The following is a 144,179-nucleotide window of genomic DNA, read 5'->3' as shown; positions in this document are numbered from 1 at the left end:
CCGAGCCGGTGGTGCGAGTTCCGGTGCCCAAGCCGGTGGTGCCAGTTCCAGTGCCCGAGCCGGTGGTGCCAGTTCCAGTGCCCGAGCCGGTGGTGCCAGTTCCAGTGCCCGAGACGGTGGTGCCAGTTCCAGTGCTCGAGCCGGTGATGTCTGTTCCTGAGCCGGTGCCTGTTCCCTGGCCGCCCGAGGGAGGGTCTCCGCCCTGGCCGCCCGAGGGAAGGTCTCCGCCCTGGCCGCCAGAGGGAAAGTCTCCGCCCTGGCCGCCCGAGGGAGAGTCTCCGCCCTGGCCGCCCGAGGGAAGGTCCCTGCCCTGGCCGCCCGAGGGAAAGTCTCCGCCCTGGCCGCCCGAGGGAAAGTCTCCGCCCTGGCCGCCCGAGGGAAAGTCTCCGCCCTGGCCGCCCGAGGGAAAGTCTCCGCCCTGGCCGCCCGAGGGAAAGTCTCCGCCCTGGCCGCCCGAGGGAAAGTCTCCGCCCTGGCCGCCCGAGGGAAAGTCTCCGCCCTGGCCGCCCGAGGGAAAGTCTCCGCCCTGGCCGCCCGAGGGAAAGTCTCCGCCCTGGCCGCCCGAGGGAAAGTCTCCGCCCTGGCCGCCCAATGGACTCTCTGTTCCGCCCTGGCCGTCCGATGGACTCTCGGCTCCACCCTGGCCTCCAGAACTGTTCATTTTCCCTGCCCCACCCTGGTCTGTCTCTCTTGTTCCCCTTGTCCCACTCTGGTCTGTCTTTCCTGTTCCCCCTGTCCCCCCCTGGTCTGTCTTTCCTGTTTCCCCTGTCCCACCCTGGTCTGTCTTTCCTGTTCCCCCTGTCCCGCCCTGGTCTGTCCCTCCCGTCCCGCCCTGGTCTGTCCCTCCCGTCCCGCCCTGGTCTGTCCCTCCCGTCCCGCCCTGGTCTGTCCCTCCCGTCCCGCCCTGGTCTGTCCCTCCTGTCCCGCCCTGGTCTGTCCCTCCTGTCCCGCCCTGGTCTGTCCCTCCCGTCCCGCCCTGGTCTGTCCCTCCCGTCCCTTGTGGAGCGTCTGGTAGCCGCTCCTTAAGGAGGGGGTAATGTCACATGCCTGTCCTGTCTTGTGTAGCACATGTGGTGTTTGTGTTCCTGTCACTGTTTGACCCCACCCTCCTTGTTATCTCATTATTGGTTTCATTTGCCCCACCTGTTGTTCCTTATTACCTGCCTGATTTGTCCCTTTTATAAGTTCCTTTGTGTTTGCAGTCTGTGTCGGATCGTTGTCTTGTACACGTCTCCTGTTCTCCCGTGACCCCTTTTGGTATGTTCGTTTTTGAAGTTGTTTTTTATTTAGTTATGTTTTCCCCCTCGTGGGTTTTGTTTTGTGTTTATTGTTTCTTTTGTAAATAAATTATTTTCCCTTTGCATTTGAGTCCTCCCTTTGTTTTCTGTAATTCACGTGACATTAGTATTATTGTTTTGATTTGAAAATATTTCAATACATTTTATAGTTATAATAAAAAAAAAGGTTTTATGAGGTATACAATGCATATTTGTTAAATGAAAACTATGAAGAGAACAGAATTACATTTAAAATGGGGTTCTCGTCTATTTTCATGAACTTCCCGTTAAAGCCCCTACTCCTGGATTTATCCTAATACAGATACAAATCATTTTGAGATTGTTGCAGGCACAGATACAAATATTGGCTCTGCTGCACACCACTAGTGGCGAGCTTTATTTTTGAAATGCTCTACTCACAGTTTCTTCAGAAACAGAGATGTTACAAATGTTTGCCTTTATCTGTGTTTCTTTGAGACTCATATAAGTTACTCATAAGCAGAGAGACATGATTATATACATTAACAAAAATGCATCACTCTCCTCTTTGTTGATATACATGGACTGTTTCTAAAATTACCTTTTCTCTCCACTGGCTCTCTCCTAAAAGGAAGAGAAGGAAAAGAGGCAGAATTTGAATTAAAGTGGAAGAAGAAGCCTCGATTAGATCCAGATGCCACGATGGCGTATTCACGTCATTATCCAATCAGAGCAGAGTTTGATCTTATTATCCAATCAGACAGTTCCGTGTCTGATGTCTGATCTCTGCAGGGAGCACCGATTCGAAACATGAATGAAGGTCTTGGTCTCTGTGACTCATTAAGTGAAAACACACATACATATGCAAAGTGTTATTGCTCCAATGTGTGTGGTAATGGCAAAGATGAATCTATCTCTATACGTCGCCTTGCTCCCAACTGACTACATAAATATAGCCGCAAACAGCAATCATCGTGGTCCAAACACCAATGACTCAAATCAATGATTAGGTGATACAATGGATTCACTTTCCTGCGAAGTCAACAGTCACCTTCACTGATATTCTAAGTTTGGTGAAATAGCTTACAAAAATGCATGATTGTTTTAAAAGAGACATCTGACTTCTTAATAAATAAAAGCATTTAAATCGGTTGCAAAATATTAGACCTAAAACAATTTATTGTGGAAAAGTTACAGCCCCTCATCTGTCATTCACATAAATGGCTGATTACATAGAATTTGCATGAGATTGGCATGACTTGTCATGTATGTCAAGTTCTTTTAAGTTTGGACTTTGAATCCAGCAGATGTAGGGTCTATTAGTTAAAATGGCTTATCCACCTTATTTTTTCAACATGGAAGTAAGCTGTTTTCTGTGAATGTGTGAGACTGATTCATAAGCCGCAACTAGAAGAAAATCAAAGTTCAGGAAATGGCTTGTAGAGCTAAAAATAACTGGAAGTGAATGACACTATAAGCCAGACACATACAAATATTTAAGGTTGATATTTTTGCATCACTTAATTAAACTCTTTTTAGAACGTTTTGTCATGAGGGTCTTGAGATGATGATTCTCCAAACTTTCTGCAAATCTGACCAACAGTCTAGGAGGAGAGTGACTTATGGTCTCTGATTCCCAAAGATAGGGACTTTTAGGGCAGAAGAAAATTCAGTCATGTCTGGCAACTGATGGTGAATGAAATTAAATGAATTCCCTTGCATTTTGTTATTGTATGTGAAGCTATTGAACCTTCAAACCTGATTTCACCAAGTGCAACATGTTCCTGTATCAACATATTTGTTGATCATGGAACAACATTCCAATCAACCAATCAGATTTGAGGGCCAAGTTTACAGTTGATGTCAAGTTTTGGCTTACAACCAGGGTTAAGTGCTTCTATATCAGTGTTATTCACCTATCATTTCCCCCTGTTTTTAGGGATGAGGGGTAGGGATTGGGTTAGGACTAAATTTTCAGACAGGAATGTTGTTCCAGGATCGAAAAATCTGATGATCCAAGAAAATGTGTTAAGGCCAATTCACACCATGCCGACAGACGGGAACAAACACTTTGTTGGGTTTTGTCGGATCAGTGTGTTACCCCTGATGTTGGCGTTTGTCGGTGTCTGTCGGAGCTTGTTTTCACAGATTGGCGGTTGTTGGGTCATTGAATGTCTGAGAAGTGATATTCTGTAATCTGGTGATTGAATTTGTTGGTCAGCATCTGTCGCTTTGGTGTGAATTGACCTTTACTTGGCAGAATCACGGTGACCTTGACATAAATGGCTGATCATTTACAAATGGCTGTAACCCTCGTAGCATCATAAGTCTATAAAATGTTGTATGTTTTCTGAAAATGTCCTGTTGTTCATGTCCTCCAAATAAAATTCACAAGAAATAGGCCAATTAGTCATTATGGACCACACCGCAAAATTTATCAGCCCATATCTGTTAAATGAAGCTCACTTTTTGTCAGGAGAGTCTCAATATGGTGCATACTAAATTTTGAACAAAATAGTTATTTTTCACTTAGATATATTTAGAGTATTTAACGAGTAATTGAGACGTTGCATTGGGAGCTCGGCTATATGCTTTAAAATGCTGACTGAAGTTCATCAGGTTCACTGGTGTCTGGAACTGGAACTCTGTTTTTAAAGAACTTTGTGTTTTCTGTGAGGTTTTTTTTTCTCTCTCCCAAAAACAGATGTGTGTGAAAAGGCCTAACACACCACGATCAGCTGAACATCGGCTATACACACACATCTGCACTTCTGTAGAACAGAGTAAACATCTTTTACACGTAGCCAGTGACGGTTTACAGATTGTAAACAAAAGGAAACTGTGCCCATGGGAAAAGCTGTGAGAATTATACATTTAAACACTTGCCATATAAAGTTATATTGTCACAACATTTTAAATAATTGTTACAACAAATGAAATAAATGTTCATGTCTGTGTTTTCAAAGGGCAAATGATTTTATCCGTCTGTAATATAGGACAATACAGCAGTATAGCAAAAAATTGTTCCCAGAGTAGAAAATAGAGATGTTCATTATTGATGTTGCTGACAGAGTTTGGGCATGTTTTTAATGTAAGTGTATGCCTAAAATGTTGCGAGCACATAATTTGAACAACAACCTCTTCTGCTGTTAATTTGTGTTGTTTAGAATAAGAGGAAGAACATATGGGCCACTTTTACCTGTTAATCAGAACATGATGGACCCTCAGCAACATGATTAATACCAGGTTTGTGTTGAGTTACTAGTTTGACCGCTTTCAGAACAAACTCAGCGGCTGCGTCCAATTGTGGGAAAATGCTCCCTCCACAGGCGGCATACAGAGGTAGGAGCAAAAATACAAAACTGGTATGCACATCCCAAACACCCAGATTGGGCTCAGGTGCAGGACATCAAAATAACATAAACAAAAAAAATAAAAGTGAAGTCTGCACACTGCATGTTACTCAAGATAATTTTTTTTATTTATTTTTTATTATTTTTTTATTAGAATATGCAAGATGTACATAAATTGGGATCACAAACAGGGAAAACAAATAAACAAACAAACAAACAAGCAAAACAAAACCAATACAGTCAGGAACTGACAGATGCGTGCGTTTGTGTGTGTGCATGTAAAGGTAACTGGGTGGACGTGTCACAGTACATACTTTGAAGAACAAGAGATAGAGAAAAAAAAAAAGGAAGATATATATATGCAAATAAACATACATACATAAACATGTATACGTCAGTATATGAAAACAAATAACATATATAAATAAAACAAATATAAAGAAATCAATCAGTGGTAAGGAGTAACTACTAAAAATACTATAACATCTACTACTACAACTACTACTTCAACAACCACAACTACTACTACAATCTCTACTTCTACAATAACTGCGACCACTACAACCACAACTACTACTACAATCTCTACTACTACATAACTGCTACTACTACTACATCAGCAACTTGAATAATGACAATGGTATAAATACTTGATAGTAATGATAATAAGATAACAGAAGGACAAATCAGAACAGTAATAATAGTAATGAAAACAAAAGTATAAGTAATAATATTAATGATAGTAATGATATTAATGATAGTAATGAAGAGGTGAGGGGAGGTTGGGAAATCAGGGAGAGGACAAATAATAACAATAATAATAATAACAAGAGGAAAAGGAAAGACAAAAAAAAACAAAAAAAAACCAAGAAGTATATATATATATATATATATATATATATATATATATTACAATAATAATAATAATAATAATAATAGTAGTAGTAATAATAAGACTGAAAGAGGTAAATAGTGATAATTATAATATACTCATATTGATAATAATAATAAAATAACAACATTAATAATTATATGAGGAGGTGGAAGTTATATGATCAGCCTTGAAGTGCATAGTGTGAGTCAGTTGCTTTGTGATGCATTAAAAAGGTATGACGTTCAGCATGGATCAGTCCGGTGCAATGCCCAGGTTGCCATGCCCCCGTCACCCTTACCCTCTGAATTAAGCTTCTTTTTTTTTTTTCTCTCCTCTCCCCCCTTTCCCTTCCCTTGGATATTTAATTTAAGTATTAGACACAGTTTCTATCTCTTCCTAACCCCCTCCCCCCCCACCCACCTCTTGTTTAAGTACTGATGAAGGTGTTGTTGGGGAATGACTCCAGACAAAGAGGATCTTCAATAGAGATGTATTCTGTTAATAAGTTTTTCCACAATGAAATGTAAATGGTATTTCTTGATTTCCAGATAAATTTTAATTTTAATAGGTGCGCCTGATGAAGACCTGAAAGTCGAAACATTGTGCTTTTAATAAATTAAAAGCAACCGCTTGTATACAGAGGTAGGAAGCACATCGGAATCCATTGATCGTGTCACTTCCTGTCTCCTGAGATACCGTCATCTGATCTATTTCTGAAGGCAGATGTAGCCTATTCTTCACTGTTTTTGATGACCGCCACGTAACCTTTAAGGGTGGATGGAGGAGACCCTGCTGAAAAGCGATCTTGCAAGAACTTGGAACAACTGAGCAGTTAACTGGATCCCACTGATGCTGATTGCATCAAAAAGTAAAAACCTTCCACTTCAGAGCATATAGTTTCCTCGTGGCTGGAGCTCTGGAGTGAAGTATGGACTCTACAACCTCAGTTGAGAGACCAGCATCTATGAGTTGGGCCGCCTCAGAGGCCAAACCCACAAGTTCCACATTTCTGGATGGGGGTGAAGGATTGTGCTACTCAAGATAAATTTATTAAAAGCACAACGTTTCGACCATCAGGTCTTCATCAGGCGCACCTGATGAAGACCTGATGGTCGAAACATTGTGCTTTTAATAAATTAAAAGCAACCTCTTGTATATAGAGGTAGGAAGCACATCGGAATCCATTGATGGATGGGTGTATGGAGCTCTGGAGTGAAGTATGGACTCTACAACCTCAGTTGAGAGACCAGCATCTATGATTTGGGCCCCCTCAGAGGCCAAACCCACAAGTTTGGATGGGGTGAAGGATTGTGCCCCCTGCCTGAGACAGAAGGTCTCTCCTGATTGGAATCTCCACGGGAGAGCTGCCGAGGAGAGAGATCAGGTCCGCAAACCAAAATCGGCTCGGCCAGTGTGGTGCTACCGGCAGTAGGCTTATCCCACCCCGGCGGACTCTCTCCAGAACTCCAGGGAGCAGAGCAACTGGGGGAACCCCAGGGGGGCTGGAAGTGTGAGGGAAAACCAAAGTGGACAGTGCGTCGTGTCCTGAGACGCAAACAGATCCACTTCTGCTTGGCCGTAAACTTCCCATATACACTCCACCACCTCGAGGTGTAGTCTCCAATCCCCTCAAGTCAAGTCACATTTATTTATATAGCGCTTTTTACAATGCAGATTGTTTCAAAAAAGCATTAAAGAGATAACAGGAAAATAATGCAAAAAAGCTGGTTTCCAGAAGAAAATAGCATCACAGTCTAGCTTAAGTAAGTTCAGTGGTGTTTCATTTTTGTTTTTAAAAAAGTTATTAATTTAGTTCATTTATATATATATAAATTCTTGTACAGTTCAGTTCTTTTATAATAGTGTCAATTCAGGCAGATCAATATTATTGTTGAATAATAATTAAGTGTTAACCCTCTGGGGTCTGAGGTGTTTTCTGGGCCCTGGAGGTGTTCTGCATGCTCTGACATTTGTGCTTATTTCTGTTACTTTTAACATTTTCATGGCTAAAGTCTGATTACACTCTAATAATATTTCAGCAGCATGTATGTAAATGTTTGTAGTTTTGAGATAATGACATTTATGCGTGGTTTGTGAAAAAAACTAAACAAAATTGTCACTGAAATAAGGTCATGAAACCCGTACTGATTATTTCTTCACAAGACTTTTGAAAATTGTATCACGTAGCCTAGAATATTTGCTTCAAAACTATGTGAAAATCGCCCTGACTGCTCATTCAGATAAAACAATATATTGATTTAAAATGTGTAAGTTTTGTGTAAGAAAGCTTTATGCAAGGAGGCGTGAACACATCATTAATATTGATGGATTTCACACCTGAGAAAGACAAAGACCCTCCCATAATGGCCCTATTAGGTGCTATCAGGCCCTATCATTCTGAGCAACCTTGCACAAAGAATGAGGAGATTTAAAAAAGAATGTTTGGATTTATTCACAACACAACATAATCCAGAGATACACAACAAAGGACATTTTTGAACACACTGACTTGAACAGTCACACACCTTTGTGCCATTCCTGAAACATAGTACATACCTGTCATTTCCAAGGTGTTTGATTTTTCATTTTACCATGTTCATGTACAGAGACTCACGTGAATGTTGAAGTCAGCAGGACTCATCAGTGGGGCGTCTGGTCCCTGTAAAAAAACAACAACAAACCCCCCCCCCCCAAAAAACAACAACTGTGAACATGCTGATATCAAGAGAAACTATAGGGCTGCATGATTTTGGGAATACATTTTAGATTTTTCTGGTTAAAATCGTGATTTAAAAATTACAATATAAATGTATATATATATATGACAAAATATATATATATATTGGGGTGGGCTAGCAATGCAATTCATTTTGGGGTAATCTTCATTTTTAAGGAGTGATGCTTACAATTTCCCAGAATAAAATCAACAGTTTTCTCCAAAGGCGAGATCTTCGCGCAGCTGCCCGTCTCCTTTGTACAGACACTACAAACGATGAGGAAAACCATTCTACGTGGGGCTGTCGAGTTACTGATGTTAGTGCACCTGTCGCTCATATCATTTTATTATTGCAGAACTTATAGTTACATAAAGATTCAGCATAAGATATCAGAGTCACCAAATTAGGTACTTCTACTTTTTTTTTTTTTTTTTTTTGCTGCATAGTGCAGACCTGACTAATTAATCATAAAATGCATTGAGTGTTTTCAATCATATATTTAATTATTTGCTCGTTGTATCCCTAGTTCACATTAAAATCCGCTTTTTTTTTCTTTCTTTTTTTACGTCAAAAAGGTTTTTACATCAAAAAGCTTTGCGTGATTATTTGCAAAGTGGAGCTGCATAAAGACAAACATTTGATAAGATTGCCATCTTCTGGTGATTCATCACACAGCCAATAAAAAGCTAATTTGAAAAAGATTTACACTCTCCAACCATGCAAGAACAGGTTAAGTTAGTAGTTGAAACCCTGTGCAGCACTTCTTCGATATAGCCTACTTATGACTGTAGTGTAGATTATCGTACTTAGTGTAACAATGGTAATTAAATATGCATATTCAATTTTGAAAAATTATAATCGTGGCCAGAAGTATTGGCAGGGACATACATTTTGTGTTTCACAATGTTTGATCGTATTCCTAAAAGACAGCGATGTGGCTGTGTCTATAGCCTACACCTTTGATAAGTAGCCTATGATCACAGTGGAATATTCAGATCTGACCCAGAGAGAGCAGTTGTCATGTATATGTATGAAACAGCTTCACAAACATTAATTTTAAACACACAGTATCATTATTTCTGTCTTACAGTCTTTCAAATTATAACAGAAGTACTGGGATAAAAGTTTATAGTTCGGATATAAACACAGATGTCTATGGTAGCGATCGAATAATGGTTCTTTCTTATATGATTCTTTCGGGTACAATATTTTCTTGGCCATTTTGATGCAAATGGTGGCTGCGTGTCTTTCAGAGGTAACCATTGCTAACACAGGAGCACAATGATTGGAAGCTCCTCTTTCCACTTTTAATCAGTCTGCTCTTATAATCCAACCAGAACAATGGAGTGATTTCTCCTAACTAGTACTTGTTCACACTTTTTCATGATTAGTGAAATTATGTTAGCAGGTCATTTTGGATCAGGGCCACAAACAGTGAACTTTGTGTTTATGTAAAAATATATATTTTTTTGTCCAATGAAGCTTTATGCAATTATTGAAATATGTAATAATGGTTCTACTATCAAATCAGTAAATACTGGTACATTATTTTGATACACTTGAGCCTGATAGAAGTAAGAAGTTTGCTCAAGTCCTGATGATCGTGTTTTGCAGCATAATTAGAAAATGATCCTAATGGAAGCAAGACCATTTGACTTTTTGTACAAAGGAATTCACATGATCACTCACAAATATGCTTATTTAATTAGTGACCTTGTGCATAATCCTAAATACTTAAATGTGTCATATGTAAATAATTAAACAGTATTTTTTTTTTCTTTTCAAATTACAACTTTACACCAGTACACTATAGAGTTGAAACCTTGTACATTAGGGTACTTGCTGTAACAATGATAAAGTATGTATCATACAATTTTGAAATAGTACGTAAATTTTGTCAACAATATGTAAATGGTTATATATGTATCAAAGCCAGAAAACAATAACATTATTATGGTGATACACTGGTGCATGATAGAAAGAACAACATTTGAACCATAGACTGTAGATTTGTAGGTAAAATTCAACCAAGAAAACAGTAGAGGGAGACATTGAGGTTTTTTTTTTTTTTTTTTTGGTCTTGTATTTATGGGTTCATCCAGTTTATTGGGAAGTAAAAATAGTCAAGACACTAACTGATATACTTATGTGTCTCATCAGCCTTAAAGTACATACACTCAGGAAGTAAGTGGGGATTTGGCTGTTTAACAAGGAGTCAAATATGAAATAAGTGCAAACAGACTTCAACTTGGACGAACCAATAATCACCATACTGTTCTGCCATGTTCATTTTCAGTTAATAACATATCTGAATGTTATGTTAAAAACATAATGTTGAAGCTTATGATGAATATGCAATGAAAAGTTCAGTTATTAAAAAATGACAAGATGCTATGAGTGTATATAACGTATTTAAGTATCTTCCCCCACTTCAAACTGTATGTCTGCATGAGTCGTTTCATGTCCAATAAACATATTTTGAATTGTCTTAGCAGCCCATGTGTTATAGTTAAACTCAGAGCTGTCACTCTATACTATGGCTTATGAATTAATGAAGTGTTTTGTGGCGGGCTCCTGCTGGCACTCAAAGCACGCTGGCATTTCTATTTCAGTTGTGGACAGTCCTGGTCTCTTCACACATCTATTCTGATGGCTGCGGTCACAGCCCCACGCCACTGACCCACACAACCAGCTGCAAACTCTGGCTCATTGCTGATTCAGATGTGTAGGTCATGCTGTAGAGGCTCATTATAACATACATTTTGAGAGCCGCAAATAAACCGGATTGAGTTCAAATGGATCCCATAGAAGAGTGATTTGCATTGAGATAAATTCAAGGTGAGCTGCAAAATATAGCAAATACGGCATATTCATGTTCATTTTCCAAATATCTAATTATAAATGACAGTGTTGATTAGGTCAAAAACAATGAAGGTCATGTTATGATTTTGTATGGAAACTTGTATGTAGCAGTTAATTATATTTCTTGTTTATCTTTAAGATGCAGTGGGGTCCAAAAGTCTAAATTAAATGCAAGTAAAATGCAAGGGAAAGGCTAAATTCAAATTAACATGAAGTTTGTTCGAGACCTGACGATCGTGCTATTCAGTATAATTTCATAATCCCAATGGAAGCAAGAAAATGTAACTTTTTGTGCATAAGAGTTAGCATGCTCAAGTCACAAATTTGCTTGTTTGATTAGTGACCTAGAGCATAATCTTCTTCATTTTATGTCATAGATTTAATAATAATAAAGGGACATGCCCAAAATCCTAAACACGGTAACTTTACAATAAGGTTCATTAGTTAACATTAATGTATTTACTAACATAAACTAACAATGATCAATACATTTGTTACAGTATTTATTAATCTTTGTTAATGTTAGTCCAGCTGTTCTTTGTTCACAGTGCATTAACTAACGTTAACAAATACAACCTTTGATTTTAATATCAGTAAATGTTGAAATTAATATCAACTAGATTAGTTAATGCTGTAGAAGTATTGTTCATGCTTAGTTTATGTTAACTAAGGTAATTAACTAATGAACCTTATTGTAAAGTGTTACCCACTAAGCTTTCAATTGTCTTAACCACAAATTAGGTCAGGAAATTAGCTAAATTTACGCAAATCCACAACATAAAAAGTCATGGCTGTCTCAGAAAACCATCAAAGACAGAATTAAGTTTTTGACAGTAAATGGCAAGCAGTGTGTGAAATGATGAATCATAAAGAAACACGAGTCGCATGGTGATGCTCCAGAGCGCTGTCTTCGAAAATCTGGCGAGAAATATAACAAATGCATCTCTACCACAGTGGAGCATTGAGGAAGAGGAGTCAAGTCAAGTCACCTTAGATTGTATCAAAGCAGCTTCACAGTGATGACATGAAAATAATACAACAAAGTTTGTTTCTAGAAGAAAATTGCGTCATCGTCCACCTTATGCAAGGCAGATCAATAATATTGTTGAGTATTAAATGTCCCCAACTAAGCAAGCCAAAAGCCAAGGCAAAAGTGGCAAGGAACCAAAACTCCATCAGGTGACAAAATGGAGAAGAAAACCTTGGGAGACCCAGGTTCAGTCGGGGGCCAGTTCTAGCCCTTGTTAACTTCATGACACTGAAAGTTGATGCATGCTTCAGCTTCAGTGGATAGCCATAAGCTGCATATTGATGATACATTTTGCATTAGCCTCTCCCACACAAACACCCACAATAGTTTGAAAATATATTCATTTAAATCCATGTTTAACAGGTGGGTCGACTGAAACACGGGAGACGTGGTTTGCAAAGAAATACGAGACTGTCAAAGAAGTTTGGATTTAAAGAGATGTCTGTCCCACATAGGGGAACCGAGTGTCCTCGGCACATTTTTGATCGTTATATTGCATTTATGAGCATGCTTTCAGATGCTTTGGGATCTATGGATGAACATTCGCAAAACACCACTGTCTCAAGACAAGCCAGTAGCCTGCTGAAACTTACAGCAAGTCTGCAGAAAAGAAAATCGTTAATTCGCTGTAGCTCACGTAATCAGCATTAAATAACTTTTTCTCGAAAACACTTTTTAATTAATGATTGCTTTATTATTGTTCTCTGACAGTATCAAATCTTATCAAAGACTATAAATACATAATACTTAATTTATTTTATCCAGCAGCAAAATATTTTATTCTTTTATATTTTGCAAAGCCTTAAAAATATTTTTTGTGTTGCTCTTGGTCCATTGTGTTTGACTGTGATTCATTACAAACATAACTATATTTCCAATTTTATGTACCTTTTCTTTAAAAAAAAAAAAAAACAGTTGTTCGTCATTTTTGGCAAATTAGGGTGTGGCCTGTGTCCGACACATCACAACCTTACAGGACACACCCTAGTCCTAACTCCAAGTGTTTAGTTGGGGTGAACTGTTTCCAACTTGCCAAGGTATGCGATGCGCAGTGTGCTCTTTGTCCATTGCTAATTGTCCCGCACATAGTTCAGCACCACAACTTCCCTACTTCCCTGACCCGAAATGGCAGCTTTTCCCTAATTGTGAAGACGGATACATGGTTTCCTGGATGCAGACTACCATGGGCACATAACTGGTCAGTCCCACCCAGAGTGCCGCACCACAGCTGAGGGCCAATTCGCCATAGATTTTGTATTTTAAAATAATTATATCTGGGTATTAGTTGTGCTTTGTCATTTGAAAATGTGTTTGACTTTGTTTCACTACAAACGTTACTACATTTCAGATTTAATAGGCCTCAGCCTCAGAATGTCTGCTCCTATATTTTGGTACCCCGGCATATACACTGCCCTCAGGGAGAGTCTCTTCCCTAGGGACCACAGGAGGATCTGGTGCGCCAGTTTGCATAGTGGACGTGTGGCCAGACCCCTCTGGTGATTTATGTGAGAGACCACCGATGTGTTGTCTGACCGGACAAGCACATGATGACCCCTCAGATCTGGGAGACCGCATTGAAGACCGCCATCACCTTCAGGCATTTTATGTGTCACGAAAGATGATGACTCCTCCAGAGACCCTGAGCTGAACGGCCTTCCATTACCGCTCCCCAGCCAGTGAGGGAAGCATCTGTCGAGAGCACATCTCGATGGCAAAGAGCTCCTAACACTGGAGCCTGGGATAGGAACCAAGGTTTCCTCCATATGACCAAGGTGTGGAGACACCGCCGCGTGATCTTGATCGTATGAAATCCTGAGCCAGTCTATGAAACTGTTTCACAGTGCGTGACTAGCCTAGCCTTAACTCTTTCATGGCTGAGAGGATCGAGGTGACACGAGCGGGCGATAAGACGGCTCGCATCGTGACTGAATGAAGACATCTCGATGCCGAAAATCGAGATGAAGATCTAGTATAGGACACAACCCCCCATCCTTTTTCGGAACAATGAAGTAACGGCTGTAAAAACCCGATTCTCTGTCGGGTGAATTCACCTGCTCTATATGTACTGATACCCAACAATGGGGGAAAAATGGAAAAACTCACCTATAGTAAGTGTTGTATTCATCATGAAATTGGGCCGCACAGGCCTGGGGATAAAGGAAAAATGGTGATATAGGCATACAGTGGTTCAAATGCTGTAAATGAATCAATTTATTATTTTTAATCAACTTCTGCAATGCTAAGAGTTCAAATGGTGAAATGTATGACTAAGACAGGTTTAAAATTGATATTGTTCAGCATTTTAAGGCTGTAAGATCATGATATTTACTGGGGACACAAAAGGCACCGAATCCCAGGAATCAATTGCAAAAAAAAAAAAAATAAAAAATCAATAAAACAGTTTTAAAAGTTGTGAGTTTCATAAAATTACTTCCTTAAGAGTGACATCTATTAAGGACATCGAGAGCTCAGATTACTGACACTATACTGTCCACAGCAAGACTATATTATTCATAGTGCAAATAGTGTTGATACTAAATATATTATATTATTTTATACTCTGATCTATTTTTATTATTAATGGCTTTCTGTTTTAAGTAGTTTTTAAATTACACTTAGATAACATTCACGGTTAAATCATGATTAAACATAAACAGTTAAATCATCTTTGCAAAATAAAATATGGCATATTTACTGCAGATTTTGGACAATGTCCATCTAGTAATGGATTTTGAATGTTGTAGTGATCGGTTTTCACAAGTAGAGGGAGACAAAACACAATTGTTCTTCAGCTCCAAAGACCTTTTAAATAGTAAAAGGATTCAAGTTTAAATAGTAATGAAAACATATTCAAACATATTATTATGTTATAATAATTAATATTATTATTATTTTCTATGGAAACTGATAAACTGAGCCACATCAGGGCACCTCTAATTACTTCTTAATGGACTGGAAAAGTAATTAATATATGGTCAAATTACATTTTTAGTAAAATACCCAGATGTGTTAAAATTATATTTATCATAATGTTCATGGAATTTATGGTGTAAAAGAAACGTGTGTTTGTGTGTCCCCTTACACTAACCCTACCCCTAAACCTCACACACAACTTTCTGCATTTTTACATTTTCAAACAACATTTCTTAGTATGTTTTTATGCAGTTTTCCTCATGGGGAGCAAAAAACAAACACAAACATCAAACATTTCAGATATTGCCATGTTTGTGGGGATATTTTGCCCCCATAATAGGGTTTATCAGGACACACTCACTCACACACACACACACACACACACTTCCCCATTGTCTCTATAATGCTAATGTATCTGTCTCAGTGTGTGTCCATGTCTGTCTGTGTTAATGCATAATTCACTGTTTGAAGCTTGAGTTACCCAATCCATTATTGAGAAGCAGGAGACAGTTTCCTTTGCTTGTAGTTATACAGTGACCATAAGACAACAGATTCATTCCTAAATAAGTAAGTATACCTCTCACATGCAGCCTGCTTATGTTTACTCGTACAGAAAAATATATAAAACAATGATTAATAATGTACAATTACATCTTGAAACTCAAAAAAAATAATAATCTGGTTTTAATACAGATCCAAAAGAAAATGTATATAAGCTGCTTTATTTTATATTTCTTGACGTTTGCAATACACATAATGTGTGAAAATCACGCAGTAATAAGTTTGTGATTTGTGTGGTCATTTTATATCAGCTGAGCTTCATCGTGAAACCAAATCAGGACCATTTCACCTAATGACATCCATTGTTTATAAGACAAACAGATCATAAATAAACCAAATGCTGCGGCGTCGGTGAGGTCTGTCTTTTCCACCAACCTTCTTTTCAGTATCCGAGAGACAAAGAGATGTTTTTGTTTACTCTGCATTATCTGTTTTTTATTTAATAAAGGCACAATACCCCTCTCACTGCACCTGCCTAGCTCCCAGGATGCATCTGGAGCTGTAGACACCTGTCATTATTGACCTCTGACCTCCAGCTGGAGCTGTGAGGTTACAAACAGACACATGAGCAAAGGTGTAATTAACACACACACACACACACAGAGAGAGACAGACCTGTTAGTAGGCTTTGAGGGGATTTTTTTGGCAAGTATTCAACAACTGGGGGAGAAATTAAAACACAAATTCTATTGTGTATCATGTAGTGTTTGTTTAGGGGATGTGAGTCTTTTCTGTGTCTTGCACAAATCTTGCTCGCTTCCTGTATGAATAAATCTTGAGAATTTTGGTAAGCATAAAATGTGTGTGTAACAAGGATTTGAAGAAATGTCGTAATTTCCTCGTCATTCAAAAACCTGCTCCGAAAAAACCCTTCTTTCCTCTGAAAAATAAAAAAGGAGATCTTTTGAAGAATATTTACGCTGCTCTTTTCCACACAGTGTGTAGGTTTGTATGGAAGCTTGTTTCCACCACTGAATGAAAAATAAAAAAGTTTGATTGACAGGTTATGACCAATCATAATGCAGAATCTGTCGAATCAGATGCCAATCATAATCTGCCGAATCATTTTGTCATACAAACGTAGATTAACGTTGGTGCACTTCAACTTGATAAACAGTGTGTAATGACATCTTTCTGTGGTTAAAACAAGATAGCTTCTGATGATCATTCATGTTTATGTTGTGCCATAACTAGTAGTAGAGAGATGATTGGTTCGCATGCCGCTTGAACTGAGGCTCTACAGGGACCTGTCACGACACATTCATGTGCCACAAAATTAAAGGGGTCCTGTTATGCCCTTTTATAAAGTCTTGATTTTGTTTTTGGGATGTAGAATATGTTTTCATGCTTGATTGTTCAAAAAAACACATTATTTTTCACATATTGTACATTATTACAGCTCCTCTCTCCCCTGTCTGGCTCGAACACGCTGATTTCGATGAAGCCCCTCCTTCCGAAATATGAAATGTGCTGTGATTGGTCAGCTGGCCCAGTGTGTTGTGATTTGCAGTTCTTATGTTCGGGAAATGTTCGGTTTGGTTTTGAGTTTTGTCTCGTGTTTATGTTTTCATGTCTTTTATTTTGAAGTTTTCATAGTCATGGTTCCTGTTTTTCATGTGATTCCCTTATCCCGTCATGTGATCCTGTCATGTGCTTTCCTAGTCTTATGTGTCATGTTCTGATTTGTTCACTTGTCTATTTCATTTGCCTCATTTCCACCTAGCGGTACAGGACAGGACAGTACAGTTCAGTACGATTCGAGGTGGTAAACCCTGATCTGGCTTGTGTTTCCACCGCCAACAGTACCCTTACTTGATGGGCGTGGTGTATGCCGAAAAAAGTAATGAACAATGTCATTCTCGAGTGAAGAAGAAAGTGGCACAGAAAATATCTTGTTCTTGCTTCTCAAGAACAAGAACTGTTCCCCAACCGAGTTGCCTTTGGCTTGCTCAGTTGGGGATATTTGGGGATATTTTATTTAATTAATCAATCAACAATACTATTGATCAGCATTACAAAACGTGGACGTTTTCCACTAGAAACAAACATTGATGTATTATTTTAATTTAATACTGTGAAGCTGCTTTGATACAATCTGTATTGTGAAAAGCGCTATATAAATACACTTGACTTGACTTGACTTCTCAGGGTCGTCACATCAGGGCCTCGGCAGGTCTGGGCCGCGTCACGCCTGGGCCTCGTCACATCAGGGCCGTGTCACGTCAGGGCCTCGTCACATCAGGGCCGCGTCACGTCAGGGCCTCGTCACATCAGGGCCGTGTCACGTCAGGGCCTCGTCACATCAGGGCCGCGTCACGTCAGGGCCTCGTCACATCAGGGCCGCGTCACGTCAGGGCCTCGTCACATCAGGGCCGCGTCACGTCAGGGCCTCGTCACATCAGGGCCTCGTCACCTCAGGGCCTCGTCACATCAGGGCCGCGTCACGTCAGGCCCGCGTCACGTCAGGGCCTCGTCACATCAGGGCCGCGTCATGTCAGGGCCTCGTCACATCAGGGCCGCGTCACGTCAGGGCCTCGTCACATCAGGGCCGTGTCACGTCAGGGCCTCGTCACGTCAGGGCCGCGTCACGTCAGGGCCGCGTCACGTCAGGGCCGCGTCACGTCAGGGCCTCGTCACATCAGGGCCGCGTCACGTCAGGGCCTCGTCACATCAGGGCCGCGTCACGTCAGGGCCTCGTCACATCAGGGCCGCGTCACGTCAGGGCCTCGTCACATCAGGGCCGCGTCACGTCAGGGCCTCGTCACATCAGGGCCGCGTCACGTCAGGGCCTCGTCACATCAGGGCCGCGTCATGTCAGGGCCTCGTCACATCAGGGCCGCGTCACGTCAGGGCCTCGTCACATCAGGGCCGCATCACGTCAGGGCCTCGTCACATCAGGGCCGCGTCACGTCAGGGCCTCGTCACATCAGGGCCGCGTCACGTCAGGGCCTCGTCACATCAGGGCCGCGTCATGTCAGGGCCTCGTCACATCAGGGCCGCGTCACGTCAGGGCCTCGTCACATCAGGGCCGCGTCACGTCAGGGCCTCGTCACGTCAGGGCCTCGTCACGTCAGGGCCGCGTCACGTCAGGGCCGCGTCACATCAGGGCTGCGTCACGTCAGGGCCTCGTCACATCAGGGCCGCGTCACGTCAGGGCCTCGTCACATCAGGGCCGCGTCATGTCAGGGCCTCGTCACATCAGGGCCGCGTCACGTCAGGGCCTCGTCACATCAGGGCCGCGTCATGTCAGGGCCTCGTCACATCAGGGCCGCGTCACGTCAGGGCCTCGTCACATCAGGGCCGCGTCACGTCAGGGCCTCGTCACGTCAGGGCCTCGTCACATCAGGGCCGCGTCACGTCAGGGCTGCGTCACGTCAGGGCCTCGTCACATCAGGGCCTCGTCACATCAGGGCCGCGTCACGTCAGGGCCGCGTCACGTCAGGGCCTCGTCACATCAGGGCCGCGTCACATCAGGGCCTCGTCACATCAGGGCCTCGTCACATCAGGGCCGCGTCACGTCAGGGCCTCGTCACATCAGGGCCGCGTCATGTCAGGGCCTCGTCACATCAGGGCCGCGTCATGTCAGGGCCTCGTCACATCAGGGCCGCGTCACGTCAGGGCCTCGTCACATCAGGGCCGCGTCACATCAGGGCCGCGTCACGTCAGGGCCTCGTCACATCAGGGCCGCGTCATGTCAGGGCCTCGTCACATCAGGGCCGCGTCACGTCAGGGCCTCGTCACATCAGGGCCTCGTCACATCAGGGCCGCGTCACATCAGGGCCGCGTCACGTCAGGGCCTCGTCACATCAGGGCCGCGTCACGTCAGGGCCTCGTCACATCAGGGCCGCGTCACGTCAGGGTCGTCACACAAGGGACTTGTCATGTCGAGGCCGCCATGCCAGAGTCTTCTAATATTATCTTACATAATCCTCTTATAACTCATGGGCGTTTCCCCTAGAGATATTTTGAAGAGGGCAATATGCCCAATGCTCCAGCGGATGCGGTTCCCACCACTGCTCCACAGCCCAGGTCCGCCACTGCTTCATGGTCCATGGTTCCTCTTTACAGGCCTGGCCCTCCATCCCTCACTCAAGACTGCCTCTGCTCCTCCACCCTGCTGGACTCTTTGTTTAGGTTTTGGGTTGATGTGCTGTTAGGGTGTCTGGAGCTGTCCTTTGAGGGGGGGATATGTCACATTTGGTTTTGGGTTTTGTATCATGTTTATGTTGTCATGTCTTTTATTTTGAAGTTTTCATAGTCATGGTTCCTGTTTTTGTTTGTCATGTGATTCCCCTCACTCATGTGTCATGTTCTGATTGGTTCCCTTGTCTATGTGTCACATTCTCATTTGTTCATTGTTAGTTGCTTTCAAGTGTGTATATAGCCCTCATGTTACCATTGTCTATTGTCAAGCTTTGTTTGCTGTAACCAGCTTTTGGTGAGTCTAGACAAGTTTATGTTCAATTTATGTTTTCAGTCAAGCCAAGTTCTAGTCATCGTGTTGTTGTTGTTGTTTTTTCATCTGTATTTTGTTTAATTGATTGCACTTGGGTTCGCACTACTTGCCTTTAGTGGATTTCTTAGTCATGATTCACTGAAAATGTTCCCTTCTACTGTAGGTCTCAAATTTAATTTGTGCATGTTCAATTAAAACAAACTGCTATATGATCAATTACAAGACATGCTAGAACCAATGACGTTTGATGTTTAAAATAAGCAATAACAGGTTTGGAACAGCATAGAGTGAATTACATAAATGTGTCTAGACGTAAATGTCAGAATTGTGTTTAGGGTAAACTGTCCCTTTAAATGTGCTCTTTGAAGCAGAGGACTGTGTTTGTTGTGTAAGTTGTAGATAATGGTTTGTATGTGTGCTGTGTAAACAGGTGTCCAGTAGCCCCAGTCTGTTAAAGTGAACGCATGTCATGTGACAAGCACACACTTATCAGATCTGTTAAACTGAATCAACACATGTGAGAAGGCAAAAATCATATAATTACTTACCAAAATAAAAATATAAGAGTGTTAGCGGTTGTGATACTGATGATGAGGATATGATCTTTGCCGGAGTCATTTGTGTGATTCTTAAAGGAATAGAAATTGAGCATTCTGTCATAATTTTCTCACACAACTGTATCATACCTGTATGACTAAACTAATAATTGAATTTTATTAATAACACTACTGCTCAGAAGTTTGTAGTTAGGGTTATGGATCGGTAAGATATTTAAATGATTTTGAAAGAAGTCTCTTCAGGGCTGTATATATTTGATCAAAAATACAGTAAAAACAGTAATATAGTGAACTATAAAATATAACTGCTTTCTAATGTAATGTATGTGAAAATGTAATTTATTCCTGTGATCAAAGCTGAATTTTCAGCATCATTACTCCAGTCTTCAGAGTCACATGATCCTTCAGAAATCATTCTGATATGCTGATGTGATGTTTCATGTCTTTGGCCTGGCGTGAAACATCTGGACAGTCCACATTCACTTTCTGTTGATTGTCTCTTTGCCTTCCTCGTAAAGCAAGTCACACATGTTTAGAACTACATGAGGAAATGTTTGAATTTCCCTTTTGGTAATGAGAGGAAGACACATCTGAGACTTACTTGCTACTCTTCAAAATGAAGGTTCTTTATTGGCATCAATGATTCCATGAAGAATCTTTAACTTCCATAGAATCTTTCCATTCCACAAAAGGATCTTTATAGTGGAAAAATGTTCTTTGGATTATCTAAAATGTTCTTCATACCAAAAAAAAAAAAAAAAAGGTTCTGGAATTGATAATGGAAAGGTTAATTGGGGAACCCAACATGGTTCTTCTATGGCATCGCTGCAGCCTTTTGGAATCTTTTTTTTTTTTTTTAAGTGTAGGTTTTTTTTGCATGTGTGTGTGTGTGTGTGTGTGTGTGTGTGTGTGTGTGTGTATTCCAAATTAAGAAAGAGGAGTTACAGAACAGTTAAATGGTTATGGATTTGTTCAAATCACTAATCTGAAGTATGTGCAATACTAATAGTCAGGCTAACCTCAGTAAACACCACTAATAAATAAACAGATCCTGTCAAACACCCCCACACACATGCGAACAGAGAGCAGCACACCTCAAACAACATCACACATGTGTTCCCGTGTGTACACACATCTTCCTCTGAGTGAGCAGGAAGCTCACGTGTGTCTTAGTCTTAATCCTCAGAACAGATTGCTTCATTGACAAGTTTGGGTGATAATGAGGCCAAACCCTAACCCCCCACCACCTCAACACATAAAGAGACACACACTCACGCACACACTCATGCACTCACACTCTAAAAATTAAAGTCCACACGAAACAGTACCTACAAATCACAGTCCATTTCCTTCCATAATGCTTGTGAAAATGAAGAACACCCTAGCATACTTTTAAAAACAATACTTACCATGGAAATACTTTAATAATATACATAAGTGCATGTTATTTACAATTCAATTAAAATGTATTATAGTTTAAAGCTGCAGTCTGTAGTTTTTCCTCTTCATCGTCATCTCTGTTCAAAATCTGCAATTGCAGTTATTCGTGGAATTATCAACTTCAGCGCCGATGAATCCAATGTTCTGAGGAGAATGTGCAGTGTAGATCCAGCCGGTGTGGATACTGGCATTCGCAATCACAGATTCTACTTTTTGGAAGTATGACCAACATAAGAATTTTCACCGGAAAATGTGGTCTGAACAAGTAACATCCACTTTTGTTCTGACCAACTATAAGGGGAAAAAAGCATTGCAGTAAATCGTGCCCATTAAATCTAACAATCGGTTATCATATCACGTCAAACCATGCAAATGATACTTTCTTCTCAAATTGTCAGAGGTGGACAAAGTACACAACTTCCTTACTTCAGTAAAAGTACAGAATTACTTGTTTTTAAAAGTACTTAAGTATCAAAAGTAAATTTCAATGCATTGTTTTATTATGGTTGCATTGTTGTATGTTAATAGTTACAGTCCCTTATGCCTCTGAATCTATGCCTGCCCTCATATCAATATCACATGTGTTTCTAGAGCACAGTTCCAGTCGTGGGATTGAATGTGACATTGAATAAGTCACTCAATAACGTCCACAATGGTTTCGGACACCCAAATGGCTGTTCCATCAAATAGTGCCCTATTTAAAGTTTTTTGGCTTTTAGTATGAATATATTAGCCTTACTGTTATCTATAAGCAAGTGTGCACCAAAACAATGACAAAATTTGCATTTAGAAGACCAAACCCAACGTTGAAAATGAAACTCAGGTTGATGTCAGAATCCAACGCCAGATTGACATTAATCTCCAAGGTTGGACAGACGTTGTATTGTGGTTGAAACCGAAAATCGGGTTGACGTCAGAAACCAAAATCAGTTGGTTTCTGATGTCAGTCTGACTTTCATTTCCAGCCAAAATGCAACCCCTGCAAAAATGCAACCCCTGCGGGTCCCTGCAACCAAAATCATCCCCTGACTGACGTTACTACTTTCTACTCAAGGACCTGACAGAATTGTAGTAGAGTAAAAAGTATGATATTTGTCTTTCAAATGTAGTGAAGTTAAAGTAGAAAGTTTCCAGAAAAAATAATACTCAAGTAAAGTACAGATATTTAAAAAGTGTACTTAAGTACAGTACTCGAGTACTTGAGTACTTTGTTACTGTCCACCTTTGCAAATTGTTAATGTTAACAACATCAGCATTGTGTGACTACATTTAATGCCCTTCAGATATGTATCCTTGTTTTTGGGCCCGGTTGCAGTCTTTTTTTTCTGTAGCCACTCTGAAGTCCGAAGTCTTTTGCATTTAATGTGTATTAGGGCTACCTGTAGTAGTTCAGTTTCCATTTCTGTGCAGTCTAATTTCTAACTGTCATACCAACAAATTATTGTTCCTTAGAGCTGGTACTCTTTGAAATACAAACACACATGTCTGTAATCAGATGCATATTCATCCTTGTTTCCGCATGGGCCGGTTGCAGTCTCTTTTTTTCTGTAGCCACTCCGAAGTCTTTTGCATTTTACAGCGGGTGAATCTCCAGTTGTCACTGGTGATTGTCGTGTGAACCTTCCTGGATCCGCCATCTAATTGATAAGTTTAATTTTATCAAGTGCTGTGAGAAAAGGCTATAAATCTCCACCTCCAGCATCCTCACACTCATAGCCGACTAGCCGAGACTCTTCTTTATGTGGACAGATCTGACGTAATGACGCAAAGACATGCTCGAATTTCTCGGAAATCCACCAGTACCACTGGAGTTAAAAACATTATTACAAGCTTACCGTTTTGATTTGAGCTAAGGCAAGCAGAGAGTTTTGAACACTGGCTGGTTATGTACTTGCTCAAGAATTATTTTGGATAATTTTTAACCCCAAAAAGTTACGGACTGGAGCTTTAAATTTATGTTAAATGCAATGACTTGCTTTTTGACCCTCTTTAGCAAGGCTTAAGTACATCTTTATATGTAATTTCATCATGACTTCTGATGTCTTTGAAATATGGTTAAAGTACTGCTGAATGGACTGATATTAACTAAAATATACTTTAATGTCATTTCTATTAAAACTTGTATGTCAAGTATTTAAATACATTATATTTGTTATTACACATTCATAATGATTAAAATTGAAATTTACTACAATTAAAATATATTAACTTCAATATAATATCAAATAACAGAACAGTTAAACTTATAATCAAGTTCTTTAAACACATAAAAATAAGTGTACTTCATAAAGCACGACAAAAGATTAAAACGTAATGATTTAAATTGGACTTTAAAATAAAACATTCGATTTGAAATTGTTACAAAGTGCACTTGAGTGTGTAAAGGAAAGTGCACTCTCTTTAAGAGCAATGACCTTTTATTTCATTAATATTATACTACCTACAAGTGCTTTACAATAATTTAAGATATACTTTGAAGTACACTACAAGTGCACATTCAATACAGTTCAGCACACTTCTCAAGGTTTTCACTTTCTGAGGAAAATGTGTGATGTTTGTCTGTGTTATGATTACATGTAAGCTGTTGTGGCTGATTGGCAATGTGTTGTTGTGTGGTTGCTATGGAGTTCTGATTGGTTTATGGTTGCTATGCATTTGTTTGTGTGTTCTGAATATATTATATTTAAAGCAAATCACTGGGGAGATTTGAGGTATCATTCATGCCTGTAGTATTAGTACGAATGGTGGACTTTATGTATTGTGAATTGACTGGATCGTATAATTGGTTGAGTTGCCCTGAAAAGCACAATTTCCAGAATAGGAGCAAGTTATCAAACTTCTTTTGCTATTTAACTATATTTAGTTAGTTAACTATAACTATATGTTAGTTGCGTGTTACATGTTACGTCCCTTGTTATAAGTGTGACTTGTGTTTTTTGGCGTGTTAGTTTCCTTGTTTTGCTTTCAGCAGGTTGGCGTGAGTTTCCATTGGCTCATTCGTCTGTCAATCATGGAGACGCTCGATGACAGCGCCGGGTCTCCAGCAATGAGAGCGTGTATAAAACAGCGTGAGGAATGGAGTTCGTTTGAATCATTCTTACCATGTACATGTTTGTTGTTAATTACTCTGTATCGTGTTGATTGGTTTTGTTGGTATTATTTTGGTTAAGTCTGTGTTTTATAACACTTAGTGTATGGTGGCTCATTCATTCCTTTTATTTGGGTTAATTTACCATCGTCGGTAATGTGTTGCAGAAAACAAAAGAAAAGAAAAAGAACAGGTAAGTGTTGCATGTCTGTTTGTTTTTGGACTCTTTCTGTCCTCTTTCTTTTGTATAGTTTCCCGCCATTCATTTGTTCCCATGGTAACCCTCCTCATTAGTTGTTTTGGTTCAGCTGTGTGTCAATTATCTTGTCAATCAGTTCCTCCCTCACCTGTGTATTTGAGTCTTAGTCTTGTATTTGTCTGTCGTCGTCTTTGTTGGATGGTTGTTTTTGAGTTTCTCTTCCAGTTCCTTGTGGGTTTTGATTAAAGGTGCTCTAAGTGATGTTGGGTGACGTCACTTCTTGTTGACGTTCAACACAGCTAGCTCGACCCTCCCTCCCCCCCCTCCCCCCTTCCCCCTTCCGTGCTTCCTGAAACAGTCATGAACCATTTAGAAAAACCAAACTGGATTTACCCTGTCCAGCAGAAACAGAGCCTCCTGAATGTCGGATTGGAAGCCCTCCTGCCGGCGGAGTTCTCGCCACCTTTTGAACGCTTTTCCGATGTAAATTCGAGACTTCGCGTTCCTTCTTCTTTTCCTCTTCTTTGTTTTTTGTTCATCGGAACATCGTCTCTTTGGTCGTGTGTTAGCCATATCAAAATTCTCAAGAATTTACATTTTTAACGTTAGTCGTTGTCTAGGACATCTCTCCTCGCTAACTTCCCTCTTCATGCTTCTCTCTCCTCCACTCCCCACACCCCCCTTCATGTGCACGTTGTGGATCAGTGTGAACGGGGATCGTTTTGACAGCGGTGTCGTCTGTATGCGAAAAACGCAGTAGAAAAACTTTTCATTTTTTAGTACAACCCTTAGTTTTAATGGCGTATAAAACACTAAGTTAGGGACATGCACCACCCCCTGTAATTTTGGTTTGGAATGAGAGCTGTTTATTAAGGGCGTCATAGACGCTAAAGAAACCTTTTAGTTTAGATTTTGTGTGTGTGTGTGTTGAGTTAGTTCAGAAGGGTTTCCTTTTTTTTTTTTTAGGAAGATTGGTCAATGTTTTGTTGTTTACATGTTATTTTACAGTATATATACTTACAGTGTATTTACCCAAGAAAATAAGTTAACTATATGGGTTAAGGTTCAGTTTAGGAGTAGGTTCAGGGTTAGTACCTAGTTATTACCCAGTTATTGTAATTGCTGTTATGAGTACATAGTATGCACATGCAGAATAGGACTGTAAAATAAAGTGCTATCGTTTTGTTTATTTCTGTTTTGGCACAATCCGAGTCCTTTTCCATTTTCCCATTTTTTCTTATCTTTGGCTGTATGTTTGTTGTGTTGAATTATGTTGTAAATTTACAGAAATACACTTGTCAGTTGTTATCTTTTTTCATTTATAATTTGAAATAAATCTTAATACTTAACATTATTTGAATTCTTGTTGAGTGATTTGCCTCTCTGTACAGTGTTTTAATTGTGGCAAATGACGCAACCCAATTCCCCTCGACCCAAAAGAGTTCGTAACATTAATGGGGGCTCGTCCGGGATTTTATTTCTGCTTTTAATGTATTAAACCATATCTATGGCTTCATTACAGATATCATGGAAGATGTCATGTCTTTTGTTCTGCTTCTCTGAGTAGATGTCTGTTCACTTGTGAAGTCTCCATAGAGTTTCAACAGCTGTGTCTGTCTCAATATACTCATTCATTCATCAGTCTAGTGTGATATTTAACAGAAAAAGAATAGACTCTTTATTATACTGGACTAGACTAGAATCTAGTCTATACTGAACGACTCATTCATTCACTGATTCATTTATTCCTTCAATCATTCATTCACTCAGTTTAGCTAAGGACACACTTTATTTTTAACTAATCATAACATAACTAATACAACTTTCCAAAAAGGGGATCAAATTGGTCAAATTTATACAGTCGAAGTTCAATGAAATTGCTATGAGAATTGTCCACATAGAGTCAAAACGTGTACGTTCTGACATATTGTACATTACATTCTGTTACTGGGTTGTACAGGTGATTAAACCAGTTAAACACATTTGGCCTTATACAACAACATGTGTGTTGGGTCCAAAAATAGACAAAAATCTCTTTAACACTAATTATGAGCAATAGTAATAGCAATACTTGCCTTTACAAACACCACTAATGATATGAGTGTGTATGTAACATTACTTTATAGTGATAAACACTTACAGATTTTTCCAATTGCTAACACACTAAAATGACAAGCACAGCACAATTATTTAAACTGACACACAGAGAGCAAAACCTCTTCTCAAGTCTCCAAAAGTCTAAACACATTTTCTGCTTTACACGCATTGTGCAATTAAAAATGGCACTTTTTAAATGCACTGAACACGGTTCTCTGCATAAGACACAACAGTCTGACATAAAGTCACATGTTTGCCATTTCAAAGCACTGCCATTTAAAATGACACTCCATGATCTGATTGGCCAATACATGTGTCACCTGACCAAACACCTCAATGGTTAATTGTTAACACTTCAATCTTTTTCAGTTTGCTGTTTTTTTGTGAGCATATTTTTGTTCAGTCCAATGTGAATATATCTGCTGTGCACTTGTTTGGTGAAAAAAAAAATAAAAAATACAGTTTTTGCCCGTTGCTTGAACACTATAGACCCATGCTTAGACTAAAGTAACACAACTTGAAGCTTTTCTTACCATACCTCAAACACATGTACCCATACCTTAAACAAAAGCGCTGCTTTGCACTCTAGTTGCAATTCTGCAACACACTTACTCCTTTATGCAACACACTTGGTCCTGCATACTACACTCTATTTCATACATAAGACACTTCGTTCAAAAATGAAATCTCAGGGTGCCATTTGGAAAACACATGTATCCAAAATACAAAACACATCGGGTAATTGCAACCACTCAAATACACACATGAAGACACTTACTTGCAAAACTGAACACCAATCAGCCAGCTACAAAAAGCCCTCAGTTTAGCCATTTCAAGAACTTTGCAAGCATGGATGGAGGGAGAGCAAGAGGAAGAGGAAGATGTGGAGGATGAGGAGGACGAGGATGATGAGGAGGATGAGAAGGACGAGGAGGATGAGGAGGATGAGGATGGCGAGGAGGATGAGGAGGACGTGGAGGACGAAGAGGACAAGATCAAGGTCAAAGAGGCCATGCACCCACCTATTTCTGATGATATAATAGCAACTTTGGTGGACCATGTCATCAACCATGGCCTGACTATGAGGGAAGCTGGGCAGAGAGTCCACCCACATCTAAGCCGCTTCACAGTGGCATCTGTAAGAACATTCTGACTAGAAAACTATGTCTTCACCTCTCTACCTTCTACTCTACTCAGATGGTATTTACAGCACTGTACTACAGTATATCACATTACCACATCATGTAAAACAACAGGGTATTGCAGGGTGCTAATGCTCCTTTTGCAGCCAAAGTGGTAGTTTTTGTGAAACATACCATGATTACTTATATTGAGATGTTTCAGTACAGTGGATGATACAGTATATACAGTAAAGTACTGTAAGAAAAAGAAGCAAACCGAGGACAATTTGTGGTTGTATTTCTCTAGAATGACTAAAAGACCTTCTGGGGGAGGACGCCAACGCCTGTTCACACAACAGCAGGAACTTGCCGTTGTGGACCTAGTGAGGGCAGACAATGCCATCCGTCTCCACCAGCTACTACAGAAAATACTTGCAGACAGGCAAGTGTTCAACAACATAAACCATGTGAGCATCACTACCATCAGACGCATCTTGGGAAAACACAACATCACCATGAAGCAGCTCTACAGGGTCCCATTTGAGAGGAACCGTGTCAGGGTCAAAGGACTTCGAGCTGAATATGTACGGGTAAGTGTAACTGTCCTTTACATTTACAATACAGTATTGGTGAAATCCAGTAGCAGCTGAATATGTACCATATCAGTACCACATGGATCCATTCGGAGAGCTACACGGGTACCTGTGTGATGGGGTGAGGGTTCTGTATGTGTAGCACTGTAGTACAGTAATATGTTGTTTTTTTGTTACAGAGAATCTTGGCCATGGATGGAGCTGCACAGCCTCATGAATTCATTTTCATTGATGAAGCTGAATTCGACCTGAGCAAAACAAGACGACGGGGTCGTAATGTAATTGGCCAAAGGGCAAATGTGGACAAATTTTTTTTTTGCACAATTTTGGGTTGTTTGAAAATGTGCCTCCTGAAAATATGCCTTCTGAATAAACAGTGAAAATCAAAGACTGCAGTGTTTTATATAAAGTAGACTAGTGTGTTCCCCCTGCTCTGAAAGTGTATGCATAAGATGCAAGTATGTGTCATTTTGTCATCAGAGTTACATTTTGACAAATGAATGTTAGGTTTTGATAGCAGAGTTTAGGTTTTGATAGTAGAGTTTCAATTTGACACAGATGTGAATGGTATATTTCCCAGTGTTGTGTCATGTTTACTTGTGTGTAGAGTTTTGGCACAATGAGCGAAGATTTGCTAAATGTATTCAAGCAACGGGCAAAAACTGTAATAATAAAAATGTCTGTGCATGTGAACAATTTTACTATAAACTATTTTAGTATTATGGCAAAGCATACTAAAGATGAGAGTGATTTTCATTATGCACAACAGTGTGTAGTTGGTTAGACAGAAATCTGGTAATATGAATGAAGTGTGCGCCATTTCGTGCAAACGTTTGATTTTGATAATGCTATATGTAGTTTTGGTTGCTGTGCTTCATTTTGCAGGATATATGAGGTATTTTGCAGTTTGGGTGTGTGGTTTTGTGAATTATGTTAAGTATTTTGATAAAACCAGCCTAGTTTGCAAAATGGTGTGTTAGCAATTGGAAAAAGCTGTAATTATTTGATTGCTGTTGTCATCACCCCATTAAGACAATACAAAACTAAAAACCTGAATTGAGAGTTTTATTTTAACAAATTCATGTCAGGTTAAGATGTGGATTCTCTGGAATACATTGGTTGCGAAAACAAATGAGACGAGACCTATGACCATAAAACTGAATTAATTATGCCGTCTACCCTGACTACATTCAGTTAATTATATGAACTCATGCATATAATCCCAGACGCATATCTCAGTCTCATATCTTTTCAAATCTCAATATCATAAACAACATCACTATAAATATTTGGTTCAGTCTTAATTACATGTTAGACGCTTCAGGGAGTGAGAAAGAGGTCTTCTCAGAAATCTGAAAATAGCCTGTCTGGTAAGCAAGTCCACCGTCGATCTAAATATAGATTTGCTCCACACAACAATCATGCCAACTGACTGTCCCCCTTCCTGAGAAGCTCTGCCCAAAAAATGCCTACATAGGAAGCACTTTAAGGCATCATAACTGTGCCCCCAACACTGTTCTAAAAGCCTGGCTGAACAAACAGTAGTTATTGCCTTTTAAGATACCAAATTCTAAGGCATCCTTTCTGGACAAGGCAATCCCAGAATGCACTGCAGCAAGCAGTGGAATAAAAAAATATCCATCCAAGATGGCGGATGGGTCAAGTGAAATAAGTATCAATAAATGTGCTAAACTATGAGACTATTATAAAGGTGCATATACATTTCTGCGAAACTTCACGGCAAAACAGCTCTATTGTCAACAGTGATATTCGAAGCACAGCTCACACAGAAAGTCACTTTCAAAACAAGCAGCTGTCTGTGGTTCAACGTGGTGGACAAACTTTAACCTGAAATCTGTGCATGGACATCTTTCGTCCTCACGCAAAATTCCCAATCTTGTGGATTCTAAGAAAAGTGACTGTATTTCGGCTACGAAAATTCGCAAAACAACAGTAAACGTGACCGCACGTGTTGTTACCTTAGCAACATGCTAACATCAGATTGTATTGAATCAATTGTCTTACATGCTATTTTGAGTGCAGCCACCATTGAAGAGCGCTCCAAATCAGTCACTTATAAGGTTACATTTTGGTTACCAGGTAGGCGCCTGAGTAGAAAGTCCACAGTAAGGCGCTCTCGCTAGGTTTTGGAACGCAGCCATAGTATGTGCTCATCATCAGATTGAGGTGTCACATTCAGTTTTGTGGCAGCTGACACACTAAGAAAGGCACACACAAATGCAACCCCCATCCTGTTTAAGAAGGCTATACATTGAGAAGGGGACAGCAGCTGGCAGCTTGCCCTATTATACCCCCCCCCCCCCCAACACCACCACAGATACACACTCAACCCCACCCAGAAATCACACACACTAATCACAGCCAATGATTGCTCAGAGCCGCCCAGGGCCGCCACACCTGCCCTTAAACTGGTAGAACTGCCCCATCTGGGCAACAAGAGCAGGAGGAGTTTATGGGCCCAACAGCTGAAGAGGAACATGGAGGAAGGGGGATGAAAAACAGAGATCTCAAGAGGATACAAGTGATGACGAAGATGTGTGTGTGTGTGTGTGTGTGTGTCAGGCCTCAGGGATATTCAGTGTCATCCCTGCAGTGATCAGCTGGTGAAATTTCCTCTTTTTAATCTATTACCTTGTAGCGATCAGCATGAATTTCCCATTTCATTTTCTCACTGTTAAGCAAAACATTGTGAAGCGAAGAAATGCAAAAACATTGTTTCTAGTTGTGTTCACAACAAGAAAGATAACTGTAATGATAGCTATAAAGTTTTAATAATCATTCTAATTGTATGAGAATAAAAACACCCACACCACAACTGTAGCATCATAAGTGGCAGACACCCAGACACTTGGTGTGGACGCAAATATATACTTATATCATAGAATGTAAAAAAAGATGGACGACGCCCCTTCGCTCTCTTCCATTGATAAGAACTGAAGCCGCCAGAGTCCCGATATGGCGCTGACATATTGGAACTTGAGTCTGCGCAGTAGCGATCTCGGGACCAGACCTGCGCAGTAGTGAGCAGGAAGTAAAGCCGCGAAATCAACGCTCCGCCCTCACTCTCGCAGAACTCACTCAGGGAGAGTGGATTCTGCACACTTTTTTAAAAATTGATTGCTGTACGACAAGAGGCTTGTTAAAATAAAGTAAATACAATATCCTCAGTCTCCTGAAGATCCCGAAAAAAATGTCCGTTGGTGCTTCAGTGAGTACTTCGCTCGGAGAACCTGTCAATCACAGCTGTCAATCATGGCGTTACACCACCGCATCACGTAACTAACTAAAAACCAACTTATTTTTGAAACAGACACTTGAACTTACATCAGCGTGATAAAAACAACAGCAAATGAAAGAAACCACCTTTGGAAAAAGATATTTGAAGTGTAATTTAATTGTTTAGTTGGTCTCACGTCCCGTTGAATAACATGGGGAGGCGGGTCTTATGACCTATACTAGGACGTATTGGCTTCACTTTTCAGGGCTTGTGTGGCACGCTTGACTTATATTAGTTGGCATTCTTGGTATGAACAAGCCTTTACTTTTACTTTTGCTCACTATGATTTCATATATTTAAACAACCCCCTAAATCTTAAGGAGCGGTCACTTTTATTGTTGCTCGGAAAAATACTGCAGGCAAAATCCAGTTATTCCAATAGGAATCTGTGCAGTTGGGATTTTAGCTTGAGGGTGAACGATTTCCCCACACATATTTTGTTCATGTTCAGGTTGGTCTCTCGAATTCACCATATTGACCAACAGAAAGCTGCTTGGTTTGAATGTGACTTCTGCATGAGCTGAGCTTCATACATTGCTACACTATTGGCCATAGACATGGACCTTTTTTTGGATACGAAATTTTGCTGCAGTCCTGATAATGTGACCGCACTTTAAGTATTAAACCTTGGTATATAACTGGTTGGTCCCACACTGCTTGTGCTACTCACATGAATTATGCTTCAAATTATGTGACTTATAGAGGAGAGGAATTAACATGATAAACAATAAAACAGGGTAAAAAAAAAAGAACAGAACAACCTCCTAACAGTAATACACTGTTACACAGAACAACCTCCTAGACAACAAACAGTCTGGTTTCAGAAGTGGCCACTCAACTGAGACTGCCCTGCTCTCGGTTATTGAAGCTTTGAGACTAACAAGAGCAGCTTCCAAATCCTCAGTTCTCATCTTGATGGATCGGTCTGCTGCTTTTGACACAGTTAACCACCTAATCCTCCTGTCAGTCCCTAGGACGATGGGCATCTCAGGAACTGCACTCCAATGGTTCAGGTCTTACCTCTCAGGTAGGTCCTACTGAGTGTCCTGGAGGGGTGAGGTGTCTATATCGCAACATCTAGCTACTGGGGTGCCTCAGGGCTCAGTGCTTGGACCACTGCTCTTCTCCATCTACATGTCATCACTAGGATCTGTCATTCAGAAACATGTTTTTTCCTATCACTGCTATGCTGATGACACACAACCCTACCCTCTCATTCCAGCCAGAGGATCCAATGGTAGCTGCTCGCATCTCGGCCTGCCTGACAGACATTTCTTGCTGGAGGAAGGACCACCACCTTTAATTCAACCTTGCGAAGACAGAGCTGATTGTAATCTCAGCCAACCCAACACTTCATCACAACTTCTCCATTCAGCTAGACTCGTCATCCATAACTCCATCAAGGTCAGCCAGGAACCTTTGAGTTGTGAATGATGATCAGTTGAACTTCACAGACCACATTGCTAGAACTGCCCGGTCCTGCAGATTTGCTTTATACAACATTAGGAGGATCAGGCACTTCCTATCGGAGAATGCTACGCAATTCCTTATCCAAGCTCTTGTTCTATCAAGACAGGACAATTGTAATGCTCTCTTGGCAGGTCTTCCAGCTTGTCAAACCTCTGCAACTGATCCAGAATGCTGAAGCAAGAGTGGTTTTAACGAGCCGAAAGAGACGCACATCACACCTCTCCTCACAAAATTGCAGTGGTTGCCAATTGCTGCACGCATTAAATTCAAGTCACTGATGCTTGCCTACAGAACAACCACTGGCTCTGCTCCCTTTAACCTAAACTCATTACTTACGTGCCCTCCAGAAGCTTGCATTCTGCAAGTGAACGTCACATTGTGGTGCCATCTTAAAGAGGCACAAAATCACCTTCACAGACCTTTACCTGGACCGTTCCCTGCTGGTGGAATGACCTGCCTAACTCAACCCGAGCTGCTAGCCCAGAGCCATTTTCAAGAAACGGCTGAAGACGCATCTTTTTCGGCAACACTTGTATACTGCACTTTCTTTTTTCTCTTCTATTCTATATCTATTAGATTTTATTTGTTTACATATACTGCATTAGACTAAACTGGGAAGGGTTACAGCACTTGCATATTATTGTCCTATTGTTAGTTTAATTGCTTGTATTGCTCTCCTCATTTGTAAGTCGCTTTGGATAAAAGCGTCTCCTAAATTATTACATGTTAAATTTTAAACATTTATCTTAAAACAATGAATTATTATTATAAAAAAATGTTAAAGCCATATTTAGAGACCAGAATTACATAGTGTGGCGAGCAGGACGAGGTCGAGGGCCGTGGGAGGACGGTGCGAGGCCGGTGGCGTGATGATGATGAGCCACACCTGTGAGACGCACCGGTCTCGCATCTCTCACGGAGGAGCGGAGGCATAAAGGAGGAGCGACGACAGTGAAGAGCGAGAAAGGACAGGGCTGATTTTTAGTTCATGTTTTGTTTCTGTTTGTGTCGCCAGCAGTCATCCGTGAGGGGCTGCTGGCTTTTACTTTTATTTTTGTATTTGTGTATTTTATTATTAAATATTGTTAAATGTTCGCCGGTTCCCGCCTCCTTCTTCCCATAACATCTATACCCCGTTACACATAGCTACATGCTAAAAACACTGAACAGCTAGCATTGTAACTTTAGTTTTAACCAAACACCACTAAAATATTGGGTGCGTCTCAGTCAGCTAGTTCAGTAGTCAGGGCACTAATCAGGGATTCGTCCATTTTAAGGGCTGTCCCAATCGCAAAAACCTTCCAGTGCACTGAAACTTTCAGTGATTATCGATGCTCACGATGTTCCCTTAACTGAAGTTCTGAAGCATGAAACTTAAATTTTTAAAACAAACCGTTATTGAATTATATTTCAGCACAAACATACATCGCTAGACAGGTAATGAACATAATCTAGCTAACATTTATAATTTATTTATGGCTGAAACATTGCAGGTATATGTAAAAATGTAAGTATTTATCATAATGTACTTTAAATAATGTTAAAACATAATGTCAGAAAGATATCAGTTCTGCTGCCATATATAAATACCAGTAGTGATGTTGTACAATGAGGACATTGTCATGTCGCCAAAAATAGGCGTCATCAGTGTCCCAATGTTTAGTGAGCCAGCGTCCTTTACTGTCCTTACCAAACCCCGAATTCATGCGCACGATGTATATATATATACATATTATATATGTTTAAATATATACAGTTAGGGAGCTGATTGAGACGCACCCTAGTTTTCAATCTTTTTTGTCCAAAGGATAAGAACCCTGATAGCACATGTACATGACGTAGATGTCTGCAAGATGTATTTTTGAAGGTGTCAACTCTAATAAATCAGATGTTAATAGACATTTAGACAATGTTTTTTAAGAATATATGTAAAAGTGCTTTTTAAAAAGATCTTTATCAGATGTTTTTTTTAACGCAACAGATTTTTTCCAGATGAAGTGCTCTTTAACAGACGTTTTGAAGATGATCGTGTGTTTATCTGGGAAATTATTTTATATATAAATATATTTAAGAACAGCAGGCCACATGTGCTGTCCATAGAGTTTGATTATGACCTGGACATATATAAAACTGATTTTAATATAGACTTTGTAAGAAAGATTCAAAGAGGGATTTAATGAAGCCAGGTAAGTGTTTGCTAACATAAGTGGATGTGTGTGTCACACACACACACACACACACACACACACACAAAGGCCAGCTGGTATTTAGTTGTAGGTTGAAATCTATACGTTGGTAATCAGCAAATTAGATTGTGTACATTGTCTGTTCGCCATATCTCTGACTCTCTATACCCCCGTATCCCACAATCCCATTCCTGACTAATTCTGTTTTCCTTATCTCATCTGTCTGTGTCCACATTTAAACACAATCATCCATCTCTGTTACTATACACCGTTTTGTGTATGTGTGATGAAAATGAATTTCAAAAAGGCCAATTGCATCTCGTCAGCTGCTAGTCCTGGTAATTCCAGTTTATCTCCAAACGCATCCACCATTCACCAGCCAGTAATGACCAATTACAAAGGCAGCCTGCAGGGTTTGATGCTCTTGTTTCAGGACCAACCTTATCATCATCTTCTTCTCAAATGCATTTTTCACATGGCACACACAGGGATTGAAGCCTGTAAATTCCTGAAACAAATCACAGGATGTGTCTTTTAGCTTAATGGGTGCATGAAAAACCTCAGGATTAATGATCGCATGCAAATAGGAAAAGTGAGCAGACTTTGATCAATTGCGATGTGTTGGTTAATTTGTAACTGTCACAAGAGTCGCTGCATTGAGGTGAAGCTGTGATGGCTTGGATCTATGATCATATGATTAATCTGTCCTCAGTGTTTCAGAGGTGTGATTACATCAATGGAAAGTAAGATATTTCAGGTTATTTTGAAAGGGAATCCGTTGGCCCTTGGACTGATGTCAAAATAACCATAATGAACTGTGCTTAGTGACAGAATGACCCCCTTCATACACCTCCAATACAAGCGTCCATTATTGATTAGGGCTGTGGAGACCCCAGCAGTGAGAGAGAGAGAGAGAGAGAGAGAGAGAAAGTGCTTAAAACAAATGTCACATTTGACGTGGGAGGTACAAACACGACCAGCTGTCAAACGGGATCAGATGCTGTAAAAGGTGGACAAAGACTAGAGGGACCGAATAATGTCCCCTTGTTAGAAGCATGAGGATGCTGTTTAAGCATGCATAAGGAATTAATCTCCTTGACACCCGGGTGCATTTTAAAGAGATATTTTTAGACGCCGTCGTCACTGCGCACTGTGAGGACAGGACGCACATCGCATATTCACTTGTCTCCTTTCTCTCATACGATATACACAGCTGTATATACTTAAGTATGCACTACAGTATGTACTAAACAAAACTAATTGCTAATAGCATGGCATTATAGTATATTTCTGAAAAAAACATGATAATAGCATACATAGCCTACTTTTTTGTTTCTGTGATGTAGACTGTAGAATATTCTGAGACACATTATTTTACAGTGTCATTGTTACATATGTTACATGTAGTTACTATAGTAATAACTATAAATAAATTATGCATAATTACAAGTAACTAACCCTAAACCAAACCATAACCTAATCCTAATATTATTACTCAGTACTTAAATATATAATTACAGTGTAACATAGACACCTTAAAATAAAGGGTTACACTTTATTTTAAGGTGTCATTGTTACAGTGTAATTATATATTTAAGTACTGAGTAATATTAATGAACAACATGTACTTACTATAGGGTTAGGGTAGGATTAGGGTTTGGTTGAGGGTTAGTTGCATGTAATTATGCATAATTTACTGTTATTACTATGGTAAGTACATGTAACATGTAACAAGGACACTGTAAAATAAAGTGTTACCGAATATCTACTCACTATGTAGGCTATTACACTAAACAGTTATTGAATTATTCTTTTTACACTATATATAATATGCTACACTAAATAGAGTACACTATACAGGATACTTACAATACACACTTCATTGTGTGCTTCATTACATATTAGACCCTATGCAATACTTCAGTATAAACTAGACTGTACACTATATAGTGCACTACCACAGTAACTGTATACAGTACAATCTAGACTGCATATGTACACTAAATATTTCATTCTATACACTATTCTTTACAGTAGGCTATAAACAAAAAACTAAATGCTTCAATATAAACTAGTTATACTAGAGGACATTACAAATGTAGTAGATATGTATTTTACCCTACGTAACATACTAAATACCACAGTATGAATAACACAGAATATACAGTATTCAAAATATACACTACACCACAATATTCTGAATACTTCAGTATAATCTAGACTATGTAGAATATTCTACACTATGAACTGTACACTACACAATATACTAAATACGTAATAAATGACTGCATACTATGTAATGCACTATACAAGACTACATAATATTTACTGAATACCGCAGTGTAATCTACATTGTATACTACACAATATATTATATAGAATATACTACACTATATAGTATACACAATAGCTATTAAAAAAACTGCATAGAATATAGTGCACTGCATTATATGTAGCCTACTGAATCTATTGTATAGTACATTATATAGTATACACTACACAATATCATTAAATAATAAACAACTATGTAGGCCTACTATGTAGGCTACTAAATACCAAATGTATAATCTATATTCTATAGTACATTATATATAATACACTAGCCTACACTAGGGCTATATATACAATAGGCTACTAAATAGGCCTACCTAGCTAAATAATAGGCTATAATATAGCTACACTGTAGAATACACTGCATACTATGTAGCCTAGCTCTATGCTACACTGCCATGCGCTAACATTATCCAAATGTTGTATCAAGGATCAGGAAGGCCCGCCCTGTAATATGAGATGTGAATGTTCATCATGCACAGTAAGCAGTTTATTATAGCCATGCGCATAGGCTGAGTGGCCTCGGCGGCAGATTATAAAGGCTAAAGGTGAGAGAAGACTGGAAGACACCCGCATGAGCAGTTGGCCAAACAGCTGCCATATTTCCGACAGTCAGTGTCAAAGCTCAGCAGCGTTCAGGACACCGGGCGGACTGCTCTCTGCTCTGCTCTGCTGCACCTCCTGAATAATGAATGAGTGACGCGCACATTGCGGCTCTCTCTCTACTCTGCGGCTGGGAGGGAGGCGGGGTCGCGCACGCATTGTGACGCGGCTGTGACGCGCATGCAGGAGTTTTAATCCTGTGCCGCAGCATCAGATCAGCCGGTAACGCGAGGAGGGGGATGCGCGGTCGGTCGGACGGACGGACGGCTAGAACGGCTAAAAAAAGCCGCAGACAATTAAATCCGCGAACAATATTTATAGTGTGCAAAAAAGGTGACCGACTCGACCGAAAGCTCCTCCTCTCTCGCTCCCAATCAGGCTTTAGGAAGTTATAGGACACTGCGCGTCTCTTATTGTTCCAGACCAGGCCTGGGAATAGGAAAGCTGCGCTGTTTTTGACGCAATTAAATGGGTGATTACGGGTTCGGCTTGTTGCAGACAGCGAACATCAGCAGCAGCAGCAGCTCGACACTGTTCGGCGGAGGCGCGTTCACACCCTACTCCAGCCCGTCTCCGGTGCGCGCCAGCAGCTCGCCTCTGGTGTCCCCTCTTTTCCCGTCACATCAGCGCAACATGCAGGATGAGCCTGCGGGGTTGACAGCCTCTCAGTCCAGTTTCTCCGCTGTAGGTCACGCACAGACAGCCGGTGACCTTCAGCACGACCGGAACATACATCAGCAGGGTGATCCTCCGCAGCAGCAGCCGTACTCCTCCTCCTCCTCCTCCTCCTCCTCCTCCTCCTCCTCTTCCACGGGCCTGGACACCGATGCGCCATCGTCCAAGGTGAAGATCCCGATGGAGTCCCCCAGCGCGCACCACATCAACAACGGCACCGGCGGCAATAACATGCTCGCGGCCGCTTTCCCGGAGATGCAGAACCCCGGGGGTGGCGGCGGCTCAGCTTCCCCAACCCTGCCCGCTTTCGGGACGCCGTGGTCCGTTCAGACGAGCTCCCCTCCACCGCCCGTCTCCAGTTCCGCGAACGCAATAAACCCGATCCCCACCACCGAGCCTGACAACTTCTACCCGGGCATCCCCTCCTCTATTAACCCCGGCTTCTTCCAGAGCTTCTCGGCCAACCCGTGCCCGGTGCAGGGGTTTAGCAGCCCCTTTCCCCCGCAGATCAACGTCCCCCCGCAGCCTCCGCAGAGCCGCCGGTCCCCGGTCAGCCCGCAGATTCCCCCGCAGCAGGGCGCCTTTCTGCAGCAGAGGAACAACTACAACCACCACCACCAGGTGAGCGCACCGGCCTCGATTCATCGCCCGTTCAGTTCAACTACACACGTACTGTATATGGCGTAGAAAACGCGTACATACGTAGTAAATAATAGAATTCACAGAATTCTAAAGGCTGTTAAACTGTCATTGTGACGCAATCGCGGCCTTGGAACGTCTGCTCTTGCGTCATAATGCAGCGCTCAGTGAGTGAAGCCATTGTGACGTGTGCGCGTTGAATACAAATGCTACTATCTTACTAAAGCACTGTGTCCTGCTTAGTAGGACTGTAGGATAAAAATTAGTATTGTGATTAGTATTAGCATGTTTATAAAGTTGTACTAATAATACATAATAGTAAAACTTAACAATTTTACTGTATTTTTGATCGATGCAGCATGCACATGGTGAGCAGACTTATACAAATAAAAAATAAAAAAAACCATTAAAGGTTTAGTTCACCCAGAAATAAAAAAAAATATCCCATAATTTACCCTCCCTAAAGCATCCTAGGTGTATATGACTTTCTTCTTTCAGCCGAACACAATCTGAGTTATATTTAATGTCCTGGCTCATCCAAGCTTTATAATGGGAGTGAATGGCACCTTAGATATTGACGCCCAGAAAGCGCATCCATCTATCATAAAAGTAATCCAATACGGCTCTTAGCGATCCCGTTATGCAACAGTAAATGTTTAGTATCCTACATTGCAGTGTGAAACATTGAGAATTGCATTCTGAAATAACAACTGTCATTTTGTGCTTTTTAATGCAATTTGGTGTAATGTCAAACTAACTTGTGGTAGTGCAATCAAATAATGAGTCGCAGTGGAAATGCAAGGTCAGGCCTAGTTCAGTGCATTGCGGGACACTGAAAACAGCTTGCTCTGGTTTGATACTACACGTTTTTGGCAAAAGTAGTTGATTCGCACTCTGCATAATGCAGTGACAGAGAAAACAGTAGTGTGTTTTTCCACTTGTTCTCTGGAGGGGGACAGCGGCTCATCGAGCACGAGTCGTGGTAACAATGTTGAAGGGCTTCACGTGACATTCCAGGGATGTCTTGACCTGTGGGGCACTCAGCGAAATCTCCCATCGAGAGCTTCGAGATGTCAACACCCTGCTAAACTGCAGCGCTGTCTGAGAAAGCTGTTATTACAGTAATCTGCAGTCCGAGCTTCACTCTGCACTGGCATTTCACTAATATGGCATGGTGGCCATTTTGGTGAATGTGACTATTCCTTTACATTTCAGCATTTCTTTGATATTATATTAGATATTCCACATTGATGACAGTGTTTGCTGCGCTGCGTCGCTACTGAATCTACAACAGCACCGAATAAATGATATTCTATTATATCCGTATTGTGCATTTGCAACCTGAACTGAGCTTGATGAGATGTGAGATGAAGTACCGCAAAAATACAAACACAATAAATATGCACTGCAGCATGTCTTTTATTGTGTTGGTAAAAAGACTCGATCATCTGTTAGAACACTCACATGCAACGAACAGCGTTTTAGAGACATTATGCCATTTACAAAAGCTGGTGGCGTCGCCGCAGATCTGATATCTGGGTATCTGGCGGTGAAGTATTCTAGGCCTGTGTGGGTTTGGTCTTGTGGGGGTGGGGTAGAGATGGTCACATGGTTTAGGAGTGGCCCTATATCTGTCACTGGGATATTTGTACATCTGAAGTCATGCTGGTCTAACAGCTGTTAAGAGTAAATGTCTTTTAGCATGATATCGCAGCTAAGCTGGAGACGCCCTTTTTCAGGAGTCGAGAATTTTCTACGTATGTATTAATAAGGTGTGAGAGGTATGACCATAATCTTATAACACCATGTGAGTCATGGGAAGTGGTCAGGAAGAGCATTAAGGATGCATTAAATTGAAGTGACACTAAACTATTATAATTTTACAAATTATTTCTATTTCAAATAAATGAAATGAGAGAATCCTGAAATAATTGTATCACTTTTTCCACAAAATATATTAAAATATGAAGCAGCACGACTGTTTTTTTTTAATGATGATGATAATAAGAAATGTTTCTTGAGCATCAAATCATCATTTCAGAATGATTTCTGGAGGATCATGTGACACTGAACACTGGAGCAATGATGCTGAAAATTCAGCTTTGATCACAGGAATAAATTACTTTTTACAATAGATTCACATGAATTAAACAAAACACATGGATTATGTGGTGATACACGTTTTATCTTTTTGACAATTAAGTACTTAAAAATTAAAGATACTTCATCTCAATTCATTATTTGCACATTTTAGTTGGAACTTGATGGACATAAACCAAAAAGATAAGATAATTCATAATCATAACAAATTAATGATGAAAATGGCATTGCATTATGTAACACTTGAGTTCAAAATCAAACATTCTGTATACAGTAAACCTTATATTATAAAATAAATAGATCTGATTATAAATTATGATTGGATGGGCCATATTTAAAGCCATAGTTAAACAGCCAATAAATGCTCACCTGTGATTGCATATGAATAGAGTTCTATGATCTATGAATTGCTACGATCTACGTCTACTGACTAGCCAATAAAAATGCAACATGAAATGGCGTATTGATCAACGCGACATGGCACTAAAACTTAAAACTACTTTCCTCAAGCTCCATTTTCAAAATTAGCATCCCAAGTTGGCCTCTTTTCCCTTTTCTCCTCTTTCACTCTTTTTTCAATGCACGTAAAAACCACAACTGCCAAAGTGTGATTCATCTTGCTCTAATTGTTCACCACTCGCACATGCTGATGACGTTTTATTCTTCTATACTAACTTGCGTCGTAGCCTTCGATTCAATAGGTGTCGTCATCATCAGTCTACATACATGTCGTACATACGTTTATTAGATCCACAGTGTGATTTGTAATGATCTTATAGGATGGCCGAAATCACACAGTCTGTAGTAGGCATGAGTCGTAGTTGGCGGTCATTGTAGTAAAACATAGTAAATATATGTTAGATTAGCACCAAAACTTCTACTGTTTTGTTCTGGCTCATTAGATCGTTATGCTTCAAAATCACTTTTGTGCGTACCTTTGTGCACAAATGCTGCCCGTGACGTCAGTGTGATGGGCAGAAAGTCAATAAGACAAACTCTTTGATGCAACCCGTATTATTGCGGCAAGTTGAAATGTTGCTTGACACTTCACATTTTGATTCCTTGATCTTTTGTATGTTAAAATAACGTAAAGCAGTATAGCTTCAGCTCTACTGGCTGATACATTTCTGCTGTCGCACACACACGTCAACCTGCCAACGCAGGCTCTGGGATGTGGTTTACTTCTTGCTGCATAGCTCTCAACATCTTTCCAGTGTCTAGACGCCATCAGTGGTAATTATCTCTCACTATCCCTTAAACACTCAACCAGATTGTATGTGCACGCAGTCTCGCACACCCACACACACACACACACACACACACACACACACACACACGCACACTCAGGCCATTACCCAATTACACACAAAGACATTACGGAGATGGGTGGGACTCTCATTTGGAGAGAGTTGTGCACACAATGTAAAGACAACACCTGCTGGAAATGAAAATATGTTTCTTTTTGTCATTGTTTGGTGTGGACGCTTTGCGAATAAGTTCATTCATGTGTGTTTCAACATTATATTCTAGGATAAAGACAGCGCGTGTTGTCGCCACTTTCTTCACGAGATGTGGAGTGTGAGATGTAAAGCTTTAAATCTTCTTACATGTACAGCAAGGCAAAGCCTGGCTATGCTCACAGTAACACACACGCGCGCGTACGGGCGATTACACCAGTCACTCTCATTCAGATTCCCACACACGCGTTAAATTTGTAGCTTTCACTCTATTTCTGTTGGCTTTGAGGTCATTATGCTAGTGCTACTCCTTGATGCAGTTCAACCTTTAACAGATATATACAATACAAATGTCCATTTTGTCCATTTCTCTTTTTGGAAAACAGAACAAAAGTATCAAGGACATCATCTTGTACTCACAGGCATATCCCTTGAGAGAAAGTATACTGTTTAAAAAGAGTACTTAAATAAGAGCGCAAATAATATCATTTAAAAGAATATACTTAATTGTGAAGTGAATGTAATGTTTTTTAGACATTATTTGCATGTTAATTGCAAAAACTTAAAATGTATTATAGTTTAAATTTATATTAAATGCAACTATTGAGCTTAGTGCTTTTTTACCCTCTCAAGAAGGACTTGATTTCGTAATTATTTCGTGTTTGAAATATGGTTCGAGTGTACTGGGGAATTTACTAATAAGCATTAAAAACATAAAACGTTGATTGATTGACTGACATATAGCTGTAATTACACATTAGTAATGATGAAGATGCAGTTTAAGTACATTTAAAATATTAACTTTAAATGTATATCAAATAACACTAAAATTATAGTCACGCACTTTGCATGTGCTTTAGTATGTTAGTCAACACTTCAAAATAAGTGCACAGCAAAAGGCACTTTTTAAAAGTGTAATTCAGTGTGTCGTGAAAGTGTGCTCTCTTTAAAGTGTATTCATTTCATTAATATTACATTATCTGCAAGTACACTACAAGTGCACATTCAATACAATTAAGCACACTTCTTTTTACAAGTACACCCATATTGTTGTCCTGTGAAATGTTCTTTTAGATTGAGAATGTCTCCTTCCTCTAAGACCACAAATGCCACATGCTCACTGCTAGATCAACCTGAAATATACAGTTTTCCGTGCTATTTGAGGATAATAAACAACATTTGCATTACAATTAATGTCAGATTGTATTGCTGATTTAAAATATCTTATAGAAATGTGAGTAATTGTGTAAAATGTAGATATTTCCCTATTCAACTAGAGAGGAGCTGTACTTGCATGACTAACAATAGATGCGATGCGTCCCCAAGATGGACGCCGAGTGAACTGATTGCCTTGAAATGGACTTGAACTTCAAGTCTAGCGTTTGCATTGAAGTACTTGCGTTTCGTCCCTAACTAATGGTTCTGTGTGTCTGTAGCCCATGATGAAGCAGTCCCCGTGGGGCTCCCATCAGGGCGGCGGCTGGAACTCCGGCGGGATGTCCTGGGGCCGGGACCATCGGCGTGGAGGCGGCATGGGTGTGCCAGGCTCCGTCAACCAGATCTCTCCCATGAAGAAACCCTTCTCCAGTAACGTCATCGCTCCACCGAAGTTCCCCCGCTCCGCCGGCTCCATGGGACCTAAATCCTGGATTGAAGAAAATATGTTCCGCACCGACAACAACAGCAACACGCTGCTGCCCCCGCAGGTATGTGTGTGTGAGCTTCAGGTTCTCGGGCGGGGATGGAAGCCAGTTATTTTTTAATTATTGCTCAATATGCATAAGCATCAGACGTCGTCTGTGTGTACGCCCGGTACGCCCTGTGTGTGACTGTTGAGTTCAATAGGACGTTCAACGACCTCCTACAGGATCATTGATGACTCACGGTGAGGTCATCGAGGTTTTGCCGGTTTCATCCTGAAGGAACCTGTCCTCTCCCTTCATTATTGTGTGGCAGTCTGAACTCAGTTCTGGAAATCTGTGTCTGTGTGCTTTTTGGAAAAATCAATTCAACCTATTTGATCTCCAGTTTGCTGTTAGATGGGACACATGGGACTATGAAATGTTCATGAATCTCATGAATCTCAAGTGCAATCACATGTTCGTATGACCATTGACCTTTATTTATGAGGTTGACTTTCTAAGGTGTCGGACCACTGGGGCTGGGAGGTTCTGATTTGTTTAATTTGTTCTGAAATAGCTTATATATGTGTGTGTGTGTGTGTGTGTGTATATTTGATCATATAAATTCAGCCTTGGTGTGACCATAATGTCCGGTACACACTGCATGATTTTGGGCTGTCCCATAGGAAAGATGAGCAATCGTGTTGATTTCTGTGGCTGTGGCTCGACGTCGCGGCCTGCGATCATTTTCTGACAGTGTCGTAGATTTATCATGATCATCTCAGTGTGTTTGCTGCTACGACCTATGTCTACTGACTAGCCGGTAAAAATGCAACATGAAATGGCGAATTGATCAACGCGACATGGCACTAAAACGTAGATCACACAGTCTGTAGTAGGCGTTAGAGACATCTCTCAAAAACACAAATATAGGAGGAACCATTATTTCAACCAAACTACTGTAGCAATGTAGATTTAGAAAGTTTAATGCACAAAGTAAAATACAAGAAAAAAATTTTTTTTTACATGTAAATTGCCACACAGATACTTTCATGAACATTTTTGAGTGAGGGTGCAAACGAATCATTGAATTTGTTTGAATTAATTAATTGAAACAACCAATACATGGGAAAAAAAGAAAAAAAATCAACTGAAATTTAAATTAAATTGAAATAAAAATAGCTTATGCTTAAATACTTCAATGCTCCTACACTTAAGTCGCAAAATGATGGTCAAAAAAAAAAAAAAGCTTGTGATTTTGTAATATTCACGTTTTATAATACCAGGAAAATGATTGCAAACATATAGTAAATATTCAATATATTGTCCAGCCCTGCTTAATGCTTAATGCAAATTTTAGTGAGAGTCTGCAAGTTTCTCACTTTCGAGCTAAATATGTGAGAGGCTAAAGGGGAAAAAGGCGAGAGTAACACATTTGTCGTGTTGCCCCATTGTTTTGACGATGAGCTGAAACAGCAGGTCATTTACATGTGAATCACTGAAGTGTACGTGGTGATACTCTGCTGATACAAACTGCTATTGTTACTTTTCATTTTAGTATCGACTTAGTAGTATCACATGACTACTGGTATTCTTACTCTCTACATTTGGCTTATCTTATTCAGGCCCTGTGTGCTAATGGCTATAGATGTGCTATTGAATTAAACCAGTTTAGTTTTGACATATTTAACATGCCGTTCTGTCATTAAGAGCTGTTGTTATGGTCTGGCACAGAATAACTCATTGTTAGTTTGTACTTTATTTCGGACCAGATCAGTGTTTGGCGCGTCACAGCTAATTCCGTTAAAGCGGGGCCTAACAGAACTGAAATGAGGGACCTGAGATGAGTGTGGTCTGGCCTTCATCACTTTCTCTCCTCCTCTCTCAGGAAACAGGTCCGACTCTAGGAGCATCTGCGGTATTGTTCATTTCCATAAACACGTTGCCGTTTGGGATTCCTCACATTCCACGAGCCTCTCCTCTCTCCTCCTGTCCTCTCCTTCCTTCATGTTTGCTCTGCGTTCCAGAGATCAAATGCGTCATGTGCTGAAAAGAGAAACAAAAAAGATAGAAACGGAAGGAGGAGGAAAGGACAGAGATAAAATGCGGCTATAGAGATTTCATTCGATTTCCCAAGATTTTCTTTGAACTTTTAACTTCAGATGTTTCAATTCGAATGTTAATGACAGTGTCGTAGTCGAAATGTGTTTGAATCAAGACAGGGTCGAGTCTGTTAAAAGCGTTCTTGTCCTCATAGAACTTGGAATTTTCTGAGAGATCCAACTTGTACCACCTGACAGTTGCAGATTCATTTTGCCATTGATAGTGTTGCCATAGAAATGCATAATTCCGAGGAACGTTCAGAGCAGAATGCCACGTGTTGTAATTCTACACGTCATCTTGTAATTACGTCAAGGTGTGAACGCAGCATCAGTCTTCATATTTCATGGCTTTTGTCTTGTCATAAACTGAGAATGTGGTCTCAGTCTTCAATCAGACTCGAATGAGCTGGTCTCGACTACAACGGTATAAAAATAAATATTTCTTTGCGAACATTTCGAATTTGAATGATATTGAATGGTGGCATAATAACCCAAAGTCTCAGATCAGCATGAGTCTTCAGGCCTCGTGTTCTTCACTGGAGAACTGAGCTGCTTTTCAGACACTATTTCTGGCAATGTTGCTAAAACTATATTTAGCCCCTTCCAGCCTCGGGCTGTCTGTAAGCTCCGGTGTGAGGGCCTGCGAATAGGACTGGAGACTGGAGACAGGACTGATATAAGAGCTTGCTTTTTAAAACCTGCTCTACCTGTGGGAGGCAGATGGCCGAGACACATCCAGTTAGAAGCATCTGCGCTTGACGCAGTCAACACTCGCTCCCTGTGTGCTTTCCAAACTATGTCCATCATACATTTATGTGTCAGTCAGGATATCTACATATTTACTACGGAGCCTCATACATGACATGTGGAAGTAAAAATTTATTTTGTGGCCAGCTTTATTAATTTGTTCCCTCGTTTTAAATTCAGTCAGTTACATTTAGTTCATTCAGTTAAATTCAATATGGCCATGAATTAAATGAAACACCGAAACAAATGACCGGTAGTACAATATGGCCACGATTTAACTTAAACAACGAAACTAATTTGTACGATATGTCCACGGTTTAACTTAAATATCGAAACTAATTTGTACGATATGTCCACGGTTTAACTTAAATATCGAAACCTAATTAGTACGGTATGTCCACGATTTAACTTAAACAACAAAACTAATTTGTACGATATGTCCACGGTTTAACTTAAACAACGAAACTAATTAGTACAATATGGCCACGATTTAACTTAAACAACGAAACTAATTAGTACAATATGGCCACGATTTAACTTAAACAACGAAACTAATTAGTACGATATGTCCACGGTTTAACTTAAACAACGAAACTAATTAGTACGATATGTCCACGGTTTAACTTAAACAACGAAACTAATTTGTACGATATGTCCACGATTTAACTTAAACAACGAAACTAATTAGTACAATATGTCCACGGTTTAACTTAAACAACGAAACTAATTAGCACGATATGTCCACGGTTTAACTTAAACAACGAAACTAATTTGTACGATATGTCCACGATTTAACTTAAACAACGAAACTAATTTGTACGATATGTCCACGATTTAACTTAAACAACGAAACTAATTTGTACGATATGTCCACGATTTAACTTAAATATCGAAACTAATTAGTACAATATGTCCACGATTTAACTTAAACAACGAAACTAATTTGTACGATATGTCCACGGTTTAACTTAAATATCAAACTAATTAGTACGATATGTCCACGATTTAACTTAAATATCAAACTAATTAGTACGATATGTCCACGATTTAACTTAAATATCAAACTAATTAGTACGATATGTCCACGATTTAACTTAAATATCAAACTAATTAGTACGATATGTCCACGATTTAACTTAAACAACGAAACTAATTTGTACGATATGTCCACGGTTTAACTTAAATATCAAACTAATTAGTACGATATGTCCACGATTTAACTTAAATATCAAACTAATTAGTACGATATGTCCACGATTTACTTTAAACAACAAAACTAATTTGTACGGTATGTCCACGATTTAACTTAAACAACGAAACGAATTAGTACAATATGGCCAGGATTTAACTTATATATCGAAACGAATTAGTACAATATGGCCACGGTTTAACTTAAACGAAACAAACAAAAAAACTGTACAATGTAGCCATGATTTAACTTAAACAGCGAAACAAATTAGTACTATATGGCCATGAAGTAACTTAAACAACAAAACGAACTTGTACAATATAACCAGAATTTAACTTAAACAAAACATCTGTACAATGTGTCCACAATTTAACTTAAACAACAAAACGAATAAGTACAGCGTGTCATAAAACACAACACAGATTATTTTATATATATTTTCCATTAGAATAACTGTAGCGCTGGGCTGAAAGTGGTGACAGGAAGTGATGCGGGCGGCAGTAATCTGGCATTATCCTGCCACACAGCAGCTGCTGTTGGTTAATGGGTGTGTGTGTGTGTGTTTGCTGAAGATTCACCATGATGGACCACATACTAAAACACTTCATACTGCACCATAATGTACAACTAGAAACTACAGCGACTCAACTTTATGAAGCCTGATTACAAAATCAAAAGTTAATGTCCCAAGCACACATATATAATGATGCCTTTATGACAGACTTGTGTTGCACATGTTGCACTTTACATTATTTTTTCCTTTTTAAGTGATTCCAATCATATTTCAAACATTTAAAAACCATCATGTCGAACAGTGGCCATCTGAAGTGTCTCAGCTGAAGGAAATAATACATAATTTATCGGCTTTAATATATCGGGCAAATTTTCTTATCAGGCTGATAACGATAACATTAAAAATGAACATATATCGTCCGATACCGATATGGTGGCCGATATATCGTACATCCCTATATGAAAGTGTACTCTCTTTAAGTGCACTAAAGTGGACTTTTATTTTATTAATGTTATCTGCCAGTACACATACATAAATATACATACAAGTGGATATTCAACACAACTAAGTGCACTTCTTTTCCACAAGGCTGGAGATAATGAAGGTCCCCTGGACTTGTGCTGTGTTTGTGTCAGTCGTGAAAGTGTTTCCTGCAGTGTGTGCACACACAGGTCTAGTGGCGGATATAACTGTGTTTATGTTCACATTCCTTCTTGGTCTCATTGCGGTAATGACACAGATATCTGTGGCATGTTGTTACGCAGGTGTTGTGATAGGGAGACGGGATGCCCCCACAAAAGGGAAGAAGAATATTCTCGTAAAGCAGCCGAATATCAAAAACAAGCGACACTCACATTCTTCCTTAAAACAGCCACGCATCGAGACCAGTTTGGCTGAACTTTCAGTCCAAAATACTCTAAAGCTAACAAACCTGCCTGGTTAATTCCACTCGTGACAGCTCTACAAACAACATTCCAGGGGGTCGGAATTCTGTGTCCCAGAATCCGGGTCTGCCACAGTATTCCTGGGACTCAGGGGTGCTTGGCCTACACAAACATGCTCTATTCCTGCTTAGAGCGATCAGCTCGGAAAGAATGCCATTGCCTGCGTCCGAGGGAGCCGGTTTGCTCCTGACTGTGTGCATGTAATCCCATAATTTCACAACACTACCTGCTTCCATCTGTCTTGCACATATTGACACATCCCTCAACTCTGTTCCTCAGGATCGGTCCAGGATGTATGACAGCTTGAACATGCATTCGTTGGAGAGCTCCCTGATCGACATCATGAGGGCGGAGCAGGACCCGTTGAAGGGTAAGATATATTTCCTTATCATGGTTTGCTGGTGTCATGGGAGTCGTATAAGGCTTTGGAAGACAGACTACACGGAAGATTTCACATGTCATACATGGTTCATATAAGGTCTGTCTTCATCACGGTCTTAGAAGAACCAGCACTTTGTACTGATTTAGCTTATTTTCTGTACTTTTGATTCATTCATGTAATTGAGAGGGTTGCATTGAGCTTTGTGATTCTAGACACTTTTGGTTCTACAGAAAAAATGTTTAATGTTTATATTAAAAATAGCAAAAATCACTATATCTATGTTATATATATTTTTTTTAGTTGTGTACTTACATTATCCCGACTGTTTCCAACAACTTTCAAACCAGGAGAAATTTTAATTTAATTCGAAGACACGTTGCGTTTCTTTATTTCCGTTGTCCCTGGTTTCCGCTCGTGCTGCCATGGTAACCAGAGCCGTCTGATAGTAACCAAGGCGACAGACGTGGACAATGTAGTTCGCAATGTCTATCTGCACGCTGTTGTTGTTTCGTTCAAACTTTATGGACCATGGCAAGCAGACTTTGGATAAAAAAAGGAGAACTAAAACGAGAATCAATTCAGCGCGGTGTTTTAGAGATGCCTAGAGCTCCCATAGACAGTATATAAACGAGAGCTCCACGTCCGAGACTTCGACGTCATGTTGCGTCGTCAAACTACGACTTTGTTATTGTAAGAGGTTAGCGACCCCTAGCGGCTAAAAAAATGACATACTGTACGTTTAATATCAAAATGTGAGCTTATAAAATGGATAATTTTGCCTCTTAAATCTGATTAGATGATGCTCAAAGGGGTTGTAAAATAGCCATATACGCACACCTATGGACACACAACAGTTAAATGTACTTTTTTTGACAGTGTCTTGCAACAGTTTTTTATTAATAAATTATCCTGATAATAAATAAGCTATTTGAAGAGCGGTGAAATAGTGGATTTTACCATGGTAAAAGAAAATATTTTGCAATATTCAACCGTGCATGTTACTCCAAAAAGTATCGTTATTATATTTCATCAAGAGCAACTTTCCTTGTGAAAAAGAATACACTTTTAAAGAGTAGCCTTCTTGTTATGAAAATAATATACTTTAAAAGAATGTAGGCTAATGTTTTCTGACACTTAAATTTTACTTGCAATGCAATACAAATTATTATAGTTTAAATTTATATTAAATGCAGTTAGAGAAATAGATATTGTGGCCAGGTCAATTGATTGATATGTCATGATTATTAATTTGTTCCCCTGTTTAAGTTCAGTCAGTTACTTTTAATTTAGTTCTGTTTTGTGAAAGTCATGGATGTGTGCTCTCTTTAAGTCTTTAAGGCCTTATTAGAATTGAAATATCTGTAAGCACAGTTAAAAAAATATATATATACTTTTAAGATTTGAAGTACAAGTGAACATTCAATAAAATTAAGTGCTCTTCTTTGCCTCTGAAACGACTTTCCCTTTTGCATGACATCACAAACCCCTCTTAGTTTTCAACCCGTCCCCTTCAACCACCTCTGTCCGTTCTGGTATCTTTTATATGTTTCCAATCCAGACTATTCCTGACAGACAAGTTCCCTTTTGTTTTTCTTCACATAGAATATCTTATTGTAAAATAGGTTGTTACAGCATTTTATGTCGGTACTTTCAAGCACTAACTTAAAGTTCTCATAAAGTTTAAAGTTTAATAGCACCTAATCAGGGTAAGAATCGTGGCACTGCCTATCACGGCCTTTTGCTTTATTTGGGCCCAGTGGCTCAGAGAAATGAGGTGTTCGGTTCGAGTCCTGGCTTTAGACTCTTCAAGTCTTCCTTCCTTCAGTATAGACGCTAAATTGTCCATAGGTGTGAATGCGTGTGTGTGTGTGAGTCCCCAAGACATTTAATTGGGAGGGTTGGGGAAAGACCCGGTGACCTCCACGGAAATCCACGGACAGTCTCTCGCGGATGGCAGGAGACATGGCCCATAGAATCACCAAGAGTCAGATTGGACTGAAATGGTTAATGGATGGATGATTGTTTGTGTGTTGAGTCCCAGCCTCACGGTGTGTGTGGCACTGTGGATCTGGGTGTGGCTCTCGCTAGTCACTCTGAGTGTCTCTCACTGGAGCTTCTCGCTCAGCCTGCTGGAGCAGATGGACCAGACACATGGGGCGGCACTCACTGCAGAGACCGAGAGAGAGGGAAAGGCGTGGGTATACGCTCTATATTTAGCTCACGCCACCCTGTGTGTGACAGATAAAGGACAGGAGAGTGAAGCTTCCAGCTTCCACAGGCCCTCTTTTAAAGGATATTTTTATTATTTGAATATGTTCCTTGAGATTAACTTCTAATGTTTTTAAAGTTTTTGTGCACAAAAAAACAAATATATGTGAGGAAAAATTATTATTTTCAACCCTCACTCTGAAATGATCCGTTATTAAGGCGTTGCTCCTTTAAGGCTTGTCAGGAAACGGCCACTGTTATGATTGGCTAACGTCATAGCATGGATAGATAATGCAATATTCTTAAAAAAAACAAGAATTTTGAATAAAGAATAACAGCAAATAACAATATGATATAGAAATATTATAATTTGGATTCACTGAGATGCTCTGTTTCAGTCAGGAATATCTCATCATGGAAGTGTTGCAGCTTTCAAGTTGACTTTAATATGGGAATTGCGGGGTTAACAGTAGGAAACCACCAAATTATGATCTAAATGTTTTAGTAGTTGTGGTGTAGCTAAGCTACCTGTGCATTACCTGTGCTTTAGCTTTTCTAACATGCCGACGTTGGCTTAATCGAACAGATCGTGGGAGATGTGCTGAGCGAACCGCTCCTGAGAAACCCGCTCAGTAAACGATGGCTCAGTTAACGGGTCGTCACGAGTGTTCGCCAGCATCAGGGAATGCGCTGACACTAGCTGAAGCGCTCAAAACAACACACCGCTGTTGAAATATTAAACACTTGGCAGAGAGACCGGACCACTTCCAGGATTGGTTTGTCTTGTGATGTTATTGTATGTAATCACAAAGCAGATGAAACGAAACAATAGTTTGATTGACCGTGGAAGGACGATGAGAGCTCTGTGAAACATTGTAATTGTCTCTAGGAGCTTCTGCGTTTAATAATTGGACAACAGATGGTGTGTGTGGGTGTGTGTGTGTGAGAGTGTGTGAGGACTTGGAAGAATTACAGCTTATTGTCTGTGTACCTGGACGTTTTCTAAAAAGAATCTGTCAGACTAGATTAGGGATAAATCTCAGGACATCATGTCCATGTCACATTTGACCCCCAAAATCAAACGGAAATCAAATTCAGCCCTGCAGAAAAAAAGTCTACTTTTCCCATTACAACATTATGTGTACATATGTATAGTTTTTTGCTTTAAATAGTTCTTTTTATTAAAAAAAGAAAGACAAATGTACATTTTCTTTGGAAAAGAAAACATTTGCATCTAGAAATCTACAAATTCAAATTGTTTTTACTGATGCTTTCAAGATGATTTTTGCAATTTCATCAAAACCTTGTCTATGTTAGCAGGCTAGATAACATTGCCTGGGAATTTGTAGATTTTGCAACAACAATAGTCCCCGACAGCCACACATTCAGAGGGAATTTTTCTGTGTCTTAAGTGCTCACATGTGAAACTGGGATGTGTCATGTGACAGATCTTCAGATTCTCTATGTTTGAGTCTGTCATGTGACTGGGGTCAAACTTAAGGATGACCTTAACACAGCAAAGCTAGTTCAGCATTGCTAGAAACATTCCTCATGAGAGACAGGAGCTCTGTTTCAAAACCTACTGAGTCCCGTTCACACAAAGAGTGATAACTATAACAATATTAGCTCCACACCAGCAAATATGTCCACGCTGCAGTTTTGTCGTCTGCCACTTTAAATGCACCAAGTTCTGATTGGCTGTCAATGTTTTTATCATTAATCAGCTAGAAAAATAAATCAATCTGAAAGTGATTCCAGTGACGTCGTTCCTTAAACGATCCTTAAAAATTAAACCGATTATTAAAACTTTGTAGTTATTGATAATGTTATCATACATTGTGTGAATGGGCCTTTAATAAAGTTAAAAAAGGAAAGGAGTTTTACTTCAGGAACCCGACTGTGTCGCTCTATGGCTGATTTGGATGCTAGCTTCTAAACGTCAGGGAAAGCATCACTCTTTATGTAAAGCGCATGAGAGAACCAACTCCATTCATTCTCTGTTTTTAGCATAATGCTAAGCTAATGATGTAATTTTCTAAGGATAAAAATGCAAAGGTTGTTCTGGTCTGTTCCACCAGTTTGGAACAGTGCAATCTGGGTTTGCCTTCTCTAGATGTCTAACACTGCTCCCTATATGCAGCTCTCTAGGTGTTGTAAGATTGACACACGTTTCATACTGCTCTCTCTCTCTCTGTCTCCTCTCTCATGTTCAGGCCGTGTGGGATGTCCCCACCCCGGCGCTGATGGCCTACTCATGCTCAATGGTAATTATGACAGTGAGCTACAGTTTTTTGTTTTTCTTCTATCTGTAATATGGCTGTGTGTAGCAGAGGCCATTTTGAGAAAAAGATGTGAATCTTGGAATCTGTCTGATGAATTACTATGAAGTTACTATTCCCACTGATGATGTGACGTACGTGTTTTAGCATGACTGGATGTCTGTTAGCATCCAGACCTTGTAGCTTTCAAACTTTTATTTTTGTTACAGTTGAGGGTTATTAAAATTTAACTAGTACAAAGTAGGCATATAATATCTTAATATTCAGACCACTGAATCTAATCAAAATCACATCGATCGTATTAAGAAAAAAATCCCACTGAATTAAATGTGAACCTTGAAATGTATTTTGTTCTTCTTCCCATTTTAGTCAACCCAGTATTATTACTATGCTGACTGCAATCATTTCACACATGACTGGCAGTCTTCTGTAATAAAGGCAGGCAATTTTTGTTCTGTTTTTAATATCAAAAATAAAATAAAAAATAAATTACAAACAAAAGGAAAAATACAATAGAAAAAAATTGAAATAAATATACAGATTAAATAAGATTTTTCAGGTAGCCTAGGTTTATTTAAAATGCTGTAGTAAGAAATACTACAGAAATTGAATACTCAAATATGAAAATAAAACATGGTATTCACTACATAAATTAGCAGCTTATGAGGCTGCCGTCCCTTTAAGAGTGAATACACTGATCTAATATACTGTTACACATCCTATTCTCTCCTAACGGTTTACGCTTGCATGGTACATAACAGACTGTCTTTACATGAATACTCCACACGACTGAATACTTCTGGGGTGTATTCAAGCAAGCAAGGTTATCTCGCTCTTAAGAAAAAAAAATGGGTCTAAACAATACCAATCAGTTTGTAACAATAGCAGAAACCTTTTTATAAGGTTCCATAAAGAACCATGCTTTGAAAGTGTTATATATATATATATATATATATATATATATATATATATATATATATATATATAACCTTAATAATATTATATATAACCTTAATAATATTATAAAAAACATTTTCAACAATATCTATTTTCATTAATATTAGTATATTCATATTATTAATTTACTATTATTTATATATTATTTATTAATATTGTTTTTCAGTCCTCTATCTGCCTGGTCTTATCTTTATTGCCTCTATTTGGGTTTTACATGAAACAAACAATTTTTTTTATTTTTTTTATTTTGTGTCAGTTAGGTACTTTTTTTATTTGCATGGCAGATTGTAGCAAAAGATTGTAGCAGATTGTAGCAAAAAAAAAAAAAACAGTGCTGTAATAACAGTTGTTAGATGAATACATTAATAAATAACACTTGACATTGAACATGATATAGATGTAATGTAGACCAAGTTCCTGTGAAATATCTTCACAATCCTCATGTCTTTACTTCCTTCATTATGTGTGTATTCTGAGTGGCAGTTTCTCTCTGCAGATGAAGAGGTTATGATACGTGACAGCATCTGAAATACACAATTGGATTGTTACAATTGTAACGTCTTCTTTCAAAAAAAAAAAAAAAAAAAAAAAATCAAACAATGGATCATAAATTCTATATAAGGAATTAACTCTAATTTATGGAGAAGAGGAGTATCCTCTGATCAGAGCTGTTCACACTTACATGTTCAGTTAAACTAAAAAGAGAAAGAGACTGGTTTCCTACCAATCATGTTACGATTTTTAAAGTTAGGCAATAATTTTTAAGACATTTTAAGAAAGAAATCATTTACCTGTTGAGAGTATATTGACAGTGTATAGAAAATCAGTATTGAGGTTGCTTTGGCAGCAGGGGTGTGAAGTAATGAATTACAAAATCTCACATTAATGTAATTATCCTGTAAATATAATTAAATATAAATACTGTAATAACTGATTAGAAATGTCTGCCAATTGCTGCTAATCATGGCTGCAGTGTGGAAATATATTCTTCAAGCATCAATTCAATCGAGATATCAGCGTCTTTCTCTAATATGCCAAAGTACATTTTATATTTCTGCTTACTAAGTTCATATTATGTGCGTAAATGCGGTGTTCCCTCTCCCATTTACTTAACAGAGAGACGCGCGTCGCAATCTGTGCACTGCTGCGTCTCTCCCTTGCGCTCATCATGCAGCGTCACTTGGAGAAGTCAGCACCTCGTTGACCCTTGAGGAGTTTAGTATGACCGCGCGTTGCGCGCTGTGAAGTTGTGTTGGGGACACTCTAAAACTGTGGAAAAACACCTTCTGTACTGAAATTGGAGGACCAGATTCAGTGTGCAGTGCATTAACTTGTGTTTCTGTCAGTGCGTGTCTACAGCTCGTTAATAAACGTTTTTTGATCGATCCATTTCATACAATCCGCCTTCATTTAGCAAGTGCACTTGCACAAAAACATTTTTGCAACATTTTATTTGATTTGTGGATGCTGCTGAAAACAGCTTCGCAGAGACTGCAGAGACGTGTGTTTGTGTATTTCTTTTGAAAAACTTTCCCTGGAAATACTTCCCTATTTAATTAAAAAAATGTCCTATAAAATTATATTATCAGCATAACAATTTGAGTAAATGTAAGGGATGATGCCCCCTTCTAGAACAATGTGCATTTACCTTTTAATTTTTAACATATTCAATGGCATGGAATTACAGTGTAATTAATGTTAGCTCACTTTCCTAAACTTTTTCAGTTTATTAGGTTAGGTAAACTGATAATGTTATGATAATGGCTCTTTTAATCTCTCTGTTTAACTCATCTCATGGTGTGTGTGATGCTGAACTCTTTTATGAATTTCTAAAGGGTGTAGAATATTTTGCACTGTTCTGAATATTGATATTTTATGTGCAACAATTGCATGCTCCGGCTCAGTGGTCTTACGACCAATTTTAATTCTATTTATTTTTTCAAACAATATGATTTAAATGGTGATGAGTGCACTGAGCACTCAGCATGTAAAAAGATGGATGATTGTTATTCTTCAATCTTTCTGACAAACAAAATATAATGTAAATTGTAATGTTTTCTATTTTATTTTTTTAAATTGTAATGTACAGTGTTTATTGTAAGGGGGTAGAATCCACATCTCAGTACTCACTACTCATGAGTACTTTTAAATAAGCTACTTTTTTACTCCTACTCAAGTAGTTTTTGGACAAGTACAAGTACTCTACTCACACTGCATTTTTTTTTTGGAATGTAATGGTACATTTACTTGAGTATATTTTTTCAGTACTCTTTCCACCACTGTTTGGCAGTGACTGATTCTGAAAATAAAAAGGTGTGAATAAAGAACCCTAAACCCAAACACAAAGAACCATTTCAGCATATAAAGGGTTCTTCAGGACAACACAGTTCTATTTCTATACATTTCTATTCTTTTTTTTAAGGGTACATTCAAACATACCCTGCACTCTTGGTTGATTAAACCAAACTTTGCTTACTCAAGGTATGCTGGTTCCAAAAATGAGTCCAGGAGTATGTTCATGGTTAACAAAGAAATTCTCAGAGAGACAAATCATGGAAACAGATGGTAAAAAAATAATGCATACTTTTACTTTTGTTAAACACTGATTTACATACCTATTTGGTGATTGTGCGATCATTTTTCAATATTTTCTTTAATAATCTTTAATCAGTGTGAATAAGATGTCAATTATAATAAAAAGAAAGGTTATGTTCAGAGAGTAGATTGCTATTGCTACTTACATAGCCTCAAAGTTACCTCCATTTTTGGAACCGAAAGTTGAGGTTATCAGCTTACCCTTAAACACAAGTAGTATGCCGTTGTGGTTAAGTAAATTCCCCCTCAATTGTTTTGAACATGATTTGCATAAGTTCTAAAGACTTTTTAAAATAAGACAAAAAACCGACTGAGAAAGAGAAATGGTTTTATTTACTAAAAATAAGATCAGAAAGTGGCATATTTAGATGTTTACTAGATCTGTTTGAGAATTTAGAGCATATGCACACTGTCATCTGCCCATCAACCTCAGTGGTGACATGGCTGCACTCTTTAGCTGGAACAGGGATGCACTCAGTCAACTTCCCATCAACTTCAGTTGGGACATGGCTGGATTCTTTAGCTGGGACAGGGCTGGACACAGGCAACTTCCCATCAACCTCAGCTGGGACAGGGCTGGACTCTTTAGCTGAGCCGGGGCTGGATTTAGGCAACTTCCCATCAACTTCAGTGGGAACAGGGCTGGATTCTTTAGCTGGGACAGGGCTGGACACAGGCAGCTTCCCATCCACCTCAGTTGGGACAGGGCTGGACTCTTTAGCTGGGACAGGGCTGGACACAAGCACCTCATTAACCTCAGCTGGGACAGGGCTGGACACAGGAAACTTCCCATCAACCTCAGCTGGGACAGGGCTGGACACAGGCAACTTCCCATCAACCTCAGCTGGGACAGGGCTGGACACAGGCAACTTCCCATCAACCTCAGCTGGGACAGGGCTGGACACAGGAAACTTCCCATCAACCTCAGCTTGGACAGGGCTGGACTCCTTAGCTGGGACAGGGCTGGACACAGGCAACTTCCCATCAACCTCAGCTTGGACAGGGCTGGACTCCTTAGCTGGGACAGGGCTGGACACAGGCAACTTCCCATCAACCTCAGCTGGGACAGGGCTGGACACAGGCAACTTCCCATCAACCTCAGCTGGGACAGGGCTGGACACAGGCAACTTCCCATCAACCTCAGCTGGGACAGGGCTGGACACAGGCAACTTCCCATCAACCTCAGCTGGGACAGGGCTGGACTCTTTAGCTGGGACAGGGCTGGACACAGGCAACTTCCCATCAACATCAGCTGGGACAGGGCTGGACTCCTTAGCTGGGACAGGGCTGGACACAGGCAACTTCCCATCAACCTCAGCTGGAACAGGGCTGGACTCTTTAGCTGGGACAGGGCTGGACACAGGCAACTTCCCATCAACCTCAGCTGGGACAGGGCTGGACTCCTTAGCTGGGACAGGGCTGGACACAGGCAACTTCCCATCAACCTCAGCTTGGACAGGGCTGGACTCCTTAGCTGGGACAGGGCTGGACACAGGCAACTTCCCATCAACCTCAGCTGGGACAGGGCTGGACACAGGCAACTTCCCATCAACCTCAGCTGGGACAGGGCTGGACTCTTTAGCTGGGACAGAGCTGGACACAGGCAACTTCCCATCAACCTCAGCTGGGACAGAGCTGGACACAGGCAACTTCCCATCAACCTCAGCTGGGACAGGGCTGGACACAGGAAACTTCACATCAACCTCAGCTGGGACAGGGCTGGACACAGGCAACTTCCCATCAACCTCAGTTGGGACAGGGCTGGACTCTTTAGCTGGGACAGGGCCGGACACAGGCAACTTCCCATCAACATCAGCTGGGACAGGGCTGGACTCCTTAGCTGGGACAGGGCTGGACACAGGCAACTTCCAATCAACCTCAGCTGGAACAGGGCTGGACACAGGAAACTTCACATCAACCTCAGCTGGGACAGGGCTGGACTCTTTAGCTGGGACAGGGCTGGACACAGGCAAATTCCCATCAACCTCAGCTGGGACAGGGCTGGACACAGGCAACTTCCCATCAACCTCAGCTGGGACAGGGCTGGACTCTTTAGCTGGGACAAGGCTGGACACAGGCAACTTCACATCAACCTCAGCTGGGACAGGGCTGGACTCTTTAGCTGGGACAGAGCTGGACACAGGCAACTTCCCATCAACCTCAGCTGGGACAGGGCTGGACTCTTTAGCTGGGACAAGGCTGGACACAGGCAACTTCACATCAACCTCAGCTGGGACAGGGCTGGACTCTTTAGCTGGGACAGAGCTGGACACAGGCAACTTCCCATCAACCTCAGCTGGGACAGGGCTGGACACAGGCAACTTCCCATCAACCTCAGCTGGGACAGGGCTGGACACAGGCAACTTCCCATCAACCTCAGCTGGGACAGGGCTGGACTCTTTAGCTGGGACAGGGCTGGACACAGGCAACTTCCCATCAACCTCAGCTGGGACAGGGCTGGACACAGGCAACTTCCCATCAACCTCAGCTGGGACAGGGCTGGACACAGGCAACTTCCCATCAACCTCAGCTGGGACAGGGCTGGACTCTTTAGCTGGGACAGGGCTGGACACAGGCAACTTCCCATCAACATCAGCTGGGACAGGGCTGGACTCCTTAGCTGGGACAGGGCTGGACACAGGCAACTTCCCATCAACCTCAGCTTGGACAGGGCTGGACTCCTTAGCTGGGACAGGGCTGGACACAGGCAACTTCCCATCAACCTCAGCTGGGACAGGGCTGGACACAGGCAACTTCCCATCAACCTCAGCTGGGACAGGGCTGGACACAGGCAACTTCCCATCAACCTCAGCTGGGACAGGGCTGGACTCTTTAGCTGGGACAGAGCTGGACACAGGCAACTTCCCATCAACCTCAGCTGGGACAGAGCTGGACACAGGCAACTTCCCATCAACCTCAGCTGGGACAGGGCTGGACACAGGAAACTTCACATCAACCTCAGCTGGGACAGGGCTGGACACAGGCAACTTCCCATCAACCTCAGTTGGGACAGGGCTGGACTCTTTAGCTGGGACAGGGCTGGACACAGGCAACTTCCCATCAACATCAGCTGGGACAGGGCTGGACTCCTTAGCTGGGACAGGGCTGGACACAGGCAACTTCCCATCAACCTCAGCTGGGACAGGGCTGGACTCTTTAGCTGGGACAGAGCTGGACACAGGCAACTTCCCATCAACATCAGCTGGGACAGGGCTGGACACAGGCAACTTCCCATCAACCTCAGCTGGAACAGGGCTGGACTCTTTAGCTGGGACAGGGCTGGACACAGGCAACTTCCCATCAACCTCAGCTTGGACAGGGCTGGATTCTTTAGCTGGGACAGGGCTGGACACAGGCAACTTCCCATCAACCTCAGCTGGGACAGGGCTGGACACAGGCAACTTCCCATCAACCTCAGCTGGGACAGGGCTGGACACAGGCAACTTCCCATCAACCTCAGCTGGGACAGGGCTGGACACAGGCAACTTCCAATCAACCTCAGCTGGGACAGGGCTGGACACAGGCAACTTCCCATCAACCTCAGCTGGGACAGGGCTGGACTCATTAGCTGGGACAGGGCTGGACACAGGCAACTTCCCATCAACCTCAGCTGGGACAGGGCTGGACTCTTTAGCTGGGACAGGGCTGGACACAGGCAACTTCCCATCAACCTCAGCTTGGACAGGGCTGGATTCTTTAGCTGGGACAGGGCTGGACACAGGCAACTTGCCATCAACCTCAGCTGGGACAGGGCTGGACACGGGCAACTTCCCATCAACCTCAGCTGGGACAGAGCTGGACACAGGCAACTTCCCATCAACCTCAGCTGGGACAGGGCTGGACACAGGAAACTTCCCATCAACCTCAGTTGGGACAGGGCTGGACTCTTTAGCTGGGACAGGGCCGGACACAGGCAACTTCCCATCAACATCAGCTGGGACAGGGCTGGACTCCTTAGCTGGGACAGGGCTGGACACAGGCAACTTCCCATCAACCTCAGCTGGAACAGGGCTGGACACAGGAAACTTCACATCAACCTCAGCTGGGACAGGGCTGGACTCTTTAGCTGGGACAGGGCTGGACACAGGCAAATTCCCATCAACCTCAGCTGGGACAGGGCTGGACACAGGCAACTTCCCATCAACCTCAGCTGGGACAGGGCTGGACTCTTTAGCTGGGACAAGGCTGGACACAGGCAACTTCACATCAACCTCAGCTGGGACAGGGCTGGACTCTTTAGCTGGGACAGAGCTGGACACAGGCAACTTCCCATCAACCTCAGCTGGGACAGGGCTGGACTCTTTAGCTGGGACAGGGCTGGACACAGGAAACTTCACATCAACCTCAGTTGGGACAGGGCTGGACTCTTTAGCTGGGACAGGGCTGGACACAGGCAAATTCCCATCAACCTCAGCTGGGACAGGGCTGGACACAGGCAACTTCCCATCAACCTCAGCTGGGACAGGGCTGGACTCTTTAGCTGGGACAAGGCTGGACACAGGCAACTTCACATCAACCTCAGCTGGGACAGAGCTGGACACAGGCAACTTCCCATCAACCTCAGCTGGGACAGGGCTGGACTCTTTAGCTGGGACAGGGCTGGACACAGGAAACTTCACATCAACCTCAGTTGGGACAGGGCTGGACACAGGCAACTTCCCATCAACATCAGCTGGGACAGGGCTGGACTCCTTAGCTGGGACAGGGCTGGACACAGGCAACTTCCCATCAACCTCAGCTGGGACAGGGCTGGACATAGGAAACTTCCCATCAACATCAGTGGGGACATGGCAGGACTCTTTAGCTGGGACAGGGCTGGACACAGGCAACTTCCCATCAACCTCAGCTGGGACAGAGCTGGACACAGGCAACTTCCCATCAACCTCAGCTTGGACAGGGCTGGACTCCTTAGCTGGGACAGGACTGGACACAGGCAACTTCCCATCAACCTCAGCTGGGACAGGGCTGGACACAGGCAACTTCCCATCAACCTCAGCTTGGACAGGGCTGGACTCCTTAGCTGGGACAGGGCTGGACACAGGCAACTTCCCATCAACCTCAGCTGGGACAGGGCTGGACTCTTTAGCTGGGACAGGGCTGGACACAGGCAACTTCCCATCAACCTCAGCTGGGACAGGGCTGGACTCTTTAGCTGGGACAAGGCTGGACACAGGCAACTTCACATCAACCTCAGCTGGGACAGGGCTGGACTCTTTAGCTGGGACAGAGCTGGACACAGGCAACTTCCCATCAACCTCAGCTGGGACAGGGCTGGACTCTTTAGCTGGGACAGGGCTGGACACAGGAAACTTCACATCAACCTCAGTTGGGACAGGGCTGGACACAGGCAACTTCCCATCAACATCAGCTGGGACAGGACTGGACACAGGCAACTTCCCATCAACCTCAGCTGGAACAGGGCTGGACACAGGCAACTTCCCATCAACCTCAGCTTGGACAGGGCTGGACTCCTTAGCTGGGACAGGGCTGGACACAGGCAACTTCCCATCAACCTCAGCTGGGACAGGGCTGGACTCTTTAGCTGGGACAGGGCTGGACACAGGCAACTTCCCATCAACCTCAGCTGGGACAGGGCTGGACTCTTTAGCTGGGACAGAGCTGGACACAGGCAACTTCCCATCAACCTCAGCTGGGACAGGGCTGGACTCTTTAGCTGGGACAGGGCTGGACTCAGGCAACTTTCCATCAACCTTTTTGTGCAGAGAACTAGATTCCATCAACTTCCCATCAACCTTGGTGTTGGAGAGAGAGCTGGATTCCAGCAACTTTCCATCAATGCCTAAAGAAAATTGGTGCAAAAATAAAGAGCTATAGTTATATTCCCTCATGGTCAAGGTCAACCTCAGCCTCATAGCATCAGTACAAGTCACCTTTTTGGGCAGTTAGCCTAGATGCATTCTGCAAAGACATCTCAACAACCATATCAGACTTCGCTACCACTGGCCATGTTGGATTTTGTTTGATCACACAAGGAAAAGACAACGGGCCACCTGGAAATCAAAAAGCATTATCAACTTTAATACCAGAAGTCATCAGGCCTCAAACTTAAGTACAATTAGTGCAAACAAAAAGGCACAAATGTTAAAAACCACATAAGAACTTCAAACCTTTGCTCGTAAAACACAATTGCTTAATACCAGTCTGGTATGAATGACGCCCAACTGGAGAAGCAAAACCTGAAAACAAGATTTAAGGTTAAACAAATAATTAAAATTTAACTTTTAAACTTTTGAAACATTACACTAAGGTGAATTATTTTCTTACCATTGAGTACCTGTTGGTGACACACAAATACTAAAAATATAAAGTTTGAAACTGCCATCTTGATTACAGATTAAACAATAACCATTGCTTTCTAAAACAAACCTCAAGCCAGGGCTTTTATAATAACACAGATTTTCATTATCTGGTATTAAACTCCAACACCTGATTTGAATGAACCAAACAAATAAGTTGGGGCTAAAGTGGTTTCATAAAAGGTAATTAAAGTTCATGCAATGCCACTAATTTGATCCAGGTTTATCTAGTCTGCATAATTGTGTGTGCTGCGCCCTAAAGGTGATCATTGATTAAATTGATCCATCACAGCAAATAGCATATTTTGTGCTGTTTTATGTGTTTGAGACACGTGTTTTCCACAGTGCAAAACTTACATTTCACAGGTATATTCTCCTCTGTAAATGTTAGAAAGTCATGCAAATATTTCCATTTTGCTGCTAAACTTCACATTGAATGAGAGCTGCTGTGTGCATGTGCGCCAAATGGGAGTGCGATAATTCGGACTAACATATACATTTTGCTTGAAAAAATAATATGCAATTATATAAATATAATATGTTTTATAACGCCAGATATATCTTCTAACTATAATAATTTACCTTTAGAATGTTGGCTAAGTTGCGGTGAACTTATAGCTCATTACACTCATTTATTTTTATACTTATAATAAAACTAAAATTTGAACAGAAATAATTCAGGGAAGACATTTCTAAGAAAAATATTATATAATAATAAATAATATAATAATAATAAATATAATAAAGATACAAAATATAGTTTTGGGTATAGGAACTATGCTATTTAATAAAGATGAGTTAAACTTATTTAGAATACTGAGAATTACAGCTTTTAAAGCAATAACACCTTTTTGGAGAAAGCAAGAATTGCCAGTTTTAAATGATTGGTTAGATTCAGTTTCAAAAGTACACTAGAGGATAACATGAAATTAAGAGCATAAGGATACATTTTGAAAAGATATGGGCAACTCTAAAATCAAATCAAAATTTAACATTCTATAAAATAAAGGAATACATATTACATTAATTACCTTTTTTATATAACCCTTCCTCCCTTTTAATTATAATCATTTATTATTTTAATTTACTTATTTAATATTATTATTATTTGATATTTAAATAAAAGATTAAAAGATAAAAAATAAAAAACTATTATGTCTTTAAAGGAAATGTCCATTTCCAATGTTCCAATGTTCAAACGTCCAAATAGCTTTCCTGTAGCTCAAACAGTAGAACGTTGGAGCTTGCAACGCCAAGCTCATGGGTTTGATTCCCAGGGAAAGCAATAATTGTTAAGAATGTGAATATATGAACCTTGAAATGCAATGTAAGTTGCTTTGGGAAAAAGCATCTGCCAAATGCATAAATGTAATGTAAAATGTCCATTTGTACAACTGTGTTAAATGTCTTTGAAAGATATAATAATGGACATTTCCTTAAAGACATAAATTTTTTTAATCTTTTATTTAAATATCAAATTTGTACCAATTTTTATAATTGTGTTAAATGTGTTTGAAAGATGGAATAAAGGACAGTAAAGGACACTATCTTTATAAACTCATCAGATTATATATTTTTTTTTCCATTAAACCTGGGGTCAGTTTCAATAAGGAGGTTCAAAACTTGACCTCTGAGTTGATTTACCCTGAGATGGGAAACTCAGAACAGCTGTTTCAGAACAGCTGAGTTGAGTTCAATCAACTCTGAGTAGACTGATTTGTGTGTCTGAGTACTGCCTAGTTCACACTACACAACTTTAAACGTCGGCAGATCGCTGTGCTGTTTAGACTGCATGACTTGCTCTGGAGTTTTGAAGTCGTTGTGGTGTTCACACTATGTGACACTCCGTAAATGATCTGCAACAGGGGGTTACACACTACACGAGCTGACAACAACTCTGTCACCCAACGACTCTATCCGGTCCCAAAACCACATTTTGTCACGAAAACATGCTCAAGAAGTGGAATGGGAAATGGTGCATTCCAATGGCGCATTGTCTATTTGAAAATGGATGGCGGGACAAAATTGGCGGTAAAAAAATAAATAAAAAAATAAAAAATCAACTGATATATCGACCTTGGCAATATATCATTCGACCACTACACTGTAAAAAAAACAGTTGTGCTAACTTAAAAAATAAGACAACCTATCACTTTCAACTTTTTAAGTTAATTAAACTATTTCACTCCAATTAAAGTCAACTTTAATACTTTGATTCATCTGAGTTACAAGTAGTGTTTTGAACTTAAAAATTCCTGTCATGGTAACAAAACAAAAACAAAAACAAAAAACAATTTGAGCCAACTTGAAAAAATAAGGCAACATTTCACACTCAACTTTTAAAGTTAGCTCAACTAATTCGCTCCAATTAAAGACAACTTAAATACGTTTGTTCATCTAATCAGTAACAGTTTGTCTTCTGAACCTTTTTTTTTTGTCAAGGCAACTACAGAATGTTTTGCATTTAGCAAAGCTAGCAGCTACAATCCTTGTTTTTCATCTCCATGTTTGATATTCAAAGCTAACTTCATGACATGAACATTATTTGCCTCTTAAAACTACACTGTTAGAAAAAATATTCTTGATTTATCACAACTTTTATTTGTACCAAACTTAGATAATGTGGTTCAGATAGCATACTATTTGGAGTTGCTATTTATTAAAACTCCAAAAATCGCAACATTGTTAATCATTGTTAGATCATTATTCAAAATGCCTTCTGTCATTCCTTCCCTTGATAATTATTATATTATTTATATAATGTACTAGACATACACATAGGTTACAAATAGATAAAAGTTCGGTTCCATCGATGGTTCCATATAGAACCTTTTAATATCCAAGGAAACTTTCCAGTGCACAAAAGGTTCTAGTGGAAAAAGGTTCCTTAGATTCTTATTCTTCACTCTAAAACTGTTCACTTAAAGGTTATTTTGGGAACCAAAATTAAACTTTAATTTTTAAGAGTGCACAGTCCGCGTGCAGCCGGATTTTCACGTCTGTCGACGTGTCTGACGATTTTCAACAGAGCACGTGGTTTGACAGTTTAAAAAGAAAGGTCCTCTATATAGACTGTGTCCATCTGCACTCACAGTCAATGGAGTGTACTTTGAAAGGCTTGAATACTTATTTATATCAAAGTGAAGTGTAGACAAAAATATTTAGGGCAAAAGAGGGGTAATGGGATTGGGGCCGACCTGAGCATGTTCATAGCCCTCTGCACAACAGCTCTGACAGACTTATATGTGCGGTTGAACTGGTTTTGCGGCTAGTTTGGGTCACATGAGTGAGAAGGACGTGTGCTAGTATACAGTAGATCACATGATTTCTAAGAGCAGTCACTAATGTTAGTCAGTTGATCCACTGGAACATGTGCTGTCTGTCATGTGATTATATGGAGTGACACAGTGGGAAGAGGTTTTCTGGAATATTGTGCTTTGAGGAATGATAGCAGTGAGGCTTCATTCTTGTTTCCTCACTTGGTATGAAAAAAAAGCACTCCTCTTAAGAAAAACTATCACAGTTAAAATCTTGAGCACAACCTTTACATTGAACCTGCAGTCATCTGAAAAGACCAGTTTACGTACCGGTTTTACTTTATTTACCAGTTTTGATGCTGGTCTAGCTAGGGGTGGGCGGTGTAACCGGTTAAACAGTCGTGATTGTTGAGAAATACAGTACGCCGCAGTTCTGTCTCGTGACAATTCACAACTGTTTTATGTTTCGGAAAATTCATATGAAGTTGTATGACTTCATTTGTACATTTTCGGAAGGTTAGGTTTAGGGCTTGAGGTTGATGCTAACTTTTTGTTTTATACAATTCATAAGTTTTTCTATAAATCACATTGTACGAATTTGGGGTAAAATCAGCTGGAGCCTAAATGGTCAAATACACACAAACATTTGTCAAAATGCTTGTCTTGGCAAGAATACACATAAAAACAGTCAGTGTCTTTATCGTTAACAGCTGATGTGTGTCAGTATATTGGATCAGGTCATTAGGTCTTAAAGTGACAGTGGCCAAATATAAAAAAAATACTTTGTAGGTTTAATTTTTAGTTTAATACAGTGAAGACTATGCAGTGTTTTATTTACTTTCAATTACTTTATTTTACTTCTGTAGTATTTCTTACCTGAAGGTGTGTTCACACGTGGCATGTTTGGTTGGATTGAATACGTTTTTATAAGCTCTTCACAAGTTCTCAGCTGGTCAAAATACCATCATATGAAGCTACACTGCTACTAGGTTTGGTATCTCTAGGTTCAGTGTTAAAATGCCAATGTGAATGCTAAGCGGACGAGAACTAAATGTTGTTGTTGTTTTTTTGGTCAGGATCAAGCGAACCGAACTACAAGTGTGAACACACCCTAACATTAATTAGGCTAGTATTAGTTTTTGCTGTGGTATTCAAATTGGTTTCGTCTCTTGACATTTTATTGGTGTCAAAACGTTTGGTGTCTTAACAGCCTTATATATAAAAAAAATATATATGATAAATATCATTGTAAATGAGATTTTGAGTACATCGCCCATCCCTATAGGTCTAGCCATGATGACCCGCTGTACTGAACATTTCATCAATAAACGTTTCTCTGTATATACACAGTCATGAAGTTAAGCGTTCAGTCAGCTGTTTCATAGTGTTCTGTATTGTTTCTGTTCACATGCAGCCAGGAGCTATGGGAGACGACGAGGTAAAATCAACTCTGTTCATTACGCTATCTGTGTTAGCATGGCAACATTTTATGTGTCTGTGTACGGTGTATATGTGTGTACGCTGTGACATTTCTATCTTCATTGACCACTAGAAATAACTTGATCAGTTTATCGGTATAATCACAAGTCTTACGTGTGTTTTTGAGGCTTATGATGACTGAGAACTGCGCAGTTCATGATGCAAACAGGCATTATTGACACACACACAAGAATTATACTAGCATTATATATCGATCTCAGGTGGTCTGATCACAACTGAACAGCGTGTGAACCGGGTTCAGATTGATCTGATCTCTCAAACCACATCTAGAGTTAGTGAGAGACAAATGTGCTACGATAAACGAGTTTGTGTCCTTTTGCACCTTAGACATGAATAACCACTTACTAACATTTGTAACTTTGTTTTGACACTTTCCCGTGTCAGAAGATGCCGTTTGAGATGCATAATGCTGATCAGATCACCCAAGATGGATGTTGATAGCATGGGTGTCTCACCTGTCATTCACTCTTTAACAGGACGCTCCTCCCTCTTCCCCATTGACGACGGTCTCCTGGACGACGGCCATGGCAACCAGGGTGTCCCGGGGGTCCTGGGGTCTCCTCACTGTTACCCCCATCAGAACGGGGAGCGCATCGAGAGGTTCTCCCGCAAAGTGTTTGTGGGCGGCCTGCCCCCTGACATCGATGAAGGTTCGGCAACTGTCACGCTTGCATTCATGGGAGATATTTGTAACATACTCGTATGTAATTGTATGTGATGTTTAAAATCAACAATATTATATTTTAAACATTTTAATTAGTTAATGTATTTATTTATTTAATTTAATTCAGTCCAGAGGTTTTAGAAAGTATTTTATATTTGTACACCAATTTGTATGGCAGTCCAATTAATAAAAAATAAAAAAAATACAATAATTAATTCTAAAATGATATGATATTATATTTATATTAAATCATTTATAATAATGGATTCTGAAAATATTATGTTATTTTATTATATAATAATAATAATAATATGATTATATGATATTTCACTCTGTCTAGATGTTTTTGAAGGCAGCTTTTGTTTGAATACCTCCTCTCTGTTTGGATGTCCAATTAATTGGAATTAATTAAAAAAATTATTTAATATAATATTATAATAATTTTAAAATTCTATTCTATTCTATTACAGAATCAATAGAATGTGTTATAATGGATAAAAAAAAATCATAATATTACATTTCCCTTATATTATATATTAATTATTATTATAGAATTTATAATAATTGATTAAAAAAAATTATAAAATATTTTTTTTTGTAATATTGTATTTCACTTTGTCTAGATGTTTTTGAAAGCAGTTTTTGTTTGTACACCTCTCTGCCTGGTAGTCCAATTAATTGGATTAATTAAAACAATTTAATATAATAACTAATTTTAAAATTGATATTATATTATATTATATTATATTATATTATATTATATTATATTATATTATATTATATTATATTATATTATATTATATTAACTCTTAATTAATATTTTAGAAAGCAGGAACCTCTTCACTCCTCGTCAGCTGTTCTTACACTCTCTGGTTTCGTCTTCTTTACTATCGGGCTCTGATCCACAGTCTTTCAGACGTACAAAAGACTTTGCAAACCTGTTTCAGTCTTGCCCTGACGCCACTGAAATCTTTCTGACATCTCTCTGGTGGCCGATTACTCGATAACTGCACTGAGACACATAAAACCCAAAGCAGATCAGCAAACAAAATGGCTGCCGCTGATGAGAGATGTTGATTTACTGTCAGTCTGAAGAGAATTTGACCTGATTCAAATACTGATCCCTCCTCACCTTGCAGATATATTGATCAGGGCCACACCGAAACAATGCAAAAGACTTTTAACTCTCCTGTTCTCGTGCAGATTAAAGGGGGGGTGAAATGCTCATTTTCACTCAATCTCCTGTTAATCTTGAGTACCTATAGAGTAATATTGCATCCTTCATATCTCCAAAAAGTCTTTTGTTTTATTATATTTTTAATTGAAAGATTGGCTGGACCGAGTCTATCAGGAAAAAAACGAGCGGCTGGGGGCGGGCCGTGTGGGCGAAGCTAAAGCTGTGCTAACGCGCCGAGCTAACAACACACAGAGACATTTGTTCAACAGTTTTACTCACCGTTCCAACGCACGACCGCGAACCTTTATCATTGTGACTGCTCGATCCTTAAGCATTAGACGATCTGCAAATCCATCGATCTGGGCTTTATTTATAAAACAATCATCGTCGAAATGCAGGGAACAAACAGTCTACACAACTCCGTTTATGCTCAGGAAAACAAACTCCATCCACGGGTTCCTTAACGCTGGGTTCTTTGGGAATCTGTGCAGGGTTGTCTTGCCCTGGCAACCAAAAACACACTTCTTTGGAGACATTGACTTCCCTAAAGCCGGGCAGGGCGCTTTGATGGCGAACTGCTTTCACTCTCTTGCTCTGTTTTACGAGTGCGCGCGCGCCCGCGATCTTACCGGAGAAGTGCCCTTAGGACCCATATAAGGAAATTCCGCTCTATCTTACGTAAGACAGAGCCATACTCGAAAAAAACTTTCCGAAACTTGTGACAAACCGGAAGGAGTATTTTTGGAACAAAAATACTCCTTCAAACGTACAACTTAGTTTTTGAAACTTTGTCCATGTTTAGCATGGGAATCCAACTCTTTACCAGTGTAAAAAACTCAGTATGCATGAAATAGCATTTCACCCCCCCTTTAAAATCATTATGTTTCCTGTATGCAAAAGTTTCTGCAACCATTCCTGCAGCTCTCTCTGATTCTCAGTTTCTCATCTTTCACACAGATGAAATCACAAGCAGTTTTCGGCGCTTTGGTCACCTGGTTGTTGATTGGCCGCACAAAGCAGAGAGCAAGTCTTACTTCCCTCCTAAAGGTACGTCTAGAAAAATCACAGCAAATCCAGAATCTGCATGTACATACTGCACTGTGATTTATTACTGTTTTGTAAAATAACAGTAAACTCTGAGACATCAAAACCCTGCTATACTTTATCTTCATCAAATTCGCCATCCTTTGATTGACGGATGGACTGTGTGATGGGCTTTTGTCTAGGTTACGCCTTCCTCCTGTTTCAAGAGGAGAGCTCAGTGCAGGCCCTGATCGAAGCCTGTCTGGAGGAGGACGGCAAACTCTACCTGTGTGTGTCCAGCCCCACCATCAAAGACAAGCCTGTGAGTCCACATACTGGGCCCTATGTTAAGGATCTAAGCTCATGGTCTAAAGTGCACAGTGCAAGTGCACTTATGACGTGTCCGAATCCACTTTTGCTAGTTTGACGATGGGGAAAATGGTCAGCGCTCCCGGTGCACAGTCTAAAAGGGTTGTCCCTATTCTCTTGATGATTAATGGTTGTGTTTTAGGCGTAATGTGCAATAAACCAATCAGACTCTCATCTCCCATTCCCTTTAAAAGCCAGTTGCGCTCGCGCCATGGCGGATTTGTATGTGAACACTCCAATTGATCTCAGACCTCTTAAAAGCGAACCGAACTGAGACCATCTCGGGAGGTGGTCTGAGTACGGCTCGCTTTCAGCTGACACTGAACTCGATCCAAAAAGCAACATTATGAACACAAAGAGGTCTGACACCATATTCCTATTTAAGTGGACCAAAAAAGGATCCGAGTCCTCTTTCAGGGCCAGTGTGAACGTAAAGAGAACTGGGTCCTTTTTCACTTGGTTGACCTCTTGGTCCACTTAAAGGAGTCTGAGTTCGGTTCTTGTTTAAGAGGACTCAAGTGTGAAAATACCCTTAAGATCTATTTAAACTGAATGTGACACAACAAAACATCAGTTTGTGTAAAGAGAACTTCAGTTCTTCAGAACAGAGAATGAACACACGCCATTGGGTTTTAAAGAAGTGTTTTTTGTTGCTTTGGAACAGCTCTGATCTTGAATATGCTCTGACTGTGAAATAGAAGTACACTTCAGCATACTTGTTACAGAAATAATATATTTAAGTGCCAACTGAATGTAATGTCTATTAAATTCATGCAGCTGAGTGTTTTTTGATCCACTTAAGTAGGACTTTAGAACATCTTTAAATGTAATTTCATAATTACTTCTATTGAAGTATGGTTAAAGTGTACTGCTAAATGTACTGAAAAGCATTTATGGTGAACTAAGATATACTTTAATGTAATTTCTATTGCGTGTTATGTATTTAAATATATTACACATTTTTAATAATAAATTAGCAATTTAGTTCACTTAAAATATATAAATGTTAAATGTAATACTAAATAACACACTTGTTAATATCATAATGTTAGTCAACACATCAAAACAAGTGTACTTCTTTAAAGCATGACAAAAGATTTTTAAAACATAATGATTTTAAAATGCATTTTAAAGTAACAATTTTAATTTGACATTATTGCGAAGTGCATTTGTTAAGAAACAGTCGTGAAAGTGTACTCTATTTAAGTGCACTTATTTTAATTAATATTACATAATCTGTCTCAAGTATACACTTTTAAAGTACACTACAAGTGCAAACTTCTTTTTCGCGGTGTCTCTGTGTTTGACATGCACGATCTGTGTGTGGTGTTTGTTTCAGGTCCAGATTCGTCCGTGGAACCTGAGTGACAGTGATTTTGTGATGGACGGATCTCAGCCGCTGGACCCTCGCAAAACCATCTTTGTGGGAGGAGTGCCACGTCCACTGAGAGCTGGTACACCTAACCTGTGCCAATATTCGCAATTTATTTCAAACAATGTGACAAATTCAAATCATGTTCTCCATCTATATATTGTTTTTATGAGTTTTCTTTGTGTGTGTGTGTGCTCTGCAGTGGAGCTGGCCATGATCATGGACCGCTTGTATGGTGGCGTGTGTTACGCGGGCATCGACACGGATCCCGAGCTGAAGTACCCAAAGGGGGCGGGGCGTGTGGCCTTCTCCAATCAGCAGAGCTACATCGCTGCCATCAGCGCCCGATTCGTCCAGCTGCAGCACGGAGACATCGACAAACGGGTAACCAGATGCCACTTACGCCATTCTTTGAGACTAGCTACATCCAGAATAGCACACTTACACTTGCTATTTCAGTAGTGTATAGTATTCATTCTGTGCTTTCATTTTCTGTATACATAGAATACAGAAATACAGATTTGGCCATTATAACAAAGAACAACAAACCACAGTGCAATTGGTATTTCTTCCAGTTCTGATACATAGATGGTCAAAATGAGTGCATCTTATGTGAAAAAGAAGTGCACTTCAGCTTATTTTTAAAACAGTACTTGTTACAGAACTAATATACTTAAGTGCGAACTGAATGTAATGTTTTCTGACACAGTAAATGAAAATGCATTATAATTTAATTTCATATACAGTTTAGAGCTTATTTTGACCCATAATCAGGACTTCAGTCCTTTATATGTAATTTATGTTTGAAATATGGTTAAAGTGTACTGCTGAATGCACTGACAAGTATTTATGGTTAACTAAAATATACTTTAATGTTATTTCTATTGAAACTTGTATGTCATGTTTTTGTAGTTACACATTTGGAATGAATTTAGTACATTTTTTATATAAATTAAATTTAAATGTAATATCAAATAACACACTACAGGTAAAATTATAATCAAGTACTTTACATTATGCTTTAGTATGTTAGTCATCACATCAAAGTAAATGTACTTCTTTAAAGCACGACAAAATATTATTAAAACGACTATTTAACATGTACTTAATTTGACATTATAATGTGCACAAAAGTTTACTTTAGTGTGTTAAAGTCCCCCTGTAGTTAATAATTGTATCCCTTAAAACTCATCTTTGATCACCAAAATGACATTTTAAAAAAAATTATTCATGCCTTAAAATATCTTGACTGTAACTCGACACCCTTCCCTCATTTAGAATGCGTGGTTCTATGAATATGCAAATGAGCCCCGCCTCCACTCACTCACTCCGCTCAGAGATCCACTCGTTGACGATCACACGTTGATCTGATTGGTTACAAGGTAGTTTGTGACGTCAGAAACACCAGCGATTTCAAAGCGTGTTTTTGAGACTGTCTTTGGTTCACTGCAGTTTTAAGGAGGAAATACTCAGCAATGCTGTCGACTTATGAATTTACACATGGTTTGTCTTAAAGCGCATTAAAAACACCACATAGACATATAAACAACATTAAAAGCTGGAGTTTCACCACAGGGAGACTTTAAAAAACATAGTAATGAAAGTGTATTCAATATCATTATTCTGCAACTTTTAAGATTTGAAGCACACTACAAATGCACAATCGATACAATTAAGAGCACTTCATTTTCACAAGGGATTGCATTGTGGTATACAGCACTACATGTAATCATATTTTTAGAAATCATAATACCCTATTTCCTTAAAGTATTACAACATTTGAATGATATACTGATCTTGAGTAATTCAAGGCTATAAACATCATTCATTCATTATTTCACCCGTCACATTATAGTCCAGACTAACTATATCACAGCACTGTTTATTGATGACTACTTCAGCTTCTGCACTTTATCAGAGGAGAAATGAACCGTGTTTTTCTTGTTTGTGCGTCACACAGGTGGAGGTGAAGCCGTACGTGCTGGACGACCAGCTGTGTGACGAGTGCCAGGGAGCGCGTTGCGGAGGGAAGTTCGCCCCGTTCTTTTGCGCCAACGTCACCTGCCTTCAGTATTACTGCGAGTTCTGCTGGGCGAACATACACTCCCGCGCCGGACGCGAGTTTCACAAGCCGCTGGTCAAAGAGGGGGCCGACCGTCCCCGCCAGATCCACTTCCGCTGGAACTAAAGATGGGAGTTCCTGGAGAGCCAGGAACGGCAGCATGCAAGACGAAGCGGAAACATCGCGTCTGCTACGGGGAGAAAAAAAAAAGATGCTTAGTTTGACCCCCGAACCCAAGCTGTCAGTAGAGTAATTAACCGTATACAGTATATAGAGAATATATATATATGTCTATAAATATATAAATATATCTTTATCTTTTGTAGCAGCCAGAAACACTACAAGCCTCAGTTTATTTCACCAAACCACTTCTTTCTCCTCCCTCCCTCCCTGCACATCTCAGGCTCGGAACAGAGTTTTTTTGTGGTACCTTCGTGTTTTTTAAAAAGGAGATTAAGAAAAAAAAAAGAGATTGATTTTTTGTAGTTTTTTCAAATTATTTTTATATGTGATATTTAAAAAAAAGTAGAAACGAGAATGTTTTTCGCTTGGGGGGGCAGCCTGTCCGTTCTGTTCATTCGTTCTGTCCGTCGCGTGTCAGTCTGCTGCTAAATCCCCCCCTAGTGGGCAAAGTGCGCAATTGTCTCTTGATGACGTAATCTCTAATGCCTGCCCTGGATCTCGAACCAAAGGTAGCAAAACGCGCGGCCTGAAAACGAGACGTTTGCCGCCGAATACAAAAAAAGGAGTAATATTTCCCCCCTCCCCATTGTTTTCACTCCAATGTGCTCTTAGCAGGAATAGGAATGATTCAATAATGAATTACTGAGACTTTCCATTTTCCACTGGCAAAAAAAGAAAAAAGAAAAGACAATACCTCAGAATATTAATCTGGCTTGTTGTTGCTCTACTCTTGCAATTTAATCACAAGCTATAGAAGAAGCTTTGCTGCTATATAGGATGTAACGAATAGATAGTGTCGGTGTTCTATGAAATGCCAGTGTGACGTCACTGGCGATGTCGCACACAGAAATGCAGTCCGTTCCCTCTCGCACGACATGGCCGATCGGCGCCATGAAAACACAGAATGTGAAATCTTTCGTGCATGTTTGTGGCTGTACATCATTTGCATGCAGTGTAAAGGTTACCAGCACATATAAGAAAGAAAAAAAAGATGCATATTAACGATAAACAGAGGAATTTATGTAGCATGAGGCGAAAAAAAAGGTCAGACTCTTAGATAATCAATACTAATAACGAAAGGAAAAAAAAACAGTGTAAAATTCTTCGTAAACCTTTGCATGCGTTGTTGTGATGATTCCTTTACGAACTTATTACGAGAGAACTGACGTTAGTTTTTAGAGTAGTGAGTTCTGCCATTTTGTAACTCGATAATTAGTCAAGAGACGGTGTGCTGTCCTGTGGTTTTCGTGTCTTGTCTTCGTGCAGTGTGAGTCTAGTTATGAATTGAGGTTTCAGTTCGATTTAAACTCTACGATCTAGAGGATCGACATTTAACCTTTGCCCTTCCTGAACACCCCTGAATTCCACCCCTCGTATTACAGTAGTCGCTGGAGCGCAGGACAAGAGCTTTTTTCTGTGGTAGCTCTGATGTAGTTGGTAGGAACTGGCGAAGGAATTGTACCTGTGGTCGTTCGTTGTCTGTGTGTGGGCGGAGCCTATCTCCGCGTTTCCTAGTTTATTCTCTGGACAAAAAGTATGGAAGCTTGTTTCCGCTACAGAATAAAATAGGTAATTGCGACTTGTTATCTCACAAATCTGACCTTTTTTTTACATCGTGCAATTCTGACTTTTTTTCTCTGAATTGCGCGACATAAACTCGCAATTGCGAGATATAAAGTCGAAATTTACTAGGATACTCCCAAGACGGACATTTTGATTTTTTTGGGGGTGAAATTGTCCGTTCAAGTGCAAGAAGATGTGAAAGAGAGCTTAATTCAGTATTCACGTGGCTTTCTGGGAGCGTGCTTCGGATGGTCAGTTAGCGCAGAACTTCGCACGTTATCTTTCATGTCTTCTTGCGCTTGAATGTTTAAATTAGCAAGGCTAACGACACAGCACTGGTCCGATTGGGACGGTGACAGTTCTGTCGACGAGCCCTGCATGTGCGCTCTCTTTCTCTCACGGTGAGCACTAGAGGGCGCTCTTAGCCAAGCCACGGTGCGCCGAGCAGAAAGTATATTTAGTTTATTTACGCGTACGCAGTCGAACGCACAAGCCTTGCTGCTTCTTTTGACTCATACACATACACAGGCGTTCGACGCATGCAGTTTTGCGCAATCTCTCATGCTAGAGTTTCAACCCATGTAAATATCTTTGTATTCTTTAATGCTACAGTTGTACAAATGAGGGTACTTTCTAACTCTTGGCACGATCTCTTACCTATGTAGACCCCCATTGTCGCTGTAGCTAGCACGCGTTCCGGTTTTGTTTATGCAGTTTTTCTTCGACTACCTTGTGAATCGACGCCCCCAGGGCACCGTTGGATAAACTAATTACTGCAAAAAAAAATGTGCAATAATTCCAAGAAATAAAGTCGGAGAAATAAAGTCGGAATTGCAAGATATAAAGTCGGAATTGCAAAAAAATTAAGTCAGAATTGTGAGATAAGTCGTCGCAATTATCTTTTAAATAGTTTATTATGTGGTGGGAAAAAGCTTCCATACAAAAGCTATCGGTTAGAATAACAGACATGGAGAAAAGAGAGGAGAGAGACGTTACAGCGATTGTATTTGTGTAGCGGAGCCGTTTTGATTTTCAGAGCGATCAGGTGATTCTCTGCGTTCGATCGGATCAGTCTTGTGGACAATCTCTACAGAAGCAGTGGACCGGCCGTCCGTTTGGTACTGTACTGTTCTTTCTGTGCTGTTCTTTCTGTCGTTCTTTTTTGCACTCTATATATCCTTGTGTTGGCGGGTTTGGTGAAGAATTCAGTGCCCTCGTCGTACTGTCGTGTATGTGATTTAACCTTTCAAGTGTCAACAGTGTGTTTTATTTATTGCGTGTGTATATTTATTTGTTGGCGTGTCCCAGACTCTGGAGGACACGTGATGCACTACCTTTTTCGATTTCTCTCCTCTCCTTTCTCCTCTGAGAGAACCAATCCCTCTTTCCCCGACGTTTGGAGTCGAACGCAAAACAGTCTTTATTTTATTTTGAATCACGTCACTTTTTTTTTTTTTTTTTATATATGTGTGTGTGTGTGTGTGTACTATTTCATTCTAGAAGAATTGCGACCTATTTTAAGTCTATTGGATAATTTAAATATCTTTATTTTTGCATAGTAACTTATTTGATGTATTGTGTAAAACGCTGGACCCAGATTATGGTCATCCGCTCTGAGTGAGTAGCGAAGGTGTTTCTGGGAACTTAAACCCGCAGTCCTTTTTCCGTGTTCAACACTGTTGCTTCGTACGTGAATGTGTGGGTTTTCGTTGTTGTCGTTTTGAAAAATCATATTTATTTGACTATTTTTGTAGACAGATAACTATTTGATTTAAATTGTATTTTTCTATTTCTGTAGACCTCTGACTGTCACTTGATTTGCCCACGTATTTATGGTTACGTTCACACGCAAAAGGCTGTTTCTTGAATCATCATCCTCATCCGTGCAGTTGTGTATGTGTGTGTGTGTGTGTGTGTATGAATCTATTTATGTATTATTGCTTAGCACACATGGATTTGATTACTATTTAAGTTGGTGGTGTAGTTTATTTGAAGGAAGGAAGCATTGAGGGTTCTACTATGTTCATGGAAAACACTTGAGACTCTCCCTGGTTAGATGGAGGGGTATCAGCCCTCCCCTCACTGATACTCAGAAACTTGAATATAACACATTTTGAAAGGCTTACTAACCTCGAATCTGTGTTGTGACGTGCAATACTGTTTCTAATGTTTGTATAAAAAAAGTGAGAATTGCAGTGTATACCTTTTTAAATGCAGATTTATTTTTTTCATTGCATATTTTGCAAATTTCTGATTCACAGTGTCATTTTTTACTGTCAGAAAAGATGAAACCCCTTTTTTTCATTGCAACTATTTTTAAATCCAGATATCTTTGTACTGATGTAAATGATTGTAGTTATTTTGGATAGTGTTTTGCTAACAAAAGGAGAAACTTTTTCATGCATATTTCTATTTCTTTTTTGTTTGTTGGTTTGTTTTTGTTTCTTGTTTTTTTTATTTTACTCTAATAGTAGCAAAATATTTGGGATAATTTTTCATATTATATGTCATTAATATTATTTTGTATTTTTATGTGGAAAGATATGAATATATAATTTTATGATGCTAACTGCTAAGATATTATTTCAATTTGGATTATTTTTAAAGCTAAAATCTTTGTAATAATGTTAATGTTCTAGTTTCTAAATCAAGTTTGTGTATAGATTCACACAAGTGGTTTATGAAGTGTTCAGACTGTAATTATTACTGAATGGCTCTTTGATATGCAAACTGAATATCATGTTGTTCCTTATTTTTTGATTTGTTTTGTATTTAAATGGGGTGTTGATTACAATCTTTTTCTTTGATTTCCTGAATAAAGACCCATTCTGTTCAGACACAAGCCACGTCTCAGCTGCATTCTTTGGCTGAAATATTTGTGGTTTGGTCTGGTTTTTGCCATGTTGTTTGACATTTAGGAAGAAATATGGCAGTGGTTGTCATTATTGTACAAAGCACTTTTTATAAAGTCGTTTTGTAAAGATTTCCACACGCAGCTCATGAGAGGAGGAATTGAATTCACGAGCCCTTAGGCGCCCCCTGGAGGACAAAACACTGTCCAACCCGGGAGATTCTTTTGTTTTGGTTTTATAACAATGGTAAATTCATTAACTAAAAAATATATACATTATCCGCCTGGTAAGTTGAAAATTACCTGCAATATATAGGCCAAGAAGACAAGTTCACAACATAACCTCTGACCGATGAATGACCCACCTATATATGTGACGTCACGGTGCCTGGCCCCGCCCATTAATCATATAACGTTCGGTCCTGAATGAGAACAGAAACCGAAACTTCAGTCAAAGCGTTTCCTCACAGGTAGGCCTGTATAAACATCCCCTCAGAATTTGTTAAACCTGTAAAATAAGATAACAGATTCCCCGATGGCGAAGATAATATTTTTTACATTAAGCTTTTCCCGTCTTTAAAAAAGAGTAAAAATATGACAGGACAATGTTTTTCATTCGTCGAAAAGTTGTGGGAACTCTGTGAAATTGTGTGTTTGTGTTAAAGATGATGTAAAGGCCATTCAAATTGGTCATGTGGAATTCTGTAAAAATATGAGGTGTTTCAGAAGCTGCTGAATGGCCAAGTGAATAAATACGAACCAAGATGACCATGACCGTGAAGATCAAATTCAGGTTTATTTACTTCTTTAAAGATGCCATGTGAAATTCAGTTTCCTTCAGTGTTCAAATTTAATATGAGAAGGAAAAAGGAGAGAGAAAAAAATCTCTATCACCCTTTCTATGTCTCTCATAATTTGGAAAAACAAATAATGTAATTTTATTATTTTAGTATTATTAAATGTACTTTATGCACTACATAGAAGCCTTTTTTTTTTTTTTTTTTACTCGTCCACATTTAAAAATTTGAACACTGGTGGCAATCATGTTATACATATGGAAGCTTGTTTCCGCCACAAAATAAAAAATAAATAAAAGATAATTGCGACTTTTTATCTCACAATTGCGAGTTTACATCTCGCAATTCTGACTTTATTTCTCAGAATTCTGATTTTATATCACGCAATTCTGACTTTATAACACATAATTGCGAGTTTATATCTCGCAATTCTGACATCTTTTCTCAGAATTGTGAGATATAAAGTCCAATTATAAGGGGACAAAAAGACGGACTTTTTTTTTTTACCTCAGAATAGTTTATATCTCACAATTCTGACTTTATATCTCAGAATTCTGACTTTATATCACGCAATTGCGACTTTATATCATGCAATTCTGACTTTATATCTCCCAATTGCGTGATATAAAGTCAGAATTCTGAGATATAAAGTCAGAATTCTGAGATATAAAGTCAGAATTGCGTGATATAAAGTCGCAATTGCGAGGAAAAAAAGTCAGAATTCTGACTTTATAACATGCAATTGTGACTTTATTTCACGCAATTCTGACTTTATATATCGCAATTCTGACTTTATATCTCAGAATTCTGACTTTATAACACGCAATTGCGACTTAACACGCAATTCTGACTTTATATCTCGCAATTCTGAGAAATAAAGTCAGAATTGCGAGATGTAAACTCGCAATTGTGAGATAAAAAGTCGCAATTATCTTTTTTTATTTTTTTTTATTTTGTGGCGGAAACAAGCTTCCATATTATCACATACTGGTTCAGGCAAGCAATTATAGGAAGTGTGCAAATGATGCTCAACTGACAGAAAGCACTTTGGGTGTCTTGTGTCACTGTAGCCTTTAGGACAGAGCAAGGGCTGAAAAACGGCAGCATGAGTGAGTCTAGTGAAATCAAAGATAATGTCACAACCAGCCATGAGGACAAAGATGACGGCAGCTTCTCTCCTACTGAACCTCACATGTTCAAAGAATCCGAAAGGTACGTTTTTTTTTTTTACTTGCTTATTACTTGCTTATTTCAACTAGAAAGAAAAAATAATAATATTTTCCATCTTCTTAGCATGTCTTTAATATAATTTGTCGATTTCATTGTTTTATACTAAAGTCTTTTGATTAGAATAGTTATTAAAATGAGCCTTATTCAGTTCCTGTTATTGACTGGTGTTTTTTCTAGTGTTGAGGTTCATCAGCAGAAGAGAGTTGCATCTCCAGTGCTTAGCTGTGTTTCTATGAAGAGTGATGCGTCAATGGATCCTCCAATCAAATTCCAGCAGGAAGATCCAAGGTAAAACACATTTACTCAGTGAGACTATAGTGGCGCCTTGCCTTGCTGATTTGACTGACAACTTTCTCATCATGAGCCAACATTCAAAATATTTCTTTCCTAGTTTAGTTTGCTAAATGTCTGTACTTGGAGCAGAAAATATAGATGGTTATTCAAAAGCACCATTGTCGATGCTCATTTTTAGTTGTAGGTGAAAATTTTGAAGATCCAGTTCAGATGAAGTGTAATATTTTCTAATAGTAACTCGATTTTAAACCTACATTATTGTTGCAAATTCTATTTTTTCTTATTTTTGTCACTGAGTAATATTTAAATAATGTAAATATTACTGTTACTGTGCACAGGAAAAAGGAGAGGCGAGGATCCAATTGCGGCAAAGTTTATTCAAAAACTCAAACAAAAGAAATGAAAGATAATCCAAACCAGTAATAGGAAAAAAATGTAAAGGAACAAGACAAGTTGCAAAGACAACTACCGACAACAGACTACTGAAACACAGGGGTATACATGCACAGGGAAACAAGGGGCTAACAAGGAACAGGTGTGAACAATTAATCACTATGGAAACTAATGAGGGTAACTTTACTGCCCTACAACGGCAAAAGACCTTAAGTCGCTAGAGTGTGGAACTGAGAAAAATGACTTTAAAGATTTTTAGTTGTCCCGCCAAATTAATTATAGGTAGGACACTGGAAATCTGGCAAATAGATGTTTTAGTAATGAAAATTATACACATAAAAAAATCTTGAGCTCAAACTTGACTTTTGACCACTATTTTAAAGTTACTGTACTCTGCCTTTGTATTGTCAGCAAAAAGTGAGAAGTCATGCCAAGGCAAAAGGCAGTAACTTCCACATTATCAACATTTGGTTGCTGATCACCATTAACAAAATCATTATAGTAACATAAAAAAAAACATATAAAATCTAGTGATCATGGCATTTATTTTGTATGATTTACAATTATTTATAGCCATCTACTTATTGCTATCGTGTACTTTGGTTGCATTCTGATGGCATTATTAATACATTTGACATGACAAAATACCTCCATAGATATATTAGTCCAGCTTATTCCACCGCATTTAGGGCGGGGCTGAAGGCGCCGGCGAAGTTTTGGCACTGTGCCAGCTAGATGCATGAGTGTTTCAACTAGGTCCAGTACCCGAACTGAGTGAGGCGGGGCTTTAATTCTTGGTTGTATTCATCTGATACGGCAATGTATAACATTTTTCTGTCAACTCTGCATAATCTTTCGCGATCGATATCGCACGTTTGTCGATGGAGCGGTTTCAGACCATAATGTTCTGACCGCGTTTGTTTAGGACAAAGCTCTGAGGACATCAGAAGTTACAGGGACTGATGGCAGCTGTACAAAGTACACAGGCTACACCATAATTTAAATTTTAATGGACATTAAAACAAAGGCAGAACACCGTACAATTTGGTTGGTAGCATTATAGATAGAACACCGGCACAGTAACTTCATATTGACGCGCGGCTAAACAAAGGCAGAGCACCGTAACTCAATTTGAGCGTTCCAAAACAAAGCCAAAGAGCGGTAACTGATGGTACGGTGTTCTGCCTTTGTTTCTCATGGGCTTTTGGAAGTTACTGTTAAGACAACTCATTATTTTCTCGAAAAAACAACGGAATTGATTCAAGATACTTATCCACATGATAAAGGAGGTCTTGAATGTGCCAAAAATATAAATAACTAATTTTCGACCAAAAACGAAGTTACGGTCTTTTGCCTTTGCACGGCAGTATGGGCAAATTCCAATCGGAAATTTGAAATCCGATCAGATTTAGCAAGTGTGAACAGCTAAAAATCACATGAAATGCGTTTCAGTCTGATCCCTCTGATTGGATTTTGCGTGGTTTATATGACTTTCTCACACATGTAAAACGTAAATGCTATAGGAAGTATGCTGAAAGTTGCTGCAGAAACAAGGTTGTGTTGTTGCAAAGTGCCGGATGAGCAGAAAATGTAAATATAATGGAGATGACAGAACAGAATAAAGCCACTCATACCAGCCTCAAGATCAGCATGGGACACACACATTGGATCTGAATGGTTGCGATACAGTGTGGACAGTCAATCATTTTAGATCAGATTCCAGTCAAATAAATCACAATCATAAATATTTGGATTTGGACTGACAGTGTGAACGTAGCCAAAATTAAGACGCTTGGAACGCACATGGCAAAGGGAGCAATTAATAAAAGACCACATCATTTCCGTATTAGCTTCACCTCGAATGTTACCACTACAAAGCTAGGCAGTGATAACAGGAAGATCTTAGTATTGCTGTAAATATGATACAAATAAATGTACATTTATTATGGAGTTTTTAAAATATGCTTTACATGTGTGTTACCGATCAGCTCTTAAATTATAAGTTAAGCATTAAACACTAAGCATTAAACAATGTTTTTTAGCAATGAAACTTTTTTTAAACTTAATATGAAATGCATGACGAAGTGGGTTATTATAGCCAGTATCACAACAAAACAACTTATTCTGTGAATTATTGTGTTTATACGTTAACTCCAACTCTCCCGCCATATCTAGATTTAAAATGAACCGCCAAGACTTGACACCCTGTGTCACACGACCATAAACGATTAAATTACTTCCTTGTAGTGACCATAGCACATTCCCTTCGCTCACAAACTTGTGGAAGGGCCCTTTGTGAAGGGATTCAGTTGTTCACTTACATTTAGAACGGCACTACAAATGGCGTCCCCTTCCCGAAATGCCCTTCAAGGGTGCAAAAAAGCAGTTTGGAATTCGCCCTATGGAAACAAAAAAAGGCAGCTACGGAAATAAAGGCAAACAGGAACTAAACACAGTAAGTTAAACACTGGAACAAGGGGAACAGAAAATACACAAGTTTGTGTATCAAAACCAAGAAACACAGATCAAGAGAACATGTAATGATTACTCAATGACAGAAAAATAAGAATTTGCAAGATGCTTTTAAACAGAACGACTTTCAGTCATAGTGTTGTTTGCACTATGCTCCACCATTTGAGCTCCCTTCACACCATGTACAAATGATGACGTTCTTCTCTTTACTTATGAAAAAGGGTTTTCAGCCATTAAATCACTGTGTTCTGTTCTGCCAAAGTCTCCCAGCAGACTGGATTGGTTCGACCGCCAACACCCATGTGTCCGTTCAGAGTAACTGGTCAATGGATCCACCAACTAATTTCCATATGGCTGATTCTGTATCGTATGTCTGGTCTTGTTTGTATTCTTTTTTACCCTCATAAATATTCAATCATAATTTTTCTGAATCAAAAAGTTTAATACATTGTCTTGTTCGCAGAGAGCAGCCAGTAGAATTGCACACTCAGTCACCCCGAAAGACACAAATGGCTGCTATTTTGAGGGTTAGCCTTTTTTTCATGATTTACATCATTCACATTCAAAAGAACAGTATATTATTGAATAAAATATTGTCTGAATATATTTTTCGTTTTGCCTTAGCAACTTCAACGCAATGTGATCACTTTTGTAAAGAAGGAGCTCAGAAAAATCAACAGCGTTTTGGACTCTGATCTCACTGAGTGTACAGAGAGTCAACCAGAAGGAGAAGAAGATGGTCTTGAAGCCAAAGAAGCAGCAGTCAAAATCACATTGCACATATTGAAGTCTATGAAGGAGCAAAGCCTCTTTGACAAGCTACTTAAATGTTAGTATGTGTATATGAGTAGAACATAGTTATCCATTAAATACAGACAAAGAAAAAATTTGATTGTTATCTTCCTTATTGTATTTAGTTCATCAGATTGACACATATCAGCAAAAGCTTAAATCCAGTTTGAAGAACAGGAGCCAGTGTGTATTTGAAGGTATTGCTAAGCAAGGAAATCCATCCCTACTCAAGAAGATCTACACAGAGCTCTACATCACAGAAGGAGGGAGTGGAGAGGTTAACAATGAGCATGAGGTGAGACAGATTGAGACAACATCCTGGAAACCAGAGACACAGGAATCACAGATCAAATGTAACGACATCTTTAAAGTCCTACCTGGGCAAAACAAACCCCTCAGAACTGTGCTGACTAAAGGAGTTGCTGGAATCGGAAAAACAGTCTCTGTGCAGAAGTTTGTTCTGGACTGGGCGGAAGGAAAAGCTAATCAGGATGTTCATTTCGTGTTCCCACTGCTTTTTCGGGAGCTTAATTTGATTGGCAAAGAGGAGTACACTTTGGAGAAACTTGTTCATTTGTTCTTCAGAGAAATTGAGGGATTCAAACTTTCAAACTTTGAGAAATACAAAGTCATATTCATCTTTGATGGTTTGGATGAGTGTCGACTACCTCTTGATTTTAGGGCTAACGTAAGGTGCTCTGATATAACTGAAGCCGCCTCAGTGGACGTGCTGTTGACCAACCTCATCAAGGGGAATCTGCTTCCTTCTGCTCTCATATGGATCACCTCTCGACCAGCAGCAACCAGTCAGATCCCTCCCGAGTGTGTCGACCAGGTCACAGAAGTCCGAGGGTTCAATGATCCTCAGAAGGCAGAGTATTTCAGGAAAAGAATACCTGACCAGAGTCTGGCCAACCAAATCATCACACACATCAAATCATCAAGAAGTCTGTACATTATGTGTCACATCCCAGTATTCTGCTGGATTTCAGCCACTGTTTTAGAGAAAATGTTGGGTGACAAAGAGATGTTCCACATCCCCAAGTCTCTGACTGAAATGTACACACACTTCCTGATTTTCCAGACATTACAGATGAAGGATAAGTACAGGGATCTCTCGGATTCACACTTGACTAGAGACAACATTCTGTCCCTTGGAAAACTGGCCTTCCAGCAATTTAGGAAACGTTTTGTGATCTTTTATGAAGAAGACCTGGCAGAGTGTGGCATTGATGTCAAGGATGCGTCACTATACTCAGGACTGTGCACGCAGATCTTCAGAGAGGAGTTTGGCTTATACCAAAGGAAAGTCTATTGTTTCGTGCATCTGAGTTTCCAAGAGTATCTTGCAGCTTTGTTTGTACACCTTCACTGGGTTTCAACTCAAAAGACCAGCAGCGATGAATTCAACATACCATTCCAAGACACAGACTTCGGAAAGCTCTGCATGGATTCATCTCTGTTTGACTTACACAAGAGTGCTGTAAATCAGGCTCTAGAGTCGAGGAATGGGCACTTCGACCTTTTCCTCCGCTTCCTCCTCGGCCTTTCACAGGAGCGCAATGAGACCTTGTTTCGACACCTTTCAGTACAAATTGGACACACCGAACACAGCAGTGAGGACACAGTCAAGTACATAAAGGATAAGCTCGGGACAAGTCTCAGCTCAGAGAGGTCCATCAATCTATTCCACTGCCTTAATGAACTGAACGACCATTCTCTTGTCAAGGAAATCCAAACCTTCCTTCACTCTGGAAGACTTTCAATGGAGGTACTTTCAAATGCGCAGTGGTCGGCTCTGGTCTTTGTGCTGCTCACCAGTGACGAGGGACTGGAGATTTTTGACTTGAGAAAATTCTTCAAATCAGATGATTGCCTTTTGAAGCTTCATCCCGTTGTCAAAGTCTGCCAGACTGCCATGTAAGTGTCATCGACTTTTAAATAAAGGTTCAGTATTGAACACGTTTTAAGAAATGTATTTCATAATTCTTAGATTGTCCTCGTGTAAACTGACGAAGAAAAGCTGTCCAGCTCTGGCATCTGTTCTTGAGTCCAATCCCAATGTTCTGAGAGAACTGGACCTGAGTTTCAATGACCTTGAAGACAAAGGGGTGAAAAGTCTCTGCTCTGGGCTGAGGAGTCCACATTGCAAACTAGAGACACTAAAGTACTTTTATGCCTCTATTCTATTAACTGTATTAAAAATCAATACAATTGGTATATGGCTGTCCCTCTAACCTGTATTTTTTTTCTAGATTGGAGTTTTGCGGACTCAGAAGAGACAGCTGTTCAGCCCTTGTTGCTGCTCTTAAGTCAAACCCATCTCATCTTAAGGAGCTGGACCTGAGCTGCAATAACATCGGAAATGAGGCCGCCACCTGGCTTGTGGGTTTATTGCCTGACTGTGGGCTGGAGACTCTCAGGTCTTTTTTATTTATTTATACATTTTTTTCAGTGACGTTTTGATGAATATTGATATGGCAGTTAAAGCTCCAATATGTAAACATTTTTGACCACAAGAGGGCGCAGTTTCCAACAATAACAAAGGCGAAGCTTGATGACGCTATGAAGGAGGTGACGGTTATTTAAAATCGGAATTTCTCTTAAATAAAAAAATCTTTGGAGACTTTTGAGATATTGTAAGTACACAACTGGAGGAAATATATCACACCGTGCAAGTTATTTTCGGAAATTTTATTACAAAATTGTTACATATTGGAGCTTTAACAACTTAGTTCAGGGGTCAAAATCCTTTGGCCAAATTCACTCTCTCAGTAATCCTTTCGTGAAGTTAACTTGTCTTTGAATGGGTTGGAAAATGTAACAAATTTGCTCTTTCCAACCAAACCATGCAGTGCAGACCAATTGGTTGTGCACTAAATGATGCAGAATTACTACAACCCAGTGGTAACATGGCACAGAGCAGCACATAACTATTTGGCTTCCCAAATTGCTAAAAACCACAAGAACTAGTAGAAAGAGTTGATGACCTCTGACTAATGTTTGCATCTTTCAAGAGCTTTTCAATGTCACTTGCAGACTTTCAAGCTGTGGGATCACAAAGGAGGCCTGTGCTTTCCTCACATCTGCTCTGAGTTCAAAACCATGCCAACTTAAGAAACTGGATCTGAGTGAAAACAAACTTTGGGACTTGGGAGTCGGGCTGTTTTCTGGTTTACTTGCAAACCCGAACTGTAACATCGAAGAGTTGAGGTAGGTGTGTTATAATATTATCTCTGTAAAATTTCTTTTCTTTTAAGTTTTTGTACTGTTTAGGAGTCAGGAACAGAAGGTATGTCGTCAACTGTTGTATTTGTTCATTTGTTTAAACAGTATTGTGTTAAAAATGGAACACTATGGAAACAGCTTTTTTTTCCTGTATGCGACGGCAATTCTTCCTGTTGAATAAAGTTTCATATAAATGAGTGTCCCTTCATTATAAAATTATCCTTTCCCTCAGCGTCTGTGAAGTGGAGCAGGACAATGTCCCATCAGTTCTTGTTTCGGATTCTCATCCACAGACGACTGGTTTTGGGCATTTTTACTGCGTGATAAATATAAGCAGCACGTATGGCACAACGGTTCATACATATGTTCATTATCTCCAAATTATGACCAGAAATGGATAAATATTAAGTCTGCTGTTTAAAACAAATAAAGAACCAATGTAGGAGAATGGTTATTATGCACAAACATCGGGAAACTCTGTACATTTGTGCAGTGTGCGCATATCAAAAAATGTGTTCTGTTTTGAAGCTTGTGACATATATACACGCACATCAACCCAATCACTTGTTTAGCGTTCATGTAAACACTACGTTCAGATTCATCAATCGGAATGAATTCAGTCCGATTAAAACAAAAGTTGTGCATGTAAACATAGCCAATGTTGACTACAAACAGATTTTCTGTCATGCCGTTTTCTCAATATTTACGATTATTTGCAGTCTTTAGCCGCTGTCTACAATGCGCTGGATCTTTCGATATTCACCGAAAGTAACACTCCCGCTGAACGTTTACTCTGAATTCTTGCACCAGAGAACAAAACAAGTCGACACCATAATGACTAAAAGTTTGCTATGAAGTATTTCCTACTAAAGTAAGGTGGTATTTGACCCTTCAAGCGTATCCATAACAGAATGGCGGGAGTGACCTTGGATGGCAACATGTTTTCTCTAGTCAGGTGTTTTCTAGTCAAGTTTTATTGAAAGCCCATTTTTTTAGCGGTGAAGTAACCCTTTAAAATCGGTACTCTCGTAAGGGAGAGTCTGTAACCCTATAATGCAAACAGCATCTCAAAATTGCACTTATGCTTCTTTTGAATATCTTTAGAACATATAATAACCATAAGGTTTTGTAAATTTGATATCTTGGGTCATGCAGGATTCAGTTGTTTCAAATTATGCCCAACTCGATTTTACATCTTTTTAAAGAAAATCAAAAAAAAAAAAAAAATCATGAAAACATCATAGAATGCTAATCATCCCTAAAAATTGCATTGCATAGTCATTGAGACAGTGGTCAAAAGTTTTTGATATGCCAAATTGTTCATTTATGTCATACAACCAATTCGCAAGTGAGGATGCCAAACGGGCATTGAGGCTGTATCTGTGGAGTGCTTTGGGTTGGAACGTTTCACAATTTTTGCATGTATCAAATCCTCCCCAAATTTGACACAACTGGTCAAGAGCTACTCACATATTTTTAAAATATAGTATAGCACCATGCCCTGAGGGTAAATTCAAAATGTGGATTCTAAATTATAGATCTAGTTCAAATTAGAACATATCTGCTGCCATGCTTAGCTACATAATTGCTTTATTTTTGGGCCATGTTTTTGTCAAAAAAAAAAAATAAAAAATAATAATAATAATTATATATATTTTTTTCTTTTTTCAGATTAGAGAGATGCAATTTTACATTTAGAAGTTGTGGACTAAGTATGGAGCACTCTCGTCTCACAGCTCTAGATGTTTCTGACAATGACATACAGGATTCAGGGATGAAGCAACTCGCAAACTCACTGAAGAATCCATCCTGTAAACTTCAGAAATTAAGGTTATGCTTCATTTTTCACAGCACTTGATCAGCCCTGTTACCGTATGTGACATAATTTTTTATAAATAATATTGTCTATAAGTTAATCACCTTGTTAAAAAAAAAAATATAAAAAAATATAATAATGGCATAAAAAATATATAAATTATCTTGTCATAATGTACTCATAATAATTGACTAATCAACTGCTAGGCTTTACATTTGATATTCATTGACTATTATAGCATTATACTCTATAACTAGATGGCTTGAAACCGTTTTGTCATATTCTGCAGGCTGTCGTGTTGCAGACTGACAGATAAGGGCTTCTCATCTCTGGCTTCAGCTCTGAGATCAAACCCCTTCAGCCTGAAAGAGCTGGATTTGAGCAACAATTTCGCTGGATGCTCTGGAATAATGCAGCTTTTTACAGTCCTTGGAGAAAAGGGCTGCGCTCTCGAAAAGATGTGGTCAGTATTTGCCAAAAGCATTTAAAAACAAAACATGGACCTACCATCTATATGCGGACGACACTCAACTTTACTTCCCTTTGAGTATGAATAGTAGGGACTTGAGTGCAAAACTCCTTAGGTGTCTGGAGGAACTAAAACTTGGATGGATGATAATCTTGTCCAGTTGAATAAATGGAAAACAGAAATTATTTTTGGCCGTATAGTTTGTAATAAGACTGTAAATGATAACTTAGTTCCATGGGTTAGTTACCTGCAGGGTCAATTAAAGAACTTGGAGTCAACTTTTATTCCTCTGAAGTTCGATAGACATTAAAAACTGTTGTTTGGAACTGCTTTTTTGTTATCTAAGGGCAATAGCCAAATAAATTTGATTCTCTCAGCTAGTGATTTGGAAAGAATCATTCATGGTTTTATCTTTTCTCATTTATATTATTGTAATTGGGACCTGTCATGGTAATGTTGCACGTCCACCTAGTACAAATGTCACGGAAAGGATGCTTATGAATGCTAAGAAGACTGACCGTGTTACGCCATTGTTATCCTCACTGGGCTGACTACCAGTTCAATATAAGATTCATTACAAGATTTCGAAATATGTTTTTAAAGCAATCAATGGAATGGCTCCAGAATATTTAGTTGAGCTTATTAAGCCTTATAATTCAAGTTTAATGCCATGATCCATAAAACAAGCTCCTTTTACAATTCCCAGAGTGCGTCTCGAAGGCTGATCTCACTTTGTTTGTCGCTGGTCCAAGATTATGGAACAACCTGCCCATTAAGATTAGATTTTCCTCAACTTTACATATTTTTAAAGACCGTTTAAAGTCATACCTGTGCTTGCTTGCATTTTGACACGTTTATATAATTTGCATTGGACAGCACTTTGGACTTACTGTGTAGCATAAAAGGGGCTCTATAAATACCATAAAAAAGTTTAATTGATTAAATTATTTTGAGTAAGTGTTGGAGAGATGAGACTCGATGTTTGCATCAAGGATATCAATTATTAAAAGAAAATACATTTTTGAAGATTATAATTGATCTGTTTTTAATCCTGCAGCCTGGACTCTTGTAAACTCACTCCAGATATGTGTGGGCTAGTGGCTAAAGGTCTAAGCCAAAACTTCAGCCTGAAAGAGTTGAACATGAGCAACAACAGTCTTAAAGATGAAGGTGTTCGGTTGCTCTGTCTTGGACTACAGGAGGGCAGTTGTGCATTGACGACTTTAAAGTAAGATCAAATAACCATTTACAAAATACCCTAATTGCATGTATGTGAACAAACAACAGTAATATAACATTACAACAAAACAAGTACACCCCAAAACAACAACAACCAAAACCAATTTAAATAAATAAAATACTCATTTGAGAGTGCAGGTTCAATGAACAACGTCATGACTTTGTTTCCATATGTTTACATTTTTAGGTTATCCAACTGTGCCTTCGGTGACAGCTGCTGTGAATACCTGGCATCAGTTCTCAGTTGTCAGTCCGTATCTGTTGAACTGGACCTTAGCAGAAACAACATCAGCCAGGAGATGGAGCAATTTCTGAGCTCTATATCAAACATCAATCTTTTGTTCTAGTGTAGATGCAAGTGTAGTTTCACAGATCAATTAGAAAGTTTTGGATTTTCAGTACCCTATGTATACTGTAGATATTAATGTAACGGGTGGTGGTGGTTCGGGGGGGGGGGGGGGGGGGGATAAATACATGAAAAACAGAAGACAAAAAGTGTTCATGAAATGGAATAGAATGTAAAAAGACTTACATTGAATTAGAAGACATAGTAAAGTACAAATATGCTGCAGTTTGTGCTTAAGTAATTGTCTCAGCAATACTTCATTGTTCATTGTGTAGTGAGTGATTGCCGTGGCAAGCGTGACCTCACTAAGGAACTCGAGAGGTGTGTCTCTCATAGTTAGCACATCGGGAAAGCTGAACAATCACTGCAAAGGTCTTACAGCGATGCACTCGTTCAGAGAGTTGATAAACAGAGAGGGACAGAAGCATGAGGTTCGCTAAAGAGAAGCCAGAGAGAGTACAGACAGAGAGATGATTGTGCCAGACACTATGTGCTGCGGGCATTTGGCTTGTTCATGGATGTACAGAGAGGAAGAAAGAAGAAAATAGGACACAGCTCAAAGTTAGGAATTCAAAAAGGCAAAGGACATTACTGAAAGACTAAATCAAGATGACGAAAACGATCCTGCAACTTACTGGCAAGTTACTATTTTTGTTGTTTAACTAGTTGAAAGACATTGTATTTTTGTACTTTGTAATTTATTCTAAGATGTGCATTATAACTTTTCAATAAAAGCTGTGTTTTGATTTATTACCATTTGTTGTGTTGTTAAGAGATGTCAGAAGATTTGTTTTTCTAAGATTAGGTCTCGTGTTTTTCATGTGTTGGAAACGCAAGGAATAGATAGATAATAGATAACTTAGATTAGGGTCTTTATCCCTCATGCAAATATTGTATAGAGCACAAGTCATATGGATCACTGTTATTCTTTAAAGGTGCTTTCATGGAGTTTGTGCAATTTTAAAGGGGTCATGAACTGCATTGTTTTATCGTTTTATGTTTCCTGTGGTGCACTTATAATGTTAGAATGATTTTTCCATCAAAAATGGTCATACTTTTTCATTTCATCTTTCCTACCCTGATTTTAGCCTCTGATTTGAACTGTTTGAAGGGCCGTGTCTGCTGTGAGACTTCAGTGTAAACGCCCACTGCTGTGATTGGCTGACATCTTTGCATATGCAATAAGTACTACATGTGGAACACTCTCGAAAACTTTTAGCACGTTTTTACTATTACAGCTCTCAAGGTGAACTAATCGTGAAAAGTGTTGATTATAGCTTTATATTTCGATCTATAGCATTATATTTAGATGGAGGCATTAAAGGTTGCAATGATGATGAGCATGTAGTCGATCACAGACATGTTGAGTGCATGAATGCAGTGATCTCGTCATTGCAATGAACTTGCAAATGCTTAATGCTTAAGAGATTAATTTATTATAACGGGAGTTTTGGCAAGAGTCCGCGGTGTTTGACAGCTCCAGCGATTGTTAAGGGATATATATATATATATATATATATATATATATATATATATATATATATATATATATATATATATATATATATATATAATATCCTTCATTCTTCACATTAGAAATAATGTGAAGATGAACATTTAGTCACTGGTTTGATTTACTGATACATAGACAATGAACATTTGACTGTACATGAATTATTACATATCAGAAATATAAAATGCCGAAATTGCGACTGATTTACCAAAGAATCCTCAGTGAAATGTACCGAATACAAATAAAAAATGCTCAAATAAGACATTCACATTGTTGAAAATAAATAACCACATTTCTAGCATGGGATCCTTTGGAAGGTAATGTTACTTTAAATGGACTGATCCTGCATCTTTCTTCTCTCCTCATCATCTCACTAACACGCCAGTGGGCGGAGCCAAATCTGCAATGATGAAATAGATGTTGATTTTCTTCTGCAGAATGTGCCTGTTTAGATAGGCACATTCCACAAGTCATTCGCTGGGCTTGGTAACAATAAAAGCTGATTTTGGACCAACAACATGAGAGCGAGTAAATTATGCCCGAGCTTTACTTTTTGTGTGTGTGTGAACTGTTCCTTTAACACACTAAAGTTTTCTGTTTAGACAGAGTTGAGTCTGTCTGTTGTCATAGTAGCAGTGTTTGTATATAACTTCACACTTCAACTGATCATTACAGATGTTTCATTGCATTCTCAATCACAAACTGGATTTAAGAGCATATAAATGTGTGTTACGGTCCAATCTGCTGTCACAGCTGTGCTTGACTCATCAGACAGTACCAAATGTGTTTCCCCAGTAAAAGTATGAAGTACTCCTTTTCAATTTTAATTAATGCTCAAGTACTTTATTTTAATGCAATTAAGTAAAAAGTAATTATTGATGACTTTGTCATACATTGTTAACTACTGATAATTATTGATCATTCAAATGTGCAAACAAGTAAAAATAACAAAATATACCATATAGTATATAAAAGAGGAAAAACAAAGTGTGTAAATGTGTTGACAGATATAAACTCAATATAAAAACAGATTTCACATAGGACAAAACGTGTTAACATTTTAAAAGAACGCTATGCAAACATACTAATTTTTTAGAAACTACGGCAGAGAAAATGCCTGGTCATGACTTTGCATTATTTAAACAAATCAGTCCATTTAAGGTTGTGGGTTGGTTTAGTGCTGGAAATCAGGTAATCTTACTATTCAAGTGGCATGATTCAGATCAAAGATAAGCGAGACACAGCCATCTTCTAACCGTATCCATACTGGGAACTATATTCTCAGAAGGCGAAGCACTGCTACTTGGGCGGAGTGATTTGAAGCCCCGTGGTGAGGAGCAGAGAGTTCGCTCAGAGTTGGAGTAAATCACTCCGCAGAAGTAGCAGTGCTTCGCCTTCTGAGAATATAGTTCCCAGTATGTATACAGTAAAGATGGCTGTGTCTCATGTGACCTTGTTATTTGTACACACTGTGACAAATCACAATATGTAAATAGGAAAATGTTGGTGTTATTTTGTCACTTATTGGGAGCAGTATGCTAGCTGGAGCTGTTTACCTCCAGTCTTTGTGTGAAGCTAGGCTAGCGGTGGGTGCATCAGACAGAGTTACGGCACGCACGGTGTGTACGGACTTATCTAACTCTGGGGGATACAGTGAATAAGCTAAAGTCCCAAAAAGTCAGCATGTTCCTACAAGATTTACAAATTAAAACATTTTTCTTCTGATAATTAAGATTCACAAAGATTTAAATATCAAAAGCTTTTTCTTGTTAAACATTTTAACTTTTTTTTAATGTATGCATAAAATCAATCTGCCAATGAAAACAAGTCTTAATAGCTTTTTAATGCAATAAACACATTTTATTTTAATAAATAGGGTACAATGGGGCTAAAGGCACACCTTAAGAGATGTGCTTTTCACTCCTCTCATAGTGTGTCACGAGTTTTTGGATACAAATAGCTCAAGAAGACTACAACAAAATAGTCTTTAAGTCAATAATTCACAGGAAATGGGGTATAAACATGGGGAACATCCACTTTACAGGTGAGACAGGACAAACAAAATGGAATAAAACATAAAACAGATGCTGCCCCCGCAGGGTGGAGTCTTGACAGGCACAGGATGAGATGGAGAACCAGGTGGAGCTGACACGCCAAAGAGCCTACATGACACTGGAGACAGGTGGAGTCGCGGCGACCGATCCAAGGTGGAACACAGGAACCTGAAGACTGAGGACGAAGGAGAAGCCAGGGGGAAGGTGGAGCCAGGCAGAACCAAAGGTGGGACGAGGGAGCACAGTGGAGTCGTAAGGCTGAAGGTTTCTGGTGTATTTGAGGGTGGAGCCATGGTAAAGAATGCGTTGACAGGCCGTGGTGGAGTGTTGGATTGAGAAGCTGGAAGCGGAGCCAGGGATCCTCTGGACTAGGCAGAGCTGGTGGCCTGAAGAACCGAAGCAGATCCACACAGTTCAGTGCAGGGGATGAAGAAGGGCTGAAGGGTACCAGAGGAAGGGTTGAGGAACTGGCTGTTAGACCAGGTTGGAGAGGGAGACTTGGAGGATCACAGGAGATTCAGGGATGGAGCAGTGAGACTGGAGAGTCAGGGCTGGGCAGAACCAGCAGGAAAACCGGAAGTTCAGGGATGGACTGAACTAGCGGGGAAACTGGAGAGTCAGGGCTGGGCAGAACCAGCGGTGAAACTGGAGAGTCAGGGCTGGGCAGAACCAGCGGTGAAACTGGAGAATTAGGGCTGGGCAGAACCAGTGGTGAAACTGGAGAATCAGGGCTGGGCAGAACCAGCAGGAAAACCGGAAGTTCAGAGATGGACTGAACTAGCGGGGAAACTGGAGAGTCAGGGCTGGGCAGAACCAGTGGTGAAACTGGAGAGTCAGGGCTGGGCAGAACCAGCAGGAAAACCGGAAGTTCAGAGATGGACTGAACTAGCGGGGAAACTGGAGAGTCAGGGCTGGGCAGAACCAGCGGTGAAACTGGAGAATCAGGGCTGGGCAGAACCAGCGGTGAAACTGGAGAGTCAGGGCTGGGCAGAACCAGCGGTGAAACTGGAGAGTCAGGGCTGGGCAGAACCAGTGGTGAAACTGGAGAATCAGGGCTGGGCAGAACCAGCAGGAAAACCGGAAGTTCAGAGATGGACTGAACTAGCGGGGAAACTGGAGAGTCAGGGCTGGGCAGAACCAGCGGTGAAACTGGAGAGTCAGGGCTGGGCAGAACCAGCGGTGAAACTGGAGAACCAGGGCTGGGCAGAACCAGCAGAAAAACCGGAAGTTCAGAGATGGACTGAACTAGCGGGTAAACTAGAGAGTCAGGGCTGGGCAAAACCAGCGGGGTCTGGAGAAATAGGGGTAATACATCTATATAAAGACCTCCCAAAATACAAAAACTGTTCTAAAGGCCATAGCATTCCCATCCACCGCAGTGGGGTTGTGGGCAGGGCTTTCATCCCAGCCCTCGTACTCCACTAATCCTCCATCGTCAATACACACGTATATGGTCAGACACACCTTATGGTTCAAGCTCCGGGGCAACGACTCCTGTCCTCTCTTCAGGCTTATCGATCACGGCAGGCTGAAGTCCACTGGCTCTCAGATCTCCATCGTGCCGGTCGGTGGCGGATGGCTGGTCTCTGGATGTGGAGTGGGGCTGGTATCGTCCTCAGCTGAGACAATGGTGAATGGGGAGTTGTTAACCAGCACCCACGTCACAAATGCAGCAAAGTCTTCCCTTGGACCATCCACTAGAAGGCCTGCCTTGGACCGCTCACTCAGGTTGGTGTGATAAAATACACAGAGCAAGTGGTCCAGGTAGTGTGTCTGGCACACAAGCTGGGTAAAGTCCCAAGCTCCAGGCACAGCAGGAATGTCCATGACAAAAACACCACAATTTTTTTATTTATTTTTATCTTTGTTACAGTCTATCTTATCCCTGTTATGAGTGGCTGGATGTAAGTAGCTCACAAAGACAAAGAGCACAAAGAAATTGTCCTTATTTCAATAATCCAGAGGGAACACATCCACTTTACAGATGTGACAAGTCAAAGAACTGAACAAAATAGGGAGTACTTAAACAGGAACTAAACGAGGGAACTAATGAGATAATTGATGAACACCAGGTGAGCTAAATGACTAATCAAACACACTATTTACCTTGAACAAAACTGAAAATCATTAATAGACCGTTGTCTCAATATATTAAATAATTTTAGTGATTCTTATTTGCAACTTAAATCTACACCATTTAAAAAAAAACCCATCAAATTAGTGCAGAATCAACTTTGCGCTGCTGTCCGAGATCGCGTCAGGGATCAGACGGATCCCAAAAGCGGATGTTTTGAAAGTGCTGCGGCAAGTTTTTGTCCCATTTAGTGGTTTAGAGGAAAATTAAATCAAAGCTGCCTCCCTACCCAACTTTAGCACCGTTGTACCCTATATCTTATTTTAAGGATTCTTGGATATCACTGGAAAACAAGACTAAATGAATTTTTCAGCAGTAACACAGAGTAATTTGGTAGTATTTTGCAGCGTTTTGCACTCAAGTTTCTCTGTGATGATGTAGCTCTGGAATGAGCTGGATCAGAGCCTCAGGCCAATTACCATATCATCATTCAGAGAGGTCTGTAAAATCACTCCTGCTACATGCCATGCATCTGTCAAAACACACACAGTCCTGCAAGAGTTCAGAGTTTATTTGTGCATATTTGTGTGTGTACTGTATGAACTCACTGTTTGGGTAATGCATGCCCGTGCACTTCTGAATTTGTTAGGACACATCGTGTGATCTTATTTGTATACTTGGAAGGGATACAGTGAGATGTATAATCACAATCAATTGCTCATGCAGTTGTTTTCCCATTGAAAACACGTGCTGAGAAGCTGTGCAGTCTGTTTTTGTCTCTTTCAAGACTGGACTTGCAGTTTTTCCTTTTCAAGAGTCTCAGTATTGTGTTTTCATTTCTATTATTTAGCATGGCCACATGCCTTTGGTAAGTTTCCCCTCTGGATCTGATATCTCTTTTAGTACTGTAGGTGTTTAAATTTGATAACATTATGTTTTTTTTTTTTTTGATATGATGCAATAAAAAGCAAATAATAATGGTTGATGTACATAACGAATGTACACAACATCTGCAGTTTTCTAATTTAATACATTTTTTTTTTCAATTACAAATAATATCAGTGTGTGGGTGGTCAGTAGACAATCAAAACAATAAAGTGACCTGTTATGAAGTTCAAAAACAGCATTCATTAAGAGGTCATTAATCATCCTCTTCTACTTCATGTGGAACAGTTTATTATTCCATAATTCCGTAGTGACATTTCTGAATCCTTATATAAATATAGTGGCTTGGGTACCAGCAGGCTAAAGGAAGAGTTCAGACAAAAATGAAAATTCTTTCTTGAGGTGAACAATTTGGTTCATTGTTTTTATTTTTCTCACTTAGGTCTAAGGATGTGGACAATGGTGGGTGTGATCTGTCTCTCTCAGTGCATTATGGGACAGCAGCTGGAGGCCAGGTCCAAAGGAGCCCTGCCTCAATTCATTTGCAGCATTCCAGGGATGCCAGGGGCACTAGGAAAGTCTGGCCCCCCTGGGCCTCCTGGGGAGGATGGCCATGTCGGAATCCCTGGAAGAGATGGGAGGGACGGACGGAAGGGAGAAAAGGGAGAAAAAGGAGATCCAGGTGGAGTTCTCAATTGAATCCGGTTCTCATTCAATGGTGTCAATGCAGGCAGATCAATAATATTGTTGAATATTAAGTGTCCCCAACAAAGGCGACAGTGGCAAGGAACCAAAACTCCATCAGGCAGCATTACAGGTCAGAAGTCAGATTGGATTAGAACATTCAGAATATGTATCCAGTTTCATCTGGTTGAAGATCGGAGTCGTCACGGAGACGGGTTTGTTGAGGATCAGTGCCGATGGCTGTCGTGTCGATGAGGCCTTCACAGGGGAGAGTCTAGTTGACACAACCTCTGCTGACACTTCAGGGATGTGTTGTGGTTGTGGTTGTGTCTACGGGCAGGTCCACCATCCGATCTGGATACGGCCCGGATCCGGCTGACTACAGTAAACCTCAGAATAAACAGAGAGACTAATATTAGCATAGATGCCATTCTTCTTATGATGTAACAAGTACATTGGGTGTTATTGGAAGTGACTGACCTAATTTATGCAGCTTAATTGATGAGTAGTCATTCAAATCTGCTCCTGGTGAGCTACTGTCCTGCAGAGTTCAGCTCCAACCCCAATCTAGCACACCTGAACCAGCTAATCAAGGTGTTCAGACTTGCATGGAAAGGTTTGCTGGCAGGTTTGTCGGAGCAGGGTTGGATCTGAAGTCTGCAGGAAGGGAGCCCTCCTGGAGCAAGGTTGATCCCTTATCTAGGGTATGGTTGTGCCCCAAAAATTCAGCATCTTTAAGAGGACTGTGTTTGTTTTGTTTCAGGGCCCAGAGGTCGATTCGGGCCAGTGGGAAAACTTGGAGATCGTGGGGAGAGAGGTTTCATTGGGAAACGTGGACCTGAGGGTGATCCTGGAGATTTAGGGCTTCCTGGTTCTGCAGGACGTCGTGGATATAAGGGTGACAAGGGCCAACGTGGCCCTCCAGGAGAACCAGGAATCTGCAGATGTGGAAGTTTGGTTCCCAAATCCGCTTTCTCAGTAGGCATCACCAGTAGCTACCCCACCGAACAATCCCCTATCAAGTTCAACAAAGTCCTGTTTAATGAAGGTGGCCACTACAACCCCGAGACGGGAAAATTCATCTGTGCATACCCAGGAATATACTACTTCTCTTATGACATAACTCTGGCCGACAAGCATCTGGCCATTGGGCTTGTCCAGAACGGAGAGTACCGGATAAAGACTTTTGATGCCAACACCGGAAACCATGACGTAGCGTCTGGCTCAACCGTGATGTTTCTCAACCCAGAGGATGAGGTATGGCTGGAGATCTTCTACAAGGACCAGAACGGCCTGTTTGCTGACCCCGGCTGGACTGACAGTCTGTTCTCTGGGTTTCTACTTTATGCAGATACAAACTATATGGATACATTGGCGGAAGACTACAAATAGCAGCTACGGTAACATCACTAAATGGTGCTACCTATGGACAGTCCATTCCTGTCTGTAACCCTGGATTGGGTCATGCTGTTTTTTTCAGCACCTCACGCCATGAACGCTGCATTTACAGACACTGTTTCAATTTATAAAAATCAGCTGTTAAGTAAAAAAAAAAAATAATATAGTACAAAACTTGTCTCAAGAACCCTGAATTCTGTTCCGTTTGCTGTTTTTGCATGGAAGAACATCTGACTTGCTGAAAGTCACCATGTATATTGTTGACACCAAATACATTATGATGAAAATGATGATTGTACAAAGAAGGATGAGATCCTTTTTTCGACACTCTATACTTATAATTGATCTGTGTGAAATCACAGACAATCACACAATTATGATCACTTAATGTCGCACTTTTTGAGCCCATCCCTAAGACTCTAATGCTAATGGTTTCAACTGGGGATTTAACCATTTATAGGCTGAAAATGTTTTTCTTTTCCCACATTTATTGGGAATTAACTTTCCCCATATTTTGTCCATTCTGTATATACCCCCCCAGAGCATATTCAAATTCACATAAATCTCACTTAAAATATTTGTATATATTTTAAGTGTTGATTATGTGTCCAAGTTCTTTTTATTAATATTAATATTTACTCACTAAATATACAAAAGAAAGTTGTTGCGAAATATTCATTCCCTTGAATTTGATCAATTTTACCCTTCCCTTTGCGAAGTGTTCATGTGAAATATTACATTTGTATATTATAAATGTACAAAGAGTAAATATTGTTTAATATGCTGACCAATACACCATTGCTGACTATAATGACATTGTTTGGCATGTTCAGCTAATGCTACATTATTTATTTGCTATGAATTTATGAGTCAAATAAATCCAAATATTTGAACAGAAACTCCCATGGTTTTATTGTCGATGAGTCACTTGTATCTTGAATTCAGTTCAATTTGTCATGGGAGAGTTCATCTGGTGTCAGAGAAAACAGCTCAACCATCTGGACTGTTCAGAGACCTTGACCTGAACAAAAGGATCTAATGGTGTTAGAGTTATATAATATTTGTTTTGAATATGCTGGAGATAAAAATAAAATAAAAAAATCTGTTTATAAAAATAATAAATAATCAAACATTTGTTTCAAGGTTGATTTCAAAGATCAAATTTTAATAAATGGGACGATTGGACCAGTGTATCCGGCCTTTAATTCTGCTTGTATGTGCATGTTAGTGTGTAATTCTTCTCCATATGACACCGACTAGAAATAGTGGGAAAATGTGTTATGGCCAGACAGATGATTTTGGCATTAAAAGGTTGTATATTTTATATATTACACTAAATATCAGTGCACTTTAGTACTGTCTTACTGAGTAAAGGTAGTGTTTTGCATAAAAAAAATAATAAAAAAAAGCTCTCTGTAAAACACTCTCTCTGAATTCTGATTACAACTATCTGAACAGGATCAAACAACATACAGTACATAATTAGTGAATGTATACTCACCATATTGGTTGGTTTTGCATTCTTTAGGAAAAGATGAAACTTGACAAAAAAAAAAAAAATCTCATCAGTTTAGAGCATATTTCCTGGAGCAAACAGGAAATACTGTGAATAAGGTCTTATTTCTTCCTCTAACGAAATACTTGTTTGCATATTGCAGTCGAATAGTTCTCTTGAGTGGTTTAGTGATCTTAGATTAAAATTACAATCTACATTATAATCTTAGATTATATACAGTCCAAAAAATATCTGAAATCAAAACGGGGTGTAACGTTTGTTATTGGAACTGGTATTTTTCAGAAATAATACACCTATTCTGTGTTTAATTAACATCACTCAGACTATGATTGATGTAAGGTTGGTTTTGTTTAAATACTCAGGATTAATGAAAGCGGCAAATTCGTGGTATTATAATTTGAGTGTAAACTGTTATTGCATCTAAGACAATACTGCAATAATATGGTAGACCTCTTTGAGAAGACACTCGTCGATGAAATAAAATTATTTTAAAGGTTCAAGAATTTTTTTTTTCTTAACGTATTTTGTTTTTACACTAATGATAATTTTAGTCGTAATGTAAACATTGTGTACAAACAAATAAAGGACAGAAGAAGAAAAAAAAAACGATCGGATTTAAACTATGGATTTAAGCGCTGCCTAGAGACGTCAGCAGTTTTATGTGATTGACGGGAGTCTGGGCCAATGAAAAGCCGCTCTGACACTGAGTGGGACGGACCGGACGCAAACCGCTGTGGGTTCGGTTGCAGCAGATTATTTACATCCGTTACCAGGCAGCGGTACACAGCATGACGGTAAAACTCTACCAAAATACATATTTAATATCTGCTCCTTCAGTGAATTAATGCTGTTCGCATTGTTGCAGTCTGGAAAACATTTGCATTCTTTATTCACTCAGGGTGATGTTTATTTCCAGCACCGAGAGAATACAGAGATTTATTACTGCGCTAGAACTTACTTTATAAGAGGAACATTATGTGTGTGTTTATAGGCGAGCGTGTGTTTGCTGTGGATGAGACAGTCAGTCCCTCTGTTATAAACTCACTTTAATACAGTTTCATCAAGACGTTCCTGTGAAGTCCTGATTTCTGATCTGATATGAATTGGGAATATATCTGACATCAGAAATTGTATTCAAAATGTCTTCGCCCAGGTAATCTTCCCTTTTTACTACTTCAGGAATAAAAAACATAAAGTGTGATTGTTGTACGAGTAAGTTTTCTGTCCTGTTGTCTTCAGTGATGTGCGGGAGAAGATGAGGAAGAAGAGGAGAGAACTGCAGGAGTCTTTAGGAAGAGTCAGAGATGACAAACAGGTTATAATAATAATCAGTATGCAGAACATTATTATTATTAGTGCTGGGGTTTTTCAACCTGGGGTCCGGGGAAAAGCCTGGAGAAAACCCTCTAAATAATAAGATTAAAAAATAAAATAAAGTATTTAAATAAATTAATTTCAGTCAAATGAATGAATACAAAATATGATAAAAATAAAAATATTAGTTGTTCATCTATTAAATATCTTAAATTAGATTAAAATAAATAATTAAAAATTGATTCATATAAAAAAATATAAATTAAACAAATTATACATTGTACATTACGGTAGTGAGTAGAAACATAGGCTATATAATGTATCTAAATAAAAACTAATTGTAGATTCATAATATACGTTTTTCAGTGTATAAATTGGGTGTTTTTTTATGATAGATAAACCCTCACACGAGGATGATCATATTTGGGAGTCGGCAGCAGCATCTGAAAGATTGAAAACCCCTGGTATAATATAATGAACAGTGATTGCCATTTACTATGTTTGTTGTTCATCACCTGTTTTTTGTTTTAAGGTGCTGCACTTTTAGGCAATAGAGCGAAACCGTCGGGTTCCGGAAGTCCATTCATTTTCTCCATAGGGAAAACCGATAACTTCTAAACCTTTAAAGACCGCCCTACCATGAGCCGTGAGGTTGTTAAACGATGGTATTTGCTTCTGTTGAAGCCGTCAACCCGGATTATTTCAGCTTAGTTTTAAAATAATCGTGTTTATTAGCATAATTTGTGGTGAAAAACTACACCACCCATGATGCTGTACAGAAATTACACCAATCAGAGAGTAGTAACAAGAAAACCCCGCCTCTAGCTCCGCCCAGTCCCATGACGCACTGCGAATGACACAATCATGACGCCCATCCCTACACTCTCTAAAAATATTGAAATGTTCATATATGCAATAAACCTGTATAGTTTTTATACATATAATCAACATTTGTCAATGAGTAGTTTTATATTTTGCCATCATTTTTTATTTGATGATGCTGTTCACAATGCTTCATGGGATTGTAGTTCTTTCCCTCACTAAAGTACACAGTCTTGTCCCTTTGTCTTTTTGTCCAATTTTCAAAACCTTTTTTTTGCTTCAAATCACAGTTTTTATTGTTGTGTTTCACCTCGTTGCTGGCTGGTTTGGTTCGTTGCTAATATCCCTTTAATTATATTTTTAAATCCCTATGGGAGAAATGAAGAAAACAAATCCGGAACCAGTGCCGCTGGAAAAGTGTGCGGGCACTATATGCACTAACATATTTGCTGTATTTTCTATCTGAAGTTGCTAGACATGTTTGTTGTAATAGCTTAGGTTAGTTACACGAGACGAGCAGAATGATTGTGATTGTCGAGTGTGTGCTGATCTGCTGTAGGCTCTGGTTCCGGCAGACTGGGATCTGTCTCGGGACACTGATCGCACTGCGGTGGAGGTTGGTTCTGGACTCACCTTTTCATCTTCCTCTAGCGCTCTAACACTTCCCTGCTAGGCTTTCCTTCAGTGTTGCTTAGTTCTCTCAGATATAAGCATTCTGTCGTCACTCGCTCAGCAGAATCTCCACGCTGCTCTTTTCCACACAGTTCAAGTGGAGGGTGATTTAAGGAGTAAAGAGCACCACACCTGTGAATGTGTCTTTAAACTGGCGCATATGATGCCAGGTCTTCTGAAGCCATATACTTTTACACGAAGCATATGAATCATATGGACCAGTTTTATTTTAATAGGCTGAGGAACACATTTCATTCAATGCTTTTCTTCTGGACTCTCTTGATCATTCTTCTTGTATCCGAGCTTGTAACTTCCTTAAAACCTGCTTGTGACCAGTGGGGAAAATCCTGTGCGTTATCATGTGATGTACCTGGATTACTAACAACTAGGCCTGTCATGATTATTGATTAATGATCGTGGTTATTTGATCTAGTCGCATTTATTTAATAAATAGATAACCGCAATAATTGGACTGCATTATTATATTATATTATATTATATTATATTATATTATATTATATTATATTATATTATATTATATTATATTATATTATATTATATTATATTATATTTTTTTAAAAACCTGTTGGACTTGTTTTTGACTTTTAATCAGAATTCTGAAAACCTAAAAAAAAAAAAAAAAAAATGGTCACACTGGACAGAAATATAGACATTTAAAACACACACACACACATATGCATATTTATACTAGGGCTGTCAAAAGATTAATCGCGATTAATCGCATCCAAAATAAAAGTTTGTGTTTAAATAATATATGTGTGTGTACTGCGTATAATTAAATTTGTATATATAAATACACACACATGCTTGTATATATTTAAGAAAAATGTGTAATTTATATATAAAAAAATTATATTTATATATAATATAAATTATATATAAATATATACAGTATATGTATGCAAATATTTCTTAAATATATACATGCATGTGTGTGTATTTATATATACAATTTAATTATACAGAGTACACACACATATATTATTTAAACACAAACTTTTATTTTGGATGCGATTAATCGCGATTAATCTTTTGACAGCCCTAATTTATACATATGGAATATTACAATAAAAAATAAATGATATATATATATATTTAAGGAGTAAAGATATATATATATATATATGTGTGTGTGTGTGTATTTATTATACTTATTATATTTTTTATTGTAATATTCCTAAATATGTTATTTTAGGAGCTGGCAGGGGGAGAAGAGGACCCTGGTGAGACACTCAGACGCTCAGTGATGGCGAAGAGAATGAAAAAAAAGAAGAAGGTCAGGACTCTGCTAACTTTATAAATACATGTAGTGTATGATTACCAATATACAGAATATTTTTTTACTTATTTTTTACAATGACTACTTGATACAATGATATTTCATCACTAATGGTTATTAAAAGTTAAGTTACAATGCAATCAATTTTAATCATTAATTTATTTTCTTTTTGACACAATAATGACTACTACAACCATAAAAAACATACTACTTATGAATATTCCATTACTATTTATTTATTTAGAAAATTACAATAAAAAGTTAATAATGCAATTTATTTGCTTCTTTTTTTGATACGATGATTACCACAACAATAAAACAATATTAATTATGATTACTGTTAAGCTATTCTCATCATTATTTTTATTTTAGAAAATGAATGGCTATGAAAAGGTCAAGTAATAATGCAAAGAATACATGAAATAGTTACTTTCCCTGCAGAAGTGTGAATATTGGTACAGGAGATCGTCCCTCTTAGAGGTTGACCTCCTGCGCTCGATTGGTTCTGTCTGTAATGTCTGCGTGTGGTCTCTGTGTTGAAGCTGCTGAAGGAGAGGACGGTAGAGTCTCCTCCAGACGAGGAGGTGACAGCAGTGCCGGAGCGGGACAGACCTGATCATGATGAGGATGATGATGATGTACAGCCAGTGCGCTCACCGAGAGGTGAGGGAACTCTCCGGTTATACACGTCATTACAAAGCCCAGGTTTCACTAGAGCTACGTCTACATTAATCCGGATAGATTTGAAAATGGAGTTTTCGTTTAAAAGCGCTCTCCGTTCCACATTAGCGTTTTCAAGCGTTTTCAAAAAGTTTCTCATCCACACTGAAACGTCGGAAAACTCTCACAAAAGCTCACAGAGATGATACAGACAGAACACGACATAATCAAGTTATCACAATTCTTCTTGCAGGATCATTTTATTTAGCACAATATCTCAGCATCACTGATGCGTCCAGGTCGACTCACTCTCAATTATATGTTTGGTCTAAAACGCTAGAACTGCTGTCATGTTTTTGCTGCAGATGCAAGTAAATTTTGTGTCATCTTTGCAGGACTGTGATATGAAGAGTGTGCAAAGTAACATATTTTAGCAACAGTGTGAAAGTCAATAGCACATAACAGGCACAATACCAGTATAAACATGAATATCTATACAATATGTGTCACATGACTAAACTTACGTCATCTTTTTTAAATACCTCCGTTTTCACAGTCCGCACTACAGCTCAAAAACACCGTTTTCAAATGTATCCACTTTGTAAAGCGTTTTCAAAAAGCTTTGTTTTTGGTTGCTAAAAGTGCCGTCTCAGTGTGGAGAGAAAAAGAAAAACTGAGGGCTGGGTGCTATGACAGTATATAGCATGTGACAACTAAAAAAATCATAATGTGAAGCTGTTCAGTTTGGTTTCTGTGCACACTATTCTTACATCCTCACAATCTCTCCAGATCTTCCTCCTCGTCCTGTGATGAGGCCGGGATCCAGCCAATCAGAGACCAGCATGAGACAGCGCATGACTGAGAAGCTGAGGGCAGCGAAGGTGAAGTTCGTCTAAAATAGAAAGTGTATTTCAGGATATATTTCAGAATACTAACTCACGGTTGTGCTTCCAAACTTCAGTCTAAAGCTGCCAGTCTTCTAGAGCAGGAAAGCATCATTGAGCCCGCCAGCCGCCTACAGAGTCTGCGGGACAGAGAAACCCTCACTCGATTCGACAGAGACGTAAGCACCCCTCCTTTGAAACAGGGATATTAAAGAAAAATATCAACATGTAATGTATGAAAAGTTAAACTGTCCTGGTATGATCATGTTTAGAGCATTCTTTGTCTCATTTAGTTTCTCTGTCACCATAAACAAAGTATTATAATATGTACTTCCGTTCAAAGTATATTTCTTTTATTTAGCCAGGACCATTAAATTGATCAAAAGTGAAAGTAAAGATAATGCTACAAAAGATTTTTATTTAGAGTAAATGCTGTTATTATCTTTCTATTCATCAAAGAATCGTGTAAAAACACTGTTTCCACACAAATATTGAGCAGCACAACTGTTTTTAGCATTGATGATAATCAGAAATGTTTCTTGAGCATCAAATCATCATATTAGAATGATTTCTGAAGGATCATGTGACACTGAAGACTGGATTAATAATTCAATTTTTACAACATATTCACATAGAAATCAGTGATTTAAAGTTGTGATATTTCACAATGTTACTGTTTTTACTATATTTTTTATCAAATAAGTCTTGGTGGTGAGCATAAGAGACTTCTCTCAAAAACATTAAAGTCCCCCTGTGGTGAAAATCCAGTTTTTAATGTTGTTTATATGTCTATGTGGTGTTTTTAATATGCTTTAAGACAAACCATGTGTAAATTCATAAGTCGACTCCATTGCTGAGTATTTCCTCCTTCAAACTGCAGTGAACCAAAGACAGTCTCAAAAACACGCTTTGAAATCGCTGGTGTTTCTGACGTCACAAACTACCTTGTAACCAATCAGATCAACGTGTGATCGTCAACCAGTGGATCTCTGAGCTGAGTGAGTGAGTGGAGGCGGGGCTCATTTGCATATTCATAGAACCGCGTATACTAAATGAGGCAAGGGTGAAGAGTTGCATACAAGCTATTTTAAGCCATGAAGAAAAAGATTTCAAGGAAAAAACGCTTAAATATGTCAATTTGGTGATCAAAGATGAGTTTTAAATGATTGACTACAGGGGGACTTCTGAAAAAAACATCTGAACAGTAGTAAATACAAATGATTTTATATGTTCTTTTTATAATTAAGAGTAAAACACACCACCTCTCGTTTAGAAGTTTGCAATGTAATCTGATCTGCTCTCATCCTGTCGTGGTGTCCTCCTCCAGACGGATCCAGATCTACAGGCTGATGAAGACTCGTCCTTCACTGCCAGGCTGAAGTTTCGTGATGTGGCCAGACGTGCAACCAAAGACATAAGGGTAAGAAAAGACTCCTGTTTCTGCTGGTAAGGTAAAGAAAGCAACAGAAATTGCATATTATAAAATGATAGATTCTGACTTTTTAATATTTCTTTACACTCTACATTGTGCATAGTTGCATGTGTGTATTAATAAAGATGATATTTCCCACATCAGGTGAAGTACTGTATGTGATCAGAATTAATTAAGAAACACATTAGAAATCCTCAAATCCTGACATAGATGTGTGTGTTTGGTTTCTGAGCAGACCGAAGCTGGTTTGCCGACCGCTGAAGAGGCGTACAACTTCTTCACCTTCAACTTCGACCCAGAGCCTCAACAGCAACGCCCACGTAAGAAAAGACGTCCCGGGAGAAGAGAAGCAGAGGAGGGAGGAGAGGGGGAATCAGGGGAAGAAGACGGAGAGGATGAAGAAGAAGGGGAGGAAGAGAGGGAGTGTGAAGGAGAGGAAGAGTCTGAAGCCAGGGTGACTTGTGTTTGTGTGTTTGTTTCTGATTAGAATAAACAACAGAGACTGTTTATGGTATATGTACTTTATGTTAAAGGGATACTCCACTTTTTTTGGAAATAGGCTCATTTTACAACTGAGCTAAACAATTGAGTTTTACCGTTTTTTAAATCCATTCAGCCGATCTCCGGTTCTGGCGGTACCACTTTTCGCATAGCTTAGCATAGATCATTGAATCGGACAGGACCATTAACATCTCTCTCAAAAAAATGACCAAAGAGTTTCGATATTTTTCCAATTTAAAACTTGACTCTTCTGTAGTTACATCGTGCACTAAGAGTGCAGCAGGCGTAATAATATGACGCAGCGCCTGAAAATAGTCCCCAGCTCGGTAACTTCCAACGTGACCGGGACTAAGTTTGTCTAACCTATTAGACCTATTTTCAGGCGCTGCGTCATATCATTACGCCTGCTGGACTCATGGTACGGCAGTAAAGTTTCTTGATTATTACGCAGGAATGAGAGTATAGTTCCTAGCCATATCAGCCTAGAAAATCGCAACTTTACATTTTCCGTCGGTCTTAGTACACAATGTAACTACAGAAGAGTCAAGTTTTAAATAGGAAAAATATCGAAACTCTTTGGTAATTTTTTTTGAGAGAAATGCTAATGGTCCTGTCCGATTCAATGATGTATGCTAAGCTATGCTAAAAGTGGTACCGCCAGACCCGGAGATCGGCTGAATGGGTTCGAAAACGGTAAAACTCAACTGTTTAACTCTGGGGGAGTTGTAAAATGAGCCTATTTCCAAAAAAAAACGGAGTATCCCTTTAAGATGGACACTAACAAACAACGTCATTTCCACATGTAAATTATATCAGTGACCAAACGTTGACCATTCAATCAGGGTCCATATTTTAGGGTCCGTGAACCAAAATATTGGGTAAAAAATTAGGGCTGTCAATGCGATCTATTCAAAATTAACGCGTTAAAATCATTTAACACAAATAAATTACTGAAGCAAGCGTAATTGCTTCATTAACGAAAATTGAACATCAGCAAAATCATTCAATCGATCCAAACAGCGCTAAGTTAAAGAGAACCAGCTTGTTACATCAGAGATGAGACTCATGTCACGTTGTAGGTTTAAATTTTTTTACGATAAGTATGCGATTAATTGTGATTAAAAATAGTAAACTATTGACAGCCCTGGTTAAAATTTATATACATTAAACATATTTTAATAAATGACTGGTCACCTTTTTAATACATTTTTTGCAGTTTATTGGGCAATGACTTATTATACAAGTAAGCGTGTTTCATTACTTGGAGATTTCATATCAACTACACTTAATGCAATTAAATCCCTGTTTAGGATGAAGATGCTCCACTGGTCAGAGATGAGGAGGAGGATTTGTTCATCATTGACCAATCAGCACAGGACTTCCTGGAAGTGAGGAGAGCAGAGTATATGGACTACAGTAGGCGACTGCAGAGGGAGCGAGAGACACTGTTTGTTCCCAGCATGAGGACAGGTACACAAACAGAAACGCTCTTTATCTTAACCCTCCTCTAGCAGGTCGAATGATGGGTACACCTTGTGTCCCACAGTTCCTGCCTCGAGTAAGCTGTCCGAGAACGTGCGTCCCCGTTACCTGGAGGAGGAGGGGCTATATGTGGGCGAGAGGCCGCACGTCTGCCTGACAAATCAGAACATTTTGGAAAACCGAATCCTCAAGCAGGGCGAGGTAATGAAAAGACATCATGATCGGGCAAGAGCACAAAACTTCATATGCTAACTTCTATCAAAATTAGGGATGCGCCGATATGAACATTTTGGCTGATACCGATAACCGATAATACTTTATATTTGAAAGCCGATAATCAATATAAGCCGATAAATCTAAATCTGATTACAAAAACAAAAGTCTCACCATTAAAATCCATGTCCCAAGCACACAATTATAAAAATGTTCTCATAATTTCATGTAGCCAATATGACAGACACATGTTGCACTGAACTGTATTTTACTTTTTTGAATGGATTTCAGTCATATTTTAAGCAATTCAAAACCATTATGGTGAACAGTGCTCATCTGAAGTGTCTCATCTGGAAGAAATAATCCATTATTTATCGGCTTTAATATATTGGCCAAATTTCTTTATTGGGCCGTTAACATTAAAAATGAACATGTATCGATACTGATATGGTGGCTGATATATCGTGCATCCCTAATAAAAATGATACTGTAAAAAACAAATGTAATTATCCTAATGTGAGTGTTTGTGCAGGGAAGGAAGTGGTTTGGAGACGATGGGCGTATTCTGGCTCTGCCCGACCCAATCAAAGAGTCCTCGTCCAGACCGCCTCTCTTCCACCTGGAGGATGAGCTGGACCCTGCGCTGCAGACGGCCTACAGAAAGGTCAGAGATCCAGCTAATGAGAACTGTAATCACATTAGATTCTCTGTGTTTTTCTTCTCGGAAGCTTTGCGTTTTAATGAGCTGATAAAATATTTCAACTCAAATTAATATTTCATGTCTTAATTATTTACTTATGTGGCAAATAGGCGTGTACTAAGTTGCTCTGAAATAAGCACTTTGCGTCGGTTTCCTGATCACCATGTTTGGGTTTATTTTGTGATAACAACGGCTGGATGTACACAATGCTTTGTATCACAAACCCATTTTTTGACATTGTCCCGTTAATACAAGATCCCAGGCTGTTCAATGAGTGCAACTAGTTATTAGATTTGGCAAAGGAAGCATGACTCGTATTAAATGCACTGGTTTTGGATGACAGTTGTCTATGGTCCCAAGGCACCAGACCTCTGATGCTTGTCTTGAGATGAAGAATCCGTTGTTTTCTTTCCCACATAAAATTATTGGAATCAACACAAAACCCTGTTCACAATCTATTTTCCTTTTCTTTTTTTGACTTTAGAAGATAATCAATTCCAGGGACCCCAGGTCACTAGGTCTGGAAAACATGGAATAAAATCTCATGGCAAGCTGTGAAAATTTCTAAAGTGAATATTTTTTTTACTAGCTTAGCTTAGCTCTAAAAATATTTCAAGCTCTTTTACGACTTTTAAAAATCATGCTAAAATGCAATCCTGTAATGTTTACTAGCACTTTTTGGTTTCAAATCCTCCATGCAGCCTGTTTCCAGGCAATATGAACCGCCAATAATATTTGTTGAGATGAGAGGTGTGAGAACGGAGATGGGATCCAGATGTGTGGTGATGTCACGAATTCTGTAGTGAGACGGGGCAGTGAGGTCACATGTGCCGGTCACGCCTTACAGAACTCAAAATAGGAGATATGTAATGGATATTAGGATGTACTCACACACACACACACACACACACACACACACACACACACACACACACACACACACACAAACGGAGTGATAACACACCCACCCAGCCATGTGTGTTTAATAAATCGAGATACTTGAAATGCAAATTGAAATGAATCAAAAGAAGAACACGCCATGAGGACATCTGAATATTAAAATGCTCACAGACATGTGGAGCTAATTGACACAAAGTGTTCTGGTAATGCAACCCATTAAAACATAAAAGAGTGAGAATGAGAATCATGAAGTGGATGTCAGGAGTGCATGGCTGATAACCAATGAGAAAGCCACAGTATACTTAGTCCTCATGCACAGTACAGGCAGTAGAGGAGTAGTGTTGACTATCAACCATTCAACCCTGTTACCTAAGAAAGAAAAACCATTACAGGCACTTTTTATGGTACGCTACAAAACAGGACCTGTTTTTCCATTTTCATTTAGAACAAGTCAGCTCTGATGTTATGATAAAGTCGCTAAATGCTAAAGTTGTCACGGTACGTGTTACTGAAGCACATGAAGGGGAGGAATAATACTAGGAGAAAGACTTGAATAACAATATTCTGGAAAACGCAGGTGTAAAATACGCACACTAAAAATATTAACGAGAACCAACAAACACTAAGGGAGAGCTGAAGGCTTATAAGCAGGACCAAACAAAGGGAACTAATAAGTTGATTAACAAGACACAGGTGAATGAAATGACTAATTAAACTAATTCTCACTGTTAACTAGTTGCTAATTAGCATGTATTTACTAGGAAATTGACTGTTTATTAGTACATATAAAGCACATATTAATGTCGTATTCTGCATGATTATATTCTACATCCCTTAATTCTACCCAATACCTAAACTTAACAACTACCTTACTAACAATTAATAAGCAGTACACAGAAGATAGTAGTTAATACTGAGAACTGGACCCTAAACTCATATTTGGTCACAATCATCTAAAAAACTGAAAAGTATCTCTTTGTGTAATAAAACTGCAAAATAAACAGAATAAAGAAAAATAAAACAGCAACAGCTGTTTTCAAACGTATTGGTTTGATTAACGTGTTGTGCGTAGCCTACGATGTCATTTTGTTTGCGCGTGAGAGTTCATTAACATGCGGTGACCATGGCGGATGCAATATTACACTATTTCAAGAAATCACGGAAAGATGAGCGAGAAGGAGAAAAAGAGCCATCTACATCTGAGTCTGCTTTACCTTTCCTCGAGGAGACAGCGAGTGAAGCGGATCCTGAGGATTCCCGTTTCCAGGACACGCATGTTTCATCACTGGACTGGAGTGAGACTTCCACAAGTCACGACACACATCGGCACAATGCCAAATGATTTTGTCTCATTATAACAGTGGAAACAACTTAAAATATGCCATAATTTAAGGTCATACAGATAAGAGGAAGACATCATTCGAAACTGTTAACTCTCACTCACAATAAAAACAAAACATTGTGCTTTTGTAAAATGAAGAAAACAATCAGGATGCTAGATTAATCTAAACTCAGTGTATCGGCCACTAGCAAGCTCTTGCGTGCCATCTGAACTCTTGCTTTGGGTTAGTGCGTAGATCAACTCTTCTTCTGCTCTTCTTACTGTTTTGGCGGTTAGTAAACAGTGTTGCATTACCGCACATGCCCCCTTCTGGATTGTTGTGTTAATCGAATGTGACTGACTGTTTTCATCATCTGACTGTATGCACCAAACTGTGACGTTCACACCGTCATGGTTCAGGACTAATACATATACCGTTACTCCCCTACTATATAGTATATATTGCTTTACATGAGTGTACTTTATGTATGTGGTAAATTTTGATATACTTATAGTAGCTCTATGTCAGAGCTATTAATTCATTATGTAGTGATATTGATGATTACGATACCTGTAAGGTTTTGTTCAATATGTCTGATGAATAATTGTAGTCAATAGTTGTGTTATTAGATTGATTTTAAATGGTAACTCTCGCCAAAATTGAACCTGGGCTCTTTTTGTTAATCTATACGAGTCAAACTTTCGTGTAAAGGCATAATTAGAATGGAAACGCCACTTTTACGTTTGACCGTGTTGTCTTTTTATGTTAAATGCCTTGTGAATGGGGCACTTGTATGATAGCATCAAAATCACTATTTTTAAAACACTAAGAAGGCTCGACACAACAACTGGAATTTTGTCAGTCAAAAGTAGTCGAATCGAATGCAAAATTCCTGACAAAATTTCAGCCACCAGAAACACTAACTGATAAAGTGTGTACACTTTGTGAACACAAACAATGTAGTCAATGCTTGAGTTTGTGTGTAGAGCCCCTGGTGATACTTCCAGCAAAGTTTCATGTTGTGTCAAGCCTTCTTAGTGTTTTAAAAACAGTGCTTTTGATGCTATCATAGAAGTGCCCCATTCACTCCCATTCAAAAGGCATTTTTAACCTAAAACGAAAATACGGTCAAACTTCTAATTATGAAGTTTTTCCATTCTTATTATGCTTTTACACGAAAGTTTGACTTGGGTAGATTAACAAAAAGAGCCTAGGTTCAATTTTGGCGAGAGTTTCCCTTTAAATGCAAGATGAAGTTGTAGGAGTCTTTGAGGTCCGTCCAGGATTGAGCAGTGCAGTGCAGGGAGACGCAGTGTTTGGAAGCAGCAGAAGTTCTTCTGGTATGGAAGATTGTAGAGAAGCAGATGTTGAATCAATTGAGATGCACCTTGAGCTGGTCACATGCACAAGTTGTGATTTGTAAGTGTCAAAAAGCAAAAGCTCGCTGAGCCAGAGCTGGATCTCTAATCACCTCAGGATAAGAATCCCAAGGGTTGGAAGGAATGTGAATAGACTAATATTAGAATAGATGCCATTCAGTTTATTTAAACTGGACAAACTTAATATCCGTAAAGTTTTATTCACTGACCCTTTGTTGTAAAATACAGAAAATCTGCTTTTAATACTATTAGTGGAAATGCATAATGAATGGATGAATGAGTCTTCACACTGGATTAATATGGTGTTTCCCCGGTTGTCGGCTCTGTTTCAGGCTCTGAAGTCGAAGCATGTGAACCTTTACATATCTGGAATGGGCGATCCCCAGTCAGACTACCAGCTAGATGTGGATGTGTCGGGCCTCATCTTCTCCCATCATCCTCTCTTCAGTCGTGAACATGTGCTGGCAGCCCGTCTCGCCCAGCTGTACGATCAGCACCTGACCAGACAGCACAAGAGCATCACGCGACTCCTGACCGATAAGGTAACGCAGAAGAGGGAAAACGCAAAACCAAGCCTCCTGTTCTTAAAACTCATTCTGAATGTGTGTGTGTGTGTGTTTGTGTAGTTGAACGGCTTGAGGAACACGATACATAATATGCTTGAGCTACACAGAGGAGAGGCTCTGAGTCAGGTGACCCAGCAGAGGATGGCAGAGTACAAACAGGAAGTGAGGTAAGAAACAGGCTTCGTACAAGGTGCTTCAATTTGACTTTTTGACATTTAAGTCCTGGAAAACCCTTGAAACCAACCATGTTTGCGAAGAGGTACTTGAAAAGTGCTTGACTTATTTAAATACAATATATACTCATATATGAGTATTCGGAAAAACACAAAAATGCAATCTTTTCACGCAAAATTAACACTGCAGCCTGTCTGATAAACAATACGCCAACATTATAATATAAAATATTCTTTATTGAACAATAATAGCAATTATAAACTTTGTATTTAATATATATATATATATTATTAAATACGTTGTAAGTTGTATTTTGGATACCTTATATCTGTAATTTGAGTTTAAAAAATACTAAAGATATTGTTTGATAAGTGCGATCTCTGATTGTAGTCCTTCAAAACCAAAAAAGTAGAGCTTGAAAAGTCCTTGAAAGTCCTGAAATTTAATTTTACAGTATCTGTACAAACCCTGAAGAAACTTCCAATCACCTCTACCTTCAGTAATATATTTATGATAGTCATTCTGTCACATTTATTTTAAATCTGTCCTCTGTATTCTTCTGTATATTCAGACACACTCGTCAGTTGCGTGATGTTGAGCAGGAAAAGGACAGAGCTCTCCTCAAAAGCATCATCAGAGTGTGGAAGGAGCTCAAAGCTCTCAGAGACTTCCAGAGATTCACCAACACGCCTTTCAAACTCTTTGTCAGGAGGTATGTCATCTTATGTCATGTGTCATATGTTTTGTGCTTTGTGTAATGTGGCTTTACCTCTGCAGGGAGAAGGTGGAGAGAGAGCAGGACGAGCAGGAGTATGAGAATGACATTGTGGCGGAAGTGGAAGAGCTGCAGGCGGAGACAGAGGAAGATTATCAGAAGAAGATGAGTGAATACAGAAGACAACATGAGCAATGGAAATCCTGGAAGAGAAAACAGGTAACACTACACATGCAATGCAATCGCTTGATATTCTCATTGGTAGTCGCCTTATAACTAACTTTCATTTAAAATTTAAACTTTGTTCCTGCAAATCATGGTCAATGTTAATAGCCACACATGTTTTGTCTTAAAAACTACTGTTTATGCATCCATAATCCTGTTTGAAACCAGATTGACATGAGATGTTCACAGCATGCTTCTGATTCTCTCAGAAAGTCTTAAAGAAAAAGCAGAAAAAGAAAAGACAGCAGGAAGAAGAAGAAGAGGATGAGGAAAGTGAGGAGGAGTTGGGAGAGGAGCCAGAGAAGCCGGATCCTCCAGAGAAACCAGACATGGGCTCCCTGGAAGAGCAAGTGCGGGAGAAGGTTGCCAGGATCCGCAGGAAACCTGGAGAACCGGTTCTGATTCCAGAACTTACTATCTCCGGGCCCGTCACCCCCAATGAGCAGTGTCCTCGGTGAATGAACACACACACACACACACACACACTGATACTCTTACCTAAGACCTTAAGGGTATTGAGTGTCTTTAAAAAGATGAATAAATGAGAGCCATTCACACAGAATGTGTTTTTCCATTTCACTGCTCTACTTTTCCATTGTTTTTCAATGTAAACACATGCTAGATGGACGTGTTTGACCGTTGCGCTCAAGTCTTTTGCATGACGCGGCATTCTAAAAACGTGGTGGTCAAGTTAAAATGAGTTCAACTTTTTTTTTTTTTTTTTTTGTTGCTTTACTGCCCTTCCTTTTGTGTGAATGGCCCCTAATGGTGTTATCCAAGGTAAGCAACACTTAGAGTACGTTTACACTGCAATGATATGCTTAAAACTGAGAATTTTTTCCTTTGAATTTTTTCCTTTGAAAACGACAAAAAATGCTGTATTCTGCTGCCAGGCCATTAGATGGCGATGAAACACTATAGACTTAATACACGTAAAAACACGTAATATGCATGACGTCATTGTCTTCAGAGATTCGGGTTTTCGTTGTTTACACAGAGATCGTTTTCAAAAGATTGCGTTTTCAGGCAACCAAAACGCAGTTGTCGTGTAAATGAACTGCCAAAACGCATTAAAATTTTACGTTTTTAGTAGAAAACGGTGTCGCGTAAACATCCCCTTACTTTTGCTCTTATTTGAGGTTAGTGATTTGAGCAAACTCCTTAAACCAGGGATGCCCAATCCTATTCCTGGAGATCTAGCTTTCTGCAAACTTCAGCTCCAATCCTGATCAAACACAATTAATTAATTACAGACAGGTGTGTTGGAGCTGAATCTCCAGGAAGAGGATTAGGTACCCCTGACTTAAACTGTCTTTAGTATTAAACTTCCAGGCATAACTTGTCCCATACTGTTTGTCCTGTATATGTAAATGAATGAAATTTGTGGACATAAATTCGGCAAAAAAAAAAAAAAAAACACCTCAACAACCACACAGCAAAGCCCTGGCAACTACCTGCAATATTCCAGCAACGCCTTCGCAACCTCCCAGGACGTCCAAGCCTCCACCCTCAACACCGTCCCGTGCTACTGCTAAAACATGTAGAATAGGCCTACCTCAAGGCTGTGACACACAGAGCCAACGGTTGGCCAGTGTTGGGTCATCGTTGAGCATCTTTCGGCCTTGTTTGCAGTGTATTCTACACTGCTGACACTAGTAAAACAGTTGTAGTAAAGCAGTTGCTCATTATCATGCACCGAAAAGGGTCACTGTGAACAGAGCTGTTTTGAGGAGGTAAAAAGGGTGTTGTTTTACACAACCATTGAGGAATTTTAACCAAAGTATATTACAAACTTTACACGAAGACCCTAAAGAGTCATACCAACTTGTGGAAAATGGGCATCCGATGACCCCTTTAAGGCAACAACACAAGGTGACAACACAGTCTGATTTGTTGCTGCTAGTTCATTGATGTTGGTTTGATGTGTCTGTGCCTTTAGAAAGTCAAACTTCAATAACACCATTACAACCTTAAGACCACTCAGGACACCTTAACAACTCGCTGAAAACCCCCATCAACCCTTGCATTGTTTCCGTCACTTTTGCCTGGGTAAAGACTCAGCGTTTCTCCAGAAAAAGTAAACTAGTTTTTGTTTGTGCCTTGTCTAGTGCCGAGTTTGCTCGTAGAGAGGATGTGTCCAAACGTGCCCTCTTCATCAAGGTCCTGTACAACGATAAAGAAGTTTCCAGAACGGACAGTCGAGCCCTCAACATGGATTTCAGAGTCCACTTTGGTCAGATCTTCAACCTGAAGATTGTGAACTGGCCAGAGAGCATCAAACTGCAGGTATGGTTGGGTTGAGTGTATATGCACAATTCCTCCGCCGTTTGTGTTTATGCGTTTCAGACGTTCTGGATGTTGTCTCGCAGGTGTTTGAGGGTGTCGGCTCATCTTTCACCCTGCTGGTGGAGGTGTGTGTGCCGGTTCCAGAATCTTCTGTCCTGACCAGCAGTGCACCATCTGAGGAGATGGAGTTCAGCAGCAACCAGAGAGTCACCTTCAACCACGAGGGTGTTGGCAGTGGTAAGTCAGGGATAATGTACATCCAGCCGGTTGTTATCTCAGAATAAACCCCACCCCCGACAGGGTGATGAAGACCCCGACGCGAAACGGAGTTGATATATTTTATTATGTCTTTAAACGCAAAGCTTCAGCGGAGAGAGCAGTTGCTAGCACGGCATGTTCAAACTAGACGGACATTTAAGGGATACGGTGCAGTCACACCACTTATTACACAACATTTCACCACATAAATAATTATGGAGATAAGAGATTTCAGATTAAGAGATTATTGATTTCAGATTAAACTGTTTTAAAATCATAGCTGTTTTCTTATAATCCAACAGTGTACAAAACAATAGTCTCAAAATGGCAGCAGCTGCGTTTGTATGAAACAAGAGAGAGCGTGTTTAATGATGCTGGATGGCATAATTAAATAACTGTACACAAAATATTTTTATATATTTTATAAGCTCAACAAATGCAAAACTTCCACGAAGAAAAAACAAGCGTATAGCGCTGCTGACTTCAGTAACCCAGATGAGCCTCAGTTGTTATCTAGGAATAACACACCGCTGGATGGCGCTATTAACCAATCAGAATCAAGTATTCCACAGAGCCGTGTAATAAACACTCTTAAAACCTGCCTAAACAAATTTCTGTGCATCATAGTCATTCCCCCCAAAGCAAAGGCTGTTGTTTTATATCTCATTTGTGGTAGGTGTCCCGTTCTCTTTCGAGGCTGACGGCACCAGCACACAGACCCTGCTGACGTCAGGGAAGCTCTCCTGCTGCGTGTCATGGGCTGTAGGGGAAGATGACGTCCCCCTTGCTCCCCCGTCCAGTCAGCCTGCAGGGGGCATGTACAGGTCAGAGACCCAGCCCTGCATTAGTGTGTTGTTTTCAGAGTTGTGCTGGATAAGATGGACTGTTTTCTCTCTCTTCAGTGGTATTGGGCAGATGGACGCTATTGCCTGTATCGGGGCATCTAGTCTGAATGACAGGAAGAAATTGGGGAAGTGGGCGGCTGAGTCTCGCCTCGACCCCAACGACCCCAACAACACCTCCATCATGCAACTACTCTCGGTACTCTTCCCAGAAATCTTGAATGCACCTTTAATCATTGCGAGTCACAAGACTGTGCCTATTAGCCATTCTAATTTGAAAAAAGACAGAAACCAGCACCAGTCCGTTGACATTGATGGAGAAATATGCAGTTTAGTCAAAAAATATTTGAGTACTCAACACCACTGTAGAAAATACCAAGAGGAATCTATTATTCTTGGTGTCTCTCTCTGTGTCTGTAGGTGGTGAGTGGTGGAGATATGGCGGTTCCTGAATACTTTCGTCTGGAGCAGCTTCAGGAGGAGTTTAATTTCGTGAGCGATGAGGAGCTGCAGCGTTCCCGTCGCTTCCGTCTCCTGAGGCTGCGGAGTCAGGAGGTGGCGGAGTTCCGGCACTTTAAATGCGTCCCCTCCATGGAGCGCGAGATATCCCAAAATGTGTTCCAGGTGAGATCACTTAACCTCTGTGAAAACCATAGACTGTGAAAAATATGTGTCTGTAGTGTCAGTGACGTCACCCGTAGGCTTCTGATGAGCATTTTTGAAGCCCAAAGTGGGCAGAGCCGTTCGTCGCCATCTTGGCAGCGCGTCACTCCCGGATAACAGAAAATGGGCAAAAAGGCGGGATTAGCTGAGGTGACGTGACACCTCAGCTAATCAGACAGCAGACAAACAGCAGACAGCCGTTTGCTGTAACAGACAGCAGACAAACGGCTAGTAGTGACAGCAGCAGCAATCCACCTGTCACTCAAGTGGCCACGCCCTTAATTATGCAGAACTTTAAAGGTGGTATCAGTGATTTCAGGCCCAAAAATATTTTTATCACATTCATCTAATCTTTCCTAACGATCCGCTAGCTGCCCTTTTGTGCTCGTGCACGGCTGCACGCGAAGTCAGAGCTGAAGAAGAAGCTGCCTCAAAACCTCACAACACCCTCCCCCTGTCGGTGATTGGTTGGAACACTACTTGTTTTGGTTTTGAGTGTTTGGCTAAACCATTTGTTTTTGTGTGCAGATCTCAGAGCCTAGGCTGCCTACAGAGACGCGTTTTTTTGACGGCATGCTTATGGGGCGGGCAGCTAGCGGATCGTTAGGAAAGATTAGATGAATGTGATAAAAATATTTTTGGGCCTGAAATCACTGATACCACCTTTAAGGCTTAATATAAATTAAACCCCCGGGTGAAAAAATCACCCCCGACATAGTTTTCATGAAGGGCAAAATTAGCTATATAGACCAAAACCACTTTCTGTACCAGGCTGTAAACGTTTTTTTCTGCTGTAAAATTGGGCATATTAACATGGGGGTTTATGGGATTGACTCTCTTTTGGAGCCTGTCTCTAGTGGCCAGTCGCTGAATTGCAGTTTAAGTCACTTCCATGTTGGGTTCAAGAGAGAGACTGGAAGGTTGCCGCTCGGTGAAAACGGCCTGTGTCCAACATGGTTACAACAGAACTGTCTGTGAAGTGGTGGGTGTCCTAAGATAGTCCAGACTAGATGAATGGCCAAGGGCTTCAAAGAGGTAGTGTTTGAAAAAGATATATAAAAATGGGAAGACCGTCCAGGTAGGAGTCGAAAGTTGCATTTAAAGATTAAATAGAAAACATTTAAAAAAAAAGGTAAATTATTATAGTTTATTGTATTGCCACCTAGTGTCGAGTAGGTGTCTGTGCAAGATGTCATGGCAAGTCTGTGAATGAAATGTACAGTTAATGTAGGTTTCCTTATCTTTCAGGAAGTATGTAATTAGTTTGCATGTTAATTGAACATATGTCAGAACAAATGGGTGGTTTTGTGTCATCATTTTGTTTCAGGATTATGAGAAGAGACTAAAGGATGGCGAGATCATCGATACAAAAGAGCACATTGATTCACATCGAGCTCTCGTGGCTAAATATCTGCAAAAAGTGAGTGATGAGTTATGGAGTTATTTTGCTTTCTTTCTTACTTGGACTAGCGTTCAAAAGTTTGGGGTCGGGAAGATTTTTACAAATATTTTTGAAAGAAGTCTCTCAAGCTCACCTTGGCTGCATTTATTTGATCAAAAATAGAGCAAAACAGTATTTTTTTTTAATATTATTACAATTTCAAATAACTGTTTTCTATGTGAATATACTATGTTAAAATCTAATTATTCCTGTGATCAAAGCTGAATTTTCAGCATCATCACTCCAGTCTTCAGTGTCACATGATCCTCCAGAAATCATTCTAATATGATGATTTGATGCTCAAGAAACATTTCTGATTATTATCACTGTTGAAAACAGTTGAGCTGCTTCATATTTTTGTGGAAACAGTGTTTTTTTTTTCACGTTTCTTGTATGAAATTTGAACAGCATTTATTTCAAAAATAAATCTTTATGTATGTCTTCACTGTCACTTTTGATCAATATAATGCATCCTTGATGAATAAAACTATTATTTAATAATAAATAAAAAATCGCACCGACCCTAAATATCTTTTTTTTTCTTCTGTTTTGTCTTGATGTTTTTAACATGAAAGGACAGTGGACAGTAATGCGAGTTGTGTATAGGATAAATGTGGTATGTATGGATTGGTCTGCAAAGGGCCCTTAAAATCAAATTCTCTGTTTGTCACTCTGTCTCAGGTTCGGGAGTCAGTCATTAATCGTTCCCTTATAGCGAAGCATCATTTCATCCTGTCCGACGTGGTTTCGGAGGACGAGGTTCCCAGCATCGGGTAAAACGTCTCTATTGTTGATCTCATTTACTTTAAATAGAGGCGTATGGAGGCATCCTCATCTTTAAGACTCCGCCCACTCCTAGATGTCATATTCAGATATGGTCTGGTACACATACTCGCCCAGTAACAAATGCTCTTCCTTTCAAGTTAAATCCAGTTAATGCACTGTAGTTAATTAAATAACTATTGTATTTGATGATGATTATTATATAGAAGCAGTTTATGGTATGTTCATGCCATGGGCAGTGTAGTTTGAGCACGGACTGCAGAGCGCCAGTTTTTATCTATTTTATCTGTATAAAGTGATCTTTATTTGACAGCTCTCGTATTTTATTTCTCTTTTTTTTCTCCTGTATGTTTGTATATTCAGTGGTCCAGGTGCTGGGTATGTTCTGAGGATTTTTCCGTTCTTTTTTCAGTCTTTTGTATTCCTTTATTTTCCTTGTGTTCCTCCCCTCAGATCTGTGTGTTCATGAGATGCCATTTTCTGTAGAATTAGTCAGTGTAAAGTATGTTAGAGGAGTCCAGTCCCACACTGCTGTGTGTGTGTGTGTGTGTGTGTGTGTGTGTGTGTGTGTGTGTGTGTGTGTGTGTGTGTGTGTGTGTGTGTGTGTTACTGTGGAAATCACACACTCAGAGAGTGTTTGTGTGTTTAATCTGCTGTATGGTGAGTACTGATAGTGTGTTTAGAGCAGCAGTACTAATGTATGTGTGTACCCTCATGTTGTTACAAACCCATATCCTCCAAACACAGCAAAGCAAACACACACCTTTTGAGGTGCAAGTTAAAGGAAAGGACTTAATGCAAAGAGTATATAACTGCACACTCCCTTAAAGTCCCCCTGTGGGGAAAATCCAGTTTTTAATGTGGTTTATATGTCTATGTGGTGTTTTTAATATGCTTTAAGACAAACCTTGTGTAAATTCAAGTCAAGTCAAGTCTCCTTCATTTATATAGCGCTTTTAACAATGTGGATTGTTTCAAAGCAGCTTTACAGAGATAATAGGAAATTACCGTAACAGATTGTTTTGGCTTTACAACAGCTAGGATAAAGTTATTGTCCAGCTAAAGTTAGTTCTGATTGATTGATTCACTTCCGTTGTGAAGATCATTAGTTATTAACTCAGGGGTCGCTAACACAACACCGTTCTAACAGGAAAACCCTTAACGCGCTCCTGCCGCTCATCCGCACAAAACAGTGCCTGGTGTCTCGGGAACACACTCCCTGAAATAGGTTCGAAGGTGCAAGCGATTATCCGTTATTTCTGTGCAAACCTCAAAAATGCAGACATTTCTCATATGCACATTACGTGTTCAGTCCAAAGGTATGCGCGTTTGAATATATATATATAATTCATAAGTCGACAGCATTGCTGAGTATTTTCTCCTTCAAACTGCAGTGAACCAAAGACAGTCTCAAAAACGGTTTGAAATCGCTGGTGTTTCTGACGTCACAAACTACCTTGTAACCAATCAGATCGTCAGAATGTGTGATCGTCAACGAGTGGATCTCTGAGCTGAGTGAGTGAGTGGAGGCGGGGCTCATTTGCATATTCATAGAACCACACATACTAAATGAGGCAAGGGTGTCGAGTTACATTCAAGCTATTTTAAGCCATGAATAACTTTTTAAAAGATTTTAAAAGGTTAAAATATGTAATTTTGGTGATGAAAGATGATCTAAAAAGATTTAAGGGATGTAATTATAGACTACAGGGGGACTTTAAGCACATTTTATTGTTACCAATGTTTCGCCACAACAAGTAGCCTTTGTCAAGGTATAATTCCTTGCAAAGGTTGGAATTATACCTTGACAAAGGCTACTTGCTGTGCCGAAACGTTGGTAATAATAAAATGTGCTTTAGAAAGTGTGCAGTTATATTCTCTTTGCATTGTGTTCCAAACCCATATGAAATTCTTTCTTTGTGGAGCACCAAGGCCGTTGTCCACCAAAGCGTTTTTAGCCAGCTGAAAACGCCTAGCTATGGGCACTTGAGACACTTTGCTTGTTATGATACCCGCGAATATCCGCGAAAGTGTTACTAGTATCTCATTTCACACATATTTTGTTTCTGGGTTGATTCTACATTAAAATGTCGATACAATGTAACGTATTTTCTCTGGCTCTTGTTTTAAATGATTTTGTTCCGTTATTATGCTTGTTGTCGTCGTCTGTTGACGTTGTACAAGCAGACTGTGGCGGTTGGTCGGTGTGGTATTAGTCCCGCCCCTCCTCCACTGTGATTGGACGGTTGGGTAAAAAGTGACAGTGATGAGTGCTGCGTTTTACCCAAAGCTTAACATTCTTCAACTCTCGGCGACCAGTAAAAAAATGCCATTAAAAACAATTGAAAAAATACGGCAGCTGCGTGAAAAAACGCTTTGGTGGACACACGGTCTAAAGGAGAGGTTTAGCTGAATGTTCAGGCTGCTCTTTTCCATATAATGAGATCATTCATCGACCAACATTATAAAACGATTAAAGCTTTGTGTGAGGAACAGGCTGAAAGATAATCTTCTCTGCTTAAGCTTTCACAGCCACAGTGATATTCAGAACAACAGCATTATTGGGAGTATGATATTGCTTTTATACAGCAGATCAATAAACAAAATCCTTGAATTTTAGACACAATATTATCAGTTACTTTCTCTCTGCCAGCTAAAATAATTCTAAACCAAGTCAGTGCAGAATCAACACACTGTGTGTCAGGCTGATGAAGTCCTTTGTCTCAATGTCTATTGTTCAAGCTGAATGTTAACTGAAATCCCTCACTAATACTGCAGTGTGTTATGGGATATCTCCACACTGACTCTCAGCGGATGCTTTTGCAGGGTGTTGGGCTGGAACCTGTTCAAACTGGCCGAGCCCAAGCGGCCCCTGAAGCCTCACAGGAAGGAGAGGAAGAAGGTGACCGCTCAAAACCTCTCCGATGGAGACATCAGACTCCTGGTCAACATTATCAGAGGATACGACATCCCTGTCCGCAGACATTATGCCAGGTACCCCTACACCCAGGGAAATTAACCGATAAGAAGAATGCTTTCTCTCATGTATTGTTTGCTGTATTTTCAGCAAACCACCTGTGTCGGCTAAGTCTGGACGATCATTCACAGAGCCATTTCCAGCTCCTGTGTCGTCCCAGGGCAGTGAGTGGCCCTTCGGACAGGTAACAGCATGACGGCATCACTGCACCAATCCTGTACCTTTACTTGTAATTATATTTAAAAGTGCAGAAAGCGATTTCTGAGAGACACTGTTTATATTAGAAATCGACACCCAAACAAACACACCCCTCCCTATGATGCTCCGCCCCTAAAATAACTACAACTATGTTTCAACAACAACAGCATATGTTGATTCCAAAACCAGTGTTATTCAGGTATCGAGTAAACATAAAGGAACATCTGAGTCCATTTTCAGTCCTACCCGCTCTCTGAAGTCCCTACAGCGCTGGAAAGCTTTTCGAATACTAACACTAGCCCAAATTTATTCATGACCTTTTTCCTCTTTGGTAATATCTCAGCTATATCTCTTTCTGTAGTCTTTCTACAAATGTCCAGCTTGTTCACCCTCTCTTTCCCCCCCATCATGAGCAGATACACCTCCTACCAATTGAGTGTCCGTGGACCGGTCCGGTCCTCTTTGTACATAGAAACACTATGTACACCATAGAAACTCTTTTACACCATAGAAACACCATATTTTTTTTCAGCTCATACACAGAACAGACATCTAGCAAATAATCACATTTTCATATCAGAAATCGCTTACTGCAGCTTTAGCTATATCTGTGTGTTGATGTATGTGTGTTTTAGCCTCTGATCAGGCCGTTTGTGGAGGTGTCTTTCCAGCGTTCAGTGCTTCAGACGTCCACCGCCGAGGGTCCAAACCCCTGCTGGAACGAGGAGATTGTTCTGCCGTTCAGGTCAGGCTCTGAGAGCCGGTGTAACATCACATCAGCTCTGTTCTTAAACCTAGTGAACGGCTTGCTGTCTACATAGGCTGCTGTCTTCCTGACTGAAACCAAACCTTAACCGTGGCTCATTTGAAACACTCTGCATAGTCAGCGGCTCCAAGCAACACACAAATAGCATGTTGCTAAACTAATAACACAATAGTCTAACAAGCATAAAAATCTACAGCACATAGAACAAAATGGGGGTAAAATAGGTATTTTTTTCTTGATATTCTTCAGTATTGAATTAAACGTACATATTTTTTAAAAATTAATATTTATAATTTCTCTTGAAAATGTATATATTTTTTTCTTGATATTCTCTAGTATTGAATAAAGCACAAGTCTTAAAAAAAAAAAAGTGCATCAGTAGTATCTATTATTTCTTGACAGATTTTATTTTATTAATATTGTCCGGTATTTAATGAAACATACTTAATATTTATTAATTTATTAATGCATACTTAATATTTATTATTTCTTTGAACAAAATGTATTTTTATTGATATTTTCCTGTATTGAATGAGTCATAAAGATAAAAAAAATACAGTAATAATATTTATTATTTTCTTTTAACAAAATAGAATTTTTATAAATTTTTTATAGATATTCTCCGGTATTTAATGAAGCATAAAGATTAAAATAATACATTAATAATATTTATTATTTCTTTGAACAAATTTGTATTGAAATTCTCCGGTACTGAATGAAGCATAAAGATAAAAAAAAAAAGAATAATATTTATTATTTATTTGAACAGAATATCTATTTTTTAATTGATATTCCCCAGTATTGAATGATGCATAAGTATATATATATTTTTAAATAAATGTATATTAATAATATTTATTTCTCTTGAAAATTTTCCATTTCTTCATAGTTCCTTTTTTTCATTGTGCGATGATACAATTTGGCCAAACATGAGGTGTCTTAGAAGGCCACATAATGTCCCTTCATATTGGGAGTGCACTTATGATGCCTTAAAATGCTGGATTGGTAGGCAGTTTTTAGTCAGAAGTGTTATCTCCTCAGTTTTCACATTGAGCTGAAGTATATTATCATGATGTGAATCATCTAGTTTTCCTCGATCTCACTCAGTGCTCCAAACGGAGACTACAGCTCCACCAGTCTGCAGTCGGTCAGAGACGAGGTCTTCATCAACATCTTCGACGAGGTTCTCTGTGATGTGGTGGAGGTGAGAAACATTCAGAAGTGTGTCATGTTAATCTTCATGATGTGATGATGACATGAGCGGTCGGTCTTCACTCCTTCAGGACGAGAGGGAGAGAGGAAACACCATTCACACCCGTATAGAGAGGCACTGGCTCGGCTCCATCAAGATTCCCTTCAGCACCATCTACCTGCAGTCTCGGGCAAGATGCTACACGCTAATACTTCATACTAACTCTCTCATTCAACATTTCTAGTAGAAACTGTCATGTTAAGGAATGAAGTACAAGATTTCATGCATCAATGGAAACCCAAACCCTTTTTGGGTGTGTTCACATGTGGCAGGTTTGGTTCAATTAAAACAAACTCTGGTGCGATTGCTCTGTTAGTGCAGTTCATTTGAGTATATTACTAGTATAGCGGTACAGTTCAACTATTTTAGTGTCCACACCAACGGATGATATTGTTCTGTTTATTCTAAGCGCACACTCCAGTTTTGTAAAAGCTCTTTAAAGCAGGATGGATTCTGATTGGCTGTCAATGGTAATATCATTCATCAGCTGGAAAAAAAAGAAATCGTTCTGAAAGTTATTCCGACCATATTGTTTCACTGTGCCGTTATGGTTATAGTTGTGGTGTGGACTATGCTATTCTTTAATATTTAGAACGATTTTTAGAACTATATCTTTACAGGTATAGTCCTTGGTGTGAATGTGCCTTAAGTGTAAACCGCGCACACCAAAAAAGTAGACCAAGATCCACTTCCAAATGCATTCTGCTGCGGTTCGACTGAAATATGAACTCAACACTGAGCAAAGACATCTAAACAAACCAAAAACAGGACGTGATGTTACAAGATGCGACCCTAAAAAGGTCTGAATGCTCCAGTATACCCGTTTTTTCTCACTATAGTCGTGATGTTTCCCATCACAGTTCAGTTCAGGATCAGAACCACGTCTCCTCACAGCAGATCTTCATTTGTGTGTGTGTGATAAAGGGATTCCTGACGCTGTTTTATCTCATTTAACCGTTTTATAAGCTCTTCACGAGTTCTCAGCTGATCAAAATATCATCATATGTAGATACACACATACAACGAGCGCATTTATCCCTGAACACAGCATTGTTTTGTGTCATTCTGTTGCAAATTATACGTCATAAAAGCTGTTCGCACCAAAATAGCAAAGAGAACCGAACTACAAGTGTGAACACACCCTTTAGATTAGATTGGCTATTTTATTTCAGTGAAGCTGAAAATATCCAGGTTTGATTGATTGTGATCTTTGTTTAGTTGAATTTGTACGTTGTGTGTTTAGATTGACGGGACGTTTAAGGTGTCCACTCCTCCAGTGCTGCTGGGATACAGTAAGGAGCGAAGTTTGGGCAGTGAAGGGGGATATGACACCATCCGCAGCCTGAGCGAAGGCACCTTCCTCAGCCTCTTCATCACCATTGAACCCCAGCTGGTGCCTGGAGACACCATCAGAGAGAAGGTACAGGAGCATGTGTGAGGATGCAAATGAGCTTATGCATTTTAATTCTCATCTTCTTAACCAAAACGGCTTTTAGGAGTAAAGTACGATTTGTATCACTTTTTTTCAGTATTGTTTTCTCTCTCTCTCTGTTCGTTCTTGTCTTCGGACTGCTTTTAATAGATGAAGGAAATAAAGGTAACAGAGATTTGGAGTCTGATATCCCAGATATCCTAGTTTTATTAAGGAATATTCTGGGATCAGTACAAGTTCAGCAATGCTGTCGATTACCACAGGAAATATTTTCGACTTATCCCTCAATTACAATAAAATACACACTTTTCTTGGAGTATGACCAACATATTTTAACGTTTTATGTTAAGATGAGATCAATGTTGTAACATTTATTAGTAGCCTTGTCTGTGTAAAGTCATAATGCCAGTAAACAGAGATTTTCACATGAAATGCACATGTCAGAAAGAGACAGGATCCACCCACAGGAAGCCAGAACTGTAGCCCGCCTCTAAAAGGACCATTTAGAAACTTCACAGCTCATATAAAACACTTTTGAAGCAGATAAATTAATCGAAGTGCTTTAACAAACACACATTTCTATTTGAAACATTTCAGAATGTCTTTCGCCATAGACTTTGATTGTACGTAAGTGCATTACACGATTTGTGTTTGTTTTCACTAATGGAGAGATAAGTTGAAATTATTTTCTGTCGTGATCGACAGCATCTGTGAGCATTAAAGAGCTTTACTTGCATTACTTGTAGCTTTACCCAGAACATCCCTGTGAGTGTTGTGTGTTTAGTGGAGCTCTGTTTAGATCAGTAAGAGTAATATCTCTCTAGCGTATAAAGAGTTTATACGCTACCATTCAGAAGTTTGGGGTCAGTTAGATTTTTTTTCTTCTTAAGAAATAAATAGTTTAATTCAGCAGGGATGCCATAAAGTGATAGTAAACATGTTTATAATGTTAAAATAATGAAAAAATGTATCATGGTTTCCACACAAAAATGAAGTAGCACAGCTGTTTTCAACTTAATGATAATAAGAAATGTTTCTTGAGCAGGATCATGTGACACGGAAGACAAGAGTAATGATGCTGACAATTCAGCTTTGATCACTAGAATAAATTACATTTTACAGTATATTGAATGGAAAACTAAGGATGCTTGTGTCCGCCACTGAATAAAAAAAGGCCATTTTTTTTATCTCATAATATTTTTTACTCACAATTCTGACTTTTCTTCTCGCAATTGTGTGATATCAAGTCGCAAATGCAAATTAATAAAGTCAGATTTGTGGGAAAAAGTGGGAATTGAGAGGAAAAAAGTCAGAATTGTGAGGGGGGGGGGAAAGTGGGAATTGTGAAGAAAAAGTGAGAATTATGAGGAAAAAAGTGAGAATTGTGAGGGGAAGAAAGTGGGAATTGTGAGATGAAAAAAGTGGGAATTGTGAGGGGAAAAAAGTGGGAATTGTGAGGGGAAAAAAGTGGGAATTGTGAGATGAAAAAAGTGGGAATTGTGAGGGGAAAAAAGTGGGAATTGTGAAGAAAAAGTGAGAATTATGAGGAAAAAAGTGAGAATTGTGAGGGGAATAAAGTGGGAATTGTGTGGGGGAAAAGTGGGAATTGTGAGGGGAAAAAAAGTGGGAATTTTGAGAGGGGAAAGTGGGAATTGTGAAAAAAGTGAGAATTGAGAGAAAGTCAGAATTGTGAGAAAAAAGTGGGAATTTTGAGGGGGAAAAAAAGTCAGAATTGAGAGAAAAAAGTCAGAATTGTGAAGAAAAAGCGAGAATTGTGAGAAAAAAATCAGAATTGTGAGATAAAAGTTGCAATTATCTTTTTTTTTTATTCCATGTCTGAAACAAGCTTCCATAGAAAACAGTTATTTTTAATTGTGATAATATTTCACAGTATTTCTGTTTTTACTGAAGTTTTGATTGGTGAGCATAAAAGATTTCTTTCAAAAACATAAAAAAATCACACCGACCCCAAACGGTAGTGGATGTACTGTATCTAAGATTAGCAATGTGTAAAATTAACATTTTGCTCAAATGAATTAATGTAAGAGAAAGCACTGTGCTAAATGACCTCTGACCTTTCCCTCCTCTCAGTTTGACACTCAGGAAGTTGAGCGTTTGCTGATAGCGAGTGAAGTCTTTGAGAAGGAGGCAAGCCGGCATTTCCCCGACCGGCCCTGTCTCTCCACCGTCATCGACATCAACGGCAAAACCGTGTTCGTCACACGCTTCATACGACCTCTGAACCCTCCGCAGGAGCTGCTGGACGCCTTCCCCAACAGCCCTCAGGAGACCGCGGTCCGTACACACACACACACACACACACACACGTTCTGTGGCACTCCTTCTCTGGTGTCTTTCTGCTCATCCTCCCGTTCTGTCTCTCCTCAGGAGTTAGTTGCGCGATACGTGTCGCTCGTTCCCTCTCTTCCAGACAGCGTGTCGTTCGCAGGAGTCTGTGACTTATGGAGCACGTGCGACGTGAGGCGTTTCTCTCATCACTTGCTTCTGTTCTTTGAGTTTGTGTTATATATATATATGTGTGTGTTATATATATATATATATATACAGTCAAACCAAAATATATTCAGACACCTTCAACATTTCTCACATTATCACAGTTTATTCACTATAGTTTAGAAAATGGTGCTAAAATATGAGCAGAACTCAGAGTGATCAGATCAGTTGATATTTCACTGGTTTTGTCCGTCCTTCTGTTAGACTGTCTCACAGACGAGTTATGTTGAATATCTGTTCTATTTAACTACACAGTTAGAAAATACCAGTTTAGCTCAACCAGTTACCAAGCAATGCTTCATTGTGTTCAGTCTGTGTGTTAAAAGGTCGCATTAGCAGTTAAAGAAAAAACACTTCAGGTCAGATCAAAGTGTCTGAATCATATTTGGTCCTAAATTTTTATAAATTTGACTGGTAGTCACTGAATGAAGAATATTTGGGTATAAAATGTCACAGTTTACTCCTCACTTACATAAATGAACTATAGTGTCCTGCACCCACTAGTAAAAAGATATACTAGTAAAAAAAAATCGTAAAAATTATTCGGTGTCTGAATAATTTTTAATTTGACTATATATATATATATATGCCCAATGTTTAATTTGTGCTGTTTTTAGCAATTCCTAACGCTGCTAGCTGGCGATGAGGAGGAGCATGCTGTTCTGCTCTGTAACTACTTCCTGTCAATGGGGAAACGGGCCTGGCTGATCATAGGATCCGCCATTCCTGAGGTGAGTCTCAGTCACAGGCTTCCAAGCTAATCGTGTTGTCAGAATCAGAATGTGTCACGTGACGATGAAAGATTTCGCATCAGATTCAAGTTGGTCACACGAATTCGCCACACTGACCAACAGAAAGCTTGGTTTGAACCACAGTGACTTGTGTGTGAGCTGTGCTTCATATGATACGTCGCTACACTATTGACAGAAGACAAGGACCGTTTTTTTGCTAAATGACCCACTTGCTATGCTAATGTGACCGCATCTGAAAGAATTAGTGGACAGTCACATCTTTCTCATCTCTGTGTTAGAGAGACTGACAACAGACATCAATGGAAATCAGTGGAGATGTGTTTTTGTTTGACGCCTGTGTCACTGTTTCAGGGCCCTACGGCGTACGTGTTGACGTATGAGCAGAACCGCTATCTGATCTGGAATCCCAGCACCGGGCAGCACTACGGGCAGTACGACATATTCTGCCCCCTACAGGCCATCGGCTGCCTGATCAACTCCGACAACGTTAGTATCACCGCATAAAACTCACACAACTGACCTAATCTGTGCTAAAATACATATTACAATCCATTTAAAACGCACTGCTGTTCAAAAGTTTGGAATAATTAAGATTTTTTATTGTTTTTAAGTCTCTTCTGCTCACCAAGACTGCATTTATATTATTAAAAACGCAGTAAAACAGTAGTATTGTGAAATATTATTACCATTTAAAATAACTGTTTTCTATGTAAATTTATTGTAAACTGTAATTCATTCCTGTGATCAAAGCTGAATTTTCAGCATCATTACTCCAGTCTTCAGTGTCACATGATCCTCCGGAAATCACTCTGATATGATGATTTGATGCTCAAGAAACATTTAGTATTATTATTATCAATGTTGAAAACAGAATTTCAAAATTCAAAAATTCAACAATAATATGCATCGAAATGCATTTAATATGACAATGTGTATAAAACAGTAACAAATTGCTCAAAAGTTAGAAAATTCCTGTTTATTTGTACGTATCTGCCATCAGACAGTCTGACGTCGTTGCTACAGGTTTGCGTCTTGCTTCAGACTTGACTGACATGTGCATTCTGACATAACTAGCTTGCTAACCATTCACTCTTTTTTTCTGCTCACTGTAAATTAAGATACAAGGAGCAAAATACAAGGTTTATGTCAGTAGTTGCATATTCATAACAGTGACAACAGCTTATTTAGAAAAGACATTGCTAGTGTGTCGATTCAGTTCAAATCCACATGTTCAAAAAATTTACATAATTCGTCAATGCCTGTTTGTCATGTATAATACATCAACCGCTCGCAATGTGGCACAACGGACTCTAATTTCATCTGATGTGGTGAAGTGTAGTCGTCATTTCCCAGTCTTATTTATAAACCGGATGAAAACTAAATAGCAGCCACTGTTTTCAGGGGAAAAAAAGATGCATATTAAGAGAGAAACATTTGCATTTGTGGAGCGATCTGGATCTGACACTACAACTACAAACAAAGCACTCCACAAAACCAGAAGTCTCATTAATAGTCAGAAGTGGTTAATTAACTTTTATTTGTGTAGGTTGTGGAAACTGTGATACACTACCATTCAAAGGTTTGGGATAAGATTCATAATATATATATATATATATATATATATATATATATATATATATATATATATATATATATATATATATATCAGCAGGGACACATTAAATTGATTAAAAGTGACAGTAAAGACTTTGATAATGTCACAAAAGATTTCTATTTCAAATAAATGTTGTTTCAATGTTTCCACAACTGTTTTCAACATTGATGATAATCAGAAATGATCACAGGAATAAATGACACTTAAAAATATATACACAGAAAATTTTAAATTGTAATAATATTTGGTTACTCTTTATTTTAAGGTGTCATTGTTCCAATGTAATTATATATTTAAGTACTGAGTAATAATAATTTACAGCATGTACTTACGGGTTAGGGTAGGATTAGGGTTTGGTTGAGGGTTAGTTGCATGTAATTATGCATAATTTACTGTTATTACTATGGTAAGTACATGTAACATATGTAACAATGATACTGTAAAATAAAGTGTTACCTAATATTTCTCAATATTTACTTTATTTTTGATCAAATAAATGCAACCTTGGTGAGCAGAAGAGCCTGAAAAACATAAAAAAAATATTTAAAAACTTTTGACTTGTTTGCACAAAAATGCAATTTCTGTCTAAGCTGCACTGAAGTTGATTCCAGTATGTTTTGACTTTTATTTTATGTGATGTGGTCAAATAGTGTATGATTATTCGTATATTTGTGTCCGTGTGTCTCAGGTGTGGTTTAATATCCAGCCGTACGCTGCACCCGTGAGAATGAGTTTTGATGTCTCTAAGCCAAAGCTCTGGAAACCGTTTTTCTCGCGCTCGTTCCCTGACCCCGGCCTCTCTAGTGTGCAGGTGAGGACGGCTCCACCAATCACAGGCCTCCATTTAACAGAGTCACACATTGTGTTGTCAGAATTGATTTTGAGTGATGTTTTTCAGCCGGAGGCACTAGTGTACAGACACACGGACAAAGCAGCTGCCGAGGAGTTACAAGACAGGTTAGTTGTAAAAGCCTTGTTTAGACACGCACCAGTTCAGGGGTGTGAACACTTATGCAGTTTTTTTAAATCTCTTTTCTCTGAAATATGTCACTTTGCAATTTTTACATTAAACATGCTAAAGGTCTGATATGATTTATCTTTATTTCATGTTTTTTTAGTGATGCACGATATATCGGCCACCATATCGGTATCGGCCAATATATGTTCATTTTTAATGTTTTCGTTATCGGCCTGACAAGAAGATTTGGCATATATAAAATAAAGCCGATAAATAATGTATTATTTCCTTCAGCTGAGACACTTCAGATGCGCTCTGTTCAACATGATGGTTTTGAATTGCTTGAAATATGATTGGAATCACTTTGAAAACGAAAATACAATTAATGCAACACAAGTCTGTCATATCGGCTACATCAAAAAACATCCTTATAATTGTGTGCTTGGGACGTGGATTTTAATGGGGAGACTTTTGTTTTTGTAATCAGGCTCTCAAATTTTTTTATAAAAATTTGGATTTAGATTTATTGGCCAATATATCGGTTATCATCTTTCAAAAAGAGTTGAATTAAGAAGAATTATCGGTATCGGCCAAAATGATCATATCTGTGCATTCCTAACTTTTTTACATCACAATAATCAACTGTTTTAACAGGGGTGTGTAGACTTTACATATCCACTGTAGGCACACATATTCTAGGGCATGTTATGAAATGATATTCATGCAGTAATCATCTGTGCTGTGATGTAGGATAGAGAAGGTTTTGAGGGAGAAGATCATGGACTGGCGTCCACGTCGCCCTACTCGCTGGAACCGCTACTGCATCTCTACGCTACGCCAGTTCCTGCCAAAATTAGAGCTGAGCGGAGGACGAGAGGTGGCTGAGGAACATCGCCTCGAGCTGCAAAGCCTTCTGGGAGAATACAGGGTGAGTGCTCTGATAGAAATAATGCTGTTAAATGTTCCCTGGTTTTGTGTTTCTTGTTTTTGCTGTTTGGACTTTTATTTTGAAGTGTATTTTCTGTTCCCATCGTTCCCAATGTTCACATCCTCTGTTTAGTTCCTGGTATACTTTGTTTCTATAGTTACCCTTGTTTGTTGTTGCCATAGTGATTGATTACCCTCACCTGTTGCTAGTTAGCCTCTCGTTATCCTGCGGATTGTTTCCCTTGTTCAGTGTCTGATGTTGTTGTCCTTTGTGAATGTATCGTGTGCGTCGTTGTCAGTTGTTTTTGTCTGACTTTCCCTGTTTTTGTATTTACTCTGTGTTTGTCTACTTCTCCCTGTCCCGTGCATGGATTCACTCTTGTTTTGTTTGTGTAAATAAATGTTTATGTTGCAATCCTGATCTCCGTCTCTCTGAAACACTCACATAGCGTGACATGCAGCCCAATTGCCAGCTCGTTTTGCTAACACTGTTCTCAGATCAGTATAAGGGCCAGGCGTGCTCATTGAGATGATATTTAATCATACATGTTAATTGTTCTGTTTCAGATATCTGGGTTTCCCCTGCACCTTCCTTTCTCAGAGATTCGGCCAATCATTGAAGCCGTTCACAGCACAGGGGTTCATAAGGCCGAAGCGCCAAACGTCGAGTTTGCCCTGGCGGTCCACGTGCACCCGTACCCCGGTAACGTGCTCTCCGTTTGGGTCTACATCGCCTCCCTGCTCAGTGCACACTAGATCTCAGCAGAGCAATAATATAAAGACTTCTAGATATGCTGTATATGAAATCAATGTCATACATTTTTGATTTTGTAGTGCTCCTGTGCCTGCCAGTGTGTTTTAACACTACGTCTACTAATACTAGTTCTCTTATTTATTTTTAAAGAGTCTATGATGTTATTTATATGTGATTTTAAAACTTTTATACATTTTTATTCTGTATGTTTTTCGTGCTTGTACTGAACCGATTTGTATGAAATAATTTAAGACAATTTTTATTACACTAGATTGCTAAGTTTGTACTTTTTTTCCCTAGTATCATTCTTTTAGGGTGAATCTCACAAAACCCACCAAGAACGTGTCTAGGTCATATTGCACTTTCATATTTTCTTTTGATAATGAGGTAAAATATCACCTGAATATGTTCTTTACAGTTGAATACTTTATTCCTTTATAGATAGTTTTATATTTTAACTGTACTGGTTCAAGCTGAGGTAAGCACACTACTGAACTGATTCAGTTGATTGTTGAGGCACAATTAAGTGTCGAAATAGCACATTATGCAATATTTGTGCTACAGAATAAAATGGTGCAGATGCTTTTAACTGTTCTCTGCTTTGCATGTGAAATTGTAAATCTTTTAAGAGACTCTTTAGTACAGAGAGATGTTATCACTGTGTGTGACTGATGTATTCGTCTGCCTCAGACAGACAGAAACGGATCTGTCAGCTGTTATCAGCTGTGTTTGGTTGGAACTTGTTGGGTCTTGCAGGTGTTTTTTGGTTATTAGTATCAGTGTGTTGATTTCAGGCTTATCAAACTTTGTGAACTTCCTGATGACAGTTTTACAGCAAGATGCTTCACTCTTTACCTGGACACTTCATAGATACTGTTTGTTTGGCTCCTCTTTTTCCGAGGATCAAAATCTTGCTTTTTCAAATATTACCTTTATTATTGGTGTGTTTTATAGCTGTTTGTGAATGTAAAACGTCTGCAAAGTTTTAAATATCAAAGTCCATAACAAATGAAGTTTTTGTCTCCTAACAGAAAAATAAAAAAATTCTGAACTGGCGAGACCAATCAAAACAGACCTCTGCTCTGACCAATCAAAGCACAGTAGATCATTTACAGCAGACTGGGCCATCTGACCAATCAGAGCAGAGTAGACCAATCACAACAGACTGGGCCATCTGACCAATCAGAGCAGAGTAGACCAATCACAACAGACCGGGCCATCTGACCAATCAGAGCAGAGTAGACCAATCACAACAGACTGGGCCATCTGACCAATCAGAGCAGAGTAGACCAATCACAGCAGACTGGGCCATCTGACCAATCAGAGCAGAGTAGACCAATCACAACAGACTGGGCCATCTGACCAATCAGAGCAGAGTAGACCAATCACAACAGACTGGGCCATCTGACCAATCAGAGCAGAGTAGACCAATCACAACAGACTGGGCCATCTGACCAATCAGAGCACAGTAGACCAATCACAACAGACTGGGTCATCTGACCAATCAGAGCACAGTAGATCATTCTCAGCAGACTGGGCCATCTGACCAATCAGAGCAGAGTAGACCAATCACAACAGACTGGGCCATCTGACCAATCAGAGCAGAGTAGACCAATCACAACAAACTGGGCCATCTGACCAATCAGAGCAGAGCAGGTTCTTGGAAAAGCGGGGCTTAGAGAAACTGAATCTTCGAACAAACCATTTTCAAACACTGTGAGTGTGAGAAAAGGAGTGATGCATGTAGATCTGTCATGGGAGACCTACCAATCAAAACTTGAAGCTTTTAAAATAGCATAATAGGAAACTTTGGTGAAACATGACTCTTGAATGAAATGATTGAGATCAGACTGAAATGACAGATCTGCAGAGCTGTAGGTGCTACACACAGTCTGAAACAGCATTTTATGTTTTATTCCGGTGTTTAGGAATAAATGCGTCTTTCCTGCTTCCTCTTTATTACCTAAGCGAGTAATATTTAGGTATTCATGTGTCTGACCTCAGAACGTTTTGGAAATTCAGAACAAGTTGGTTTTTGTCCTGAGGAGGATATTTTGAGAAAGTTGCAGTTGTTTTCTCTTTACTCTCAGAAGATCAAGGAATCGTATGATTCTTCATGACAAGTGCTCTTTAAAGACGTGACCTGCACTGGAATGCTTTCAGATCAGAATTGAGCTCTGTAGAGCTGCGTGCTGCTTTCATAATGTGCTCTAAATCCCCCCTTCCTCTTGCCTCGCTTTTCTGTATCAAACACAGACAGCACAGAAAAAACATTGGTACAAACTTTGAAAGCACAACAACATGCAAAAGTAGCCTGAAAAGAAACCACTGGGGATATCAAGCATTGCACTGAGATTATTACTAGGTTAAAGTAAATAATGTAATCACCACTAGATGGCTCCTCTTCATCATATGAGTTTAATTTATCCGCTCAAATCTGTTGTTTACCATGCTAAAGGACGTGACCGCAGATCACAGCTGTATCAGATCAGGCCATCAGACACATGACCGACCATCATGAGTGCTGGAGTACATGAAAGCGTGGTCATTGGTTCAAGCTGTAAAATAAAAAATAATCTCAGAGTTTTGTCAGGTTGAGGCTGGATATTTTTTAATTTCATACATGCACAGATGGATGAAATAACCACTCTCATCCATGCATATGTCACAGTTTCCCTTTGTTCAGACTTTGGACATTAATGACATTCAAAACATTAGAACTTTTTATTACTTTTCATAATATATTTATCAAATAACAACGTCATTCATGTCGCTTCAAATCACCAACTCTCATTTTTAACTGCAAATCAGTGTCAGTGTGGACTGGCCTCCAGTGTGGAAAAGAGAGTGTGTTGCTGCACCGTCTGGTTAGGACACAGTGTAAGCTTCAACACGTCACTTGATGTCTGAATCATAAAGCATCGCACGGCATTTCCGTTGAGCCTCGGAGATTCTCTTGAACTCATTGTTCTCTGGCATCTGATCAAACACTGCAGAATGAAAATGAAATAACTCTGTTGCTGTCATTATTCTGATGTAAGAGCAGCAGCACTGCTCTCTTTCATGTCTGTTTGGACGCAAATAAGTGTATGTCTGTTATTTCCCTTAGGAATGTACAAATGGAGTATAGACAGCATCTCATGTATGTCAATGAAACAAGAGTGAAATTGCGGAATAAACAGCCCTTGTTTGGATACACTGCATATACTGACCGAACTATAGCCATTCAGATGTAATCTGCAGAATCTTTCATTTTCCTCTCTGATTTTGGGTGAAAATTGGTGGAATTTTGCAGAGTTGGATTTGAACTTGGTCAAATGTGCTCTTATGCTTGTTTGAGCCTCTCTGGTTGAAAGTGTTCTTCTTCTTGCTAGGGTGTTCTGTGTGGTTTCTAGGCGGTTCTTCCTGACCCGGGTCTAAAAGGGTCCATCCCCAATGGGTCCCATAGGTACATGGGTCCCTCCTTCATCGCTAAAATGACACATTTAAAGTATATTTAAAAAAGGTGCTGACACTAAAACCATTCATGCTGCAAAATTACCCAACA

At 39.5% G+C, this 144,179-nt stretch overlaps 5 protein-coding genes across 9 annotated transcripts; 4 read left to right on the top strand and 1 right to left on the bottom strand.

Moving 5' to 3' along the window:
- Positions 1-39,013: 39,013 nt before the first annotated feature.
- On the top strand, positions 39,014-81,738 carry cpeb2 (cytoplasmic polyadenylation element binding protein 2). Of its 2 annotated transcripts, XM_081387325.1 has the most exons (11): positions 39,014-40,301; positions 45,313-45,582; positions 51,274-51,364; positions 55,798-55,848; positions 70,404-70,427; positions 70,966-71,139; positions 73,288-73,377; positions 73,557-73,675; positions 75,062-75,176; positions 75,297-75,478; positions 77,055-81,738. In XM_081387325.1, the coding sequence occupies exons 1-11, from the start codon at positions 39,474-39,476 to the stop codon at positions 77,280-77,282; spliced, it is 2,172 nt and encodes a 723-aa protein (XP_081243451.1). In that variant the 5' UTR covers positions 39,014-39,473; the 3' UTR covers positions 77,283-81,738. The 2 variants fall into 2 exon arrangements, with proteins under 2 accessions (XP_081243451.1, XP_081243452.1); XM_081387326.1 differs by lacking the exon at positions 70,404-70,427.
- Positions 59,727-65,867, bottom strand: LOC308703638 (uncharacterized protein). Of its 3 annotated transcripts, none has more exons than XM_081387324.1 (5): positions 65,701-65,867; positions 65,544-65,612; positions 65,307-65,426; positions 63,561-65,215; positions 59,727-63,410 (listed from the first exon to the last, which is right to left on the bottom strand). In XM_081387324.1, exons 1-5 carry the CDS (start codon positions 65,756-65,758, stop codon positions 59,745-59,747), a joined length of 5,568 nt encoding a protein of 1,855 aa, XP_081243450.1. In that variant the 5' UTR covers positions 65,759-65,867; the 3' UTR covers positions 59,727-59,744. The 3 variants fall into 3 exon arrangements, with proteins under 3 accessions (XP_081243450.1, XP_081243449.1, XP_081243448.1); XM_081387323.1 differs by having other exon boundaries at positions 59,727-63,932; positions 63,975-65,215; XM_081387322.1 differs by having other exon boundaries at positions 59,727-65,215.
- Positions 81,739-82,177: 439 nt separating the features above from the next.
- LOC308702672 (NACHT, LRR and PYD domains-containing protein 3-like) lies at positions 82,178-95,352 on the top strand. Of its 2 annotated transcripts, none has more exons than XM_081385698.1 (15): positions 82,178-82,223; positions 82,483-82,546; positions 83,621-83,762; positions 83,958-84,068; positions 87,202-87,306; positions 87,403-87,466; positions 87,564-87,768; positions 87,857-89,651; positions 89,725-89,898; positions 89,987-90,154; positions 90,771-90,944; positions 92,631-92,789; positions 93,065-93,238; positions 94,302-94,472; positions 94,671-95,352. In XM_081385698.1, the coding sequence occupies exons 3-15, from the start codon at positions 83,656-83,658 to the stop codon at positions 94,828-94,830; spliced, it is 3,567 nt and encodes a 1,188-aa protein (XP_081241824.1). In that variant the 5' UTR covers positions 82,178-82,223; positions 82,483-82,546; positions 83,621-83,655; the 3' UTR covers positions 94,831-95,352. The 2 variants fall into 2 exon arrangements, with proteins under 2 accessions (XP_081241824.1, XP_081241825.1); XM_081385699.1 differs by having other exon boundaries at positions 82,184-82,223; positions 82,480-82,546.
- c1qtnf7 (C1q and TNF related 7) lies at positions 95,171-104,328 on the top strand. Its single transcript, XM_081385700.1, has 3 exons — positions 95,171-95,466; positions 101,798-102,037; positions 102,803-104,328. Exons 1-3 carry the CDS (start codon positions 95,439-95,441, stop codon positions 103,429-103,431), a joined length of 897 nt encoding a protein of 298 aa, XP_081241826.1. The 5' UTR covers positions 95,171-95,438; the 3' UTR covers positions 103,432-104,328.
- A 1,408-nt stretch (positions 104,329-105,736) lies between these two features.
- Positions 105,737-141,698, top strand: cc2d2a (coiled-coil and C2 domain containing 2A). Its single transcript, XM_081387239.1, has 37 exons — positions 105,737-106,106; positions 106,193-106,268; positions 108,978-109,058; positions 109,604-109,724; positions 110,511-110,602; positions 110,683-110,784; positions 111,933-112,025; positions 112,273-112,491; positions 113,849-114,008; positions 114,085-114,221; positions 114,766-114,897; positions 118,867-119,076; positions 119,161-119,267; positions 119,846-119,986; positions 120,052-120,208; positions 120,424-120,668; positions 122,323-122,500; positions 122,584-122,737; positions 123,435-123,582; positions 123,661-123,799; positions 124,021-124,224; positions 125,591-125,683; positions 126,386-126,477; positions 129,314-129,481; positions 129,555-129,648; positions 130,298-130,407; positions 131,536-131,632; positions 131,712-131,810; positions 132,924-133,100; positions 135,204-135,407; positions 135,501-135,590; positions 136,244-136,357; positions 136,730-136,864; positions 138,682-138,804; positions 138,892-138,950; positions 139,702-139,879; positions 140,446-141,698. Exons 1-37 carry the CDS (start codon positions 106,093-106,095, stop codon positions 140,632-140,634), a joined length of 4,932 nt encoding a protein of 1,643 aa, XP_081243365.1. The 5' UTR covers positions 105,737-106,092; the 3' UTR covers positions 140,635-141,698.
- Positions 141,699-144,179: the final 2,481 nt, after the last annotated feature.

Source organism: Scardinius erythrophthalmus (genome assembly GCF_964197995.2).
Source record: "Scardinius erythrophthalmus genome assembly, chromosome: 15".
Lineage (NCBI taxonomy): Eukaryota > Metazoa > Chordata > Actinopteri > Cypriniformes > Leuciscidae > Scardinius > Scardinius erythrophthalmus.
This window is presented reverse-complemented; position numbering and strand designations above follow the sequence as displayed.

Bases quoted from the DNA above. Each gene is read 5' to 3' on its own strand.
- c1qtnf7 (XM_081385700.1), top strand. From the start codon at position 95,439: ATGACGAAAACGATCCTGCAACTTACTG. The intron at 95,467-101,797 runs GCAAGTTACTAT...TTTCTCACTTAG, and splicing joins AACGATCCTGCAACTTACTG to GTCTAAGGATGTGGACAATG. The intron at 102,038-102,802 runs GTGGAGTTCTCA...GTTTTGTTTCAG, and splicing joins GGGAGAAAAAGGAGATCCAG to GGCCCAGAGGTCGATTCGGG.
- cc2d2a (XM_081387239.1), top strand. The intron at 119,077-119,160 runs GTAACGCAGAAG...GTGTTTGTGTAG, and splicing joins CGCGACTCCTGACCGATAAG to TTGAACGGCTTGAGGAACAC. The intron at 136,865-138,681 runs GTTAGTATCACC...CGTGTGTCTCAG, and splicing joins GCCTGATCAACTCCGACAAC to GTGTGGTTTAATATCCAGCC.
- LOC308703638 (XM_081387322.1), bottom strand. From the start codon at position 65,758: ATGGCAGTTTCAAACTTTATATTTTTAGTATTTGTGTGTCACCAACAG. The intron at 65,427-65,543 runs GTTTGAAGTTCT...TTTGATTTCCAG, and splicing joins ATTGTGTTTTACGAGCAAAG to GTGGCCCGTTGTCTTTTCCT. The intron at 65,216-65,306 runs GTGACTTGTACT...AATTTTCTTTAG, and splicing joins TAGGCTAACTGCCCAAAAAG to GCATTGATGGAAAGTTGCTG.
- LOC308702672 (XM_081385698.1), top strand. From the start codon at position 83,656: ATGAGTGAGTCTAGTGAAATCAAAGATAATGTCACAACCAGCCATGAG. The intron at 87,769-87,856 runs GTTAGTATGTGT...TATTGTATTTAG, and splicing joins CTTTGACAAGCTACTTAAAT to TTCATCAGATTGACACATAT. The intron at 90,155-90,770 runs GTCTTTTTTATT...TGTCACTTGCAG, and splicing joins TGTGGGCTGGAGACTCTCAG to ACTTTCAAGCTGTGGGATCA.
- cpeb2 (XM_081387325.1), top strand. From the start codon at position 39,474: ATGGGTGATTACGGGTTCGGCTTGTTGCAGACAGCGAACATCAGCAGC. The intron at 71,140-73,287 runs GTTCGGCAACTG...TCTTTCACACAG, and splicing joins GCCCCCTGACATCGATGAAG to ATGAAATCACAAGCAGTTTT. The intron at 73,378-73,556 runs GTACGTCTAGAA...GCTTTTGTCTAG, and splicing joins GTCTTACTTCCCTCCTAAAG to GTTACGCCTTCCTCCTGTTT.